General features: G+C 43.4%; 6 protein-coding genes across 9 annotated transcripts; 2 read left to right on the top strand and 4 right to left on the bottom strand.

The window, feature by feature from the left end:
• Window positions 1–46,327: 46,327 nt before the first annotated feature.
• Window positions 46,328–51,573, bottom strand: PSMB1 (proteasome 20S subunit beta 1). The gene is made up of 6 exons (XM_032185654.1): window positions 51,399–51,573; window positions 50,400–50,507; window positions 48,946–49,027; window positions 48,376–48,505; window positions 47,967–48,073; window positions 46,328–46,604 (listed from the first exon to the last, which is right to left on the bottom strand). Exons 1-6 carry the CDS (start codon window positions 51,497–51,499, stop codon window positions 46,419–46,421), a joined length of 714 nt encoding a protein of 237 aa, XP_032041545.1. The 5' UTR covers window positions 51,500–51,573; the 3' UTR covers window positions 46,328–46,418.
• A 97-nt stretch (window positions 51,574–51,670) lies between these two features.
• Window positions 51,671–60,442, top strand: TBP (TATA-box binding protein). The gene is made up of 8 exons (XM_032185527.1): window positions 51,671–51,732; window positions 52,762–53,003; window positions 53,661–53,992; window positions 55,120–55,207; window positions 57,233–57,324; window positions 58,474–58,641; window positions 58,940–59,034; window positions 59,966–60,442. Exons 2-8 carry the CDS (start codon window positions 52,950–52,952, stop codon window positions 60,043–60,045), a joined length of 909 nt encoding a protein of 302 aa, XP_032041418.1. The 5' UTR covers window positions 51,671–51,732; window positions 52,762–52,949; the 3' UTR covers window positions 60,046–60,442.
• Window positions 60,443–62,051: 1,609 nt separating this feature from the next.
• Window positions 62,052–66,714, bottom strand: PDCD2 (programmed cell death 2). Its single transcript, XM_032185788.1, has 6 exons — window positions 66,411–66,714; window positions 66,082–66,330; window positions 64,876–65,067; window positions 63,702–63,817; window positions 62,708–62,824; window positions 62,052–62,449 (listed from the first exon to the last, which is right to left on the bottom strand). Exons 1-6 carry the CDS (start codon window positions 66,706–66,708, stop codon window positions 62,270–62,272), a joined length of 1,152 nt encoding a protein of 383 aa, XP_032041679.1. The 5' UTR covers window positions 66,709–66,714; the 3' UTR covers window positions 62,052–62,269.
• Window positions 66,715–66,939: 225 nt separating this feature from the next.
• GNPAT (glyceronephosphate O-acyltransferase) lies at window positions 66,940–87,099 on the bottom strand. The gene is made up of 16 exons (XM_032185034.1): window positions 87,034–87,099; window positions 84,492–84,680; window positions 82,946–83,122; window positions 81,362–81,491; window positions 78,811–78,938; window positions 78,280–78,355; window positions 77,547–77,698; window positions 77,314–77,444; window positions 76,383–76,606; window positions 73,855–74,100; window positions 72,768–72,847; window positions 70,226–70,366; window positions 69,251–69,350; window positions 69,069–69,162; window positions 67,792–67,853; window positions 66,940–67,417 (listed from the first exon to the last, which is right to left on the bottom strand). Exons 1-16 carry the CDS (start codon window positions 87,085–87,087, stop codon window positions 67,374–67,376), a joined length of 2,028 nt encoding a protein of 675 aa, XP_032040925.1. The 5' UTR covers window positions 87,088–87,099; the 3' UTR covers window positions 66,940–67,373.
• Window positions 87,100–87,372: 273 nt separating this feature from the next.
• Window positions 87,373–92,883, top strand: C3H1orf131 (chromosome 3 C1orf131 homolog). Its single transcript, XM_032183858.1, has 8 exons — window positions 87,373–87,442; window positions 87,564–87,631; window positions 87,704–87,826; window positions 88,168–88,224; window positions 89,341–89,436; window positions 90,063–90,149; window positions 91,131–91,183; window positions 91,837–92,883. The coding sequence occupies exons 1-8, from the start codon at window positions 87,382–87,384 to the stop codon at window positions 91,964–91,966; spliced, it is 675 nt and encodes a 224-aa protein (XP_032039749.1). The 5' UTR covers window positions 87,373–87,381; the 3' UTR covers window positions 91,967–92,883.
• Window positions 92,884–94,871: 1,988 nt separating this feature from the next.
• Window positions 94,872–131,136, bottom strand: TRIM67 (tripartite motif containing 67). 4 transcript variants are annotated; one of them, XM_032184729.1, is made up of 10 exons: window positions 130,087–131,136; window positions 125,205–125,300; window positions 121,220–121,342; window positions 119,835–119,945; window positions 117,622–117,781; window positions 111,948–112,105; window positions 108,865–109,003; window positions 107,071–107,374; window positions 101,831–101,993; window positions 94,872–100,847 (listed from the first exon to the last, which is right to left on the bottom strand). In XM_032184729.1, the coding sequence occupies exons 1-10, from the start codon at window positions 131,008–131,010 to the stop codon at window positions 100,782–100,784; spliced, it is 2,244 nt and encodes a 747-aa protein (XP_032040620.1). In that variant the 5' UTR covers window positions 131,011–131,136; the 3' UTR covers window positions 94,872–100,781. The 4 variants fall into 4 exon arrangements, with proteins under 4 accessions (XP_032040620.1, XP_032040622.1, XP_032040621.1 ...); XM_032184731.1 differs by having other exon boundaries at window positions 111,948–112,093; XM_032184730.1 differs by having other exon boundaries at window positions 117,628–117,781.
• Window positions 131,137–135,606: the final 4,470 nt, after the last annotated feature.

Genomic DNA, 135,606 nt, shown 5'->3' with positions numbered 1-135,606 from the left:
ACCTCGCTGCTCTGCAGAAATCACTGTTTATATGTGATTTTCTATCCAGTCATTTGCATACATTGTTCATTAGGGAGTGCTCATTGAGCACGTGTTTTCAGACTTGATGAGTATCGAATTTGGCCTGCTCTAAGAGGATTCTGTCTAATCAGTGTGATATGGGGCAGAGTTAGGAAATCTCGTTAATTTCCCTGCACCTTCCATGTCATTTACTTACTCTGTCACCATGCTCAAGACATACCAACTCCTGTGCCACCTACTCTGCTGGAGTGCAACCTACCTGTATCTAGAAGTCTGTATGGATCTTGGATCCATTGGGCACTGCTGTTACTGTAGTGCATGGCCACTAAATAATGCCAAGGCCAAATACTGAGGTGCGCAAAATTAGAAGCCACTTGAAAGTATGGGCAATTGACTCCCTATGCTGTCCTTTGCCAAAACAGAGCTGACAGTATTCACCTCTCACAGCTATTACAGCTTGAAGAAGGGCAAGAGGTCCTTATGTGAATGGGCTGTAGGACTGCATAGTAGCTGGGTAAAGCTTCAGAGGAGAAAACGTAGGAATAAATAGGGGGGAGACAGGGGGCTATCCAGACTGCAAATCTCTGAGCAAATTCATGCACGCCAAAGAAAGGCTCAAGGAACAGAGGTGCAAGGGTTTGCCATCCCCAAAACAGCTTGGCAGTCCCCCCAGGACTGAAGACTGGTTTCACTGGAGGGCCTGTTCTGCTGCTGACACAAGAGAAGGATCTACATATACATCAAAGTCCCATTAGAGTTAAAGGGAAGCATCTGCCAAACTTTCCCACATGTTAGTGGACGAAAAGTTGTCTAAAGGTATCTCACAAAGTAACAAAAGGTTGTTGCTGCATGTCGCATTATTTTAATATTTGCCTGTGATACAAGCTGTATGCCTGTGTTATTTGGGTGTATGTGCTTGAAATCCTGCTATCTGTCAAAAAGGGGCATTTTGGGACCGTCCAGCATACTTTCCCATTCTCCTCAATGCAAGACTATAAACATACAACTTGTATGCAACCTGTTTGCATACTGATTCCTTCTCCCTGATCAATCTGTTGCTGATTTCCAAGGACTACAGCCCCCTTTGATTCCTGTTTTTTACTGCAAGCTCATCAGCAGGGATATATGCCTGAGGTTTTTCTTCTGTAGCTGTAAGTTTTTCTGTCTTTTGTAGCAATCATTAAAGTTTATTTGTGGGCTGAGGAAAGTTATACCCTTTCTGACAATGTGTTGTGGGGGTTTATTTAATCCTGTGGGGCATTTGAGTGCATTCTGTTGGGGGAGGGATGGAAGAAGTAAAAGAAAAAGCTGTAGAAATCAGTGGAACTGGAGATCTAGAGTCCTAGAAGGTGGCAATCTGTTAATTAGTGTTCTTGGGAAAACCTGCCTGTGATGAAAATAAAGCCCCGTCGTTAAAACCCACTGCATTTTCCTTTTCTGCCCCTGAATGTTGTTAACAATGTTGCACTCTGGTTAAGTAAAAATCTAAAACTGCACTGAAGTGTTAGTAATTGGTTCCTGAGCAGATTCCCTAATGCTATTCACTTTTCCCTGCTAATCTTCCTGTGTGAGTTATAACAATGCAGCACCAAATGAGAAGGAAATGTCAGGTTATGTTTCAGGGCCAGCCTCCTGCCCACCCTCCATCTGTGCTGATGTCAGTGCTTATTGGAACATATGCTGCCTGTTGCTCACTGACCATCTGTTAGCCGAGCTGATGAAGTGTTCCCGTTGCTGGGACAACCCGTCCCTTGATTGCCAGTGGCACCGCAAACATTTTCCGCTCAGGTTTCACTTTTATCTGTGCTCTGGAATGGCAGCCCCGGGTGGGCACGGGCTGCCCCATCCCTGCCTTTTCCTTCCACGTGCGGGCCGAGCCAGAACTCGGGCCCCAAGTTTTGGGGCAAGTGTGGAAGGCTGCAGCAAAACTCAGGTGCACGTGGGGCCTGCGATCAGCTGTGGGCTCGGCTCTAAGGGCAGGAACGTGTCTGGTGGTGGTTAGAAAGTGTGTTCGGTAAGAGCCCCTGGACTGTGACCAGCACAGCTCAGAAGTGCTTGTAGCCCAGGGCTACAGGGGTATTTTTGGGGCCAAGCAAAAGGCTAGAGACGGACAACTTTTCCCTTGCTTAAGAGCCACTTGTTCTGTAATTGCTGGGTTCTGTATTTGTGTCTGACAGCCGCAAGTCTCTTTACAGCTGTAGGCCTCGGTTCATAGAGTGAAAGTGATGATAAACCACAGCAGCAGTGATCAAACCGTTTGCCCACATGCAGCCTTTATGCAGCTCCATCGGGTGAGCTCCCCCCCTCCCTCTTAAAAATGTCTACAAGCGTTAATCAATCCTCATGACAAGCCTGTGGGGCTGGCAGGTGGTATTCCCATTTTGAAGAGAGAGAAGCGAAGTGTGAGAGCTGGCATGAGAACCAAGGCATGCCCACCTCCCAACCCTCGCCTGCTGAGATCACTAGACCATATTGCCCTTCACTGCACACCAAGAGCCCCAGCTCGGCCGTGGTGCCAACGGGAGCTGCATACCAGAAACGAGGGCCGGGTAGGCTGTGTCTTTTAGCTCTTCCCATGTTAAATATAAAGGGAAAAGAGCAGGGCCTGATAAATGAATTTTGTTGGTGAAGGCGGCTGTGGTGGTTAGGCTCAGTGCTGTGGTAACTGAGTAAGCAGTGACAGCCTTTAGGCTGCAGAAAGTCTGGCTGCTCGGTAGTGTTAAACATTGTCAGGTTGGGAAATGCCTTGATCTTTTGTCTGTTGTGTTGGTACTCCCTGGTGTTCCTCCCTGCTGAACCTGCCAGCAGTTTTAGTCCCTGGATAACATCAGTCACTTCCACGAGCTCTCTGCCACAGCGCTAAAAACTATCCAGTCCATCTTTCCATTCCTCTCCCTTCCATGCAGCCTTGCCACTTTCCTGTTTTACCAAAATCCTTTTCATACATGTTGCCCCTTTGCAATTCCTACAAAGCAAAAAGTGAAGTTTATAGCCTCTTCTACAGCCTGTCCGTTCTGCGTTCTCCCAGTTTTCCTGTACCTGTAGCCTTCACTCTGGATGGCCTTTTTTTTTTTTCTCCCTGACTTCTCATGTTTCTAAAATCCTCTTTTCTTCTGTACCTCACACAAAAATCCTCTTCCCATTTTTCTTTTTCAGTTCATCCTGTCAGATACCTGTACCATCTTTTCGTAGTAGAAGGTTGTAGGCTCCTGTAAGAGTTGCAAGAAAAAGGGCTATTTCTTTTTCACCCTGCACATCAATTATTGTTTTAATTAAATGACTGAATGCTACAATAATGCTGTGTGCTCAGAGACTACGTGACGTGTGGTAGAGCTGGACGAGATATGATACATACTGACATAATCCTAGGTGTTAATAACAATGTACTACTTCAGCATATGTTGCTATTTCAGGATGTTCTGGCACAATAGGCTGGTTTTATTCACCCTGGGGCCAAGCACATGAACAAATTACCGCAAGGCCAGTGAGGGTAGGGATTTGCATTGCCTCATCTGCTTTGTGGTAAGTGCCTGTGTTGGTTCCTATTCCATGGTGAGTGCGAGGTGCTGTGCTTTTGATGAGCAGCAAGCTGAGTCTCCTACCTTACATTTATCGTGGTTATGATAAAGGCATTTATCTGCAGTTTATCACAATTACCACGATGGAGCCTGAGCACTCTGAATTTATACCCTCTCTTGTGGTGACTCGTTTGGTGCCAGTCTGCTTTTAATCCACTTCAGTATCCCTTTGCATTGCCAGAATGGTACAAATGAGCCAGAAAACAGATTAAAATTGGGCCAACTTTTAATCCCTTCCAAGAATTTTGTAGGTTTTGTTGGTTTTACAGGCCTGGGCCTCTATGCATTTTGAATCAAAACAATGCGGAATTTAGCACTTTCTTTCCTTTAAGAATTGACAACCTAAATTTCCCTTGATCAAGAAACATGAAGGAAAACTGGTAATATAAGCCACCATCTACCCAGCCTCTAGCAGAGTTTGCAGTTCTGAACTGAAAACGCTATTCATACACAGGACAGGATTTCAATTTTTAGACTGAGGTTAAACCATCATACTGATTTCTGCATGTGGTTGAGTAGATAGATTGCAGTGTGGATTTAGTGATACTGGAAGAGCAAGAGTGTTAAACTGAATACTTTCAAAGTTTTGAGATGCTACAAAGCATGTTAAGATGAGGCAGATGCATATATTTTACCAGAAATTTGTAATGTCTGAGCATTTCTAGGGCAGTAAGTAAGGGTCATGTTGAACTTCCAGATGGTGATACTCCTGCTATCTTACATGGATAGCTTTGTGACAAGTACTGTCCTCATCTTAACTGGTGGTGGAGGTCTCTGGTCCAGCGGCCTGTCCACAACACTGGAAGGTAAACTAGGGGTTGTCTTGCAGTTGTACAGGCTTCTGAGATGGGTACGCATAGTATTGGCTGATGCTTCCAAAAAGCAGAGGGGTGGATATAAATCACCTGTTTGATGATGCTTTGATGTAGGTATCAGAAACAGTTACAAAAGCACTGGGGAAGATCCTCAGCTAACTGGTATCTAGCGACACCATTAGAGAAAAAAACAATTTTTACCAGCCAAGAACCAGATCTCTGTGGCTAGGGTGTTAGACACTGAGGGCTCTGCGTAATCACAGCTCTCACACATTTCCTCAGTCTGGATGGCTGGATCCTGTGAAGAACAACAAATACTTGATTGCACTGCTGCACTCTGAGGTTTGCGGAGCGGGGCTCTTGTGTGTGCTTTTGTGAAAAAATCCCACCCTCGCCGCAGTGGGGGGGAGCAGCCTGCCACTAACATCAGCTGCGTTAGGATTTGCTCTGCCTGAGTTCTGCACATCACTCTCTGCACAAATTAATTAAAAGATGCCTTAGGTAGGTGTCCAGCAGGCACAGAAGGAACCCAGCTCTGTTACTAGTCTGCAATCCCCAGTTTTCCAGCTGTCACTATGTAATACGGTCTCCCCCTCACGTAATTCCTTCCTGTAGTCCAATAGAAGTCCTTTAAAGATGGGGAAAAAAAAAAAAAAAAAAAAAGAAGAAAAAAAAAAAAAAAAGAAAGAAAGAGGAACAACAAGCAAGTAATCCTGTCATACGATCTGCCCCAGTAGTTTGGGGCCTGTTTCTCTTTCAGGGTCTGTGAGCATGCTTTGAGGTGCACAATAGAGATGCCTTCTCCATTGACTGAGGAGCTCAATGAGCCAAGCTCGGCAGCAGCCCCGGTAACAGCAGCAGCAGCAGCAGTGGTGCAGCACAGTAATGGGCCCAACTGTTAACTGATTTAACACTCTGCCAGCTGCAGTCCCTGAGCTCAGAGAGGAGCAGCGGGCCTTTGAATATTACCTTTCAGCCAATTAGACATATGTCACTTTCAGAAAATGTTGCGTGCCTGCTCCCGTTGAAGAGAGGCTCTGCTGGGGAGTGGAGGGGAATGGCATTACCTGCTTTTCTCCCGAATGTGAGGACCCTCCCTTGGGTAGGAATTTGTTGTTTCTGGTATTATCAGCACTGTGGATGCAAGTGCCTGAAGAGGAGTGTGAGGAAGAGTGATTATTGCAGCTCCAGGTTTTTTAGTATCTTATAGGCTGCCTGGGACAGAGCTTTTACAGAAGAGGTGGGTTTGAGTCACTGAATTAAAATGAGACCTCTCTCCTCACCTCAACACTGAGAAAGTTAAAATCAGCATCTGAATCAGCTCATGTTTGCTTCTTTTTTTTTTAAAAAAAAAAAAAAAAAACATAAAGAAACTAACTCTGAGCTCTGAGGTACTAGGCATGGCTGCTTCAAAGTTAGTGTCCTTAGGATTGAGAAGTAGGTATTCACAGAAAATGAATATTAGGGATATTTATTTTCAGAATCAATGGGAAAAGCAGAAGCATTTATATTTGTCATAGGGTAAATATGCCACGTTTTATTCCCAGATTGATTGGATATCTGTATTTCAAATTCTTACTTCAGTCAAGTTAGTTTCTTTATGTTTTTTATATTAAAATACACAAAAATGCATTTTTAACATGTGTATTGGGATGCAAATTATGGAAAAAAAATAAATACTTAATGTGTTCAAAATATTTTAATAGCAAAAGTCAAAACAAGTGAAATGAAGGTAAGAACTTGAGCCAAGTGAACTAAATGAAAAAGATAAGAGAAATGCTTAAAGGTTTTTTACAACATTGTAAAATTAAAGCATTCTGGGGATGGAGGCTAGTGGACAGAAAGACATTTGTTTTAAAACCTTGGCCTAATATTTTCTATCTGGCACTTGCTGTGACACTACTGGTGAGCAGAAATAAGGGGTCTAGAACTGTGTGAAGACTGCTGCTTTTCCTACTGGAGGTAGAGATTTGCATAAGTTTGGGACACAGTCAGACCTGGACAACAAAGTGTGTGTGGCATTCAAGAAAAGGGAATGGATGATGGCTCTTGCTTCTGTAACTTGTAAGAGGAGTGATGCAGCTAGGTTAATCACTCACCAAAAAGCCAAGAGAGTGAAATGTTCTCTGAATAAGTGTAATCATTTCATTTGGTTTGGGCTTTCCTGGGTTTATTCTGGGTTTTTCTTCTCAGTTTCATCAGTCATTCTGGTAGTAAGATGTTCTATGGTTTAGACTTTTGGTGCTTGGTAATTAGGAAATAGTGTTTCTCAGGGGCAATGAGGTGAAGCATATTTGGGGGGTGAGGGTTCACACTGAATCTAAATATGCAGAAAAAGTTTTGAGGTATTGAGGCCCTTTCACATCTAACAATACCTGAAGAAAGTCATGAATTTAGATTTTGAAAAAATAATCCTTTCCTTTCCAAAAAAAAACACCCTCTTCCCTTACACTGTTTTGACCAGCTTCAGGCAGTGATGACAGGATTATGGAATGGTAATATATACACTGAAATGAGATGCTATTTGGAAGATCCCAGGGTTGTAGTCAGACAAGTGCTTCAAGCCAGAATAAGTTGTCAGTGTTGATAAAAGTAGTAGTTCCACACTTCCTATGCTTCTGGCTGCTTGTTCGCACTCTTGTGATATTCTCTTCCCATCACCATACTCTCCTTTCTGCAACCTAACAGTGAACTGGAGCAGATTCAGCTGGAAATAACCTTTTCAGATTATTTCAGAGGCTGGGAAGGAGAGGGGCATGTGTGGCAGGACGTATTGGGACCTATTTTCTCCAGTCTGGTTCATTGCATGGCTACACAAACCCTTGTATCAGTAGATAGTCCATGGTACACAATGATGAAATTGAGCAATCAGAGCAGGAAGAAAGCAGGACCACTTTTTTTTTTTTTTTTTTTTTTTTTTTTTTTTCTGTGCTAGCACTAGCTTATTGTCTTCAACAGTGCCTGTCTTCCCATGTAGGGAAAAATTAGGAAAAAGGACAATTTACCCTTTTTTAACAACTGGATCACCTACCAACAGAAGCCACTTGAGGAGATCTTACAAAGTCCAAGTCAGCGTCTTGTCCAGCCAGCAGCTGGAGAGCCAAGATCAGATGTTCCTGTTGCTGGAGCTCCTTGCAGGTGTTGCTACCTCTAGACTTCATTTGGATGTGACAGATTTCTCAGTGGGGTATGTCAGTGCTGCTAAGCGTGTTTTTGATGGCAGTCTCCATTTTACCTGATAGTGTAGTTTGTAATTAAAAAAAAGAGATTCTGAACACAAGTGGGTTAAGTTTAAATACACCATCAATAAACAACACAGTACTTTCCCCCTGTGGAAGTGTGTTGGATGTTTACCTCACAGGTCTTGTATAACACTACACTGTTTGAACATGGTATTTCAGACAATGATTGTTCACTTTTTTCATCTTTCTCTGCCAAATCTTCACTGAAGTGATCTTGCAGACTCTGTTGCTTTCTACCATCAGTCACTTAGTTGGTATGGCTCGGAACTTGCATATCTTTGTGCATTTGAATTCATTACTAATGCATAAGCATTCATCAGTTTGGCAGGAATGGACATTGCACATCTGTAATTCATAAGCTTCAAGACAGTTTTGGGTGATGATGATTCAGGCATCCACTAAATGTCCAAATTCCCTTTGGCATCAGTTGTCCAGCCATAACTTGTTGGATCCAGCAGAGTGAGTTCACATTGCAGGAATCATCTCCAAATTCCCGCTTAATAGTTTGCATGCAGTTCATGCTGGAATAAGCAATCTTTGCATGGGGGAAGCTGGCTGGAGTCAATTTCATCCCTTTTGGCAGAGAAAAGTTGATAATGGCATCAGTTGTTGCACTTTTAGGGACAAACAGATGGCATGTGAATTCTTGTAATTTCTGAAAGAAGCCTGATGAAAGCTCCCAGGGTTGTCCAAACACTGAAAAGTTATATTGATAATGCCATTTTCTTTGCATGAGTTCTAGGGCTCCCAGTTTTCCTTTGTTTGAAAAAACACTAACAGCATCGCATCCCAAAAAGACATGCAGGCCAATCAGTACCCTGCATGCGTCAGTCCCAGGGGGGCACGCTATTATATTACTGTCAGGGAATGATGTTTGGTGTCTGCTTTCCAACTTTCTCATGCATTAGCCAAGATCTGTATTACTGCTGGATTTCACCCATCGTTTTAGCATGCAGTATAACACACATCTTCCCTTTTTTTATGGTACTTTGAGAAGTTCTGTTTTCTTGTGGTGGTCTGTGGTTAGCCAGAAAGAGAGGATCACAATTCAATATAGAAGTCTGTAATGTGCTTTACCTTTGTGATTTACTCACATGCACAACATCTTTTAATCAGGATTTTGATAAGGTTTAACTTCTTGAAGGGCCAAAAGAAAAAAAAAAATTGTTACTTGGACTTTGTGGCCTGCATTTGTGTTCTCAAAATGAATGTTGGTAGTGGATCGTCTTGTATTTCTCACTGTCTTTTGTTGCTTGTGTCTGGTAAATATTCTAACTTTCTGACTTTCTGCACCTTCCTATAGTTCAAAAGAGCAGAGATGCCTTGTTAACACCACTCAGCCCTGGGACGAGTCTTTGTTAATAACACAGACAGATGGGATAGTGATGGTTTCAGGGGGGCTTTGCTGGACTGTTTTTTCCCCCATCTGACTAAATAAACTAAGTCTTAGTCAAAGAGGTTTATCTGTTGCTCTGTTCTTGCTGATGGGCTTAAGTCTTCTTCTATCCTGTTAGCATTGTATGAAGAAGCCATGTGCATTTGACTTAATTCAGTTCTGAGGGCTGAAAAGGCCACAGCTCACTCTCACTGCATGCTTTGATGTCTGCTGTCCTCTGTAAAACTGCTCTACACAGCACTACTTGGATGCCTATTGATTTTTACTTCGTTGCTTTCAGCTCTGTGGTCAGCACTAAATTATCTTTGGCAAGCATATCCATCAACAAGTTGTCGGGATACATGAGCTCTGTCCCTTTGTCTCCCTGGCTGATACGTACCTAGTGTCTCCTTCAGACCTGCTCTTTCAGGTTCCAAAGGATTTTTTTTCTCAGTTGAAACGTTATTTATTGGATTTCATTTTTTTTTTCTTTTAGATAGAACTACTCTTACTTTAAGATAAAAGTTGCTGTCGTATCTGGATTAATGAAGACACTTTATGATAACTGCAAAGGTCACTTGGTATACAGAATGTTTTTTTTCTGTAGAATATTCAGAATTTGGATTATCCATCTGGTAGTATTCAGCGTTGTTATTTGGTCTGCCTTTGCTTTTGAAGTACAAATGATAACAAGACTGGGAATTAATGAACTTCTGAAACCATAGATTCGCTATTGAAAATGGCAAGGTTCCTGGTTCTTTGCAGTATTCCTTACACATCAGTACATAGTGTATTGCATTTTACAGGCAGTTACTAATCCTTTATCTTTTCAAGTATTTGGGGTGGGGATTTGAGATTTGGTTGTGTTTTTTTTTTATTCTGTTTTATTTTTGTTTGGTTGGTTTTTTGTTTCGTTTGTTTTGTTCATTGTTTGTTTTGTGTTTTTTTTTAGGTTTTAACTTGTTTTGTTTGTTTGTTTAATTTTTTTTTGTTGTTTGTTTGTTTGTCATTCTCCCCTCCCTCCCCCCAACAGAAGACACATTCCTATTCTTTGAATCTCATTTCTTTGTTTTCCTAGAAGTTTCGCCCTTCTTAGTCATTGTTGCCTTGTTTCTTTGACTGAGTGACATCCCTAAAGACATATTTTTGGCCATGGTTATTCATACTTCTCACAATACTGAATCTGTGATGTTTAATTTTTATTTGGCAACATCCTAAAACAGGATGAAACAGAGTCTGATTGCGGATCTAGGCAGCTTTCAGAAGAGTATTTGCAAATGCATGCTCAGTTGTAGCTTTAGGTTAGAGCTTGGTCTTCTGAAATTGTGTGAAGAGCGTATGTTTTCTGTGCTGTTTCAAAGCTGCTCACTAGTTCCTCTCTCTACTGCTTACTTCAATAGATGTGACACTAATATTTCAAATCTGCAATAAAAAACACATGTATTGGAAGCATCAGCAAAGTTTACCATCACGTAAACAGAAAGAGGACGTGTGAAGAAAACTGATATTGTGGCACTCAGTTTTCATTTGGTAACCATTCTGGAAAAGCTAATCTGTTTGACATTTGTATTTGTTTTCAAACTCTAACAATGGCCAACCATAGAGATAATGCAGACTATGCTGATTCACGTAGAAAAATCCACCTAACTCAAAATTTGCCCTCTCAAAGGCTATCACGTACCATCCTGAGACACTGATGAAGAGAAAAAGTGCTGTAGCTCCACTTCAGTGAGCCCTCAAATGGTAATAGCAGGAAGACAGATACACTACCTCTGCCTTTCCTTAACCGAGTAGAGGGTTTGAAATTTTAGTGAAAGGGATGAATTCAACAACTCTGAGATAAAAAAGCAAAATACTACAAAAATGGCTTCCTCTCAGAACAAATTGCTTTCATTCAATGCTTTGTGTTGTTTGACTCACAGAAATTCCTGATATTACTAATATTTTCTGTCTCCCCATCAGGACCAGATGAATAAATCCCTTGTTACTGGATTTTCATATGTATAGCCTTGAAAACTCGAAGCTTTCAGTTCATTCTCCAGTCTGTCTGTAATAAGAAGTGACTTGAGGGATCTGGACCAGAAAATTGTTGAAATGGATATGTAGCTGGGAAGTATTTCATCCTTAGCAAAACAACATATTTGGCTAAATTTCATGTAGTTGCAAATACCCCCATCAGCCCTGGCCAGCAGTGTTTGGTTGTGATATAAATTAAATAAACGCTATCTTCAGAAAGCAATTGCCCATGTAAGAACACTGTTAGCACAGTTCTCCCACTTATCTTTCTTTGATTACTTGCACTTAAACAATAAGTGGAAAGGAGCAGACAAACATACAAGTGGTAAAAGACACTTCATCTGATAAATAAGGTAGATGGACCACCTATATAATACTTTGTATTTCTGCTTTAGTTTAGATATTTTAAAATAGCCCATAAAATTCCATATGGGTAAACCTGAGAATCAGCCACATAAGACAATTTTTAAAAATTTAAGACATGTTCCTTGACAAAAGGAAAGGAACTGAAGGAGCATGATCTCTGCAAGACCTCTTGTTTTGCGCTTATATTCTCTGGTGTTTAATAAAATGTTGCCTCTAGTGTTCCCTCAGTGAGGCAGACATTATGTCTCCCATATAGATTCCTTGCATCTTGTAAGATTTAGCTTCTGCTAATGCCTTTTCTTCAATAAGGGCACAAACAGAAGCACCTTCCTCAACCCAGCTGCCCAATTTCATAAGACTTGTAGGAATTTAATCTTGGAGTGTAATTTCAACCTCCTAGTGACTTCACTGCTGTTCTGACTCCTTGATACTTTGGTCACATTAGCCAAGGTAACTTCTCAGTCTCTGCAAAGCAAAGCTGAAGAAAGTAGGAGGAATTTCCTCCTATGGAAGAGATACTTGAAGTTACCTCCAGATTCTTAGCTACTGCTGTCAACTTGAGAATTTAGCTGGCATGCAAATCAAAAGGGACAAAACCCGAGCAGGAGGAAAAGGGAAAACAAGACACTTAAGAATATCCCTGAGGAGATTAGATGAAGATCCCTCTACAGGAACTCTTGGCACAGCAGACACAAGCTTATGAGACTGTCCTGAATTAGACTTGTCAGAAAGCAGAGCTAACAATAGCTGCTGGGCCCAGCAGACTGAGCCGTGCACCCAAGAGGCTGCACTGTCCCTCAGAAATTAGTTATCAGGGACTGCAGAGGTGAACGAGAGGCACAGTCAGAAGCAGCCACCATCCTGGAAGCTGGATGAGTGATGTGAGTAGCTGGTATTGCTGGGGGACGGCTGTGATAGTTCCCCTTCAGAACAAAGCTGTAAGATATCTGTTACCCATAATGTGTGCAAAGACTTTAAGGTCATGTCTGCCACAGGAAAATACGGGTGTAACACCTGAAATAAATTGTCTGATGTGCTTACAAATGAGATGTCTAATTCACTTGACCATAAAGAAGCCCTATGGCAACAATAAAGGGTAACGCCCATAGCAATTTTGCACTTATCTTGTTTTTTTTTGGCTCTCCAGCTCCTCAGTACTTCCACTGTGGCGGCATGCAGAGCCATAGCAGGACACACTGATGCCACACATGCATCGCACTTTCATGGTAGCTGTATGCTGGTGATGAGGGGAGGTTTTTAGGGCCGTCTTGCCACACAGCTGCTGCAGCTCTGTCGACACATGGAGCAGGGTGTGCTCCGAGCACAGCTGTCATTGCTGTCATCGAGGAATGGTGGAGACTGTCTTATGCTAGAGTCCAGGTTCAGGGGATTCCTGGGGAGCTCCTTGAAGGCAGTGTATTATAAAAGTGCTTGTAAAAGAATTTTAACCTTAGCTTGTAAGAAGATATACAAGGAAGTCATTTGGAGCTACATTTTTAGGAAAAACTTCGTCTCTTAGCTTGTGAACCATGATCTGTGTCGATAGTTGAGCAGTGTCTTCCGCTGGGAGGATCTATACAGGGAGGCTAGGGCAGGAGATTAATGCCCTTATGTTCAACTTGATCTATTACATACAGTGCTCTGTGTCACTTCTCTTGGACACACCATGATTTAACATTCAGGAGCACACACATCTTGTCATGAACTCAATCAGCTACTGGTTTTCTAACCCATCCCTTCATCAGAGTGCGAGAATTTTCAGTTGCAAATATCTCCAGAGTAAGGCTTCTCATCCAGAGGAAGCAGAAGGAAATTGTCCTCTTTAATGAGCATGAATTAAAAAAGGAGGAAAATTTCCTGCCTTTCTGCCTTCCATGAACACAGTTGAGGTCCATTGTGGATGCTGTTTGATATGCCTGAACTTCTCCTTCAAATAAAAGCAAGTAAAGCCAGGGTCCTGGCTGTTTCTTATTGAACATCTCCCTGAACTTTTCACAGCTGTCAAGTGCTGACTTGTGCACAGCAGCTGAATTCGACCTTAGAGTAACTGGACATCACTTCTCTATCTTCCTCATCTGGTTGCGTTTCCTTCTTCCTTGGCACCCTAGCCAAGGGCAGCCTCATTTCAGTGGTGAGTTTGTTCTGCACGGTGTTACCTAGAGGCTGAATCCTTCGGTCCTTACTCCAGCTGGTGCTTCCCTTGACTGCAGTGCAAATGTTGTGTGGAGAAGTTTAAGTAAAGACTACCGAATGGCTCCAATCCTGTGTCTAAATTTAAGCATACCGTGCTGCCAGTGTAGAATTTCATTCCTTCTCCTCAGCTTTGTGAGACTGAAAAGGCTTCTCTGTAAGGAGCCAGGTGCAGCAGGGGGATCAGCATCTCTATGTCCCTCAGATAAAGTGCTGCTGTGGAATTCACAGAGTTAAAATAGCTGGTACATTGATACTGTCAGTGTAGTACAGTATTTTTAATAGACTAGAAATCTTGCTTATTTTTCATGACCAATAACTTTTATTAAAAAAAGTAAACTTTTAAAAGGTTTCATTAAGAGTGCAGAAAGATCCTAGAAACAGGGGCACTTCTGAGAATTCCAAGTGTCCACCTGTAAAGTCTTCATATACTAAAAAATAACTTTAATACTTGAGTATTTGTCCTTTATTCAGCTATCTTGTAAGTACTGCTGCAAATGCAACAAGAGCCGAAAACAGCAGCCTCTTAACAGTGGCCTTTTTTTGGCTGTTTAATAAACATACACTAGATACAAATTTAGGCAATAAAAGGTTCATGTAGTATGTATGTATGTATAATACATGCACAAAAGGACTATTCAAAATGCATAGCAACCACTCGGCAGGGTTTAATTTTCCTTAACAGTTTTCCATTTTCCTTTAAATTTGGGATGGGAGTGGGGGGTAGCAATCAGAATCCTTGGCATAAATGGGATAATAATAAGGAAGTTCCTGGTATTGTTGATGTTATAGTTCCTAACAAAGCATACAACTGAATTCAGATAAAAGAAAGTTTCTGATTAAAAGGGACCATATGAATGAAAAATTTTAGAAGTTATTGGAAATTTCTTTTAGCTGCTAATCGTTGTCATATGTTAATCATAAGAGAAGTGAAACACCAGCCAAGATTTTTGTAACATGCTTTATTAATTTGGTTAACAACTTTCTTAAAACGTATTTTAAAAACTATTAGCATTCTGTATGATAGCACACATAAATTATGTCAGCCAAACAGTACGGCAGGTTACATCATTGTGACATTTATGAAGCCAGCATCTGCTGTGCATGATGGGCTGGCTTTTTCAAAAGTCTATCTAAGGGTTTTACAGCTGGCTTTCCAAATATATGCCCTTCCGTCTTCTTAAAGCGACACACACACACACACAGATCGGTGCTGGGCTTGGATTTTCATCCAGATTTCTCACTTAGCATGGTCTGTTTGAGTGTCGGTTTTCATGTGTGCCGGCGGTGAAGTCCTGAGTGTTAAGCAGATGTGTCAGGACAACACCTAGATGTCCAGACTGAGGCTGTAATCCCCTTTTAGTCCAAGTGCAGAAGCAGATATTACTAACAGTTGGCTGAGAGTGCTGAGTGCTATAAAAACTAGTCACGCTTTACTGTCTTGAAAAATACAGAGGCAGTTAATTTTGGAGGGTGTTTTGTTGTGTTTTTTGTTGTTGTTGTTGTTGTTTGTTTTGTTTTTTAATATTTGACACTGATGGTACAGATAAGACTTTTTATTTGTTTCAGAAGAATCTACCTGTCTAACTCTCACCGAAATCTGGCAGTTCAGTGCCTTCATGTATTTAATGGGCCAGGGTCTGGCCCTCTCAGCCTTTTTAGGCACTTCAGTTATCTTTTGCACTGTGCTGGAGAAAAGGCTCAAGATGTGCCTGTAGGGTTCTGTGAATGCAAAGAAAACAGGGTTTTAAGGGACTTAGGATCTGGGCACAAGCAATAGCAGGACTGCTGGTAAAATAACACCGGTCTCACCAGACACAGTGCAGGACTGGGTAAGTTGGTCTGCCAGGTTTATCTTCACCTGTTTGTTTCATTTTGTTTTGCTCTCTGCACAGAGCAGCACAATCAGGCCGTGATGTGTGAGTGAAATAGGCAGAGGCTTTCTTCACGTTTTATCTTCCTCTGCTACAAAAAAAAACAGCAACCTCTTTCCTATAAAGACTGACAGAACAATCTTGTGATATATGGTGAAGGTGCATATAGATGTGTGCATGTTCGTACATGTATGCATACGAAGCATTCTGTCCCTAAGTCCTGAAGTCAAACAAAGCCCTAAACCCCTGCAGTGCACTAAATAGTCTTGCAGTTCTGATACGTGCATAAAGCTAGCCCCTAGTACTTCTCCCTGAAAAGGCTTTCTGTGCCTGAAGAAAGAAGCAAGCAGAGGTAAAATCAGGTTTACAAAGGGGTATCGCAGTGTCTCACCTGCCTGAAGGGATCGGGGATCAACTTCGGATTCCCCTGCAAAACCCACCAGCAAAACCCCAAGCTGTTACTGAGCCACTTTTTTTTTTTTTCCCCTAAATCCTTCAGTGGCCCGACATACCTTTCCATGGGGCCGCAGTTCTGCTTGCAAAAAGCCAGTCGTTTCATCAAAGCCCCAGACTCTGGAGAACATGGGCTGTGCCATCTCAGGGCTGCTTTTCAAGGAGGCATCTGTGCTTAGCATATGGCAACTATTTATTATAGCTGTTGCATTGAGAAACAACAATTCCCATGATAATTGTTTCTCGTATATCAAGATGCTTCAATCTCTGTTTCCCACAACATTCTGCTTGTCTGGTATGTGTGTGCCAATGTCACCACAGTCCTCGCAGACAGTTGTCTACGTTTTGTCATTACTGAGGGTAAACAGACATGACTTGAGTGGGAAGGAGAGCGGGGGAAGTGGACTGCTAATTTAGTCTGGCTTCAGTACTGTGCTGTGAAAGGAGTACTGAATGATTTGTGGGCAATATTTACAAACCTCCCCTCCCTCAATCCGTCCGTCCTTTTTCTCCGAGCACACATTGTTTAAGAGCATTAATGCTTAGGGGTTTTGCCAGAATGCAGTACAGACGAGGCTTGAATTTGCAAGGGAACGGGGGAACTTTTCAGCCTGTTCATTATTCCTAAAGAAACAATCACACAGAAAATATATTACATGTATTGTACATTTAATCACATGTGTGCGTACACTTTGAGCACCTATACTAGGAGCGTACCCTTTTACCCTCTGCATACAGTCTTCACATACATACCTTTTATTTGCCGGGTGTCAAAATCCCTAAACACATAGATTAATGGAATAGAATAAAACCACTGGTTCATCACCAGCAAGAGGGAAACTTTTGATGCCTGACCTGGCTGTGATTTCCCCTTTTGAGCTCTGAGTTTCAGAGCCTGTTACCGAGAACAGTTCTAGGCTACTTGTTTGCATGAATCAGCACAACTCCGTAGATTTTCAGCATCAGTGTCTTGGCCCATACAGGGTAGGATTTGTATCCATAGCATTTGATGACGTTTTCTTTTTTTTTTTTTTTTTTTTTTTTAGGGGAGATAGGGGATAGTATGCACCTTTCAGTAGTTAATGGAAGCAAATGTGACCCGGAAATGGCTGAGCAAAATAGCATCTGAGAGTTCTATGCATTGGGTAAACATTGCACTCACTTTCTCAGTTAGCCAGAGACACTCCTAAGAAGCCATAAGCATTAAAAATCAGCAGGATCTAAGCTTTATTGAGGAACTATGAGGGAGGTAAGGTGTTGACTCTTACCATATTTTAACTCAGGTCATGCTACTGCAGAGCTTGGGCATAACCAGGATTTGACCTCAGCTCATTCTGTGTTCAAAAACAGAGAGAAGGGTCTGTTACTTTCTGATAAATTAGGCTCTGTTCAAAATACAGCATTACTCCCTGACAATACAAACGAGCCAAGCTCTTAATGCGATGATGAGAGCTTTGATGATATTCAGCACTTGTGAAGCTGACTCTTGGTCTTTTGTGTGGCACTGATGTGTTTATACTAACCAGAAGATGTACACACATACCATATTATTCATAAGTTCATCTGATTTTAACCAGCTTGTCTGCTTTCATGTTAAAACCTGAGCTGAAACAATTTTGCTTGTGTGAGGAGGTGGTACGGCTCTTAGTGAAGTTTACATGACTCTGCTGCTTTATGCCATCGCTAACTGGATCCTGTATTTGCATGTAAAAGTCTGACTTCATAATGCTGCTTTATTTTTGGCTTTGTGCAAGCTGTTTCTAGTTGAATCAATAGTAAAACCGCTCCTTAAGGCAGATAAATATGTAATTAGTAGAAATAATGGAGCACTAGTCAGCTGCAAAACTGATGCTTCATCTAAATGTGTGTAAGGCACTTTATTTAGTTGGCATGTTGCTAACATCTATTAAGTTAAATTATGAGAAGTGTTTTGAGGCCTTTCACACAGAAAGTGAAGCTTTTCATTCCTTATTTACATGTGTGAATGTATATGCATGGAGACTTCAACCCATGAATTAACTCCAGAGGAAAACAAACCACCAGATAAACACAAAGCCTGGGTTTGTGTTTGGGTTTATTATTTTTTCCCTTCAGAAAGCAAAGAAGCATCCTTACAGAATTTTCTGATTAATTTATTCAAAGAACTTAATTGATGTATCACAACACAGCGGTATAATTTACATGGCATTAAAAAATGGAATTGCTTCGTTCTTCACGCTGACAGCAGCCAGCTGACTGAGTAACAAGAAGTCGATCTTTGATGGTCATTTCTGTGACTTTGAAACATGTGCTTTTATTTAATTCTCACCTCATGCTGTTTGCTTTTCTAAATAGAATTAAATGAGCATGGAGCTGCGCTTGAAACATTACACGGTGTTTTATTAACACCAGTTAACACTGGTAGCTCTGGGTAGATAGATAGCTCCAGGTCCTGTTGGAAGTCACCATACATCATGGGGTTTCATGCAAATGTAAAACCCTTGCTAAACAACTTCTGGATTGGACAATTACATGTTAGAAGTCAGAAACTTCTTTGGTTGGTTGTTTCTACAGTGCAGCTATCAGTGCCAAAGAAATCCAACACGACATATAAATGTATACATGAGCTGAGTGTCCCCAGTGGAAGAGGTGTTTTTAACTTAGTAGACCTGGTCCTTTGGGGTTTGGGTCTGGGGTGTTGTTTCTTTGCTCCTGGGGATGCTTGCAAGGTTGCCTTTACACAAAGAGCACAGTCACATTCAACCTGAGGTGACTTTTTCTTAAACTAAGGAAATCTGAGAAACAAAAATGGGATGAAATCATTGAAGCATTGAATAATTCACACTGGTAGGGACCTCTGGAGGTCATTTAGTCCCACTGTCTGCTCAAACCAGGTCTGAATAAAGCAGGTTTCTTGGGGTCTTTTCCATTCAAAAGATCATCAGCAGAAAAAGCAGTGTGAGAGTCCCTCTCACTTCATTGCAAGTCCTCTTGCCAAAGGCTACAGTGACACAAGCTCCTGAGGCTAGGGCTTCACCCTTGGTATAACCCTGTCCCAAACTCTGTAACACCTGCATGTTTGCTGCTAAAGAAGCCCATTGAAATGGAGAGTATTGCCAACAGGCAGGGGTTTACCAGGGAGTGAAGACAGAGATTTTTACCTATCCCCACCTGTGAGTTGGGTGGCATTGTGCATGCATGCCCCTGTATCCCTGCAGAGCTGCGCAGCTCCCTGGTAGAGTCAGGCTGCAGCCACCTCTGGTCCCATCTGCCCAAATCTTCCCCAAAGCAGTGGCTGTTTGGGCCACACAACTTGGCCACACTCTACAAGAAGGCTAAATGGTGTAGTGTAGTGTGGAGCACAGCTGAGAAGCCCAGGACCTGTGAGGTGTCATCTCTCAAGCCGTGGATGTCTCTGCTCTGCAGTCCAAGCTAGCTTTGTGCTGGGAACTAGGAGGGGGATGAAAGGAGAGAGAAAACTATCTCCATATACAAGGATGTTCTACTAGTAGCACAAGAAAAGATGGAAGAAATTATAAATCAGTTTTCCAACTCCTCGCAAGCACAGAGTACCTTGTCACACTGCCTCATAAGGATTTTATGTATGGTTTTAATACTTGAAACTTCCTCCATCTTCAAAGAACAACAAGACTTTGAGACAGATATGTGGGAAATCACTTAGCCAAGTCTTGTAATTTCAGTTCTTCTGCAGTGATCTGCAAACCACAGACTCTGAAATGAGCAAGGGGTTATGTGAATGTTCCGTATAAGTATTTATTTTTATTTTCTTTAGTAGAAACTGTCAAATAAAGCATCTCCTGCCCTTCAGAGTTTTTGCAGTCTGTGCAGAGCCTCTGCAAGCCAGAGCTTTGCTTAGTACACTTAATTAGAGTTTGCTTATTATAACACTGCAAAATACAAGCTGGTTTTAGTCAGGGAATTAAATTTTGCAGCATTTTATTCTTGGTTAGCATCAGTTGCTTCCTAGCATTGGCAGCAATGCTCATGAGATCTGTGCACGTCTGGTGCATAAGAGGTTAGTAGATTTAACAGGGAGACATTAAAAATGGATTTAATAGAGTAGTAGCCTGGACTTCAGCATGTACTGTAATTTTAGCATTGCCCCTGGGTAAGTATTCAATTTTGACTTTTTTTTTTTTTTTTTTCCTTCCAGACTAAATGAAACAGATGCCTCTCAGTACACTTCTTTGGTAAACACACTCTGAGAATCCTCCATCCAATTGTAAGTGATTATATGGCTAAAAATGCATTCTGTAATAGAGAAAACAGATGCAGTGATAATTATCCCAGTGCCCTGCATGTCAAATATTAACTATTGGTGGTGGAAATAAAGAGGCTGAAATCAAAACCAAGTGGGATTTGCTGTACCAGATCAGACTACCAGTTCAGGTTGTCTGACTATATCTTCAAATACAGGCTCAGCTTGATAATTTATGAAGAAATCAGGAATGCTACTTTATAATATTGGAAAGGAAGATGAACTTCTGACGTTAAGTTTTCCTATCAGTTGTTTGTACTGGATACTTACTAGTCAGGCATGGAACTCAAAGGGTCATTGGGACTTCCAGTAATAATTATTTGAGTACTTCAAATCTGTGATCTGATTTTTCATTGCAATTTCATTGCTACCAAAAGCAGTAGCCAACTGTGCTCTGTGCTCAGTAACATGAGAATTGCAATGCCTTCCTAGGCAGTTTGAGGTTGGATCAGTGAATTAAGTTTTTTGCCTGTGGCTGTTGCGGAAAATTCCATGTGGATGTGCAAGCTTATCATCTGATCTTCCAAGATGTTGGTGAGCATAGCACTAGCCAGAGTGACCAGCATGTATGCAGGATCTTAGCTCAGGCTGGAAGCTTCAGCCCTTTGACCAAAATCATTGCAGCTGCTTCTGATTGCTCTTGTTTTGCCCTCACACAGCTGAAGATGATTCAATTTAAAAATGTAAGTGCCCAAGTAAATAGCCCCTAATATGGTCTCATCTCCTCTGCTATTTTTCTCTGATTAGTTTTAGAAGGGTTGCAATATTGAAAAGGTGAAAATTCCTCCATGACAAAGGTATTTGTCACAAATTCCCTCAGCTAATTGGAGGTATCTAACCTATTGAGCATAAGGGTAGGTGCTTTCTCACCCAGCATTTGCTGCCTGAAGCTCACGCTGTTGAAGATCCAAGCTAATATTCCATTTTCCTTCTCTTGCCAGTAGAGATAAAACAAGCACTTTCAGATGGCAGTTCAGCCTATCCGAAGATTGGTGGGAAAACTGTCATCCACAGGTGCCTGTTTTGTCTGTAAAGGGAGCCTGCAGCGCTAAAATAAGCCAGAAGCCTAATTTTTTGGTAGTTTGTTTATCTGAGGTGAGTGTTATCCAAGTTAGCCTCATCGTTCCCTTCACTTCTTCTCAAGATGGAGGAAAGACAACCTCTTTCAGAGCTGGAGTGGAGAAGTGTGACCCTGTAACATGGGGTAGCCAGAGGCTGGTGGTTAAAACAGGAAACTAATGTAAACTGCTTATCATTGACAGGGAGGTAAACTTTAGAAACTGGGTGAATTCACCTGAAATGTATGAGAAATAGGTCAAGGCCATGCTGTCTGTTTACATGCTTTTAATCTCCACCAGGACATAGCAATTTATCATCTTTCCGAAGTGAAAGCCCTACTCAGTGCAGAGGAATGGGTTGAAATTCCATGGTCTAGGAGACACAGGTGTTCAGGTCAGAAATATCTGGTGGTCTTTCTGGGTGTCAATAAGCCTGTCTAGGTGTAGTTAGTTCCAATTTTATTTTGATGTGGTTTTACGAGAGTCAAACCTACTAATGGAGTGGCCTCCTAAGTAATGTTGTGGGGGCAGGAGAGGCTTGCGTTTTGCAACTCTGTTAAAGAAGGACAAATTATTTATACACATACATATAAAACCTATATGTGTACTTGTCCAGGAGAAAGGTGTGATATATTAATGTGAAAAGGCACCTGCTTGTGTTATGGGGGAAAACATGACGTATAGGAGGAGAGGAGCTATTGGAAGTTGAAGGTATCTCCCCAGGGTACAGTCGAGACCAGCTCAGGCTGGACCTGAGCACAAGAACCTTCTCTGCATTTTCCTGCACTGAGCAGCAGCAGGAGCAGCCACCAGTTTGGTTTAGCAGTAATCACTGGGCTAGCCTTTCATTAGTGTCTGACACTAATTAATATGCCATGTGCTCTTTCAAGAACACCAGATAAGTACTCACAGCTTTTCCTAGGCAGATGGTAACTTTCATTACTTGACCAGATTTGCTGATTGCTGCTAGATGTCTCACTCCTTGCACAGCTCCAGGGCCGTACCATGTCATGCCTCTGAGTGTTCTCAGCCACAGAAAAGAAGGAGCCTGTTTGATTTTGAAAGCCATGGGCTGGGTAAAATCCCATTGCTCTTTTCTGATATATCTTCTACTAACATCAACTTTTTGTCTGAATTTTGCCTGAAAACTGTCAGAAGAATAAGCTGCAGGTTTAAGCTCACTGTGAGCAACAAATTCCCACACTCATCTTGAAACCCTTTTGTTTTTCCACAACTTTGTAGCATCTTTTAGGTCTCAGGAGGGGGATTGCAAGTTGTAAATTTCTTTATGTGTCCTCCTTTCACACTCCTAGGCGTGAAAAATAAAATGCTCCCCAGCTAGGCCATCCCTCTGTCTCTGAATAAACATTTGTTCGAGGGCTCCCATTCTTGCCAAGGTGTTAGGATAACATTCTCATGCTGATTCCTCTGCCTTCCTTCAGCATCCTGGTGCTGGAGGTCCATTTCCGAGGCTTTGAAATGGCCTTGCTCTCACCTCACCTTATACACATGGAAATCAGATCACCAGAAGGAGAAGGAGCGAGCTTGTAAATCCCATGGAGAAGCCAACAGGGCAGGTTAGGGAATTATGACCTTCAGTGTATTAACATTTGTGGTAGGAGCTTTGTGCAGCCAAAGAGGCTGCAATAAAAATTGAGAAAGGGTGGGTAGGTGCGTGAGGGCACTGCTAAAGGGCTTGGGCTTGCTTCTTTCAAGCTCCACTGACTGCTTTGCCGTTGTGTTGGGGAAGGCCAAAGCTGACCATTTAAAGCTTTTAGCTGCTTGTTTTTATACACTGAGAACAAAGGTTCTCTTATCATTAGCAACTGTTTATGCAAGAGTTGAGAAACCACAGCTGATAGGGGAGCCATGCCTTGGTGGGCACCACACATGCCTAGAAAGTCCTTGCCACAAATCTACAGAGAGGCTACAAAGGCTACAGCATTTAAGTAGCATGGGTGTTGCAGCAACAAATTTCCAGCAAGACTGGCCCATCACCATCAACCACAAGGCCAACTTGTCTCCTTAGGAGTTGTGTAAGAAACAAAGGGGGCCAACTGGGTGTGCAAATGTCTCCTCTTTACACTGCTTTTAATTAATCAGGGGAACTTGCTGCCACATGGTGTCTGGGAGGCAGCTAGTTCCAGTGGCTGCACAGTGAGAAGAACAAGGCTTTGTCTGCCCTTCAAAGGGGATGTCGGCAGAGTTATTCCCCAAACCATGCCTTCCAACCATCAGCCTTCACGTCCTCTGTCCAGCATAGGTCCTGCTTGTTTTCTGAGCAGATGAATCCTTAGTGATGAATCCTTCTGCTGGTTTAGTTGTACCAAAGAAAAGGCTTTTCCTGGCAAAGCTACAGTGGTAAGGGGAGGAATATTTTCCAGCGCCTGGCTGCCGTAGCTGGTCTGAGAGGAGCCTCCAGTGCAGGCCTGGTGGGAGGCTGTCAAACAGGCGCTGCAGGCAGCAGGAGAGGGTTATGTCAGTCCTCAAAAGTCACAGATGGGATCCAGAAACAATTTTTTCTCCTCATTACCTAATTGCATAGGTACCTTAATTTGTGGAGCTGTTCTTTCATGTTTCTTTCTTTTGAATTTCCTTCACTTGCATATTGCAGTCATGTCCAAGGAGACTCCTAGCCTTTGGTTTGGTCGCACCATCAGTGCCTCTGTTTTGTTCTCCATAGATGTGGGGCACTTCAGAAGGAGTTTAAGTGTGAACAGATAAGTGTATCACTAAATCCACACCTCTGAAAGCTTCATTGAACAATTCTTCTCGCTCCTGACATGTGAGACAAGAGTGAGTAAGATGGGTTAGGTTTAAAGTGTCTCTCCAGTGACAGTAGATAAGGTCAATGTTGGTTGTTTAGGGTAAGGCAAATTAAGTACAGTGAAAAGCCTGAAGGGAAGGAGGGAAAAGTACTGTGAGAAAGACCACATTCAGTATTGTTCTGTCCCTGTAAAAGAGAAAGGGGCAGAGACCAAAGCTCTGGTCTAGATTAGATCTAGAAGTCTTGTTAGGTCTGCAATAAGATCATCTTCAAAGCATAAGAGCTGACTTAAATATTTGTTTTCTGATCTTAGTAGGAGCTGGTTTGAGGATATTGCTTCAGGCACATCTTGAATGCTAAATAACCTGAAATTCGTATTTATAGGTGATCAAAGAGAGATAGAAATAAGTTGTTTGGGAGATGAGAACTTTAACCAACACCAAATAAAATGATACAGAAATCCCAAGATTAGTCAGGTAGGGTATCTTAACATACTTTAACACATTAAAAAGTGTGGGCCTTTAGATCAAGTACCCTTTGATACATTAGAAAGAATCAGACAGGAAAAGAACAGTTCTCACGACTCTTAGAAACACTTCTGTTTTTTTAAAAAAAAACAAAGTAAGAGCTGGAATTCTGCCTGAAATCCTGTCTTACAAACTGTGTTTCCCAGGTGAAACCCCAAGTTTAAAGATAAACATGTGGACACTGTTGCTTTACCCAAGCCTTTCATTGTTATGGCTTATTTGGTTCAGAGGTCCCTGAGAACTTCCAAGTGATTTTCTTATAATGAGGGGGACACACTGAAGCATGTGCAATGGCACTTGAAATGGGAACGTTCCTCATTCTGTATTAGCTGGCACGCTGCTTGCCAGGGGCATATGGTTTGGGTTGTAGGGTTTTTCTAGTCCGTGTTTGCAGAGCTGTCTTACATCAAAAGAGAACCAAGAGAAAAGGGAACAAAATCTTAAAACCGTTCCCTTTCCTCTGCTACTACAGTGAAAAATGCTCCCTAGAATGAGAGCAGGTCAAATTATTCAGTGTTGGTGTATAAGTGCTTTGGGAAGGGTTACTAGGGCATTTCCATTATTTGCTGTGGTTGTTTGGTGGTTGTGACATTTAGAGGGTACTTTGAAGAAAACAGCCCGGCTGGTAAATGACAGCAGAGAAAGGGGAAGGAAAGCAAATGGAGAGGAGGGAAGTTCACAGAGATTTCCTGACAAGATGAAAGGGTGAAGAAAACCCAGCGAGTTCTTATTCAAAAACCATTTTGGTAGCCTCTATTTGAATGAGAGAACAGTTTCTTAGCATGCTTAACAACTATTTGGTCCTGTCCAGGAGTGCACTTCACCAAATGTCTGCTGAGTTTAACACCACAGCCAATTTTGTGAAGTGTGATGAGAATTATTTTTACAGCTGAGCTTCTTCAGAGGGGACCATGTGTGATGTGCAAATCCTGGTGGGTTTTAATGCACCTCAGTTGCACTAAAAAGCAAAATGCTGATCTTCACCAAGATTAATAAGGTACACAAAGATATTAGCATCCAATGTTTAAACCAAATGAAAATGAGTCTGGAAACCTGGTGTCCTCCACAGGGGACCCAATGTGCGCATGTGGTGGGATAAGGACAATGACTAGACTTTGCTGATTCTCAGCACAGTTTTAGTCATGTCAGCTTTCCAATATGTCCTACAATGTCCTTCAGTCCTACAGGGGAAACAAAGTAGTGACCACTGCTCCAGACTGACACTGTAAGAATTCAGTGCTTGTACACAGCTTTAACGAAAAGTTCAGTAAGTCTCAGTGCTCTGGTGTCAGGTGATAGCATAAATATTGCCACATGCTTAACTAGAAGTTATGGGTTTGGGGATAAAGCATTAATCTGGCATGAGAGAGAATCTTGTGGGTGAGCACAGTGATATTTTGAGTGTGACTTTGGGAAAATTGCTTAACCTGTCCTCTGTGTCTTTATTTCCTAACTCTAAACCCAACTGGGTATGTTACTGCCCTGTTTGCAGGATTGCATGAGCAAATTAATCAGGCTCTGAGTGGCACTCAGATACTACTGTGATATAAATAGAGCTGGGCAGGAAACTCTTCTCAGATCCTTCAACTTTATTGTACATCAAGGTAAAACAATCTTTCAAGGGTTGTTTGTTAGATTTGTGATTGAAACAAATACATACATACATAGAACAAACATCATTTTGTTGGTAAGTGTGCTCCTATGGGATGTGCATTCACGTTTTGAATGAGTTTGCCACTAACTCATTTCATAGAAGGACTTGAACCTAGGGTTTTTCTTTCCTGAAAAACTCTTCAAAATGTTGTTTGGTTATAAAAGCCTCTTGTGTTAATAATAATAACAACAACAACAACAACTAAAAAAATAAAGCTGACTGGCTATAAACAGAGATAGTAATAACAGAAAGATGTGATTCATGAAAGCAAAATTTAAATATGGACCAATATAGAGAAGGCAAGGCATGATGAGGAATAAAAGAAGAAAAAAAGAAAGAGAATATAGAAGGGCGTGCACTTCTGTCACCAAATGTGTCTTTTCCAAAGCATGTGGAAAAAATCATCATGAAGAGTGCAACACAGCAGGCTAGGTGTCAAGTGGGCATGTAAACCTTTCCCCGAAACACTGAATAGTGCAATGGTATGGAGCAGTGAAGTGTGAAACGGAGCAAATTTAGAGAAAGGAGAGCTATGTCAGCAGCAGCAGCAAAATGTAGAGACTAGCATAGTCTTGTTGAAGATAAATTAGAGGCTGGGAGAAAGGTGAGGGAGAAAGTGTTGATGCACTATAAGATTATCGCACATTTCTAAAGAGGTCTGAAAGAGCTGACTTCCTGCTGTGGGGTTCCTCTCACACTGGTGTGAACAAGCATCACACTATCACCTGCAAAGTCTTTAAGTGCAAGTGGTGACACTTTAATATGCACAGCCTGCCTTAGAAAATCCCGGAGGAGCAAAAGAAACATGAAAACCACGCAAGTCAAAAGGGTGCTGCTGCCATTGTCCTTTGTGCTGCATGGCTATCTGGGAATCCCAGAGAACAGAGAGGGCCCCACATCTCCCCACATGTGCTCTGCCCACATCCTAGGGCACTGCTGTGCTACCCAGATAGAAACAGCTCCCACAACCACCTTTCATGGCTTTCACAGCAGCAGTACAATGAAATCAACCTGCTAGGTGGGAAACAAGCTCTCACCAGAATACGTATAGTGGAATATATAAACCTGGTAGCAAAACCCCTTTACAGAATAGACAGGAGTGAAACCACTTGGGACTGTCTTGAACTGAAATAGGACTTTTGGGGCACTTGAGACCAGGTCTGAGTTACCAAAGACAAGAATGCATCTGGACCTTCTCCAGCTGGGACCTTGAAGGTAACCACTGCCTGCACCTGGCTATGAGCTCCTTCTGTTCCCAGCCCATGGGCTTGAGGGCCAAATACGCTGTCAAGTGCATGAAGGCCTGAAGCTGAAGGAAGCCAATATAGATGTGACAAGGAGAGGGAGCTCCACAGAGAAGTATAATAGCAATGAACAGGTCATATACGAAAAACTGCAGGAAAAATTAGTGAGGTAAAATAGTTGGTCAGCAGGGTGATGGTCACTGGGGGACCATGCTGAACTCAAGAAAGATGTTAGGCATGTCCATGTGCTTTGCTGATTGAGTTTTGTACTTTGTAGAAGGTGTCACACCACCAAGCTCTCCCAAGGAGAGGTTTGGACTTCCAAGGGGCACTCTGCTGTCTCCAACATGAAGCAGTGGAGTGCCAGTGCAGGCTTGTTATTGTACTGTGCTAGAAATGTATAATGAGAACCTGAAAAAAGCAGGGCTGAACAAGGTCCTCTATTTAGACAAAGAGTAGCCTGGCTTATTTTCCAGGATGAGGTATGTGGGAGGAGTATGAACATAGTTAAGACCATAGGGAATAACAAGGTCTTAGAAACATCTTTATAAAAAGAAACCCTGAGTGACTATATTTTTCAGGAGCTGATCACGATCTGAGTAGGCTTTTCTGGTTTTAATAGTTATTTGTGCTTTGGATAAGCTCATTCATTTGATGTCCAATCCTATAAAAAGGACCCAAATAAGATGAGAACTTTGTGACCTGCAGCTCAACAACATGCCACAGCCATTATCAGCAACAGAGAGACTGTTCATGTTCTTGATTCCTTGTGGAAGACAAGACTTTAGTGTTTCTTCTATAACCATCACCACCACCCCAAAAAAAAGCAAACTGCAAATACTTTATCTTTTACTTTTATTAACCCCTCCCCAACAAGTCAATTCATTTCTCTCTTGAAAGACAGAGATAGTGTGGCTAGCTGGCGCATACTAGAGAGCCCTTTGAGCTTGCCTTCCCCACATTTCAAGACAAAGTGAGAAAAAAATCTAAATTTTTGTCTTTTTAATGAAAATCCACTTTTTGTGCTCCTTTATTCATTTATTTTGAGGCCTTCTACCTCTGTTAACTGTGGGAAAAAGCTTCACTTTGCCAGGGTACAGCATGCATTGTAAAAGTAATTCAATTTTACACCATAGCAATGACATGATCAAGGGAACTTTGAGCAGGCTTTGTGACCAGGAGCATTTAACAAGTATGTGAAAAGCTCCCAAAGAGCCTTCATGAAAGAAAGAAAGATTATAACAATAGGAGAGGTAGTTCGATAGTGGTAAATTAAGAGTCATAGGAGTGACTCTAATCAGGTTAGACTTTAAAGAAAGAGAAGCACCTTTATATCTCTCGTGTACAGGCCTGACTGCGTTAAGAACTGTTTGGTGTGTGTTCTGAAGTGCAGAAACCCCTGTGATGCTCAGCACTTGTTGAGCTCCTTGGGTTCAAGAATTCAGCCCTGCAAGTGCAAAGGCTTCTAGGAGAAATAAGTCAAACTGCAGATTTGGACAGGGTGCCTTGAAAAAAGGATTTTGAATCTTCGTTCTCCCTGCAACAAAGTTTTAACCTATGTAGGGTTGGTAACCTTTCATTTTTGGTCCCTGTGGAAATCTGACAACTCCCATGCAAGCATGGAAACAATCTTGTGTATAAAAGTGATGACAAGTAATTCACGTCTGATGGTTTATCAGTACAGCACAGCCTGAGCCAGATTCTGTCCTCAGCTGTATCCCAGTGAGGTGCATGATGTACCAGAAGCAAAACAGGCCATGCAAATGAGAAATAACTGTGTATACCCTGTGTATTCATATGCACATTAAGGGAATTGGTTCTGGACATGTAATTAAAACTACAGTTAGTAAGTAACGTGTACAGAGATGTAGATTTTAAAGGAGAATCCAGCTGTCTAAAAAAATAATACATATACAAACAGCCTATCAAGCAGTGTTAGTTTTGTTTCTCACATGTGGCTGACTCACTACTTCTTAGATACGTGCTGGTGTGAAAAATAGTCGAGTTTATTTTGCACGGGAACAAGGTTGCAACTGGTCTTTTTCTTTGTTAGCAAAAAAAAAAAAAAAAAAAAAAAAAAAAAAAAAAAAAGAGGACTGAAAAAGTTGGGCTTGCCTCCTTTTTGCAACCGACAGGGACACCTACAGGAAGACAAAATTAACACATTGGCATATTGGGTGTTTTCTGCTTTATTTGTTCACAGCTTGAGCCTATTACCTAATAGAGACACAAGAAAATGGCCCATCTGTTTGCAGTGGGCAAATGTGTGAGTACTGCTCTCTGGGGCTGCATGGGAGAAGGGTTGCTTTTCAAGAATGTATTTACTTTACTCTCTGTTTTCTCAACGGTGTGTATAACTCAATACTAAAAGGCTAATTTGTTTAAGAAAACCAAACCTGACTTCTTCAGTTAATTGCTCCCAGAAAAGCTGTAGGTATTGCGCGAGTTGTGTGCGCTTTGCTGAGCGCTCTGGAGTGGCCTCGGCTCGGCTGCCGGCTGGGAGGCAGAACAGCCAGCTCCATCGCGGCAAAATCCCTGCTCCTGGCCTGCTCGCTCAGCTTGGGCTGCAGCTCCTGGAAATCAGGGCTGCGTAAGGAGGGGGAGAGAGATGAAAGTCTGCCTATCAAGGAATGGGGATGAGGCATCTGGGAGGGAAAGGCTGCTCAGGGGCACGCAAGATTTGAGATATGATTAATGCTCTGGCAGCACGTTAACGAGAACAGGGTTTGGCAACTCGGAGGAAATGCCTCTGTGTTTGCTTGCAGCCAGCCTCAAGCAGGAATATGAGCCTAGGCTCGCGTGAAAGTGAATCCAAGCTTTTGCATGGACACGAATGGCAACAGGATGGCACAAATCCTGCGGGGCCCTTTCCATGGAGCTGGGTCTGCTTCGTAGCTCCTTTTATCGACAGAGGGACAGGGGACGTTTTGGTAAACAGCAGCACCGTGAAAAACCTTCAGCGATTGTTTCTGCTTCTCCCCAGCTCCTTGGCCTCTCAGGCTTTTTAAACAATTTTTACAAACTCCCAGGGTCAAAGCCAGTGACAACAGAGGTAGCCTTTACTTCTCTGCAGTCTGCAGGGACAGAACTGCTTGAAGGTATTAGCTATGCTAAGCCTCTTAAATAACTATTAAACACATAAAACTCTTAAATGCACGCAAATCCTGTGTAACAAATGGCAAACAATAAGGAAAAGCTGATCAACCATTACACAGCAATTTAATCTACGCAATTTGCATAATTTTGTCTAACAGAAGGAGGCTATAGTAGAACTGCTTTCTGAAGAAAGGCAGAAATGCTGTACAAAACAGGTAAACAATCGGGGATGAGGATTTTGCAAGTTCTCGACAAATTCTTGGCTCCCGGACAAAGGGAGTGTGATGTAATTGCAAGGGATGTGATGTAGATGGGCTGAAAGAGATAAAAGAAGAGTTGCGGGCATGAAAAAAAAAAAAAAAAAAAAAAAAAAAAAAAAAAAAAAGTTTTGCAATCAAATTGGGGAATGGGGAATTTAGGACGAAGGTTGAATGTGTACCTTTAACTCTGTCCCCCTGTATCATTTCAGTAGCCTCCCGTGTCTGCATCCTGCGCCAGGGATGCAGTGCTGTGCTGTGACAGGCACACCGTGGCTACCTTCACCATTTGTGCATGTGTTGCACCTTTGGGATTGGGGAGATCAAAGAGCAGCCACTTCTGAGCAGCCTCACGTACAGATGGCCACACGGCAAACGAGCCACGGGCACCGGGACTCGGGGCCAGCTCCCCAGAATAGCCTGCACCTTCACAGTCTGTAAGGTGGGCTCACACTGGTAGAAATATGCCTAGCATGTTGTGGAATCCGTAACGCTAATCTTAAGTCTAAGCATGCAGAGATCTCAGGGACAGGAGCTGTGCAGCTTACTCCAAAGTAGGTAACCGGGGGCCTGCTTGTCACTACAGAGCCACCTGCTTAGGTACAGCCCCTGCACCCTGTGAATTTACACCGGGAGCTCATTAACAACTTAGTGCTGGGCTGCAAAGCAGCTTTTTTTTTTTTTTTCTTTTTTTTCGGGATTGTCCTCTATTATGTTCCCAGCAATCTGGTGGCCATCAACACCTTGCTGATAAACTGGAAATTTTCACCTTCTTCCATCCTCACCTCTCAAACGACCCATGAAAGAGCCTTAGAGATCAAAGAAATCCTCTTCCAGCCTCATCCTTCTGACAGAGGGACTGATGGGATTTAGCACCCATGTGGGAATGGCATTGGCAACTGGGCAGTGGTAGGGGTGGAAAATGAGGCAGGGGGTGTGGGGGTGGAAGAGCCCAGAAGATGAATTACCTGGGGAGGAGGTGCATAGTGAATTGTGGTCACCATGGCAAGTGTGAGAAGACAGAAGAGAAATGACTTCCTCTGCCCCAAATAAAGATCAAGGCACATTTGCATTCAAAGGGGTTGGGTTTTGCACGTATCCCATCTCTTCAGTCACTTTCTTTTAACTGGAAATCCTCACTAATTAATTGTCCTGCAAATTCTGCTCCTGCACATCATATATCTGAAGGGCTCGCTTCTTTCTCCAGTGCTGACTGTGCTCTTTCACCTTGCATTTTTGCTGAAAAAGACAAATAAAAACCAAAAGGACTTAGCCTAGGGGATCCTATGAGATTTTTAAAAGATCCTGCAGTTTTTAAGTATAGACCTACTTGTAGAGATAACCCAACAAACTGTCAAATAAGAGCTATCCATTATTTATGCTATTGTTGCAGCAGTTTTAGGCTTTATATTGAAATCACGTTCACAGACACAGCAACCTGGGGAGTTTTCACAGCACCTTAGGCAGACTGAAGTGGAGCTGACGAATAATCAGTGATGGAACAGCTGTTATCCAGAGATAACAGAGGACTTCAGGCTGCAGATGTGCATGGGGTCAAGGGAGACAATGTTGTGCATGGAAAAGTCATACAATGGAGTCCTGTGTATTTTCTTCAGATGTGAAGAACAAAGAAGCAATGACCTTTTGTCTGTTGCTGTCACTCCCCGCTTCACCATTAAGGTAGTTTTCTCTTTTTTTTTTTTTAAGGGGAGGTTTCTTGAAATAGACCCCTGTCAGTCATGCCCTGAAAACGATGAGCCCATCCGTGAGCAGAATCCTTTTTAGAAGTTTACATACTCTGAATATCAAAATACACTTAGTTTAACACGGAGCTTGGGATACCTGTGATTTTAATGCATCTGTTTCAAAACAGTGGTAAATAGCGGTGTGCAAGAATAAGGCTAGCAAAGAGCAACAGATCTTTTTGTGCATCCTCCTGGTATCGGGTAGTCTGGGATTTAAGGATTTCCAAGTTGAGGCTGTGGCCATGTGTTGGTGTTGAACTGCATTTACGGGATCTAGATTTGCCCACGCCAGTACATAAACCATGCCTGGCTCCTGAGCAGGGTTTGAAAGCTGCTGCCATACAACCAGTGGTGAGAGAAATATCTTCACTGGGGGACCAAAAGCAGCAGTGCAGGAGCTCCTGCTCTGCCCTGGCACACAGGCTTTCACCTGATCTCCCATGTGGTGGATCAGTAATCGCGGATCTGTGCCTCATCCTCCGGCACGCGCCGCGCTCGCCCCAGCCGTGGGCAGGTCCGGGGTGAACTCTTCCCATGCCAGAGTAAGGCAGGGCAAAGTCAGCATGCCTCGCCCGAGGCTGAGGATAAGCCTCTCTCTTCCTGCTGGCAGAAGCACAGCTTTGGGAAAACTCAAGCCCCCGGCGCAGAGCCCGGTGCCAGCCGTGTGCCTGGGCACAGGGCGCTGCCGCCCGCAGCTCTCCCTGCCCAAACATCTCCGCTGGAGCTGGCCACGTGGCAGGCTTGGCTGTGGGTCCTTCTCCCACACCCTGCTACGGGGCCGTCACTTATTCCTCACCTAAGAGCCATAATGAGCTGATTACGGGATTTTGTTTTACCACTGGGATTATTTTTAAGGAAGGTGAGTGCTCACGGGTCATTTCCCCCACTAGACAGGAGGGGTACACATACTCTTTCTGGAGCATCCCCTGCATTCAGTAGAGAGTTGTGTTGGTTTGGGTTGAGAAATGTGAGTGAGAGCACACAGCAGTTACGTTCCCAGCCCAGCTTGTTGTTTTTTATGGTTCCCATCCCCAACAGAGGACAATGGCTTCTGTAGCTCAGGATCCATGGGAAGCTGGTGTTTGACAATACACTCCCAACACGTCTGGTTTGTTTTTCTGTTTGGGTTTTTATTTTACTGTTGAAATTAGGAGTTTCCATTTTAGCTTTTTTTTTTTTTTTTTTTTTTTTTTTTTTTTTTTTAATTGCTTTCCCCCCTCCTCCACACTTTATTCTTTTGGCACAGAGCTGCCACTTACCAGCTGTTCACAATTCCTTCACCCCGTCTGCTTTTCAGTACAAGATTACCACGACATACACTCAAAGGACATTTTCTTCCTTGCAGGAGGTCCCTGCTTCCCATGCCCACTGAATACATTTAACAAAAATACTTTTCTCTCTCCTTCATACCTTGGAGGAAAGTTTTTATATCCGTACTCCTCACATGATTCAGATTGGCCAATCTGTCACCCTCTAATTGCCTGAGTTTGATTTCTTGACTGCTTTTAGATCCCAGGACTACTGATTTCCCCCTCTCCTTGGTAGAGCGAGTTCACCCACAAAGTGAGTACTCAATAATTATTTTTCAACAAAAAGTTCATTCATCAACTCATAAATCTGGTCTCCTCTCCCCTGCCTTTTCCATTTTGTTGTGTGTAATTGGATTATTTTTCTAGGCTGAAATTTGACCAGAAAAATAAGTGCGTTGCCACATACCAACAAATGGTAGCCGAAAGAAGCAAACTGGCATGTCACTGTGTCACTGTGAAGCAATCGGTTGCACTCCCTGGTAGATGTCATCTGCTAAAGGGAGAGCGAGGAGCCATGATTTGGGATCGAGGGCTGCAAGGTGCAAAGCCTGGGAACTTACACTGTTGCTAATGGGAGAAAGAGGCTGCTGAGCTCCTCTCAGGAATGTACTGCTTTCATTTCTAATTGAGTTATTTGTTCACTTGTTGAAGAACTCATCTCTTAGGGCAGTGACTCCCACAGACAATAACAGTGGCCTCACGCAGCCACCAGGGAATTCATTGCAGCCACAAGACAAAAACTTGCTCTGATTGTTCAGTTCTGTTTTGACTTAGTCTGTCAAAACTGCGGCCACCATGAATTTACTGTGATGGCACGTGTCACAGCTGCTTGTCTGGGAGACACTGGTTAGTCCTGTCTCTTTTTTGGGCCCTTGGAGCAGGAGTTCTCAAGCTGCAGCCTGAGAGACCACATTGAGTAGTCTGCAGAGCCGTACTAACATTGCACATTGATGTTGTCTTTCTACCTTGTTAGTTAAAAGCCATTTGAAGAAGGGGTGTCATAGACTGCAGGAAAGATCTGGGTGCTCTGTGGCTCCAGAGAAAATGGGGACCATCAAACCCACAGGTCAGCTCTGCTCTCAGCACGTCTCTGCCAGTCTTGATTCCCAGATCACCCAGAGCCTTCTGCTGAACATGTCCCTGGCCCTGGCCTCTGTCTTCCAGGGCCATCTTTGTCCGTGGAGCAACCTCATGGCCATCAAACAAACCCCCAAAACCATGGATACTGCTGACTCAGGTACATTCGCTCTAGCCCTCTGCACATGTCCTGCACAGATCATGCACACACCCCTGAACTGTCTCTCTGGATACTGAAAGGGCTCACAAGAAGCCAGAAAGATCAAACTCTCCTTCTAAAACAAAGTAATTCATAAGCTAGCCTTGGACATCTCCTTATCCAAGCTTCACCAGTCCTGCATTTTTTCTGGTCTAGGGAGTTATCATCTTCTGCAAAGCTACAGGCAGTCTCATACAGCTTCCCACTGGGGAAGAGACCCAAGCCCTGGAGCCGTCTGCTTCCCACCCATGCTCTTGACCTACTGAGGTTGCTTCTGGCCATTCTTGGTCAGCAGTTCCTCGCCTGCAGCCTCCCCTGGATGCTGCTGCTCTGCCAAGACTGCAGTCTTTCGTAAGAGGCATTTCTGACTGACTGCTTGGTCATGTCTCAGGAATTTCAGGAGTCCCTTATTTACCTTTTGCAAGCAGTTCTCATCAACAGCAAATCAATACCTTCTTATCTTGTGGTTAGGATATTACTAATATTTGTCCATAGTCAATATTTTTCCTTAAAGCTAAAACATTCAAGTTTTTTTTTCTCTCTTTTTGGTTATTCTTTGCAAGCTTTGAACTATGTGCAAGTAGTATCCGAAGCCATAAAACTAATACTATAAAGCTGGGCTTTCGGGGGGAGGGTGCAGAAACAAGTCGTTTAGATGATACGTTGATAAATAATAATAATAATAAAAGTTGATCATTTACAGGAGAAAAAAGTGTTTCATACAAGAAACAGCATCCTCATAAAAAGTTTTATGGTAAGGGACCAGTATAGTACGTTGTGCAGTGAAACAGGGCAGGTTGTGTCCCTTCCTTCCTACCAGAGCAATCTGCTCCTGGTTGTCCCTGCACAATGACTCCTTCAGAAGCTGGGTAAGGACCAAAGGGGCAGAAAAGAAAGGCAGTACAAGTAATGGATATGTGCTTGTCTGTTGTGTGACGTTTTGCAACTTTGTCTTTGGAAATCAGAAGCGTTTGAGAAGTTCAATTTTCTCCTTGTCTAGCAGCAGTGAAAGAGGTCAGCTCAGCATGCCCCTCTCCCAGTTTATATCCCTACCCCCCAACAAATAGATTTTAGTAAAATGAAGCTGGTTTGAAGCACCTGTGTGATATTCCCTAAAATGCCATCAAGACCCTGTGTCTTCCATGGCCAGTCACTCCTGAGACAGCTACGTGGACCTTTTTTGTGGGATGCTGCAGGCTGGCATTTGACAGGTGAGCGCACCTAGTGCCAAGCACAAGGGAGAGGCACGGGCACTGCTCCCGAGCTGATCCCATGTCCTTCGCCCCTCTGGGTGAGTTCAGAGTGGAGCAGCAGTGTTTGGTGCTTCAGCAGCACAGCAGATGTGCTCGGCAGTGTTTCCAAGGACTGTCACCATCTTCTTGAGCGTGTCGCCGCCCTGTCCTTCTCCCCTCCCTCTCCTCGACCCCTCAGTGGTGCCCCCTCTGCCGCCCCCCTGCTCAATCCAATCCAACAGCACAGTCTGCATTTTCCATATCTACTTTTTTTTTTTTTTTTTTTCTTCTTCTTCTTCTTCTTCTCCCCCCTCTTTTGTCTTCTGGTAACAGCGTTTGGCATTTCCCGGACAGCCCGTACCCCATAAGGCCTTAGTGTCTGAATGCGAGAACGGCTTGAGCGTTGCCTGCTGCGACTGAAGAAGAACTTGAGTGAAAATAATCCTCTCTTTTGTTCCGCTTGGGTTGCTTTTTGTTTGCCTGACAGATGTTCGGCCCCTGTGCGTGCGCACGGAGCGGCTCCTGCTCCGCGCGGCCGGGCCCTCTGATCCGCCAGCCCATTGATTTCTGCACCTCGGCCCGCTGCTCCCCGGCCCTTACAGATGCGCTCTTCCACACACAGGCCGGGCGACCCTCTGTGTGAGGGGGGACGGGGAGGGACGGCCTCTCCCTTTCTACCACCATGGTGACAAATCCAGGCTAGTTTGGGGCAAACTCTGTCAAGCATCACACCGCAGTGCTGTGTTCCGAGGTGCCGTGACATGGCGTCGTGCAGGGGTGTGAGGGAAAAGCTGCAGGGGCACTGCACTGTGCCCATATTATTTCAAGTTCATAATTAAGTAACTCAAATGATGAGTGTGAGGAGCGAAGCCTTGAGACATGTGGCACTCGTTATGCCCAGATCAGCCCCGTGCAGCCTGCCATCAGGAGGGTGCTGGGTGTGCGCACTGCAGGCAGGCCCCTGCAGTGTGCGGCTCGGGGCTCATGTCGTGCCCACAGAGTGCTCTCGAGCGCTTTGGCCTCCCCCCCACAGCCTGACATATGCCTGCACAGGTCTGAGCTGCCTCCAGATCTAGAGCTGTGGGTGGGTTGTTGAAGGCAAGGTGTTTGTTTTGCCATACTCAGCTGTTTACCTCGGGTAAACCTGTGCTACACAGAAAATGGTGGATGCGCACGCTGCCCACCCAGCTCTGGGTAGCAGCGCCTCTTTGCCTGTGTCTGTAATGCAGTTTCAGAGCGGACACACTCCTGAGCACAGAGCTGCATCCCCTTTCTTTGGGACCAGAATCATGTCCACGCTGTGCATGACCCACCTCACCTCCCTTCACCATCCCGCAGAGCTGAGGTGTGCATTTGTGGGCAGCCCCAGGTGCCTGTCTCCCCCTGCCAGCCCCTACATGTCCGCACCTACAGCAAGCTCCAGCTGCTGTGCTTCTGGTCTGTACCGTGCTGCCCAGCCTTATTGCCTGTCCCTGAAGTGTATCCCATAACGCAGCACATGTCAGAGCTTCCAGAACGATGACTGTGCTGTGGCATGGAGAGGGACGGCCTTTGATTTCCCTGACACTACGAGGCACTGAGCTGTCATCTAACACTGCGGTAGCTGTGCATGGGTTTATTGAAAACTTAGCTAGCTACGTGTTAATGACCTGTTGCTTGACAGGATATTTTCCCCTGCAGAAACAAATACAGACACGTTCCTGGTGCTACAGAGTTCATCCGTGCTCTTCCTGAAGGCTCTGTGCCTGCAATAGCAGGGGCAGCTTGGTCTGGGCTTGTTACGGCAGCACTCCCACTGACGTGCAGCCGTCTGCTGTATCCCCCCAAGAGGCTGGCAGCAAAGCTTCGCCTGGCACAAAGGGATTTATCCTGACACGGAAAGCAGGCAGGGAGGGAAACCAGCCTGCAGGCTGTGGTGGCCTGTGTCACAGCTCCAGCTGCAGTATGGCTGCTGGTGCTGGGAGCGAAGCTGCAGTGCGGTGTCTCCAGCCCTCAGCGAAGGCATCGCACCCACAGCTCACCGCGACGGGGCTCAGGTAGAGCTGGTGGCAGGGGGGTGTCTGTGAACGGCTTCTTGGAACAACCCCTAGCAGTAGGGTGGGCAGAGAGACCTGGACAGCATCTGCAGCAGCAGAGCAGATGTTCTACAGAGCCACCTTGAGCGGCTTCTGCCTGTCAGCAGCATTGGAAAGGTCTCCTACCTCTTAGCCTCAGCTCTTAGCTTCAGCTCAGGCCTTGAGATTTCCTTCTCTGATGTGCACATCATGCAGTTCAAGTGGGATGCGTGTGTGGGTCTTTAAGCCAGGGAAAACAACATTGAAAAGCCGCTGTGGTACCAGTGGCCAGCAACTTACATTCCCCTCTTTGTTAGTTTTGGAGCCTCCTTGACACGTATGTAAAAATGAGCAAAAGGGGCTCATCTGGAAAGAAGAGTTTTGTAAAATGCCCTCTGGCTTGACAAGCAAGCTTTGCTGAGCCTGCTGGACCTTGTGCTTAGCCTCTCTTTTGGTCACCAGCTGAGGACTGTAACTGCTGTGAATTCCTCAATGCATGTTCCGAAAAGTGAGTTTTGTCCTGGGAGTGTCACCCAAACACTGTTAGTTGCCTTGTGGCTCAGAGAAGTTTAAGATGTTGGGTTCACCTTGCTAACAAGCGATTTTTTTGCTAAGCATTCAGAGATTACCCAAAGGCTATGGGGATGGTCAGCCTCAGTGCAAGCCAGGAAGGGCAGGAGGTGCTTTATGAACAATTCCCAGTTCAGGGATGAAGAGAAGGAATTCCAAAATCTAGGTTTATCGATCCTCTGAAGTCGGTAGTGATAAAAGCCTTTCTTTGGTTGTTGTGTACGAAATGCCTTAAGGGTGTGGATCAGTGAATGCAGCCCTGTGCATCCATGAGTATCTGTAGGACAATATATCATACATCCTGCCATAACCAGTTTTGTACATGCATATTTTTGCAAAGGCTATGCTATAACTCTCTGTAGGCAGCATTAGATGAATACCATGGGATTTATCTAAGCAGTTATATCCCGTAGATGGTACCTGAAATCCAGGCTGTGTCCATGCTGAGCGGTAGCGAGGGACATCAGCATCAGAACTAATTCCCTTTGACTCGTCTTGTTTCTGTCATGAGGCTCACGGCCCTTCTCCTTGCTCTGCACAGCCTCTGGGTGATGTTGTTGTTTGCAGAGCTGTGTGCGAGCTATTCTGTGACTTTTCTTTTAAAGTACTTCTTTGAAATTCTCCTGCTTCTGTAATGGGGTTTGAGCTCAGTTGCGTCACTGTTGTGATGGTCTGTCAAGCCATCTAATTGGGTTGTCTCATTAAACCACACAATCAGTGCTTACAAGGCAGCGATCCTGTAGCCCAACACTGTAGCTAGAGCCACGCTGGCTCCCGTTGCCTGCATGTGGGTCGGGACGTGATGCAGAGGCTGAGGGGAGCGTGCTTCTCTGTGGACTCACCCAGCAGCTTCTGAGGTGACACTTGCATCAATCAGGCCATTTCCAAACTGACATGCTCTGCAGTGAGACCAGCTGGAGCAGTTCAGTTAAAATCAGCAAACAGGTGGCTTTGGGACTGCAGTTCGGAGTGAATGCTGCTACTGGGATCTCAGACGGGGCGATGGCTTCCAGCACCGTAGCTAAATTTAACTGGGAGCATGAACGGGAGCGCAGAGCTCCTGGTCTGTGCACAGAGCGAAAATGAGGGTAGCTTTCCTGCCAACACCAATCGTAAGCCAAACAGAGGGTTTAAACTGCCCGAAGCCTCTATGAAATGCTTGTGCAGGAGCTTGGTGGGTTAAATTAGGCATGTGAATGCCTGTGTGTAGGTGCTGTTTTGGTCACTGTGACTTCCCAGCTACTCAAGGAAGAGCATCTTGGCTTTGCGGTGCTTCGCTAAGTCTGAAGTGCCCCTGTGACAGAGTCATGTCCTAGCAGAGGTGAAGGTTACCACAGCCCCTGACTTTAAAGGCTGCATAGCCAAATAGCATACATTTGATTGTTTAGGTGGAACAGCCTGTGCTGAACCAACAGCCTGTCTACCTGAGGCTGTAAGCTCACTAGCTCCGTGCTAAGGGCCTGGAGAAATGGGGGTAGAAATGGGCCATCGCCTTCCTGTGGAAATGCTTCAGCTGTGACCAAGCGAGTGCTGAAACAGGCTGGGGCCAGGAGACACCGGCTGCCCAGGTGGTGTCTTTGGGGATTTGAGGAACATAAGATGAACAGTGTTATGCACCAGTCTAACAAATTGTGTAGTCCAGGCTGAGCCACACATCAGACCAGTCTTTACATGAGCTGAACTCTGTTCAGCATCACCGAGCTTGCAGCAGTTAACAGGCTGTAGACAGCAAGGCTCTCCTTTCCCCCGCCTCACACAGCGCCTCCCGATGCTGTATGAGAAAAATCTAAGTGTCACCATTGAAATCTTCTCATTTGGTTGCACTGTTAAAGAGCAGTTTGATGTAAAAGCCTCACTAGGTACCAGCTGAAAACGCTTTGCATCACCCTTTACAATGCTTTTACTTCGGATTTTGTGGGTTAGCTCAGGGTGAGCCCTTCCCTTGGCTTTCGCAAAAGGACATAAAACCCCAGACTTTGTGGCTTATTTCAAATCAGAGAACGAAAACACACTGCATAGCTCTTCCAAAGACAAATTATCTTTCATTTTTTAAAAATCCCATCTAATTGTCATTAATCAAGCCATCCCCTGCGCTAATAAGATGGAGGCGGGGAATGGAATGCCGCCCCGGCTCAGGCAGCTGTTGAGCATGTCAACCAGTTTCAAAACGCTTGGCAGAAGTTGTAAATGCAGTTCTAATGAGATCGACTTGTCTGCAACTAGCAAACAAATACCAGCCGCACCAAACTGTTTGTTTGCCGTGGGACTTAATGGAGATTGTGTTAACCATTCCGCAGTCAAGGGGAGATGTCAAGAAAAGTTCAGATCAAGCGCAAGGCAGTGACACTGGAATGCAGCTTTCTCCAAAATGGTTGCTCGTACAAAACCTAAGAAAAAGCTCCCCGCTCTTCTTTTATTTTTCTAACCCTCCCCACAGCCACCAGGCCTCTGAACTTTCTGCAGGCTCGGTGCATGACACTCTCCGCAGAGGCTGTGGAAGCAAGCTGCAAACAGAAACAGGCGGCGTGAGGATGGGCTCCTGGCAGGGGACACGCTCCTGAGGCACCCTGCAGCATCCCCACCTCCCAGGAACGGCTCCATCAGTGGTCCAGGTGGTCGTGGAGAAGAGAGGTGGCGTTTGGCTGATCCACCCTGGGTCTCACACAGAAGAGCACAGCAATGAGAGCTCTGTAAGCAGCTCGGGGAGCCGCCAGACCTGACTGGTGAGCTGGTTACAGCCCTTTTGCACAAGGCCTGGTTAAACGTGGCTTCGGTCCAGAGGAGCTGTGACCCCGCTGGGCTAAGCCACCTCATTTGGTGCGCCCTGGGTAAATCAGCACAGCAGTGAGTGCTTGGACTAGAACCGAGGAGGTCACCAAACCCCTGTGGCTGGAGAAAGCTAAGCAGGAATACCTACATTTCAGAGGTGTAAGCCAAATAAACACACCAAGAGTGAAGCATCTATATTGCTGCAGTACAATTCCCAGTCTTCTACACCTTGTTTCTCTTCTTCAGCAAGAATGAGAATCCTGCTTCGCCCCTCTCTTAGGGTTCTTTGGTGAAAGAGCAAAGCACCAGTTGCATTTTGGATGCCATCCTTATCCCCTTGCTAATATCCCTTTAATTAGTCTTGTGCCAGAAAAATTAATTATTGCAGGCTAGAGCAAAGTTGAGCAGCTTGACAGAGTCCATCCCTACCCTCACTTGAGCCTCCGAAACGAACAGCGAAGTTGAACTCTGCCAGCAACTGTTCGGAACAGGGCCAAGAACAATCTAACAGGAAAGATACTGAGGATTTTTTTGTTTGTTTTTCTGTTAAACCATGTTTTTGTAATTACGAAGACTTTGTTGAGATTGCTTAGAAAAGGAAGTGCACATAAAATGGTCCATACAATTAAACTAACTACATATTAGAATTGAAAGAATATAAGGCTGGTCTCACTGTGTTACACCCACACAGACAAAACCCCTCCTCAAAAGGAATTTGTCCTGAGAAGGCAGTTCTGGAGACAAATCTTGGTTAACTTCAGGCCTATGTGCCACATTGTCTGTTTTACAACTGCCCCAGTTGGCCTAAAAGCAAAGGACATTCATATTAAACAAAAGCCGACTGAAAGAAAGAATTTGAAAGCTGTCACTCCCAAATCCTTTTCAGTCAAAAGTTGGTTCCTGACTCCAGATAAGGAGCCCCAAACAGGGCAGCAGCTACTGTATGCTCTTAAAACTATCTTCCACTAGCCTCGGGAAAAACAGGACCGCTTTATTTTGCTCAGATTCACATGAATGCTTTTTTTTAATCGTTCCCTACTTGCTCCTGCCACTTCTCCCCAAGCTTAGGTTTGTAAAATCCAGAGTCACTCAGCAGAGCACTTGGAAAGCCTACTTCTTCTTGGTTTCCAGTTTGGATAATTCTGCGGTATCAAAAAAAAAAAAAAGTTTTTCCAAGTGTGGGAAATTACAGCGTTGCCCCATAAGCATATAAATAGTGGAAAGGAGCGAGTTGCAGTAGGATCACTTCAGATTGCTATACTTCAAATCGTGTTTTATAATTCCCATATCCCTGTTTTTCCCCATGAAACAGCAATAACATAGAAGCAGCCCGCTCCTGCCTCCCCCCTCACAGAGGCATCTCTCTGTAAAAAGGAGAAATGTCTTCATGGAGTTAGAGAACCCAGTGCTTGTTCTGTAAAACAACATTTTATGATTCAATCTTGAGATCACCTTAATAAAGGGAAATTCAACTTATCCTCCACGCAGCAGTGACACAGTGAACTAGCTCTAGAAGCACGGATGCGGTATATATGCCCTGTCAAGCACTTTCACTTTCCATAATAACAAGCCCCCTCCCCTGTACACAAAATGGATTTGACACATAAACAATCCTGCTGAAAACATGTGTCTAAAATAAAGCAGGGTCTACTTCCTTACAAACCTAGTCGTCAGGGCTGATTCTGACCTTGCGCCGTCCCTTATATAAGCAACAGTGTGCTGCCATTTGGCTGGGATCAAAATAAAGCCTCCCATCCCCTCAATAAACACTACTGCGAAGCACGTTACAGTGGGAAACGGGTGAAGTCTGCATGACTATTTTTACCCACCCCGTGTGTAACGGTGGTGAGGCCAGCTGGAGCAGCTAACTATTGCCATCTGAAGGACTGGGTTAGTACTGCTCCAGACGAAGAGGAGCTCGCTGTCGCGGCTTTGTGCACTTGCTCTTTTGCCATGTCACTTGCAAGCACTTGATCAGGGTGGTTAAAAGCGCTTGTGCCAAGATTAACCAAATTCTGCAGCACAGCTGGCTTTTGAAACACATGTGTAACTTAATACTAAAGGGTATTGCAAGACAAACGTTTTTCTTCTCCCTTCTCTTCCATCAAAGTCTAAGAGAGACATCTCATCCCTAGCCAAGTAGAACTGCCAATGCCAGACCTCTGCTTCTAGGAACTGTGAGTGGTATTATTCTATTTATTCTTCTTATTCTTATTATTTTATTCTTCTATTTGTTTTGCCTTGCTGTACCTCCACAGTGTACCACCCTGGGCAGCTGTGTAACTAGATAGTGCTCACAGTACTTCATAAAGCATTAATTGACATGGTAGACAGTGCAACACGGCTACAGACCTGATTTATATACACAAAGTACCAGCACAAAACTAAGGAGGGTTGTGAAAAGTCAGGGAATTCCTGAAAAAATGACATTGGTATTTCATGTCCAACAAGCCTGTGTAAAAGCTCTCATCCCCTGCTGGTTCTTCAGCCAGACGTACTCCACAGGAGAACTGAGAAGGACACAAAATGGCCATCTCGTCTGCACCAGTGCTCCAACCGGACAGCACTGGTGCCCAGTAGCAAGAAAACATATATCCTCAGTACCTGCTGTATCTCCCCTCTGACCTGAACACTCAAATCACCTGGCATTCCTCCTGAAACAACTTACCGAGACAAGCCTAGACACCTCAAACTAGAACACGTAATTCTTTACGTCTGTTGGACGTGCATTTAGTTTTCATATAAACTTCACCTTTGAATTACGAGCATCCAAATTCGAAATCAGTCTTTTAAATTGAATCAGTGCAACTCTCCTACACATTTGGCATCTATCAAGAACATTAAATTCATTCAGGTACAAATTAGATCCTTGTTTGTTGCCTTTCCTTAGTAACTGTTTTGCATATTGGAAACAGAGCTGTCCAAAAGGCAGGCATGCCAACATGTTAGCGTGAGCTGCTTACCACTGCAACTTTAGTACTATCCAGTCTCACTGGAGTCCAGCAATTGTGCAAAACTAACATTTTTCATGAGACACTTTAGCAAATCAGCATGGAATTGGTATCAAAGATAGCTGAGCTGAAGGTGCTTTAATTTAATTTATTGAAGTAACAGTGTGTACTTAGTTTAGCATTTCAGGTTTGCGTTTCAAGTAGATGCAAGGTTTTAGTTCTTGGAATTACTGCACAGTGTTTGATTTGCTCAGTAAGGCACAGCCTGTAGCTACAAAATCAGTTCTACAACTAACTGTGCCCGTTTAAGATGGCTTTTGCAAATAATCTCAAGCATCCCTGTAAGTTACTGGAATGTGCCTGGAAGTTCTGACTTGTGGGATCAAGTGACTTCAGCCCGGGATGCTGTGTCCCTTTACTGCTGCTGATCCCTCTGGGATGAGCTGTTCCCTCAGTGGGAATAGCGGCCCAATAGTGGCACCCAGTGGTCAAAGGGTTTCATGAGCAGTAGCAGCTTCCCAAAGTGCTCAAGTTGTCACTCACTGGATTTCCTAAACACATCCAGAGTCCTTTGAAACACACCACGTGTTTCACTGTTGGTGTCAGAGTTACCTGCTGTTTGAACTGTCCAGAAAGCCGGAAACGACCATCATTGATGAAGACTAGCCAAAGCTAAAAAAAATTGCACGACACCCACAATGCTGCACCCAAGGCAGTCAGCCACCTTCAAACAAGCCACAAGCTTATTGCAGGCTCAAACAGAATTGTTTTTATAAAGATCAAGCATGGCACCTCAAGCAAAGAGATATTTTTTTTATATGTCCTTTTCTGAATGGGTAGAGACTGAATAAATTCCTGTACAAGAGATGATTCTGCCCTTGATTACTCATCTCTGCTTTTTTGAAAGTCCTAGTACCCAAGCCAGATTCACATGGATCTGACTGTCTATGCTTGCTGCAGTTTCCCAAGAATCAAAAGCTAGTAGGACTGACAGCTTCACCCTCAATGTTAACAGGCTTCCAGGAATCTCCGCACTAAGCTATTATCCATCAGAAGCCAGAAAAGGACGCTGCTTCCGTTTTGGACACCAACCAAATACAAATGTGGAGGTGAGTCAAGATGCTGAGTTCAGGGCTAAACTTTGAAAAGTTCCATGTATCATCCTTCCCTCTTATGCAGATAAATTTGTTTCAGGCAACTCAGATTTATCATCTGTAAATAAATACAGAGAGGTCAGATGCCAGAACAGCACGTCAGAAAGATAAACAAGAAGATGGGAAAAGTAAGCTATGAAGTACGGAGAAGACAGCAGGAACAAACACAACAAATGCTTTTCTCACTAAACCAAGGCTGAACAGAAAGCATCATCAGAAAAGCTGTCAATCTAATTTTAGCAAGTTCACAATCCTCCATGTTGTAGCATATAGGACGGCAAGAAGAGGATTAAATTGACAATGTAATTAGATCGATTAATAGATGAGGATGAGATGAACCAAATTGACCTAGACAAACACTTAATATCATCCTCGCCACAAATTGTTTGGGTTTCTAAAAAATCAACAAAAAACCCCCACACCAAAAACACCACTATCACTTCTACCAGACAGAAAATACTCGGCATTACAGTAGTCAAACTTCTTGAAAAAATTTAATAAGACAAACATCTTCACGATACAGTTAAATTGTATTCCATAGATTACATGTTTGTATGTGAACTGAATTAGTCTTTCCGTAATTGGATGGTTTCCTCTTTAATTCCATCTTTTGTGACCACACAAATCTTAAGTGCATCACCAGTGTATACATCTCTCTCAGCAGCAGAAATAAAGACATCTTTAACCAGCTGCAAAGCCTTTTCCAGGGTCAGAGGTACATGCTCCACATTTTGCATGTTCTTGAAGCCAATCTAAGAAGAGATGAAAATGCTTTTTAAATGAAGTACATTCCATCTAGCACGAAAACTGTTTCAATCTCTGCACTAGAACGAGCAGATTTAGACAACTTAAAAAGAAATGATTAGTCTGTTTTAAAAACAGAGTTGGCAAAAGCAGTACTCCATACAGTTTATAGCTGCGTGATCAGAACTTTACCTATGCTGATATTCATACATAAGTAAACGGAAGCAGATCTAGTATAAAGCATAGCCTCTCCTACCACTATTCAGCATATGCAAGATACTGATCTGTTTGTTCAGAAACTTCTCGCTGGGTTAGCAGCATCAGAACTGCACACAAGCCCTTTCTCCAGTCATTTCAGAGTTACAGCATTTCTTAGAAGCAAGTTTTCCTAAATGCACCTAGAATTTAAAATAATAGCCCATAGTAGAGCATGATCTGCCCCATTAAATATATTTTAGCCATTAAGTAAATGTTAGAATTGGAAGAGTCATTTACTCTTCCTCAAATTCAGAAATTATAAAAAAATAACACAACTTATGGCAGAAAATGTTTTATTCTCTCCAGTTAATGATGCTTAAAAACTGAAACAAATCTGAGAAACTGGATTTTTAAGGAAACTGGAAAAATGCTACTCCTTTCTTAGCTGGCAAAAAGCGAGAGCGCTTACTGCTTTTTTGAAGCACTTAAGTTGTGTTGGCATCAGGCTCGACTGACTAGCAATACCAGCACCAATATCTAAGAACTAGATGAGTAAAATGTGCTTTAGTGTTTCTCTAATTCAACAGTTAACAGCTTCAACTAAATATGAAGATATTCAACTATTTGACAGATGTAATTAAATAAATTTCCAGCAGTTTTATGCAAGAACATTTTTAGAAAGTAGTGAATGACTTGTACACAACTTGAAAATCTCAGAGTTAAGGTGTTAAAATGCATTAAATACCCCAATTAATTCTATTATCTTAATTTAGAATTATTTCATGGTAAGTAATAGGCATATTTACATTATCAGACGATGGAAAAAACAAAAAAACAAACAAACAAAACAAAACAAAACAAAAAAAAAAAAAAAAAAAAACAAGCTTCTGTGGGAAGCAATTTCTCAATTAAAACATTTAACTATATTTTAAACAGAGAGCCCCCTGTAGCTTATTAAAAACCTTAAGAGAATCCAAAAGCAGCACTTTTGGACTTCTCCTGAGAGGGTGGAAGCACACAATTTGTGAATTTATTTTGGTAGGATTAATAATACCTGTAGTACATTTAAACCTTCTTTCAAAAGTATTCTTCCTCAAAAGTAAAACTACATTAATTTGAATGTCACAAATCTTCACTGAGATCATAAAACCCAAACACTAAAATTATTTTACCTGGTTATCAAGCAAGGGCTGCAGCATGGCACTTGCTGATCCACCTGCTTTGAAAGAATCTCTCTGGTACGAGCCTACTGGATCGAAGCTATAGACTGCTCCCTTCCCTTAAAGAAAAAAAAATACATAATCACAATCCAAAAAGATTCTCTGAAGCATCAGTTTCATGAGGACATTCTGGTGAAAACACAGCACCTGGCCAGCCTCAAGGAAGTCCTTTACATTGCACTGTAGCTTCCACACAGAAGTCATTATTTTCATTAGGGATTAGTTAACATTTAAAAGTCTCTTTAGAGGAACCTCTCTGGAGTAGGTCTTCATATTTAAGAATCTCTACCACAATGAAAGGCATGAATAAAAATAAGTGCAGTTGTACTAGTAACATTTCCTTAGTCTCTTCCAGTCTTACCTTCCTCATCAAGTCCACCAATGATGTTGTAAACGTAGTAAGGGAAGAAACGTCGGGAGTACAGGATCGTGGACAGCATTGCTGCAATAGCCCCAGTAGTCATGGTCTTGTTATTGGAATGCTTGTACATCTGCAAACGGCACACCACATCCAAGGCAAAAGTCACACACTAAATTTTATACTCAGTCAGGATTACACTTTTGAAACCTTGTTACAGAAGAGATTGAGGCTTAGCAAGATGATCAACTAGCAAGATGAGCAAAAACACACTGGTCTAACAGTAAAGTCTTATTACAGGCCAAAATTAATATTTCTGTGAGATTTTGCACAGAATAGATGTTGCCTCACGAACATTACCCTCTTCAGTGCTTCCATCCTTTAAATTTGTGATGTTACACTTGTAAGAACACAGCATCAATTTCACCAGCCTGATCTTTCACTAGCAATGCAGCTACAGCTGTGATACACACAGTTGAGGACAAACAGCAAAAGCCATATTTAAACACATCATGGGTCTCAAATGCAACACTAAGAACAGAAGTTTCTAAATACATTGAGATAGCTAGCTACCTTTAATCTTGCTTCAATGATTTTAGTAAGCGTCAGGCAGTCCCCATGGAAACCACTGCATCCAATGACCGTTCGTTCTGTTCTGTAAAACAAAGTTTTGTCAGGACTTTAATTCCCTGTGAACTATATACACCACTTTCTTACACAGTAGATTATGAAAACATGAAATGTATTTCCAGTTTCTCCAACAAGATCAGAAACTGTTGTCTAAAATGTAGTAACAGGTATTTCCTGCACCTAAAGGGAAACTGCAGCCTACATCTTGGGAAGGACTCATTCAGTACAGGACTACACAGGTGTCATTCTTCAGTCTACTGACTACTACAGCAAGACTGACCAAAAAAAACACTTCACTCCTTCACGCACCCCTAACCCTAGCTATTACCAAGCTCCATCATATCAGTCAACCCGGTTTTACTCCATCTGGCCAGGGGACTGCTTTAAGATTTTAAGATGGTTACATAACATTTACAGTGTAGGTGGTTTTCTGTGTCAGCACAACAGAAGTTGTTAGCTACAGAGGTACTGTAGGTTAGCTCTTCGTTCAGTCCCAAAGCATTTTGTAAATGCTAACTATGGGAACACACATTTGAATTTTAAACTCTAATAGATCAGTGACAACCTACAAACACTGACATGTATTTTATAGGATTGACACTCAGCAATCACTTTCAAAATAAGTTCAAAATCGTCTCTCACTGCCACTACAACCACCCAAATTCACCATGTGCTGCACACAGATTGTGCCAAAGCAATTTCCATTTAGGCAGTAACAGAATCAAAGACACAGTACAAAGTTAGCCAGGAAAAACATCAGCTCATATGATTTTGTGTCATCGACAAAAAAATTGTTTATACAGCTGATGGCAGCCTACCAGGTAAACACCTCCTACATTTAAAATACGTATTGTTTATCTTCTTTTGAAACCAAGAGGATGCTATCTAGGTGAGTCAAGATAACCATACAACAAACATGAAAAGTTGAAAAATGAATTACGGACACAACAATTATGGTTTACCTCTCTGAAAATAAACACCCTGTGAAGTGACAGATGGCTGACTAGAGGGACACAGGACAACAGACAGTGGTGGGCACACTCATGTCCCGGCAAAGCAGAACTAGTTACTACAGAACTGTGTTTTGCTACAGTTAAGACAAAAGTTCTTCTGATTATCGGGTCAGAAAAGGCCCTAGCTTATATTACAAAATCTGGTACCATGCTAAAAATACTGTTATCAGCAAAATTCAACAACACACAACAAGAAATCCAGCTGCATCTGGAGCAGCACATCGCAGTAAGAGTCACCATGACTCAGAAAATCAATTCTGTTACTATCCTTTTTTCTTGAGAATTTGGCATAAAGAAAGTAGCAGATCACTTCACGCAGGTGACATGCTCATCAATACGCATTGATCTTTCCTCCATTTCAGTTCTTACAAGGTATGGACTTACAGTTTGTAGCATTTGGGACTGTCCCGGCTGTGAATTGCATAACCTTCACTCAGTCGTGTGTCAGAGGCAACGATGCAAAAGTCTTCTCCAGCAATTGCCAACACCGTCCTTAAAAAAGAATGTTCATATCATCATGACTTCTGTGACACAGCTTTTATTTATATATTGAGGTCTCTTCCAACCTAGACAATTCTATGATTATATATATATATGTATACATCCATGTATATATATATATATATAGCTGGCAAATAAACAGACGAGAGCTCTCTAACCAGACTCACGTTGTGTCAAACATCTTATCAGATTCCTTAGTATGCTTCCCATTAGGCATTTCCCTGCACATTACTCAGGATTGTAGGGAAGAAGACACTACGTACCGAAGAGAACATACGTGATTCTCTGTGTTGACTGTAAATCATAGGAAAATTTGGTAATATATAAAACAAAAACTAGACAGAGTGAACTACAAAATACAGATGTGTGGTAAGGAAAGACCCAATCTCCTGTAAGTGCTTGGATTTCCAAGCAAGAACATTCCAGCCACGTATCAAACACCAGTACTGCTTTAAATTACCTCTTGAATTAGTATTGCTCTTTCAGTTTGACATTATTTTATATTACTCATTTCCAAATAATAACTTTGCGCTTGTTAATACACATGCTACCATTAAGTAATAATCAAATACCCTTTAAAAAGTGGTTAGATATGACGAAGAATACATCTAAAGAACAGCACGCTGGCTCGGCCCTGCCACGCCAAGGCAAGAATCACCTGCCCGCAGCAGTTATGACCAAGCAGTTTCCAAACCCGTCACGGACCCAGAAGCAAACAACGCGGCCGTTAACGGCTGCACCGAGCGCTGTAAAACCCGGCCCCGCGGGCAGGGCCCCGCCCGCACCGACCCGTGAGGGCTGCGGGACCCCGGGCGCGGCCGGGCCCCCTCAGACACACAGCGGCCAGCCCGGCCCGGGCCCGGTGCCGGTGCGAGGACTCACCCTCCGTTGAAGGTGTAGGGCGAGAAGCGGTACTGCAGGGCAGCCCCCTGCGGGCCGAGCCCCGGCAGCATCCCGGCGGTGGCGGTGGCGGCGGCCAGCATCCTCCCGGCACCCGGTACCGGCACCGGCACCACAGCGCTGCCGCCTCACGGCAAAATGGCGGCCGCAGCCCCCGGAAGCCCGGCCCCGCGGCCTCACCGCTGCCCTCACCCAAGATGGCGGCGGCGGAGGCGGCGCGGAGGAAGTGTCGCGGTCGGGGCGCGCCGGGCGCGGGGCGCAGCTGGGGCCCGCCGGGGCTGGGCGGCGGCGGCGGCGGCGGCGGCGGGCGCGGCAGGTACCGGGCGGCCCCCCCCGAGCCCCTCAATCCCTCCTCTGAACCGCCCCGGGACGCGGTGCTTGGGGCCGGGAGGGGAAACCCGGCCGGGAGGGACGAGGCCGTGATGGCGGCGGGGCCGGGGGGCTGAGGGGGAATGGGGGTGGGGGGAGGAGCGGCCGTTAACGGGCGGGGGGCGGCCGTTAACGGTCAGGGAGCGGGGCCCGGGCTGCTCGGGGCCGGTGTGGGGCTTCCCGGCGGGGGGCCCTCGGAGCCGAGAAGCGGCCGGTAACGGCCCGGGGAGGCCGGCCCGGGTGTGCCGGTGGCGCGGGGCCGGCCCAGCAGCGACCTTGGGGCTCTCCGGCGGCGGGGGCCCCGCTGAGGGAGCCGTGAGGTACCGGGGAGGCGCCGGGTGCCGCATCGCAGCCTGCAGGCTCGCCACGTGCCTCGGTTGGTGCCGTAGCACGGGGATGTAGCGAGTAACAGGCACGATTTGGAGAAAAAGCACCACACAAATCGTGCGTGCGCTTTGTGTGCGCACCTGAAATTGGCGCTCACTTGGTTTTTCCCCTATAAAGCACGCCACAGAGGTTTATTTCCTAAAACTGGACAAAAGAGGGCTTCGTAGCTCCGGTTTGAACAGGGATGCTACTCCCCCTATAAACGAAAATATTTTTGGAAGCCCGAGCTGTAAAATTGCCCAGGAAAAGATGAACAAGCAGCGTGGGGCTGTAAGCTTGCCAGTCTGTTGCTGGTGGAGTTCAATTCTAAAAAAAAAAAATCAACGTTTTTCAAAGCAAAGCTTGCAGAACGAACGTGGATGCCTCATGCTGTTTGAAAAGGGGGCTCCAGGGACTTGCAGGGGTTCCCAAGGCCCTGCAGAGTGTGCCCGAAAGAGGTTGTTGTGTACATGGTGCGTATGTGCACGCGTGCGTGGGTGAGGGCTCTTATATATATTTGTACGTGGGCGTCTCTTATCTAACTTACCAGCTGATGGTTTTGTTTTTTGTTTAGCCAATGTTCTCAAGATACTATTTCTTTTCTTTGCAGGTTCTGTTTAGTATTTCAGGCTCGCCACACGCGTTTCTCTGGAGCTGATGTTTTTGTAACATTTTCAGCTTGGCTAAAAGGCTGCTCTGCTGGAATGCTTTAAAGGGTTAGAAACCCCTTCGGTTTGAATTTAATTTCAGTCAATTGAGGGAAATATTTCTGATCATACCAAAGAAACAACTGGAAACATGGATCAGAACAACAGCTTGCCGCCCTACGCTCAAGGCTTAGCCTCCCCTCAGGTAAAAAGAAATGATTTAATACGCAACTGTGATCTGAATTGCTTCGTGAAAGTGTCTGTTGTTTCTTGCATGTCATCTCTAGGTTTTTGTTTGCAGATCCGAACAATTGTGCTACACATAGCATGATATTAGTTACAAGCAGAATTGTAAAACCTTCGATTTATGTATCCAGAGATTTAAGAAACATACAGATATATTGGTTTCCCTTGAGTTGAAGCATGGCTGACAGATTGTAAATGTTAATTTAGTTTTGGTCATTGCTGTTGGAACCCTTTAAATTACCTTACATGTAATGGACCACAGCTGTGCCATGAGTGCATTTGGTTCGATGAGTGCAGTTTTCATTCAAGTGATTTTAAGTAAAAAGTGTGGTTCAAATTTGTGACATGCTTGCAAGGTACTGTGAGAAACATATTGGCATGGCTGGCTGGTGACAAACAGCGCTAGAAATGACAAAGCGGTGGTGGTCGTGTTTCATTTTCTGGAAGAAGGGCGTCTTCCAAGGGTTTTCTGTTTTTAGCAAGTTACTAATATGCCTCAGGTTTGATATGATCAACTAAGATGATTTATTTTTAGACTACCCCTTCACGCTTTTTTTCCTTAAAAGCAAAATGGATCACCGCAGGATTCATGTTTTTTTTGTGCTTTTTTCCACAGGGTGCAATGACTCCCGGAATTCCGATTTTTAGCCCGATGATGCCGTATGGCACAGGACTGACACCGCAGCCTGTCCAGAGCACCAACAGCCTGTCCATCCTTGAGGAACAGCAGCGGCAGCAGCAGCAGCAGCAAGCAGCACAGCAATCTACATCACAGCAAGCGACGCAGGGAACATCTGGTCAGACCCCCCAGCTCTTCCACTCACAGACTCTTACCACAGCCCCCCTGCCGGGAACCACGCCTCTCTACCCCTCTCCAATGACTCCGATGACTCCCATAACTCCTGCGACACCGGCATCTGAGAGCTCTGGGATAGTGCCGCAGCTACAGTGAGTGTGTCGTGTCCTTTCACAGGACGTGCTTTTCGTGCTTAATTTATCAGCGTTGTAACTTTTAACTGCATGCACTCTAGGAGTCCAGCATGCTTTACTTATAAAATAGTCTGAGTTGATAATCTGGTGTTTCAAAATATGTGTACGTTGAAATATATTCTCATTTGTAACTTGCAGGTTCACAGAAAAGTAAATAGCCCCAACTTCACTGTGCACAGAAGTTTGTTAGTGGGATATTAAAGCAGACTGCAGGAACTTTCACAGATGAAAAGGAGTTAGATGGGTAGAGGGAAGAAACCAGCTGTTAGTCTAGGAGCTAGTGTTGAATAGTTTTTAATATTACACGTTCCATTTTCTATTTCATTACTACAGTTGAGTTTGTGATTAGGAGGAAATAACAACCTAGAACTAGCTGAGGTTCAGGTATGAAAGTGTTTTCACTGAATCTTAGCTTTAAAGAGATTTCCACAGCAACTTATGGAAGCCCCAAAGAGAGATGGGTGGTAACCAAAGGAATTTTGCACTGAAAGAGTAGTTCCTACTGCTTTCCCCCACAAACACCTCCACCCTGTTGAAGACCTTTAGATTTCAGAGTTTTACTGGCAAACAAACGTCAAAAGAAATTTTACATCTAGTATTTGCTCTTAAACTTTTTGGAGACATTCTTTCCTATCACCTGGCAAGGGGTTTATCTGTGAGTGCGTTCTCACTTAGTCCTGTACATCTTCTTCCTCCTTGAAGGGCATACAAGGGAAAATTGTTGGTACTATTCCTCTTTTCCTACTGCACTTCTCCTGTTCCCAGCAGCTTCACAGATTGGGCCAGGGGGAGCTCTCAAGCTCAAAAATTTTTCCTGCCAAACTGAAATAGAGATTTTTCTCAGGAGACACTTTTCATAGTAGCTGGCAGAAAAGGAGGAATCTTCAATCATGCTTTAGGAGATAATGCCCTAAAAAAGAGGTTCCAGAGCCAAAACACTGTTCAGTGTGTCTGTCAGTAGGAAAGATCTCATTCAAACTCTCTTAATTAAATAAAAAATGAAATCTGTCAAGCATGCTAAAATGTGTAAGATGCATGCATTCTTTAATTTACTTTTTAATTGTATTTCTGTGAACTATCTTCAGGAATATTGTGTCCACGGTGAATCTTGGCTGCAAGCTTGACCTAAAAACCATTGCGCTTCGTGCCCGAAATGCTGAGTATAATCCCAAGGTAAGAGCAGTGGGTTAGAACTTACCCAGTAACAGGTATGTCAGAAGCACAGGTTTGGGGCATACTTTGTTGTAATAGCTCAAACGAAAAAAAAAATTCTTCATATATATGCAGATTTATTCAAGAGTTAACAGAATCGTCTAGGTTTCTTGAAGATTTCTGTTTTAAATCAGTAAGAAATGTTGTTATGCTGATGTAGCTATGTTTTACATGAGGTTGTAATTTAGTAGATGTGGAAAGATCAGCGTGTTTAGGAAGAAACTAACTAACAGTGTAATACACTGGCAAAGTTTTTTGTTGTGGAGCTGTCCTGAGCTCCTGTTCGTGTGGGCATGTTTGTTGCTTGTGCTCAGAAAGTTCCTTTTTTCTGTTGCCACAAAATGTCTGATGCTGAAGTTTGTTCCCTGTCTCCCAATAAGGAGAACGGAAGGAAGAATTCAATTTCTGGGCTCCTGCCAGAGCCACGGTGGTTCTGTGTGCGCCGTGGCTTCCTCCATCCAGCTGCTCCCCTGGAAATTGCTGTGGCAGCAGTGCAGTTACTGGTTATTTTATCATCTCACTCCCCCCACCAGCTCTCTTTTCTTTCATGTTGTCCCCCAGTACTGCTACCATCTCCTTGCTCCTGATGGCTAGGTTTGGTGGAATGGCAATTTTTTATTTTTTCATGTCTACTTCCAAGCTGACCACTGCTTCTGACTAGCAGGTTGGAACAGCAGTGACTTAAGCCATGGGACTTTGTAAATTTGGGGAGCTTTGAGCAACAGCAGAGGCCCTGGAGCAGCAAATCAAGAAAATGAAGTTGTTTCATTTTTCTTCTGGGTGTCTCCACTTGGAAATGTTATCTTTGCAACCACGGTAGTTGGACGCTATGTCTAATAGAGGTGTGGATGTTGTGTAATTGAATTGGCTCGCCTTGGGAAGAGTTCGGTTTTCTCGGGATGTGTTAGTTTATTTTGGTTTAGGAGGTGGGATTTTGCTATGGTTTGCCTGAACTCTGCTCAGTTGAAGCGTGCATGCAGGCCAATATAATAAATAATTGTTACCATAAGTTTGTACCAGTGATGCTGTTACACGATTGCATGCGAGTAAGATGCTAGCGAGGCAAAAATTTGAGCATACTCTGAAGGTAGGGTAGGTGTCTGTGTAAGCTCGTGGGCTAGAGTGATCAATATGGAAACGCTGTTTACCACAGCAGAGAGAAAGGAGGGTTATGTAATACACTCCTGACTTTTAGTCAGTGCGTTCATCTACAACAAAAAGATGTTGCTTGGCTGTGTTATCTAAGCCACGGTTTGTCAAACGTGTTGTTAGGTAACCCACGCTTCTGCCTTGGCTATGTCAGCAGAGCATTTATGGGACTGCAGGGCGAATTGGTCCAGGTTACGTGTGCCAAACAAACAGCAGGGCTTGTGCCTGATGCCCGGATCAGTTTAACACTATCTTTTGCTTCAGAGTTTAAGAATATTTGTAAATGCAGGTGGAGATGTTACAGTACGTAAAATACAAAGCTAGAGCTGAGCGTGCTGGTGTGTTGCACTGTGGTTGGTGGTCGAGGTGACTTCTTACACAGACCATGGCTTCTGACTTTTCGGCCGTTGTTTGACAGTAATACAACGGTGTCCAACTTTTTAAGGTAAAGAAACAAAATGGATCATAAAATATTTGCTTAGTCTTCCATCCTGCTTATAACAGATCAAGTTTCAAGACATGGAGGAAGACTTGGTGTTAAGATTGTCTCTTTCAATCTGTCGCAAATGCTAGTGGTATTTTTCTGTCACATGCTTAGTAATGAAAGATGATCTTAATAAAACAGGATTGCAACAGAAAAAAAATCCTTCCTCTTTGACTCCACCTCTGCATGTGTGGGAAGCTACTTAAAATTTACTCAAAATGCTTGAATCATGAGTGATCTGCAAGTATATTTGAATTTAGTATTTCTTTGCAATGGCTTATGTTATGCAAACCTGGGCTTGGTGTGATGATCACAGTGGTGCGTCACTGACAGTCTCAACACTCACATTTCAGCGTTTTGCTGCTGTGATCATGAGAATAAGAGAACCACGTACTACTGCACTTATATTCAGCTCTGGAAAAATGGTGTGCACAGGAGCAAAAAGGTATGTTTAGCTGTTACAAGCAAACTAATTAAAGCTGTCTTTTCCTTTGAAACCACGATGCTTTAAGAATACCGATGTTTGAATACAGTATTTATATAAAGTCAGACAGATCCAGTTAAGCTTGCTTCCCAAATAATTTCAAATAGACAAACGTTTATGTTCTTTGCAAAATGTCTTTTTGTAACTGAAAGGACTTCCTTGCTAAAGAGGAAATGAGAGTTGTGTTTCTGAAGCTCTTTCATACAGTCCGATAAACTGGCTGAGGAGATCATTATTCACTTTTTTTTGGCTTTGCAGTCATCTATTTTTTTCCCTGATAATTTAAGAATTTCAAAGACTGCACTAAAACCATTTAAACTGTAGGGGCAGTGGCAGGGTAAGAGTGATGGGGTATTTGAATAGTTTCATTCATCACAGGCCAAGAGCTCGAAGTCTCCAGTCCCTGTAGTCTGATCTGTTCTTAATGTGATCATTGAAGCATGAGAATTGGAAACTAAACATAAGCTTAACTCCAGTGGGCAGAAGAGAAATTCTGCTCTGAAGAAGTCCTTTAGGAATCCAGAAGGAATAAGCTAATGGGCAGAGATGAGTGAATAGAGCCCCACAGGAAACACTTTCTCTGCCTGGGGATGCTTGAAATTCCAGGTTTCTTACTCTGCATTAGGAGCAACTGAAAACTTCACAAAAGTGAAGCAAACTGAGTCTGCAATAGCAAGTAAGGCCATGCAGTTGTGTTAAACCCAGGTCTGGGTGCCTGGGCTGAATCAAGCAGGTAATTTGGGCAGTTTACAGATTTTTATAGGAATAGCATTTTGTAGCAGTAGTAATTCCAAGTTTTCACATCTTACTGGAGGGACTCATGTACATATATATGAAGTCTGTGAAATACGTGGCTTTTCAGCTTTGTGTTTGCTGCTTTATAAACAGTGAATACAGTGCCAGTCGTGTTCAGGACTATAGTACCAAAACTAAGCGTAAAAACTAGAGTTAGTTGTTAATTTTAGATGCAAAAATTTTGCATGTGACTCCCCTTCCCATCCCAACGCACACCACATTTTTTTCTCCAGATAAATATTTGTGGTCTAACGCTATTTGATTCAAGTAATACTTGACTGAGGAAATAAAACAGCTATGTTTTTCTCCCTTCAGTGAAGAACAATCCAGACTGGCAGCAAGGAAGTACGCAAGAGTTGTTCAGAAACTGGGTTTTCCTGCAAAATTTTTGGATTTTAAAATTCAGAACATGGTGGGCAGCTGTGATGTGAAATTTCCTATCAGATTAGAAGGACTGGTACTCACACACCAGCAGTTCAGCAGGTAAATAAAAGCTTGCCTATGTTTCATTCTTGCTGCATACCAGCTAGCTTAATTTGGCATGTGTTTAGATCGTTTCCTCACACCAGAGAGGAACCTAGACCTCTGTTCCTGTCACTGCTCTGCCTCCGGTGTAGCTGATGTAGCCCAGCATCAGCCCATCAAAATGATAGCCTTTGCTGCTCTCTCCCAGTTTCAGTGCAGTCTGCCCCTGCTCTGTCCACTTCTAACAGTCCTGCAGATGAAAGGCTGGGACATGTCCACAAGCACGTTGAAACCCTGTGACTCTCTTCTCTTCCAGCTACGAGCCAGAATTGTTTCCAGGCTTAATCTACAGAATGATCAAGCCAAGAATTGTTCTGCTTATTTTTGTTTCTGGAAAAGTGGTTTTAACTGGTAAGTCAAGGCAGTATTTTATTCCAGTAGGTTGGATTTAGACTGTATTACAAACAATGATATCAGAAGTCTGCAACTTGCTAGGTGCTTTCCTTTAAAGCTGACAGTACTGGGAAAGAACAGCTAGTACAGCACTCTGCGGAGGAGATCCCACAAAGCAAGCCACGTGTACTTGGCTAAAGCCATATAAGCAGTGATCATGAATCCTTATTGGGACTGCACGTGCCCCAAAAAAGCCGTTGAGAGCATAGGTAATGTGCCTAGGAAAATCTGAAAGCCTGCTTTTGTGCGCTAGGTGCGTGACTGAGCTGACTGCTTTATAGCAGCTTGGCTGGGGGCTGCTGCCATCTTCCTTTGGCACAGCAGCCCGGGAAGGGGAGGTGGCCCAGCTCGAGGACCTCCTTCACCTCAGGCACTCCACCTGCACCCTGCCTTTTCCTGTTGTGCTGAGCCTTACTGTGTAGGGAAAAATGCAGCTCGCCAATGAAAGGAAGAGAGTGCCCCTTCACCATAGCAGGTGGTAGGCTTCTGCAACACCCTCCATTTCCAGACCTTGCTTCCTCATGGGTTTGCGCCCTCTTGAAGAAAACACTGCTGGTTAGGCCTTTTTGCGGAAACACCCCGTTGGCTGTGCTTTGTAGTTGGGTCTCCTCAGAAATTGCCTAGGAGAATCTCATTTGTGAGTATAGCATTAAGTGCAAAGAGGCTAATAAAGTCCAGAAAGTTTTTTGTTTTTTTTTTTTTTCATTTATCAGCTTTTTCACTGTTTATTCTAAAGTATGCTTTATATGAAATGTGTTTTTAAAAAATAGATGTAAAAATAGGGATCACATACATAAAGCTGCATTCAGATAAACATTCTAAAAGCTAAAATGAAGTATTTAATGCTGGAGAAAGGCACAAACTGACTTAGTTCCCTCTCTTTTTCTAGGCGCTAAAGTTCGAGCAGAAATCTATGAAGCATTTGAAAACATCTATCCTATTTTAAAGGGTTTCAGAAAGACAACGTAACAGTTTCTACAAGTTTCAGAGAAATTGGGGGTACATTTTAAAAGGCATTGCATATGGCACAGCAGTAACAAGATGGACTTCAGTGAAACTGCAACACCAGGACTTGGACTATTTCCCAGTTAGTGCCTACTTCCCCGATGCTCAAGGGGAATTATATTGATTACGTCTACTGAGTTACTGTGAGTTGCTTTACTGGGCTGTTCCTGGAGCAGTCTCTTCAAGTTTTATTTATATTCTAGCTTTTAAATAGTTTTAATGCCAGTTCTATTAATAGAAAATCCATAAATTGGTTTAAGAGACAACTGCAACTGTGTCACTCAGTGTATAAACCACTTAAGTTGCCATGTATATATGTTTTAATTTTCTTCCATAAGACCATGGTTTTTATAATTTTAAGAACTTAAGCTTTTAAATTTTTTCAATTTTAATTTTTTTTGTGCCAGACACATTCCCTCTTTCCAGTATTAAGCAAGACAGAATAAATTTATTAATGAAAATGGCTCACTGTACATATATATATAATATATATATATTCCTCCTCTTTCCTCCTTCAGCTCCACATGTACAATAAACCCTGTTTATACAATTACGGGAACTGTCTTACTGAATTTTAAAATTATGCAGCTGGTAGAGTGAAATGTATTAAACTTTTTTTTTAATCTGGATTTATAAAAAGCACATACACTACTGTAACTGACTTGTCAGTTTGAGGAGAATCTTAACAGTACTCTGGCTTGCTTACCGGTAGCCATGTCCTTGGCACCATTTAGCTTGAATATTTCTAGTATGTTAAAACGGGGTGATTGGTTAAAGAAGTTTGTGTTCAAGTATGTGTTGCTTCACATTCAACAGATGGGATTTATGCAAGTCTTAAATAACTACACTTGAGTGAATTGGAACAAAAGATTCTTGCTTAGCTTCTAGGCTTTCTTTAAATTACTTTTGTATTTTACCAACTACGCCAGTCTCACTATATTAGTGTTCCTGTAAAATGTCAAAGCCCTTCCGACTAGAGTCAGCATGTACATAATCTTCCCTTTGAACTGTGCTTGAAGCTTAATGGGCTGAGAACTAAAAATAAACTTTTTTTCTCCAGTACATTTCCAGTAATAACCTTTCTATGACTTGCACATTCTTTCAAACAGCTTTTACCTAAAACTAACCCCAATGTAACCACAGTCTCTTTACTTAACGAAACTGATGTTTCGTTTCATAGAAGATGAAATGATGGCTGGTTTTGCTGCCATACTGTTTGCAAGTCTGAAGTGGACTTACTTTATCCCTAGTCTTCTTGATACTATCAGGAAGCCAGTGTTAAGCAACGTAGCTTTGCCAAGGTAAGTGCAAGCCACCCAAGAACTGCATCACCGTCAGTGCTGCACCGTAAGCTGGCCAATGTTCCTGATTGATTGCTCTTGAGCAAACTCTGTCACCATCCATGCTTTTTCCTGATCTTTCCTGGAAGTGTAGCTCTTAGCCACAGGGGTAGTTAAGCAACCACTATGGTAACTTAAACATTACCATTTTGTTCTTCTCTTGCCTCAGCTATACAGCAGTCACATACCCGAATAATTCCCACAGGAGGCACTTGTTTTAAGCCTCAACCAAGGCAGCAGTGCTAAGGTACGGTTCAGAGTGAGAATCAGCCACCACAAACAGTAGGTAGCAGACAGGCAAAGCCAGCCATCCCAGAATACATCTAAGCTGCTTCTGCATCAGACAGAGTTGAACTATTTCTGCATTCTGCTAATGTTTTTAAGTCAAACTGAATTACCAAGAATTACGATGTGTAGCAACTGTTGCTTTAGGCTGCACGTTGAGTGGTTGAGCAGTTTCACCTTCGCTATGACTGCTGTATGCCTGCGGAGCATCTTACTGCAGTCTGCTTTTCTCTGTGAATTCATTTTTGAGAAGCCCAAAGAAAACCCTGGCAGACAATCATCTTAAGTTCTTAAAGTTCAGCCACCAACAAAAGACGCTTACCAGTCCAAAAACATCTCAGCTTTATTTAAACATTCAGAACTGAGATTTGAACCAAAATTCAATTAATAATTGCATCTGGCTTGTTGAAGTTGCTCCTCTGGAGCACCATAAAGAGGCTGTCACAGTCTCCTAGTAGTTGTATTGTTACAGGATAGACAGGTGTCACTGATGTTAGTTCAGTTACCTACTTGCAAAATGCACAGATGCACTAAACAAGGAAAACATAACATTTAGATGCAACTTAGGAACTTGATGGAAATTTAATAGAGGATGTGGAGAAGTCTTGTTTCCATATGAACTCCTCAACGTACTCGTTTTCATCCCCGCAGTTCTCAGCACACGTGTACACCACCAGCGTTCCCCAGTCAATGCTCTCTCCAAGGCTGTCAACCTGGAGGTGGTTCAGGATCTGTGGCATAATCTTCAGGGGAAAAAAAGGGGTTAGAGGTAGCCCACAACCGCTCTTTACTCTCTCTCTCTATGGAAACACACTTTTTAAATTGGAAAATCCTATATGGAAAAGTAATTGCAATAGTAAATACGGGCTCTGTACAAATTGGCATCATTATTTAGTACCAACTTCAACTCCTTTGCTCTAAGCATAAGTCAATGCCTACACAATTAGACCCGTTAAGCCTGAACTATATTACCTGCATTACCTTTAAATGAATTTACATACCTGGAATTCAAATACTCTTTTGGCACCACATGCACAATTTGGGATATCTTGTTCTTTGGGGATATTTTCCCTTGATACCCAGATTGGGCCTTCTCCTCCTCTGCAGTATCTAATGATCTAGAATTAAGCAGAAGGTTAAGTGATCAAGACTGCCTTCTCAGCTGGTTATAAAATGAGTGGTTACTGACATAGACAAAGGTGTAAGATGGGTGTAGAAACAAGTCAATCAGCAGCAAATGCAGAATTCTAAACAAAACTGTTCTTTGCATGGACTCAGCTGGTTAAGAAAACTTGTGTAAGTATTCACGTAGCCTTCTTTGCAATTTATCCCTAGATCACTGTAGTGTGTATTTCTCAAATTAAGGGACCCATAAATGTTAGACAGGTATTTTAGCTTTGAGATGGAGGCAGAGAGGACTGATAGATGAGTACACAGAAGCGTACAGAGACATCAGGGATGCAGCACAGCTCTTTCTGTTTGCAGTTTTGAGTCTAAACACAAGGGGATAGTCCTACTGTCCAAGATTTAAGTATTTTCAGACATTTGTATTCTTTTTTATTCTATTACTATCTAAATACTTACATAGCTAATCAGGCCTTATCAGCAAGAGGGCACTTATGCATGGAGATGATGCACCTACCCCAAGCAAGGAGAAAACAGACTCAAGGTCTCCTACTTCTTAGACGCTCACCCTAATGCCTGAGCTACAAGCTGAAAAACAGAGAGACTTGCTGCTTTCTCCTCTGCTTTCATGGATTTCCTTTCATGTGTTTCCTTTGCATGGAACCAGGAACCGTGTTTTTGTTTTAAATAGTTGCATGTTTTATATGATCTGGCCCCTACAGAAGATTAGCCTATGTTAAAGTGTTTAGAGAATGAGGAGGCATTTCCATCACCATTTATAATCACAGACATGGAAGTGAAACAGGTGGAGAACAATGCTGTGCCAGAATCTGCAAGTTCTATGTATGCCCCATATACCTATATTCTGACCTGCTCTGGTTCAGCAGCTATTCGCTCTTTAAACATGCGGAAAATCTTGTCGTCTTCAGTCTCATGTTTTGCCATTGCTTCCAGTGTTTCTTCATCTAAGGACTGACTCCCTTCACCTAAGCAAGAAAAAAAAAAAAAAAAAAAAAAAAAAAAAAAAAAAAAAAAAGCAAACAAACAAACAAACACAACCCACAAACATTACAGGTTAATGCAAGACAGCCAAAAATTTAAAACAATGTTGCATCTGTAAGTGTATTTTGTTCGCAGCCATTCCCAGTGTACATCACTCTAAGACACGTTTTTTAATTTGTGACACCTAAGATCCTGGCACATATCCGTTTATTAGTTTTAGTAGCATTTTAACCATAGACATGAGTAATTGCACATTAGAAAGAGAAGGAGGTCATCTACCAACGTTTATGGCTTCCAGCAGGGATCGCTAAGCGCTAAGCCTTCAGCATGTGACATCTGGAAAAGGCCGCCCATGCTGCACACAGGACACACTTCCAGTTTCTATCACTGAGGCGGGCGTCTGCTGCACTCCTGCCACAGCCCTCCCACCTTCACATCAATGCGGAGCATCGAGCAGCCTCCAGCCAGCTTTAGGGCCAGCTGGGAACCCAGCAGCTTTCCCCTGTAACCGCAAACCTTGGCTGTGTGCAAAGCCTGTGCGGTGACTGCAAACACATTAATTTTGTGGAGAAAGGGCCTGCACTTCAAGTTCTGAATTCAAGGACAACGAAAATAACCTCAGGACAGTTTCCTTCTGGTAAAGACAACGAGGTTCAGCATGCATTTTCCATGTATTAAAACAAGCTAAACCGAGAGCCTCTAACCCAGTCTCCTGCTTCCCGCAGTGTCCAGAAAGAAGCAGATGCTCAGGACCCTGCTCATCTCACTCGAGTTTTAACGTACTTGAGCAAAGCACACAAGGGCACAGTATGCTCCTAGCTATCTGCAGCAGCTGCTCTAACAACTCCCAGGGCTGGGGCCCAGTGAGTCTCTCCCATAAACACACTTAATTAATATAGGATGTATACAAAAAGCCTGCACCGCTACTGACTACAGCTTTTTGTCACCAGTAGCTTAGATGGAACACTTAAAAATAACAGCATGTGGTATTTTAAAGAGGTAATACAGGCTTCGTTAAGAATTGCAGTGTCATGTTTCTTACCTGTGCTGCTACTAACTCTGTGTTCCTCCTGTTCTTCTGCTTCCTTTGATGTACCTGCAGCTCCTTTGTCATCATCAGGATCGGCACTGCTGTCAGCAGGAAATTCTGGTTCCTCGGGTTCTATCAAAATCTCATATTCTGGGAACAGGAATTTGTCCTCGCCTGGAGCTGTCGTCGCATTCTCCGAGTTATCTGCAAAGCAGAAAACATCACTTCACAACGCCAATTCATATTTCACGCTCTTCTCACCAAAAGTATCCACAGCAAGCTGCGTAGCAAAAATACAGCCCAAACATGGCAACGGTGAAAAAAATACAAACCTACATCATTGTTAAATCTGATACAAAAATAAGAAAAATTCTAACAAGAGTAGAAAACCTACAGTAAATGATGCATTGCTCTGAGCCTTTGTAACTCCACATGACACGGAAGACAGACAGTCTTAGCAGCTGCATTTAAAAAAATCCCAAAGAACTGCAGTTTGACACCTCTGTGCATATCCCATTCTAAGCAGCATATGCACACAAGTCAAGTCTGTACTGGGTACCCTGAGGCCACACCATTCCTCATATTTGCCCACTGCATATTTTGAGGAGCCAAAGTTTCCACAGATGCATCGACGATGCCTTCTGTAACGATGGTACTAGTTGTGTTCTGTTATGTTTCATATTCTCACTGTTCCTGTTCCAGTTACATGACTCAAAAGCCTGACCCATAACTTGATTTGCATGAATCACTTTCTTTTACTTACTGCTTGCTTCCACTTCCTGCAGCCCCGGTTGGAGGGACTAGCTCAATGCCTGAACAGAGACACAGCACACGCTCACCAAGTTACATCGCACTACCAAATACTTTAAACACTCTGTACTTCTCCTTGGAACATCCCAGAAGTGTGAATGAGACGTCAGGGTGAGAGGGAAGGGCTGGCATAAGAAAAGGCTGTCTTCTAAAACAAATCTGAAGTACTTTTTTTCTACTGACCTGCACAGTGTCGTTTTAGTCATCACCTCGTGTGCTCCTTTACGAAGGCATTTTAAAGGCAACCCGCAGAGGGCACAAGCAGCGTGTCAGGAACAACAGCGTTGTTCCCCACACTCCTCCATCCTGCAGCCAGCCCCTACCAGCACAGCCATTCGCAGCCCTCCACCAGCGCTACCCCAGCGGCCTCTCACAGCCAGCCCGGCTGGGGGCCCGCTGGGGACCCACCTGCATCCCCGGCCTGCCCGCAGGTGCGGCGGTGCCCGCGGCGCCAGTCCAGCGCCTGGTGCTCGGTCCCGCAGTAGGCGGCGCGGTGGCAGCGGCCGCAGGCGCGGGGCCCGAGGCAGCCGCAGACGCGGCACAGGCGGGCGCCGCTGCGGAGCCGCCCGGGAGGAGCCACGGGGCCCGGCGGGGGATCCTCGGGGGGCGGCTCCTCGGGGTAGAAGCGGTTCCGCCGCGGCAGCTGGCTCCGGAACACTGCGGGGAGAGGCGGCGCTCAGCGGGGCCGGGCCGGGCAGCGGGGCGCCCCCCGCGCCGCCACCACCCCCCGTGCTCACCGCAGAGCGGCCCGCCGGGGCCGGGCAGGCGGTAGCAGGCGGCGCCGCGGCAGGCGAAGACGAAGAGGCTGCGGTGGAAGGCGTCGCGGCGGCCGGGCAGCGGCGCGTAGAGCTGCAGCAGGAAGGCGCGGGGCTGCTGGCAGCGGGCGCAGCGCAGGGCGCCGAGGCCCGGCAGCCCGTCCTCGCCCAGCCAGGCCGGCCGCCCGCCCAGCTTGCTGGGGAAGTAGGCGCTGCGCAGCCGCCACGCGTCCTCCGGGCCGGCCGCCGCCGCGAAGCCCAGCTCCACGCCGCCCGCCATCGCCGCGGCCAGGCGGAGCGCCCCTCAGCGCCGCCCAACGGCCGCCCGCCAACGGCTCCGCCCCGCCGCCTCAGCGCAGCGAGCCCCCAGCGGCCCCGCTCGGCAACGCAACGCAACGCAACGGCCGTGAGGCGGCCCAGCCGTGGTTGAAACCCGCAGCTCCCCCCCCGCAAGGGTTTCGCCCCCCGGGCCTCGTCCCGCACACAGGCAGCCGGCAAGGCGTTTGTCTGGACGCTCGTTTTAATGCGCAGCCGTCGGTGCCCCCCGTTACAGCTTCGCCAGGGAAATCTTTGAGACCGACCAGGTGGCTCGTTACCAGTCTAAAAAATGTATTTTAAGTAGGCGTTACTGTGCGCTTCTCTTTAAATAGGTATCCAAAAAAAAAAAAAAAAAAAAAGTTTAATCCATTTTACAAAGCAAACCACAGGTGAGTATACAAATACAACTCTAGCCAGCGGCGGCAGCAGTCTCTAAGTGGTTAGGGGAAGTACCCCAGGTGAAGACCACCCTTCCACAGCCTCGGTGCCTGCTTCTGCCTCGCACGCTGACAACGTCCAGACAGACGGACAAGGCGTGAGCTTGGTCTGCTGCCGTCCCCGCTCCGCTCCGGCAGTGGTCTGTGCCCCCAGCAGGTACTCACGTCCAGTCACAGCATCAAAAACCACTTAAAGTCTTGCAGCCACAGGCTTCTGTACAGGTATCCTGGCATCTGACAAAAAGAAGAAGAAAAAAAAAAATCACTTACTTGCAAGTGCTCTATTAAATTACCTTTTGGTTTATATGAGGAACTATTAGGAAAAAACACTAGGTCTAACATATCTTCGTTGTCCAAACTCACACAATCACAGAATCACCTAGGTTGGAAGAGACCTCCGAGGTCACCGAGTCCAACCTCTGACCTAACACTAACAGTCCCCACTAAACCATATCCCTAAGCTCTACATCTAAACGTCTTTTAAAGACACCCAGGGATGGTGACTCCACCACTTCCCTGGGCAGCCCCTTCCAATGCCTCACAACCAAACTCCTTTGTAACTTCAGAAGTTCTCTTCAAATGAACTAGAGACCGCTCAAGACACTCACCAAACACATCCAGGATTTTATTAACAGCCTCTTGATTTACATTGTAAGTGAATCCATTGGACCTACAGTTAAAACAAAACAAAACAAACAAACAAACACAAAATTGTTACTTCAATGGATATCTCTTATTTCAGTTATTTCTACACAAATAATCTGAATGAAACATTTTCATAATGTCATCACATTCTTCATCCTACCAGCGTACTTACCAATTTTTAGGTCACAGCAGACTTTTAAACACAAGTGTATTCAAGGATTGTTAGGGTTTATCTTTCCTCTCATTTACACCCCCTGTGTCTGTATTCCCTCGTTTTTTTATTGGGGATAACCACAAGAAGAGAACATTTGTTTGTTTGTTTTCAGTGGTACAATTTTCAAGACTGTGTCACTGAAACTGAATCAAACCTTCTGCTGATCTCAAAATCTGTTGCACTTGATTTATTCCATTTACTTGAAAGGGGAATTCAGCTACAGACATTTAGTTAGCATAATGACATAGCAGGGGGACATACAACAACAGCACTTTGTGCGCTTTCCAAGAGCAATACAAACCTTAACCAATTCATTTCCTCGACAGACAAATAAGAAAAAAAAAATTAGGTCATCAGCTGCCAACACTGTTCTATAAAACAGTCAAGACAATGTGGGGACTTGTAGCAGGGTCTTCTATGGTTATAATTTTAAATATAAGAAGTACCACCTCAACACAAATTAATCTGATAACATGAAGTATACGTAACCATGTTTCTGTATAAGCATAGATGTAGCTGTTGTTTAATATTAGTCTGGGGAACAGTGTTAAGTAACTTTAATGTCTAAGCTTTCATTGGAGTTGATTTGAGACTTCAGTGCCAAAACACAAAAAAGTATTAGTATTCCTGATTATTGCTTACATTGCCTGATGAGGCTTACTGTAACACACAGAATAAGCAGGGCTGTTCTATTTGCTTATCAAAGCCCTGGTAAAGATTTTGAAAACCAAAAGGTTTAGAAAAGGGAGTCAGAAGAAGCCCAGTAGTGAGTTATTGAATTCTGTTGCTGGGTCCCGCGGGACTGTTTTCACTCTGAGGGGTTCCACTCTGCTTCCACAATGCGAACAGAAAGCAACTACCTGGGTCTTCACCACAACTCAGGTAAATCCAAATTAACCTTCAGTTGACTGATGCTCAGGTGATCAGGTGTGTGCTGTACTGCTTAATGCTAATAGATCAGTCATTAAGAATTTCCAGTAAAACCCCACATTGTCTTTTATACACCAAAAAGCCAATGTTACTTACATTTTCTTCTTCTTCACTGCACCCATTTGCACAAGAGCTGCTAAGGCGTTTTTCTGCATGTCAGAAGACAGCGCTTCATAACACTGTGTATTCCCTACAGAAAGCAGAAAAAACAAAAGTTTTACCACTGTTCATTAACAGATTAAGCTCGTAAAATCATGTTGCATGACAGCTGTACGCACCCTTTTCAAGAAGCTGAAAAACAAAGTTGCGGACTCCAGGTACAAATTGCTTCTCCGTAAAGGCTTCTCTTGTTTCCTTTGATAGGTATCTGAAAATTAACTAACATTACAAGAAAATAAACATCAGCACTTCTTTCCTTGTGATTATCAATTTGTTATTAGTTACAAAGATGTCCCCAAAAGGAAGTAACGTTATTACACTTTGAAAAGATAGGGGAGGAAATCAAAAGGTATCATTAAATAGCACACCTGAAAAATTTATTACTGTTTAGCGTGCATCAGAATCTTAATATTAAAAGACTCAGCATACATTACTGGAATGGTTACCTTAGACATCAATTTAACATTTCTGTTCTTGCAATCAAACCCAGTATAATTCTATTAAAGCACTATCTGTTTTTACAGATCGGAATAAAATCAGGCAAATCAGTACAGACCAGCCTAAGTCACACACCAGATCATTAACGGTTCCCTCATCTACTAGGTTCAAACATCTACATTCCCACCAATGTTATGCGGACATAGAGATTTTAGCCTCCTATTTTTGTGCAGGTTATATATTACAGGATTGTAAGTGTTTAGCCGTATTAAAACCTTTGGGGGAAAAAAAAAACAACAAACACACACACAATCCTACCAGATATGGGACACAAAATGAATTAAGCAAGATTTCCTCTATGAAAGAGCAAGGGAGCCTGCCAGCAGCATACTCCCTGTGCAGCTTGTATACCCACAATAGCTCGTCAGGTTACAAAGCAGCTTACTACTTTAGTCATTCTGAGAAATCCGAGCCAAAAGTTGAAATCAGGTTCCTGGAGGGAAGGTGATGTTAAGATACCTGCTACTGCTATTTCTCAACTCTTCCATTCTCCAGCCATGGAAACAGTCGCTCCTTGTACTGCAGAACTATCACTGCTCTACTACTTTTCGTATAAAACACAGGATAAAAAAGATAATTTTTGGAAAACAGCCTACCTGATAACCTTCCACGAAAGGTCTGAACATAGCTGACAAGAAAGATACTATAACACTTCCTTTGTCAGTAAGGTAGATTTCCTGTTGAGTTGTTTGAATCGCGTCACATTTTGTGAGTAGAAAACATCCTTCCTCAAAATCCTGGGAGAGAGAACCGCAACTGAAATGTTAACATCTACAGCAAGTGCAGAGACTTTTTCCCACAAAATCAACGAACCAAACACAAAAAATAAATCAAAACAAAACCACAACAAAAAACACACAACATGACACTTCTTCCATTTCTCACTTTGGTTCTCTGGAAGCACGAACCAAAATTTTCCTATATACCAGAAACACCCTTCTAAAAAGGCAGTGGGAACACAATCTTAGAGCAAATCTGGAAGTACAACAAGCCTAGGACCTTAGAAAGAGGCTGTGGTTGCTATTGTAACAGCCAGCTTGTATTCCCTTGGATTCTGTCGGAATACAGACAAGTTGTCTATTTTAAGGATTTTTTGTTTGTTTGTTTTGTTTGTTTGGTGATGGTGGTGGATTTTTTTAATTTTTAATTTAATTTTATTTATTATTTTTTTTTAAGTCAGGGCTTTCTTTTATCTCATGCATGCTGTTAGCAATAAACGATAACACAGTTCACTGACCTGCTGTCTACAAAAAAAGGGCAACACAATGGCCAAAAGATACAGACTGTGGAAATGTCAGTGACAAAATTATTTTCCTTCCGTTACCAGAGGACAAGAAGGCGGAGGGAGTGGACATGATAGACACATGGATGACCAGAGGGGTGTCTTGCTGAGATTTTAATATAGTCATGCATCCTGAATATTCTTACGTAAATTACCTTCTTTTTTTTTTTTTTTTAAATGCAGGAAAGATCACAATTAAATATCGCTATTAGATATTTGGCCTTAACATTTAACAAAAATCACATTTAAGCTGTTTTAAACCCAAATAAAAACTGCACCTGGACTTACAGTTTGTATTGGGTATGACGTCAAACCAGTTTTCACTAATAAATTTGTGCTCACCTGCTTTTCAAGCTGGCTGGACCAGAGCCAGGTCCAACCCTGCAGGACGTGTACAAACTGACACAGCGTGTCCTGCAGGGATCAAAGTACTGCCTGCAGTTTTCACATCTTTTCTGTGTCCAGCTGTTTTCGGAGAGCGTGCAGACACACTGAGTGCTGTAACAAGGCAGCACGCACGAACAATACCGGCTTTGTCTCAGTAATGCTGATATGGGAAGGCGGGTGGAATGAGGGGAAGCTGCTTTCAGGCAAATACAATGCAACTCAAGCTTCCCTAAGACTCTGCTAGGGACACCGTTGTGCAATTAGTAAGGCTTTCACTTCAAAAACCTTCACAGGCTGTACCTTCCTAGCTCTGTAAGATTTCATCTGCAGAGGTTTAAACCAGGCTTTACTCTAAGTACTTCCTTCTTAGTGCTCATAGTGTAATATCGGAATCTACACGAGACACTGCCAGTAATAAAAATCTAAAAGGGCTCAAAGCCATTAACACTATATACTAGAAAAAAGTGTACATATGCACCGTAATATTCAGATTTCAAGGTGTAAGAGGAACACCAGCTGCTGTATAAATGCTGCAGAGGTAGATACAGCACTGGAGGAGAGGCGGTAGGGAGATGTGCTCTAACACACACAGCGCTGGGTGTTGGCACAGTGCTGCAGCAGCCCCAGCAGCACAGACCACACGTATCGCGCTACACAAAGCAGCCGATCACAGCTGCACTAGAAGGACTATAATCAAGCAGAAGACAATAAGGACTTAAATTTAGAACTGCATACTCTATTTGTCAAGGATAACAAGGACATACAATGGTTGATCAGTAATTAGTATAGGACCCATAGCTTAACTTTCTGAAAGAGCAGCAGTGCCCCCTCTGCTACACAGCCTGCAAGAGCTTTAAGGAAAAATGACCCTGCTATAACCTCAATGAAAACTCCTCTTTTGCTTCTGTGCTGACAGAACATACCCACTCTGTGAAAGAGTCCAATTAGACAATTAGACCTACATTAACACTTTCTTCATAGCCTAAAGTCTCTTTCATAACCGCAAAGGAACAGGACAGTATTTACACTTCATTATAAAGAAAAAAAAAAGACTGCTCTACTAATTTTTATATCCATTCTAGAAGATTGGTAGTTTTTTATAAAAAAGCCAAACTTCTGCTACAGCTCACTTCAATAGTTCAGGAAGTTTCAGTTTTTTGGTTTTTGTTTTTTTTTTTTTGTTTGTTTGTTTGTTTTTGTTTTTTGTTTTTTTTAAAAAAACACAGTGGAGGAATTAAAAAAAAGACTGCATATGCAACCTTGTGGATTCACACAATGTTTTGCAACTAACCTAATGACTACCTCCACTCTGACCCTCTTTTAAGTTCTCCCTCCCACTTACCGATTAAGCTGATATCTCTGTAGGTATTTATCACAAGGCATGTGTTAAGCAGAGCCCCAAAATCAGATGCTATTTTAACTGGCTGTGCTATGGACAATCAGTATTTTTGTATAAAGGATGTTTTTACCTTCAATGAAATACCAGGAAAGAAGATGAACTCATCAGAGAACACATCTCTCAAGATGCTGAAGCAGCTGTAGACTTCCTCTGAAAAAAATATTGTACAGTGTTGTTTTAAAAAACATAATTTAAAAGGATGCCATTGAAAAGCCATTAACTCCTTATTTCAGAGAAAATATTTACTCTCTATTATTATTCCTGAGAGAGAATATCTACCTCAAATAAAATTTGAACTTGACATTAAAACCATGAGTACATATACAACAGAAATCACCACATTAAAACAGGAAGTAGTCGAAGTACTTGGTTCAGATTTTACCAAAGGCAAAAACAGGGGACTGTAGCTTCTAAGAACATACATTAAATACCATACTGTCAGATGCTGCACAAAACCAAGGTATATATTTTGAAGTTTTACTTAACGATCCAAGTATTGGAAAGCACTGAAACACTTCAGGATCAGCACTGGGAAGAGAACAAAGGCTGAGAACTGGCTGCACTGTGTGTGAATGTGAACTGAGTGTAGTATGTAACCTAAAAAGCAGGTCTGCTAAATGCCAACAAAACAATAAACTTAACAGTTGTAGTTTATTTTACACTGCCATGAAAGAAAGCTGCACTATAGAGACAGGAGACACTTCCTAGCATGCTTTTATTTAACAGCTGAAATACAATAAGTGATTTTTGCCACTTTCAGGGCCATTTCACCCTCTGGCAGTTTCATAATGTATACCACAAGGGAAGCAACCTAAGCACTCCCAAATATGTTCTTCTACACTCAACTACTTCTGGACTGTAGAACAGTGTAAATAAGAACTGGAATCACCTCGTGCCTGCTGTCTCACCAGAATATGCCTTGATACTTTGAAAGTATCAAGGGGTAAACAAAAATGGCAAAAAAAAAAAAAAAAAAAAAAAAAAGTCCCCTCCCAACACACCCGATTTATGCCACAGGACCTTATTTAGAGTCCTGGCACAAAGCTGTTAAGTAGTTCCCACTATCAATCACAGGAATCTCCTGCTCCTCTCACTGAGGACATGACAGGGAGCAAAGCTTGACATGACAGTGGGCTCCCCGAGCTACCCAAACGTACCTTTCCTGAAGCTGCGTGTCATTTGCAAGGCGAGTGCCACCAGAGAGGGACGCACAAAAACATTCAGCAACTGGTTTCTGTAGTTACCACACATGAGGATGGCCAGAGCTCGCTTGAAGACAATTTCCCCTACAGCTCCATCTTCCTCTCCTTTGTCATTAAGGACCACATGGCCGTTGACGAGGCAAGCAATGTTGGAATGCAGGGCGAGGGCAGACGTAACTGCTTTTTTGGCACAAAGATTATCTAGCAAGAAAACACAAGACTCAGGAAGATGCAAAAGAGAATATGTCTCTGTTGACACTGTCTGAAGTATGCTAGTATTTCATCCAGATTTATTTTTAGGACCAATAATTGCATCGAACATTCAGTTAGAAAAATGTTCTCAGCCCAGGCATTGTATACAACAGAGAGAACAAATTTCAGACATTTCTGTCAAATTCTTCCACTTGCTAACAGCAACAAGTAATTTCTTTGTCTCTGGAACAAAGATTCTGTGCCTCCAAATAAAAGAGGCTAGAACTATTTGATGGAAACAGTCATCGTTAAGGAAACACTTTGGCTTAGGAATTCCTGACACTGTAATCTTCGAATCAGATGCACAAGTCTTTAAAATGTTTTTCTTCAACTCTCAGAAACAAGGAATCCCTCATCATAATTAAGTTTAAAAAAATCCTAACTGAGGGGTCATTGCATAATGTACCTGCTCAAAAAGAAAACAGCTTGCACTTAAACCCAAGTATACTTTTGTTACATTAAAATCCTTTTAAAAACTCTAAAGCAAGGAACTGGGTGGGTTTAGGGTTTGTTATTTTTTATATTTTTTTATATTAGTCCTTCAAAGAACTTTAAGCAGATAAAGAACAGCACCTCAAGTCTTAAAATACAGTCATCTTTTTAGAATATCTTAGGCTTTAAACCCTACCAAAATTCCCTACATTGTGAACCACTAAGCAAGCAAGGAAAGAAGCAACAAAAACTTAACTGAACATGAAAATACCATTTACATGACCAGAGCAACACAAGCATATCAAATCAATCCAGACTTTGACTGGAAAACAAAAACATATTTTCCCTTTACACTAGCTTTCACATAGAACCTCCTTGCATCTTATTTGCTCCTTCAGCCTACTGTATTCCAGCTTTGGCAATGTTTTCACAAGTTTCTCAGTGTAATAATAACTGAGAGAGGGCCATTTTTCAGTTCCTGTTTTTAACATAAAATTTCTATAACCTAAGCCAATGTTCTGCCTATAACCACCAACCAGCACGGTAGCAGGAGAAACAGCACAGACAGGATGCACGTAGCTGCTGACATGGTGACGTCTCCAAACTAACCTTTAAAATTATTTATTCTTTCAAATTATTGATAACTCAAACCAAACGAACAAACAACTCTGTTTCTATGCAAATGACACCTAGTGCAAGGCCAACACACTCAAACAAAATCTTTTCCTCCACCTCAATACCTTGCCTATTTTCCATTCTCTGCAACTAAAGCAAAAGTTTATTCATTTTTACTAAGAAAACAAAATTACTAAGAAAGCAAACCCAAATGCAGTATATTCTTCAGTTTACTAAGCAGTAAGATTCTAAATGATGTTAAACACCACAACATTTTTCCTTTCACAGTCTGGCAGGAGCAGACTGCGTCCATATTTACTACAGTGAAGATACCTGAAAGGAGAAATGATATTTTTCCAGAAATGAGAGCTCTGTTCTAACTGTGGCCTGCTCATATTTCTCTTTTGCAATACTGAGAGTGATCCTTGATTACACACAAGTACAAAAGCGAAGATCCGTAGTTTAAATATACCTACAGTGAAAAGGTATTTGCACCACACACTATTTTTCTTTGCCAGCTTATCCACTTATGTCGTGAGGCTCCAAAACAAATTACCTGTGTCAGCTTGGCTCAAAGAGAGATGCTTAAAACAAGTGTTCAGAAGAGGAAGAAGAATCAACCTTTCCACAAATATATATATATATATATTTATGTATGTGTGCGTATAATGTAAAAACACAGAAGCCACTACCTCAAAAGTCATCACTGCATCCCCAAAAGGGTGAAGTCAAATTTAAAAATAAATAGTCAGATTATAGCTTTGGTTTTATTTATTTCACACATTTGTTTAGGCTAGTTCTTTACCACAGTACCAACTCATAGCCAATATCAAGCAATAAATGTAGCATTTTACTGAGGTACTGTTGCAGACTTGGTAATTAATTGCCTAGGACTTAAGACCACCTTCAGAAAGACGTTATAAAACAGTCTATAATTTCTCGCTCATTACACGCTTCAGGAAATAACTGTTTTTCAGAGTAGCATCTTCTATAGCCCTAGGGCAAAACCCTTTCTATTTTAGCATCATTTTTGGCATATCCTGAAATCCATTTATGACTCAGCACCCATGAAAACAAATCTGTAACATTGTCACTATACACTGCTTCCACATAAAAATAATGTATCCTTCATAAACAAACAAACAAACAAAAAAAGAAATAGAAATAACACATTCTGTGCATACCAGGCCATTCAACGAAACCTCCAAAAGTCTGCGTTAAGCCTTTCAGCCACAGCGTCTTTTCTATTAGAAGTTCAAAATCCATAGCTGGCAAATTCTGGAGCAGGACGGCAGCAACTAGCACCCACGGGCTCAAAACCATGTTTTCGATTTGCAGGAGCTCCATTTTATACGCCACATCACTGACAAATTCTTGGATATCCTCAGAAGGCTTCTGTGGAAGATGTCTGAAAAGAACCATGCAGTTCAAGGTTAAAAAGCTCCAAAACAGGGAAGAGTATGATTTATATTACAGATTTCTTCTGTATTGCTCCAAGATCCATAACTACTTTCCAGCACCTAACATCTGGAGGGTAATTCTACCTATGCACTATGTAGTACAGAGAAAAACATCAGTAGATTCACAAAAATATTTGAAACAGAACTCTGTATTGATGCTATACACTTGCTATCCTGAAAAACATTCAAAAGCATTATAATTTTATATAACAAATTGCAAATCCACCCAATTCTATCCATAGCTGAAGCTTCTTGGTACACAATCACAAAACTGTTTGTAGTAATAAAACAAGAAGGGAAAGAAAGTAGATTTTTAAAGTAACAAAACCACTGCATTCTCAGAAAATAAAGTTTTGCCAGACTCATACACCATCATGAACTTTTAAAATGGCACCTTCTCAACCGAGAACAGAGCAATGGAAGTAACAACCTATTTCAGAAACAGCCAGTCACAAACATGATAGCTATGAGTGCAGACAAAACATCTTCAGTAGTCAAATGGAGGGCAGAGGAGAGAAATTGAAACCAAAGTTAAAAAAAAAAAAAAAAAAAAAAAAAAAAAAAAAAAAAAAACTTCTTAATTATTTTTACATTGGTGAGGACTACATGTAAACAAATGTTTTTCCTGTGCATAAGTCATGGAAAGATCTGGTACCTGGGAACCAAGTTATACGGGCAGAGATTGATTCTCCCAGAAGCCAACGTTCTAAGTGACACCGGCTGGCCAACGTAGATGTGTATGGTACCAAAATTGTCGCTGAGGATCCTTCTGGCCTTTAACAACCCCTAAAAAAATGGGAAGAGCAGAAATAAAATTTTAGTGCTGCAGGGTGTGTATGCTGCAGGGTGTGTATGCACCTATATTCTGTTCTTAAGGAATTTACACACAGATGTAGATTCTTTGGGCTTTGGGACTCCTAGGAGTTCATATGCATAGAGAGATTCTTCTAATATCCTCTCGTAGCTGATGCTGATGGGAACAAGGTATGTGTCAAAGACTTCACGTTTAAAAAATGGTTCCATCACAATACTGAGAAGACCTGCAAAGTGGATTAAAAAAAAAAAAAAGTGAAACACTTGTCTTCAAGTGAAAAGCAGCTGCAAGATATCTTTTTCAAAGTTAAGTAAGTTTTAGAAACTGTAAATAGGTGAATGTTATGTTTGTTCTCTCTTCACTAAGCAAAAGCAGAAGACATTGTCCAAGCTTTAGAACAGAAGGTAAATTTAAGCAATGCATTTGGACAGCTGTTTGTGCTCTTTTCAATAGCACTTCTTTGCACTCGCTCATCATCATCTTTCTAAAGATTCCCCTTGTCTTTTACAAACAGCTCAAAATACTTCTGTGCAGGTACGGGGTAGCCTATTTTCCAGAAAGAAAATAGGGAAGAGTTATGCAATTAGTTACACAATGGGAGAGAAAGAAACAGAGTGCAAGAGGCATGTATTGCTGCCCTTCTTTATTTGGCCTTGGAAATCAAACTATAGTGTTTTTTTCCACTATGACAGACTTTGCCAATTTCCTACCACTTCAACATCCCTTCCTAGCTGAGCAACTTTAGAATAACATAACCACTACGGAAAACATTAATCATAAAAAGTTCCAAGTGTCCGACAAACCCACCAAACTTTGGAGTCAGAGTCTTGGCAGTGCGGCTTCTTGTCCCTTCAAGAAAAAACTCAATTGGGGCATAACCATTCTACAAAAGTAAAACAAACAAAAAAGCCTGTCAGAAACATAAAAACATTTCATCTTTACCGCTCACAAATAATTTTAAGTACTTAAAAAGTAAGCAGTTTTTTTTTTTTTTAATGGAAGCCTTGCATCTCTAACTTCAGTCATTTTGAAGCTTATATTCATCTATTGTATTTGCCACAACATACAGTTAAATTAATAAAAATATTTTGTCTGTTATGAGATATGGACGCATGAGCCAAGGAAACTGAAGCTCAGCAATTTGTTTATCACCCACTGATGAACTGCAGGAAGAGACTGCAAACTTGCTCTTCACACATGAATTCTGAGGTAAAATCCATTTCCTCAGACCACGATGAAGACTTTCAATATCCTGCTCACATCATGCACGTTTAACATGAATCACTGCAATACAGTATTTCTTAAGCATACACTTTGAGAGTTCAGTAATTTACTTACCCTTAACATAGTTTTTACGTATTCAGCAAAAACTGCCCAATAGAGCCTGTTCCCACCGAAGGAACGCCGCATAAAAAAGGCACCTGCCCTTCGCAGCAGCTCACCAACTATTTTCATTCCTAGGAAATCTGAAAAACAATCCAACAAAAAACAAAACCACAAACACAAAACTTATTGATTAATATCTTTCAGCAGAAACAAACAATTTATGTAATAAAGTGATTCAATTACCAGGATAAAGGAGATCTCTTTCAAGGATTCTGTTGCAAGTACTCGGAAGACGTGATTGTCATGTTATAAGATGCTTTCAATGTTTTATATTTTATTTTTGGAAAGAGCATTCACTTAGAGCAATTTGTTTCAATAATTTAGATGCCCAGATTTCAGTCATAATGAAGACTATGTATTTTTTTTTTTTTTCAAGTACATTGTCTCACTCATCTTCAGTTACCATTGAACATATCCCGGAAGACACAGAAATTAACCCTGGAAATTAACTGACCAATTATGTTACATTATACCATTTGAGAGCCTGACTCATCAATTTAGGAATGGTAGACTAAATCAGCTAAATTTTTTGGTAATTTCCTAGTTTCAAGCAATCATAACCAGTGTTTAACTTGCCAAAACTCGGAAACATTTACATTTATTCATGAAACATTTAAAATGAGCCTACACAGCAGCCAGCTATTTGCTGCTTCAGCCTTCTTGCTACCTCAATCAATGAAAGATTTGAGGATGGAGATTCACTCACTGTATAAAATAGATAAAAGGAAACTGGCTGCAGGACCCTGGGTGGCAATAGCAGCAAATCCCCACAGATCTAGGTGTATGCTACCTGAAACCAAATGACAACTAACAAAGCAGAGGCACTTATTCCTCAATCAGGAGACCCACAACTAGTAGCACCTTGAGTTAGTTCTTGTATCACATCTTGTTAACCTCTAACAACACATTGTAGTTATGTGTACAATCAGACAACTGTATTTTCACTTACAGAACTTAAAATAACGCACACATGCAACATCTTTTTTGTACTAGTACCTGTAGATACTGCTCTGAGGCTTAAAGTGGGTCTAATCCAAAAGTTAACAAAGCACCACACCAATATCTGTGTTGGCATGTGAGCAGCTTCAGAATAATATGTGACAGGTAAGTAGCTGTAGCACCTTGATAAAGGCAGCTATGAGACATCAAATTCTTAATTCACCAGAAGCTAACCTGCATCACACAGAAGGCAGGATACCCGTACTTCACATATCAGCAGCATCTTGTCTTCCCTATTCTCCCAGTTTCCCCTGATTTTTTACTGGTATTCTCAATCTCCCAACTGGAAAAAACAGTAAAGATCTAGCCTGCACCCTTGGAAGATTCCCATCTGATCCAATCTGTATTACAGCATCAGATGAAGATTAGGTGAAATTGTTCCAAAAATGGCATAAATCACCCCTGCCCCCATTCTTTTTAATGGGAGGAAAGGTAAGCATAATACAGACCTGAAAAAAATACAGACAACTTCTCACCATTACAGGTGCTTACTTAAAACAGTTCTAAAAAATCTGTGACACCTTTTGTGTGAGAGGCTCCTCAAAGCTCCTGATATCAAACATCATCTACTGAAAATGGAAAGCAGTTTAGGCTGATGGCAGCATCTTCACATACTTTTCCATCGAAAGCACTGCAACATTTTTTCATCTGACAAAAGTGACATGGGGGGGAGCACCTTATCTGTTTATTCCAAGCTCATTCATTCCCCAGTCTTTAAGAGAGAGAATCTAGCAAACTAGAGGAGAATACTAGGTTCCCAGATCTTTGCTAGCTTGCCTGTGCATGCACAGCACTGCACCAGATCCCAGAATGCCTGCTTAGAAGACTTGGTTGACACTCCAGACTTCCAAGATCAGGCTTCTTGGTTAAATGCTGCCATAGAAACAGGAGTTTCAAAAAGCACATTGACTGAGAAGATACTGTTAGTTTTCAATAACTGCTTCCCACAAATAAAACCAGCTTAATCTGCTTTAGACCTACGTTCAAAATCTTGCCAGTTTGCCCTCTGACAAAGTTCTGTTTCTCAGCCAGCTCTGCTCTCAGCACTTGGCATAATGAAGCTCTGCCAATGCTTTCAAGGGAGTCGGTCACACCACCAACCAGCACAAGGCGATTGGCACTTCGTATCTGGCTACTGTGACTGTGCTTAGAACCGTATCAGGTATTGCAAAACCTTCTGTGTACACAGGAGCTCATGGCCAAGTTTTTGCTTGTTTCTGGGCGAGGACAGTAATACAGAAGAGTCTGCTTCAAACACCTCTCTTTGCCCAGCTTTGGGTCTGCAGGTGAGGTGCTTCTGGCTGAACTTGATATGAAAAAATTCACTTTTGATGGCACTCAGCACAGAGGAGAGGCACGTACACTGCAAACATCTAACTCAAGGGGTTTTTAACAAAATGTATTTGAAACAGAAATTAAACACAAGTATTTATAGCAGCAAATACCAGACCAGTTGCTATCAGTACTCTGAATCCTGAAAACACCGTTCAAACAACATACTTGCCTATTCCTGCAGCAATGACAGGCAAAGCCAAGTCGTACGTGTACAGCAAGTAAGACAGCATCAAAAAGTCTACGTAGCTTCGGTGACTGGGCAGCAGTACAACTGGGTACTCCTGAATGGCATGCTGCAGCTGAAAAAGAAAACCAGAACAAACAATATTGCTCCAATATTTGCGGAACAACTGTTGAAATTTGCAAATACAGATCTTCACGTGGCTTCAGACAAACAAAAGCTGATTTGTTGATGAGGGTGGTTTCTCTATCCACATACTTTATATCTTTTTCAGCATGGAGTCAAAGGAAATTTGGAGCAGTAGCTACCAGAATAGCAACCTGTGATTTGGAGGCACCACAAGACTCAAAGGGCAGGGCCACGGCCACCTCATTACATGATAGCACAATCCAAATCCCTTTTGATGGGAACGGGAAACCCAGTAGGGCTTGTAAGGGTTGACATTGTTAAGTCTTGCAGGGCACGGACTGTACCCTCCTCCAGAGGGGTGACAACCTGCAATGAGACAGGGCACAACAAATCCCCACCGGACTGGGGCAAACTTCAGGCATCTCCTGCCTCAGAGGTACACAGTGTTTCGTGGATCTTAGCTGTATGAAGGTTTGGCAGAACAGCCAACCCACTCAGCCACATAGAATTAAGCAATAAAAAACTTTAACCTTTTCTTTTTACATTCTTGGCCACATACCATTCTTTCCCTCCAGAAACAGTTCCAGCATTTCTATTTATCTACTGCCCAGGTAGCTATTGTCATGTCCCAACCCACATGGAAATTGCTTCAAGAAAGTACTATATTAATTGCCATTTTAAATGGCAAATCAAACTAAAAGAAAAGAGGTCAAAGTATTCTCGAAACAAAACTGTTGAATAAAGGTTTCTCATCTTACATCTCATAAATCACTTGACCAAAATTAGTCATACAGAGAACTTTTTTTTAAAAAAATTAGGAATTCAAATCCCTGAAAAGCTGGCAAAACAATTACAGAAGTGAAAAAAAAGCAACAAGAGAGATAGGATGACAGTCACCTGTGTCTTCTTTTTGACAACTATTTACCTTTAATGACAACCCTCTGGAAAAAAATGCAAACATAAATAATGTGAACAGTTCACTTCTGCAAGATCACAATTACTCTTATCCTACTAAAAAGTTTTAAACAAATTCCTTCTAAGCATCAAAATACATGGCACAAGCAATATATATATACATATATTTATATTTAAATCTTACAGATCATATATTCCTCATTGCCAAATGTATCCCAAATGAAGGCCTGTATAATCTCTGCAAAAGCTGAAAGATGTTTTATGCAAAACATCTTACCACAGGAAACATTTGGAAAAGTGTACAAAAAACGATGCTGACTGTTTGCCTCAAAAACTTACATATCATCTGTCCTTCCCTTCCTTTATTTAGAAAAGCTGCAATAAACGCAAGTGAAGTCTTTTTTGTTGGTGGTGGTGTTTGTTGTTTTTTTTTTTTGTATTTTTTAGTGGAAGTGAAGATGGGAGTCTTTGCCTAAGCAACCAGCATGAAAATATTACAGCTTTTTATTTTTCCTCAGCAGTACTCACTCTCTGCATTCCTTCTTCATTCACACAAACTCTCTGGAAAAGCTGTTTAAATATTTTGCTCAGAGTAAAGGCAAAAAATCTGACAGCTCCTAATTGCATACTGTGACCCATCTCATCCAGGATTTCTGTGGCTTCTTCTTGAATAATATCAGGTGATTCTCCCATCTCTTTTGCTAACTGAAGAGAAAACAAACAAAAGAGCAGTCAGATGTGGTTTCTTTCTCCTTGCCCATGCACACTGTTCAATGTGCCACAACAATTATGGCAACACTAATGCACTAGCCAGCAAGATTTTATTTTATGGGACAGGACATTCATATGGACATTCTAATCTCACAGCATCTGTTCTTTGTCAACCAGCAAGTGAAAGCCAAGTTAAAGCTGTTCAAAATCCATGGTGAGCTTAGCTGTCAATGGGGGGTGGGTAGTTACATTTCCTCCCCCCTCCGCCCCCAAACACGCCATCTGAATATTTTAGCCTGTAGCATCTTTGGAGCAGGCTCAGTTCTAAGAATATTTCACAGACTATTGGTCTAAAGAAGGCTGTGTGCAATTTTCTTTATCCAGGAAAAAGAAACTTATGTTTGCAGAGATATTCAAGTAAATCTCTGAAGTGCATTTGGATTGGATTTTCAGACTTGGCTGAATAACATCGGCCCTATCAAGCTTGATTTTCTTTGTAGAGTATTACTGTTGCAATTGCTAGCTGAAATGCATACAAAGCGCTGTCTCTACCAGCTTTGCATATCAATGTTCTTTTTTCTGTTCTTACACACATTCCCTTTTGAAGTTTCTTAAAACGGACTTACATAATGGTCGTCTCTTCTATTTACACAGGAGGAGAGATTTACATTCTCTCCTAAATATATAAATATTTAGTTGAACAGTTTGGTTTTTTGCTGTTATAGAATGAGGAACGTGCCTTTTACAGCACATGAAGTAGGAAGAAAGAGGAAGAGTGACAAAAGAAAATGCCTCCCAAACAGCACAGCTCAGTTTAGAGACCAGAAATACTTTCAGTAATTTCTAGTCCAAAGCTGAGAACTAGATTGCAATGGCAGAACTAACCTCCTTTAACCACGTGACACTTGTCTGAAAAATTTCTGTCAAAATATAACTCTCATTTTAGAGAATGTATCAATGACTAATTCATAAATACATCACTAGCCCATAAAATTGCTACAACATGTCCTCAAAATACAAAAACTACTAAGTAAAATCTTTTTCAATGCTGCTCTGTATCAACGACAGGAGAGGAGAAAAAAAAAAGAAGTTAAGCACATTGGTTAAGTTGGATGTAAAATATCATATACAGAAAATAAAAACACTACGACACAACAACTTTAGTGGCAACTCTTTGGTAAACCAGTATTTGTTCTTCCTGCCAGAAGAGCGTGCCTCCCTAGTTACTGATTTATCAGAGTGCCTTTCAAACTACAGCTCTGGTGTTTGACGAGAGCAGCAATAACTTTTTTTTCCCCCATTGCCACACAAAATTTGGCTCTGTTCAATCTACTTCATCTTACAGCTCAGTGTTCAGACTCACCTGCTTGATAACATACTGAACTTGCTCTGACTGCAGAACAGCAGTTTTAATAGCATTTGGCTTGCAAGGTGAAAGTCCTTTGTAGATCACAGGAGTGTAACATTTCATTGCATATCTCAAGTCACTGGACAATCGCCTTTCCTCCAAGATATCTTCAAACTCATCCCTTTTCTTTGATGTGAGCTCTTTCTGCTGGGAACATACAAATAAAGAATGAGACACTGTCTCGAGAGATTCAGTGATCTGCTTGCCTACAGCAGTAAAATAATAGTGTGCACAATTTTTGTAATGTGTTTGGTTTTTTTTTGTTAACCTTTCTATAACATCTCCTTTCCATGCTCTGAGTGCATGAACAAATATTGCCTGCTTGGAACAATGCTGCAATTAGAAACTAAAACCAAAAGAAACCAAAGACAAAAGAAACTACCGTTTCCCTCCGCAAAGGTCCCCAAATCACCATATGCGACATTACTTAATTCTGTCCAACAGGAAGAGGCTGAGGAAACACCTAAGCTTTAAAACTAAAATGCCTTCCCTCCAGCGTCCTCGTGATTAAGAGGTATTAACTGAAACAGCTTTGATCCCTACTCTTGCAGCTGCATGAATGCAATAACATGCATGACATTATAAAAACACAATCATCAACACCAGAAATAATCCTGCTTTAAGTTGGATGTGGGATCTCGGTGATCGCTGCCAGCTTTCACCAGGCTTGGACATAAGGTACAGAACGCATAGCCAGGTAGGAACAGAACCAAAAAAAAAATTACCAGCCACGTGAAGACCAAAAAGTGATATGGTATAAAGAGAGCACAGTCCCTGAGTGACCAGCATCACCAGTAAGCAGAAAAGCTAGCAGTACATGCACAGCTAGCTGAGAAATCTCAGTGACAAAACTCTTCTCCTTGAGTCAGTGGGCATCCCCTGTGCTGGAGCGAGATGTCTCCTATTATCTCCTCTCACAGCACAGATCACGTGAATGACCCCTTAGTCTTTAAATCGTATTCCTCCACACTTCAGAACAGCAGCAACAGTCATCAGGCAAGCAAGGCTCAGCACAACACAAAGGAAACGGTTATGATTAAGCACATTTATTAGTAGAAGATGCTAAGATAAAAATGCTTGCGTCTTCCTCTTCAGCACAACTTGAAGGGCAGCACAGGCACCCCTTCCACTCATTTTGCCTTCTCTCCCCCTATACAACCTGTGCAGAACCAGCCTTAAAGCGAAGGAGAGAACACATTGCTTCACGGGCTGTCAGAGTGACCTTCACTGGCCTCAAGATGAAAGCCTGGCCAGCAAACGCACAGGAGAAATCCAGGAACAGATAAGCAAAATGCCCAGCAGCAGCAGCAGCCAGGTTTTCAGCCTCAGGAGAGGGAGTCAGCTTTCACTGCTGGTTGACCGCAGCCACATCAGCAACATTATCGAGAGCAGCTGACATTTAAAGTGAGGACAGAGCAAACATCTCGTTCCTGTCCATTCATCAGCATGAGATACCGTGGAAGTTTAGTATTACAGCTTTCAATCTGTCTTCTCCCATGGTTTTCACCTGGCTGATATTTTGCAAGAGCCGTGCAAGCCACAAAGTGACAAGGAGGCTGGAAATAGTTTGTATTAGTCATCAGTTGCCTTGATACCTTATATCAACCCTCCTGATTAAAAATAAAACAGGAGAAAAAAAAAAAAAAAAAAACACTTATGCCTTATAATAGTGAAAAAGATAGCTCAAAATAGCCTCAGCAAATAGTGGTCGGCTCTAAGCACACACCTGCTTAGGTCAGTACGAGACAAGACATTACCCAGAAAATTTAAGCAACATTTCTTGGGATCACCAAAGTTTAAATCCTACAGCGTGCAACCCCATGATAAAAACACAAGAAACAACAAAAAAGCAAGAAACCCAGCACTCAGCCCCGGTATCGTCAGCCTCATCAGGAGCCGCTGCGCTGCCACAGCCGTTGCACGACGCGTCCCCGCTGAGCAGGGCTTCACCAAGGCCACGGCCAAAGGCCAAGTCACCTCCCTGCCACTCGTCTCCATTTCACATTTCTGGATTTGACCTGCCACGGGTTTCTTCCCGCAGCAGTAGTTATTTTCGTGTCCCGGCCTGAGGTAGCACTGAGCTAATGACGGGAGAAGCGCCTCGCTCCTCTGGTGCCCCACAGCCGAGGCGCTCCCCCGCGTGGGCTCCCCCCCGGCAGCCTCCAGGCGAAGAAGCCAGAGGGGCAGGCGGCTATGGGGGCACCGGCAGTGACAGAAACAAAGCGGTGGGAGCCAGGAACACCCCTGCCTTCCCTATATTTTCCAAAACACTAAAATGGGAGCACTCACGACGCACCCGTGTGGCACCAGGGGACACGGAGATCGGGGATCCCCGCAGACACCAGGACTCCCCCCCTGCCCTCCATCCCCCTCACCCAGAAGGGACGGGAACGCGAAGGAGGCACCCTGCCCCCGCAGCCATCCCCAAATCCCCCCGAGGGGCCGCCACAGCGTTTGGGGAGGGGGCGAGGCGGGCAGCCCCCCGCGGGCAGCCTACCGAGTACATGGGCGTCCCTCGCCGCGCCCGCCCAGGCACCGCCGCCGCCGCCATGGTGCCAGCAGCAGCAGCAGCAGCAGCAGCAGCACCGCGCCTCGCCGCACCCCGCTCGCCCGCCCTACCCCGCCGCTGCGGCTGCGGCCCCCATGGCCCCGCGGAGCCCCGGTCCCGGTCCCTGCCCCGGTCCCGGCCCCGCTCCCGGCCCGGCTGCCCGCAGCGCTGGGGCTGGGGCTGGGGCTGGGGCGGGCGCGGGGGAGGGCGGAGGAGCCGCGCCATGGGCGGCGCCATCTTAGGGCTGACGGCAGCCGCCCGCGACCGCGCGGCGCCTCCGCCCGCCCCGCCGCGGCCATGGGGGCGAGGGAGCCCTGCCGGCGGCTGGAGGCGGTGCTCGGGGCTCTCTACGACCTGGGTGGGTGAGCGGGGGCCGGCGGGGCGCTCCCCAAAATTAAGGGGGTGTGTGGGTGTGTGTGTGTGTGGGGGGGTGTTCACTCTGGAGCGGAATGATGGCTGACTGGGGGCTCTCCGCGCAGGTGAGGAGCCCGGCGATGGGGGCGAGGAGGTGGAGGAGGAGAGCAAGGAGCCGGCAGCAGCAGCAGGAGGAGGAGATGGAGGAGGAGGAGGAGGAGGAAGAGCGGCGGGGGGGCAGCGGGGTGCCCGTGGCTTCTTCGAGGGGCTGCGGGAGGAGCTCCGCAACGCCGCCCCCCCGCCCGCCGCCCCGCAGCCCGTGGAGGTGGAGGTGGTGCTGTTCCGAGGGGGCAAGCGGCGGCCGCCGCCACCCCACGACGGCCCACAGGTAGGCATGGGGCTCGAAGCGTGGATTTCTTCATTTATTTCTTGTTTTTATGTTTGTTTTTTTTGTGCCTGGGCTCTCGGGAGGTGCCCCAGCATAAGCTCAGGGAGGAGGCTGTGATGGTACCCCGCTAACTGTGCGAGGGTGCTCCAGAAAGACCCCACAATATCTACATATTAAAATACCCGAGACTTTTCCTTTAATAAATCAGGGTAGTAAAGGCAGAAAAAGATACCGCTACCACCCATTTTAGCATTTCCCTGCTTTCTAAACAACTGTCAGAATCGGCTTTTAAATTGATTTTACTTCTCATACTCAGTGGAAATGTTTTATTTTGCTTATAGGCCAAAGCAGTGGCTGAGAAGAAAACCGTGAACGAGCAGGAATTTAACTTCGAAAAAGTAAGTCACCGGGATCTATCAAATCTCAGCACTTTATTGTGCGTGTCTGTGTATCTATATGCTTGGGAATGCTACGGTGGGACCGAGGAGAAACACTGCCAGAAAAAGTTAGCTTTTCATGTTACTTTAGCCGTGTGCTGTGCTGGAGGAGGACTGTGTGGACAGCTCTGTATGGAGAGAGGCACGTTACAACTCAGTGTCCTTTGTTTCTGATCCTTCACTGATAATTTGCGGAGCTGCACTGTATGTCAGCAGTGTGAAGCTCTGTGAGGACCCATGATGTGTAGCATATGCTGTTTTCGGCACGTGGTGTTAAATTTGCATTTCTGGTCCCATATGGAAATGGAGGTAAAAAAAGAAAATAAAAGCAGCTTGGCTTCCATTTTTGAAATAACATATGACTTCTTTACTTTTTTTTTTTTTTTTTTTTTTGTGCTAACCTGTTCTATAAGTGTAACTAGCACTGGCCTTCTTAGCTACAGATTTGTTTGCAGATTTGTGAAAGTTGTTTTGCGTGCCCAATCTCTGCCCAGGGTCGTGCTGTGATCCAGCAAGACCTTCCAGTGGAGATTCTGTGTGGAGGGCGGTACTGCTGGAAACTCTGGGGCTTCAACTACTACCTCTATAAAGGTTATGATTTCCCTGCTGGTTTTGCCAGGGAGTTCTGTTGCAGTGTCAACTGTGTATGTATGTTTACATAGTTGAACCACTGCACCAGATGCCCATCTGTGTTTCTCAGTGGTCAAAAACTCTGCAGCCAAGGAATGGGAGCGCTGTGCAGTTGCTGGGTGCTGCGGGTAGCACGTTTTATTGTTCAGGTTCATACAGCACAACATCGTTCACTTTTATACAAAGCAGGTCCTTCCCATGTGTCCAGTTCTGTGTGAAATGAGAATCAAATACTGACCCTCTGGTAGTCCTCATTGTCCAGAGATTAGATGGACAGCAGTTAAGCGTTCTGCAGTATAATTCAAAACTCAGTATTATTTTATAGCATGCCAAATTCAGGTTTTAGCTAAGGTTTCTCTGGGAGTGTGACTTTGTTGTGGTCTGCCAAGTATTTTACAATGGGTCAGACGATTACAAAATGCTTGCAATTTTTTTATGATGTTTTAGGCTCGCTTGGAAGTGCACAAGTTTGGGATCACTGGCTATCAGAAGCAAGAGCAGCGTTTATGGGAACGGGAACGGGCCATCATGCTGGGAGCCAAGGTAATTCTTGCTTGTTTTGTGCTCAGAGGTAACCCAGCTCTTACAGTGCAGGAAGGTGATAAACACTGTGGGGTTTTGACACTACTTTAAAACACTAGATTCCATCCCATGCCCTTTCTCCCACCTCATGCTGACTTTACATTTTTTATTCAGTCTTGCCTATTTTCTATAGACGTTTGGAAAATTAGTATGCTTGTCGTATCAGAGGTGTTTAGGTGAAATAAGACTGATTGGGATGGAAAACAGCATTTACCGATTTTTAATCAGGCCATTCAAAACCAAATGGCTGGAGGGGGATCTTGTTCTTAAGCTTTTTAAAGCCTCTTTCTCCCAGTGAGTTAACAGTTTCCCTAGGTCTTTGGGAGTGGGGAAGGGACTGTTTTTTTCAGGCTCAGTGTTATTGTGGAAACTCTGTAGGTCTGCTACATAACATAAACATCCCTCTCTGCCAAGAAACGTATGTTCCTATGTATCTACCCTAAGTCATTTCCTCTTATCCAAAATGAAATAAACCACGTCTTCTGTCCTCCCCACCACCTGAAAAATTATTTCCATGCAAATGTGAATATATTTTTGAACCTATTTGAAAATTTCATTGCTGTTATCATTCCCGATCTTTTCTGCAGCCCCCCAAAAAGCAACACATCAACTACAAGGCATATCAAGAGAAAATGAAAGAGAAAAAAGCGGCGAAGGAGGACGATAAGGGAAAGGTTTGTGTGAAATTTTGTCTTTAACAATTCAGTGTGTAAGAGCTAGCCCAAGAGCCTGACAGATAATGCCTCAGGCACAGGAGGAGTGCCTGGGCTTGACGTCTGCTGCTCCCTATGGAGAGGGTTCCTGACTCCAGCAGGACTCACCTCGTCAGTCCAAGCTGGTTGTGGGCAGTGTGAAAGGTGCAGAATTTTTGCCTGCACTACAGTGCCCCATCTTTGGAGGCTGGTAGACTGATGACATGAAGTCAGCAGCTGTTTATTTTTTCATGCCTCTCAAGGGCATATTGCCTCCAGTTAGTGCTTGTTGCATGCTGAATAACCACAGAAGGCCAGATCTTCAGCTGGTTTTCTATCAGCACAGTTCCATCTAGGATCTTGCTCACTATTTAAAGCAAGGGTGAGGTTTCTGTTGCGTGCATCCCCTAGCATGGCCTCTCTGGCCCCAAGCCTGTTCCCTGCCTCTGCCGTAGATGGGATCAGGCTGCAGGGCAGGTTTCTGCTCCACCAGCCTGTCTCCTGCCACCCTCTTTTCCAGGGGACCTACTTCTCCTCCTCTGTCACGTGGCTCAAAGCACAACCCAGTGCATGGCCAAATGCAGGCGAGCCCTGTGGTGTGACAGGCTCACTCAGGCAGGCAGCTAGGTATCTTTGCCTGCTAGCAAGTGGCTCTTCTGACCCAAAGATCTATCACATACCCAAAAGGCAGGTCTCTCCCCTTGTGTAGCTGGATCTGCACCTCCTCAATGTGGCAGGGGCAGCGTTTTGGCCATGAGAGGGCTGTGCCTTCCACAAGGTGATGGGAAGGGCTGTGGGCATGGTGTGGTGCCTCCGGACGCATTGCATCACTTATCCTGTCAGGAGGTCTCCCAGCCTGTTTTAATGCATTGCGCTCTGTGAAGTGAAGAGAACTGTGTGCTGTTTGTGCAGAGGGTTGATGCTCTGTTCCTTCGCCATTAAAATATGTATCTTTAAACACAGGAACACAAAGGAGATTCTCTGAAGAAGAAGAAGAAGAAAGACCTGAAGGAAAGGTGAGACATTTTTAAGGCTGGTAAATTTATTTCGTATAGCCTTCCCAGTGTATTGCCTCGGTGTAACTATGCACGGTCTTACACCACAAGTCACACACGTGCATTTCTCAAACTGCAGAACTCTTTGTTGCAAAATGATGACCTTGTTCCGTGTCTAGCAGCTCCAGAGGCTTTAGGTATGCAGCTTAACTGAAAATGTGTCAGTTCTGCCCTGGCATGTTTAAGACTGCCGTTGGAGGTGGGATGGATGGGAATACCTGTGTGGGGACCTACAATATGCCACTGAGAGCATTTGCCCTGAGAAATAAGTTTTGCAAAACACAAGCTGCAACGTAGAGAGGTTTGGAAGGTAAAGTGACATCCTTAATTATAGTGCAGCAGGCTCACTGACATGTGAAACTCTTTATCTCCTTTGTCTATCTGAAAGTCTTTGTGGTTTTAAACTCACTTTAATGTAGTTCATTTTGTAATGTGCTACGAGTTTGGATGGTGAAGGGTAGTATAAATGTTTTGGGGTTGTTACCTGCTCTGGTTTGGTATTCCATAATATCAACACTGACTGCATAAATAAGTGATGTTTTTCACCAAATTGAGTATTTTCACGAGTTTCTGCTGTTTCTCTTGATTCACTTCTTCCCCCCCTCATATTTCAGGAAGGCCAAAAGGAAGAAATCAGTGCCTAGCATTTGGGCTGCAGGACAAGTCGGAAAATTCAGAGATGGAACCTTGATTCTACAAAGTGGTGACATAAAGAAAATTAAATCATCTAAAGTTGTCAAATGAGCTTACGATACAAAAGGAAATGGACAAAAGCCATAAGACAGAATTCACACTGCCACCAAAACATAGCCCCTTGCCCTGGCACCGTGTTGTAATTCTTGTACCTTATTTTTTTGTTGCAGGTTTTTCTATCCTCCATTTGTTCTTCAGGGGAATATGAGAATTTACCATTTTGTAAATAAAAATAAGACTTTAATAATTAAGAAGGTTGTACAGGCTATTTTTATTAGTCAGTATGTGCTAAAGAAAGCATGTCACTTCATTTCACTTTCTAGAATTAGCTTACTGGCTCTAAGCAAAATATTAATTTAATCCATTAGTTAATGAATTCAAATATGTAGCTATTTGCTTTTATCTGAAGGAACGTGGCAAAAGCAATAACTTATTTGCTCTGAACCTGAAGTAGGTGTTACTATGTGTTTACTTACCAGGCATCTGTTTCTGCTTACCTGAATTGTTAGCAGATAGAGGAGCTGCACAACAGACAGTTCTCCTGCCCAGCAAAGCCTTCTAAGGCTTCAAAATTACCTGGTTGAGAATGAAAATGAGCTTTTCCTGAAGTTTTGTCCCAGGTAAGGGTTAGAAATTCAACTTCTACATCTCCAGAGTACTCTAAATAGTCACTGTTTCAGGTGGTGGTTTTGGGGGTGGTAGTGATGTAAGACAGGGTAAAAAACAGACAAGATTCAGGACCTGAGCTAAATACCAGATGAGGCACGGACACTTAGTAGCTCCTGATTGTTCACGGTTATCTCACATTTGTTTTGATCAGTGTTCCCGTGCCTCATAAGCTTTTTCCGTGAAATCTTTGTCAAAACCGAAGTTTCTGCGCTATTTGGATTTCAGCAATTTGGTCTGTCTGAAAGAATTTTGTCCTCTATAGCTTTGTTTGTTTTGTTGTTGTGGGTTTTTTGCTTGTTTCTGAGGGTTGTGTTTCCATTGGAAATGGAATTTATTGTTATTCACTGAGTTTCAGCTTATCCAGTAGGGTTTGGGAAGCATGCTTCCTAGCTGCCTCCCAGGAGCCTGAATAAGGTGAGCTCTGACTTCACCAAGTGATGATGTCTGAGCCAGCTTACAGCTAGCATGAGAACAGCAGCACCAGAGGCTGCTCCCTTCCCAAGATAAGAAATTATCCTGAGGTAGGGAGAACTACGGCACAGAAAGGGATGCTTTCTCACACTCTTCTTCCCCCATACCTTCCACCTTACTTTCAAGTCCTGGAGATAATGCTGTGCCAACACAGAGAGGACTAAAAAGAGGGAAGGAGCAAGCCCAGAGGGAAAATAGAGCAAGATAAAAAGAGGAAGGGAGTGTTTCTGCACACCCTTCCCCTTCCCACACAGCTCCAGAGCTGGATTGCTAAACACTGTTATCACGTTTCATAATTGCTTAATTGGATTTCTTCCTGTTCGGTATTGGTTGCAAATTCAAACCGGAATTAATATCCCATCTGCTTACTGAATATGAGGACTGGAGAAATATCAAATCACAACTTCATGTGAAGGTGTAATTACCAAGCAGGATTGAACAGAGAGCATCAGGACTTGCTGAGGCAGCAGATGGGCTTTGGATGTTACAGAATAGCCTCTATCTTTTTAATTTCTGGTTGATCCTTGAGCTTGGTTTTACAGTGCCCACTTCTAGATAAAGTGCTGTTTATCTTGCTTTGGGTCTAATACATCTTGGGAGCTTGTGTACTGACTCAGCCTAGATAATTTAAAGGGTTCAGTTTCCACCTCCACAGCTCCCGAAAGGTTTTTAGGAGTGAACTGTGGTCAGAATGGAATGTCTAATTATTGCAGTCCTGGTCTCGGGTTTTGTAAGTGCTGTTAAAGAAGAGGTGAAGGAAATTCAGTTCTTTAAAAATAAACAGTTGAAAATTGAAACGCAAAGCTGACAGCAGAACATCAAACCTTAGAAAAAAGAAGAAGCTTATTCAGAATGTTGTGTTTTCTCACCCTTTAAGCATGTAAACACACAGTGTTGTGGATGCATTACAAAAAGTTGCTGTTAAATGGTGCTACGTTGCTTTTTAATATCACCTTATCAAAGTGACTTAAGTTGGCCATGCTACCTACTTTCAGGATCATGTTCTCAGTAAAATATGATAGCTTTAGTCCAATTTTGTTACGGGACACGTTAACAAAAATGATATTGACTGACATTTGGATAACTAAACTGCTGAGAACCTTTTATGCACTTAATGTTTCGCTGGACTAGAATGTACTACACTTACATGCTCTGTTATTTAGGATGTTCAAGCAGCAAACAGTTGTTTTGGGGGCATGTACTGATGCATGAAAGTCAGTATTGACTGAATAACAGATTTGTTACAGGCAAGGAAGAACAAGGACCATCTGATTTTGCCTGTTATCTGCGGTCAGACAGCAAAACGAGGGAGAAAAGGAGAAATCTTTTGCATTCTTCCTATCTGCTATTTCTTATGCCTTTTACTGTGACAGTCAGCGTTATTCCTGTTTGCACAGGAATAACTGTTTCCTTCATGCTGAAGCCAGTCAGATCCTTCTGGTGCTGTCATTGTTTTCAAGATGTGCTTCCTCCAGCATCAGGGATTTCTGGAGACTGGGAAACTGTCTCTGGGAAAGTGTCTAAATGGGTGAGAGCTACATAAATGGGTCTAAATGGGTGAGAGCTACATAACCTCCCCATGCACCCTAGAGAGTACGTGAGCCAGAGGTAATGGGGTGATGCTGAGACAGAGATGTGTCACGTGTGTTAAGTTCAGACATAGATGGTTTCTCTGAAGAAGAGATCTTGACTGTCTCTCCGGGTTATGGACTGGTAACAAAGCAGGCATCAACAGCCAGGTGTGCATCCTGCAGGAGTGCCTCATCCGCACTGTGACAGTCTTCTTAATAACAGTAAGAAGGCCACTGATGCTGAATTTGTTGGCAATGTTTTAAGAATTTATTTAGAAACTGTAAAACGGCATAAACTCATATGTCAGGTTTTTCCAAAAGAGTAATAATAATACACAAAGTTTTAGACCAAAAGACAAAAAGCAGTTTGTTTCCGATTCAAAAAATACAAACTTTTTCTACAGATACAAAATTATAAAAGTTTCTATTTTCCTCTTGATCTGGTGACAGACACATACAGAAGAGATGTATATTTCACCAGGTCCAAATTCATATAAGGTATGGGAAATGATGCTAAAGAAAAAAAATGTTGTCGTTAAGAAGAAAACAGAAAAAAACTTCTCGTCCTTCACTTAACCAGAAGTGAACACCATTATCTTATTCCTTTGCACTTTTTTTGGTTGCCAACATTTAAATTAGTGTTACTCATGCTTCATATAACAATCAGAAATAACAGCAGTTTTACCTCATGCATTTACTTCAATATTCATCACATAATGTCTTCTCACCATGCTACCTACAAAGGTTAGTTTTTATTGACAACATTAAAGGAAGGTGGTAGCAGCCATCAGGATGAACGAATGGGATCTGGATCCATAAATACTTAGATCTACTGACTTACAATAACATACTAAAAATCCTCCAATTAGCAGAAAAAAATAATACTGTTCTGCTTGGATTTGCTTCCAATTACAAACACAACAGAAAGTCACTTAACAGAAGGGGAGAATGCTGCTGAGTATCTAGCTCAGCCAACACACATCTGTCTCCTGTATTGTGCGAAGATGCAGAAACCCCACACGTAGTTTTTGTGGCTTGCATATGGGCTTCTACACGTAGAAAGACTGAGTGTATCTTATTTGTGATGGATTTGTGCTTCGAGCTGCCACTCCAGCCATTTGTATGCGATCATTTAGTAGTACTGGACAGAGGAATCACCAGAAATGTTGTCAATAAAAACTAGAAGCAGCTCACTTAAAAAAAAAAAAAAAAGTTAATAAAAATTAATAACAGTAAGATGACTCTCCATCTTTGATAATTATCAGTGACAAGTGCCCTTTATGTTTGCAATGTGTTTGATTTGTTACCATAACCTGTTGATGGACTTGTGATCTCCCTTCCAAAGTTGAGCTAGCCAAGATGTTTGGGTTTTTCATAGTATTTTACCTGGTTCAAAGGTTAATTTTTTCCTCTGCTATTTAAGCATATTGCTGCAAAGCTGATAAAGCCTGAGATTAGGTCTAACAACTCTATTTTCTCATCTTCCTTTTTGTGAACAGAGGATGTACTAGATGGTACCAGAAAGCTGCTGTTAACAGGTTGTCGTACTTCACATCCCTTCTCACAGGAACAGGTCATCTTAATTGTGGTCCAAAATGCACCACCTCGTTGGCAATCACAAAGTATTTTTCACGTGGTGGTAGTGGCAGCTTAACCTTGACTCTCTTTCTCTTTCCTCTTTTAATGTTAATATGTAAGAAAAAAATAATCTGCATATCACGTTTCTTCTTGCTCTAGAACAACTAGGAAACAATGGGTATTGGTGCTCTGTGCCATCTTTACTAATTATACTTCAAAAGGAGAAGTTAAAAACAGAATTCATACAGCACTACAACAGAACTCTGATCACCAGCCAAGAACAAACTACAGCAATACACTGTAATGGTTTTATTTACAACATGATGGAACACTATGCACATAATAAATTACATTTGATAATTTTTCTCTTAAATTCTGATATATGTAAGCTTTTTTTTTTTTTTTTTTAATCTAGTCCAATGTATTTTTCTTTATGTCTTTAAAGTATGGCAAATACGGGGGGTGACAGTGCTGTGTGCCTGTCTTCTGTGTTTTAGAAGCCAAATTGCTTTCCAAATTCAAGATGCATCACAGTATCCTACTGTCCTTGCTGACATATTAGTGTGCATCTTTCAACCTCAGAAGTAGTAAGAGATTGTCAGCTAGGCCTGTGCTCTCTTAGTAAGAGATCTTCACAAGAACTCTTTCTGGGCTGATGAGGGAAATACAGGTTCAGGAAATCGTGTAGCATTGCACGCAGTGGGAGATCTGACAATGCCCCTGATGGCACAATTCTTTTGTTTGGTCCCACTAAACGTAATAGGGAAATTTGCAGAGGAAAGAGCCAGGATGATGGTTCACAAAAGATAACGTTTGGGTTTGTGTGGGTAGGTGAAAGCTAAGAGCCCCTTGTTGCTCTGCAGGACAGAAAGTTTGCCTGCTGTATTCATTTAGCAGCTGTGCAGATGTTCCAGATTGACGTTTTCAGAAATCAAGTTTCATTGTGCTTATTAGAGGAGGACTTGCTTCTTTTGTAAACGTTTAGTCAATTTACAACTGCCTTATGTGGACTCTGCATCACAGGGGATGAACATAGGATGAAACTCATCCCAGTGCAAAAGGCTCTGCTCTCCTATTGATAGGGAAGAGCCTGTGCTCCAGGAACAGATGCATCCCACAAAAAGCAGCTCGGTGCTTGTCCACGTGCCTGGGATACAGGAGGATCATGATTTTGGAGCCCCAGAGAGCTGCACAAATATCCCAAGGAATCAAAAGGAAGCAAGAGACATCCAAAGCCCTTCGGTATCTGTGCCACATTTTGGTTCCCCGGGTTCCTCCTGGATAGTCAGCAAGGCAATTTCTGCAAGGACTGCACTACTAAAGGCTGGCTCCCTCCCAGAGAAGGGATTTGGAGGAAATAGAAGCTGGCAAAAGAGATGCTGTAGATGAAGAACATGCAGGCTGCTGGGTTTATAACCAGATGGGAGAGTTACCTGCAGAGAAACAAGCTACCTCCCTCCTGAGCAGAGAGGTGAAAGTGCCCTGCTTCTCCCCACCCAATGCTGTTCTGCAAAAGGCAATTTCTGCTCTGCTGTAAGTTCAGATGGCTCCCGCTGCCATCTGGATGCTCTGTGTAAATATATGTGTGGAGTAATTCATTTCCTAGCATAATTCTATCTACTTAAGCATTATTTCTGTTAAACTACCAAAATGCATCCAGCTAAGTCATGAGACTACGCTCTGTTGGGGTAACTTGGCTTATTGCTATGGACCACGCCAAGTCCAAATCGCTGAATTTGTACACAACCAACACATACACCCACTTTGTTTAGGTTTAGACCTAGGCTAAATTAGTCCTATTAATGCAGGATACCTACTTCTAACTGTATTCCTTTTATTTTATTTGCATCTCCACTAGGTTAAAAAGAGGCTGTAATGGCAGCTAGTCTGTACCCTACTAGTATGAGTGTTAGAACAACAATGAGCTTCTCTACAGAGCTGATGTGGGTCCCTACCGTCCATATTTCCATTAAAACGTAGTGCCCTGTACCACTCACTGTATTCTCCCCAAGGTACAACACTAGGAACCTATACCAAAGCAACTATGCAAACCAAAACCAAGTACTGCAACGCTTCTAAAACCCATTCAGAATTAATTTTAAACATCTGGCAATGGTTGAAGAGTGAAACGATCTAAATTCATTTGAATTTCCTTCACAGAAGCTGGGAGCAAAGACAAAGGTTCAGTCCCAAAACAAACATCTGGTTGTTTTTAATAAGAAAAGTGAAAGTGGAGTGCCTTCTGTATTAAAGTCATCATGGGATGTTCCTCAATATAAAAAACTATGTGCAACTTATGTACAGTATTCCCACACACTGCTCTGACTGGCAATACTCAGCTTTTAGGTTCACTGAAGACAATTTTATGATGAGCATGCTCGGGAGGAAATTCAGGGTCCAATAGCACTCTAGCTGAGGTAGGTTAAAGCAGACCCACTGAATTAGAAAATCCTGCACGAGTCCATATGGCATTAAACACAACCAAAAATTAAAACACAGCTGGTCTCTGCTATTCCTTAACAAATCAAGGTGAGCATAGCACAGTTATTCCAATGTTTAAAAGGTTTCTCCATTTCAGACTTTAAGAAAGTACAGTTGCTTTCCTGCTTAACAGCTTAAGTTATTTTTTCCTGTTGTTGGTTTTGTTTCCTATTTCAGTCTTGACATCCCTGAAGGTGCATTGCTGTCGTGCAGGAGAGGTGGGCTACGAGATGCTTAGCTGGTTACAGGCACTGTGGTGGCAGGCTGCATTTCACCTGTCAAATAGCCCGTGACTATTTCATGCCGGGTTGCCTTCTGCTCCCCACAGTGGCTGCAGGACAGGATGCCACCAGTGAGGACGCTGGCTGCTCTGTCACAGCGCAGCCTTGCCAGCACTCAGCACTACCTGAGCGATGTGCTCAGGGCAGGGACTGAAAGTGCAGCTGCACCAGGCTGCCCAAAGGGAAGCTTGGGCTGTTGGTCCTGTGGCTATGCAAGGCAGTTAGCTGGATTTGGGCTTCAGGCTTCGTAATTACTTGGCTGACAACAATACACATGTGCTTGGACATATGCTTAAAGGGGAAAATCTGTATAAGCAGCAGAATTTAAGAAAAGGACATAGTACATCAATAGGATGTAAGAGCTGATGCTTGTGGCATCTTGTTTGATCCCACAGCACTTACGTAGGATTGGACAAAATGACAAATGACAAAGTCTGAGATGTCGTGGGCTCACACAGTCTGCTGCATCTTGTTCTTACGCGTTACCACTATGCACACACAGAGCTTATGTTAACTTGTTTTAGAGGAAAAGGAACACTCACACAAACCAATATGTTTTCTGACAACAGCATGCAGGTGGGAGTGCTGTGGTTAGGGGAAGTTCCACGTTGGTCAGACTCACGTTGTCACAGACAGCATCTGAAATGGCTTCTTGCTTTCAAGGGAGATTCAAGAGACAGTCACATCTCACAAAGTATTTATGTCCCAATCCAGAAAAAAATCTTCAGAACAGGTTTAGCATTAATCCTATGAATCCCTCTTGCTCAAATGTTTCATGGAAGTCAAGACGTTAGATACATCACCCTAATCTAATAGAAAATTAAGGCTTTTGATCTCAAAGCTACATTGGAACTACAGCTGCCCAGGACTTACAGGCTGAAAAGCAGCATTTCTCTGTGTGGAATACTTTGCATATACCATATCTAAATAAACCTCTCATCAGTTAAATTCAAAAGGATCTACCCTGCATCATTTTTCAAGAGTTGTGCTGATAACCACAATCAGATCTTCTCTGTGTGATAGTCCCCACAATCACACTTAAATAAGGAATATGAAAATGTATCAAGAATATTTTTCTCTCTACCTTTCATATCTGAATTGTGCAGGTATCATGCTGCAAGCTCAAAGGAGCACAACTATTATGTGGCAGCATTTGGGAAACGATCTTATTCTTGTTGAAGTGCAAGTTCTGCCACTGAATTCTAGGGGAACACGAGTCACAACTTACTGTACTCTAGAGCCAGAAGGAATAGTTAAGGTCATTTGAGCCCCTGGAAGTAACAGACAAAAGAATCTTGCAGGTGAATTCTTTAACTGAGCACTCAGCTTCCACTTCAGCTGCCAAAACACACACTGTCTTGAATTAAGGATTTCAGGAGGCAAAAGGAATCCACCAAATTCACCAGCTGGTGAATTGTTCCCGCAGCCAATGTTCTCCAGTCCTAGTCTTGCCCATTTTTTCAAGCATCCTTAATATCTTTTGAGTACAAATCCAGCCATGGGAGAGAAAATACACTCATTTACCTTTTCACCTTATAAATATGTGTATGCATGTGTGTGCACATGTATGCAATGCAGTATAGATATGTGCAGGTACCCAGTTGTAATCACGTGCCAGTTCTGTGGGTATGCTTGCTATGGCTTGTTAAATCAAAGATGGAGTGGGCGAGCTGTAACCAGTGGAGTACTCAGTGAGCAACACGGTGTACAACATTTTACGTAGGGAAGAGAATGCTTTTTTTCTGACTTACTAAAAGGTGCCAAATCACACTGAGAAAGCTTGCAGATCCAGCAGGGGCGCAGGCAGGAGCTTCATTAGTTGCTGGGCAACTTTGGCTGCTTTACACATTGTGGCACCTCCAGTCCTGTCTGCAGTGTCACCTGTGCAAAGAAGAAGTAACACTGGCCATGAGCTTCCCCCTCACACCTTCTTGGCCATGCTCTGCCTTAACTTGGTCATGGTAAACATAAGCAAGGTACTTAAAGGATGTTGGAAAGCTGCAATTGAAAATGTGTGTTGAAAATAGCAGTCAGGTGCCCAGGCAGGTGCAATTCTGCATTTTGCATCAAATACAATAAAGCTACAAAACCTTAGAAGATTCGGATGTCATCAGTAACTAATGCTGATGTTCGTGTAAGGCCACGTGAGGTTTCTTGCTTCAGTCTGAGTATTGTAAATGATGGATATTCCACCCCTGACTGCATTGGTCCTGTCTGACTAAAACCAGCTTCCATCAGTCCTCAGGCTTCTGGTGTTTCCACAGGCAGAGCTGCTGGTTCTCCCTTATGTTACCTCCTGTTTCTAGCCATATGCAGTGGTTTTGAAGTAAAAAACACGTTATATTAAAAGAGGGTTCCTCCAAGAGGAGATCTCTTGAGAACAGAGAGAAATCTCTGAACTTCAGAGTCTTCTCTGTTGAACCAATTCTCTGACCTGTGTTGTCTTTGCTCTACTTACTGCTTTGCTGTTGGCATTTCTGTCTCTTGACAATGTTAACTATCTCTAAACACAAGATCTATGTGGAATTCGGATACTCATGCTTTTTAGTCAAACTGGCAGAAGAAGCCTTAACCCTGCTGCTTTCTAAGGGGTTGGGTTGCAGCAGAACAATGTAGGCATTAGGATGCGCAGGCACTTTTGCTTGCTTTTACAGGGTTACCCCTCACACCTTTGAGGCAAGACAGAAGGTCAAATCCAGTTTTCAAGAAAGTGTTAGCCTTCTCAGTGAAAGCCAAGAAGGAAAGAGCCAATATCCATAGTGACTACCCACAAATGACATTACCTGTCACAGCAGAAAGGGCCGGTAGCATATGCCCTCCTTTAGCTGAGCAGGGCAAGTTGTCTTGAACTACAGAAGACTTACCTGGACGTTTCGATTGAGGCTCAGTGCAGGCATGAAGACACCCTCAATGTTTTCAAAAGCTGGAGGTCCTTGCTGCTGCCCATTTATATAGAAGGTCAGGTTGTGCTTGTTCAGATCCAGGAGAACACCAACGGTGGCACCTTTAGAGACTCCTCCTTCAGTCCTAAGGCACAAAGGGACCGCACGGTTGGTTTAGGGAAGGCAGAATGCTACACCACTGCTGCTCTCTCCAGGACAAGCAGTCTTACTAAGGAAGGGGAGAGTGGAGCAGCACAGAGAAAAGATTAGCCCCACAGCACTTTGGCAATGACCAAACCGCACCTGTACCCAAAACATATGTACCATGTTCATCAGATCTTAAAGGGGATATCTGAAAGAGAAATTGGGTCCATTTCTCTTCCAGTTGTAAACTCAGCGCTAAAAATTGTATCCAAAGCTAACAGAGGCCCTGAGCTGACAAGAGCTGGGCAGGTAAGCAGATCAGTTCAGTGCCGAAGGTGCAGGACAGGAGTCCTGGAGACAGCTCCTGAGAGTGCCCCTACTGTGGTGGAGTGATGCGCACAGAAAATGAACAAGCAGAAAAGCTTGTGTGCTAGGCACTCGTTTTTAATTGCTCTGCCTGCTAACAGCTCGAGACTCACCTCTGCCATGCCTAACGGGACCCAATTTCCCAGAGGCCAGGGAGCCAGCACAGGTCCAACAGATTCTGGCTTCGGGGAGGAAGGGAAGGTGGGGCTGGTTAAGGATACACGTAGATCCGCGGCTGGCGAGGTGTTCAGCTATAGGGCTGGGAGCTGCTCTAGGCTTTGGGGCACAGCTATTAGTATCGGGGATAATTGGTTGTGTCAGGAGCAGCTGCTGAGAGCTACCATGGTATCAGAGTGTGCCAGGACAGATCCAGCCATTACATGCATGAACGATTTGACGTTAATGCACTTTGATTTGGGGGTTAGTCAAACCCAGTATTACTTTAAAGAGCACTGAGCAAGAAATCTGCTACATATGCAGATTGGCCACAGGCACTGCTACTTCGCTAATGTCATGGGGTGGGGGCTCTGCAATGGATTTACAACCTGACACAATTTGTTCAGGCTAAATCAGATTTCAAGTCATTTGCATCAGGAAAGGAAGCAACTGTCCTTTGTCCCACGAGCTTCCCTCAGGCAAACAAAATTCACAGGATAAATGCAATTTTAACATAAAATTTATCCCATAGATAAAACAAATACACTAGGAATATGGTGCAGGGTAAGAAATTTTCATCGTGTCCACTAGGTGTCATAAACTGCTTTTCCTTTAGACTAAATGTGGCACACACAATTTCCTCTTAAGGTGTAAGTAGTTTTATCTGTGATAGTAATGGCAACAATATTTTGACTTCTCTATTTATAGCTCTTCAAACAACAATGGTACAGCTGAGAATCAGGAGTTGGGCTCTCAGATGTGTTAGATTTAAAACTGTGCAGTTCTGAGCTCCCTTTAATTTATTTCTGGTATTGTAAGCATTAACAAGTTTGTGTTTGAGCTCTTCTCCAAAACCATAAAGCATATTATTTTCCAACAAAAGTTAAAATGCTTACCTAGCCTCAGTGTCTTAAGATCTAGGTTGTTGTTTTTTAAAAGCACTCAATCATAAAACTCATAGTGAGACTGTGGGAAGTGTCACTACCACGATCTAGAGCTATTTACAAATGGATAATGGTTTTTTTTGTTTTGCTTTTTTTTCCTCTGATGGAGAACAGCTTTGATTGCAGTGCACCAAGTTTTATATCCTGCAGTGTTTCAAAATAGATTTTATGACATCCTTTTAAATGACATTGATTCTCTCGGGGAAACAGAAACGGCAACTTTGCCTATTTCAGATTATTATGCTCTTTCTTATATAATAAACTAATTTGCTTCTTGTGGGCTAATTAGCCACGTGCTACATGGTGACATTGAGTGACTTCTCTGCAGCCCAAGGGGAAAGCCCTGCTGAAGAGAAGCTGCTGCCTGCAGCACATGACCCAGCTGAGGGCCGCCCGGGACAAGGGGAGCAAGACATGGGGCTCTCCCTGGCTTTCTTGCCCCAAATTTTGCAGCACTTCAGCAGGCCAGCTGCCTCGTTACTGAGCATCCACCTCCCCACAGGGAGCAGCAGGCTCTGGCAGGATGAAGCCATGGCTTCTGAGGCTGAACAGCTCCTCCTGGGCATCCCAGGATGTCTTTGGGAACTTATTTTGAGAGACCCAGTGCTTTTGGGAGTACTGTCACGGTCACCTCCTTTAGGAGGAAAGATGGGACAGCTAAAGTTTCATGAGCAAACTTGTGCAGAACACAGTCACTCTTCCACACATCATCAAGACTGGATATTTTACTGGATATTTATTCTAATAAATGTCTTAGTTGTAATACAAAAGCCTGCTAGCTCAAGCAACTTAAACTGATGATCCTTCCTGGTACACTTCTGTGCCAGCACGTCCAAGAGCTGACACTTTAATGTCTTTTTAAACTACTTAATGGTAGTTATCCTACAGCCTCCTGATAGTCTGCAGGCCAAGTGAAAGGAAAAGGCAGCTACCTGGTACAGTAGTACTTCTGCAATGATGATCCATTTTTGAAAACATGCACCACTTTCATTATTCCCAGTAAATCCCAACTCACACACCTTTTCCCCACAGTCCTGCAAATATTTATCTCTGTGCACAGCGCTAAATACTGACTGCCAGTCTTGTGTGTAGGGCTGGAAGGTCTGAGTGCAGACACGGGAACTGGGCTACCCTGAAAAATGCCACTGTCTGCTGCAGTGGGATCTGACGTTCTCAGAATGCTTTCAGCAGCAGTGTGGACAATTTGCAAAACAGGACTGAATGAATTGGCTTGAGGAATTAAGAATAGCAGTAAGTTTCGTTGTTATTGAAAAATAAATCTTAACTTATGAACACTGTTTAATACACTGAAGAATTAACTCCACATTAACAGTGTTTTTTCATTAACTTTAGAGTAACTTCACAACTTTGCCATGTCCATTGCCAAGGCCAGTATTTTTCAATCAATTGTAACATTTTGTGTGATGAGAACCTGTTCTTGAGACCTCTGAAGTTAGTGCGGAGACTCTCCTTAAGCAGGGGGCTTAAAGATTAACTGTCCAGATTTTGACGTCCCCCAGTCTTTCAGCATAAAATATTTCAGTGTGATTTCCATCTCTTTCTTCCTGTACCAATGCAGCAGCTAGCATACCGCCTGTAGCACAAGGTGCTCCTGCCTTTGGGAACTTTGCCGAGGCACAGATCTCCTGCAATGAGTGGCGATGCCTCTAAGCAATGGGCACACACAACACCTCTGCTGTGAACTGATTATTTCCAGGAACAACAAGGTTGAAAGGTACCTGTCAGAGGTATATCCCTGCCCTGAAGTATCAGACTGGTGTCTGCATAACATGTTCGCAAAGGTCTCTATTTCTTATAGCATTAGGTTCATCTGTTCGTGCCCTTTCCTCTAGCATGACAGAGGTTGAGCCCAGCCTGGCTGTTTTTAAGGATGCAGACAGATCCTGGTGTGCTTGATGTGAGCAAAAAGAACAGAAAAGTGCTCTAAATTGTCAGGTCCCATGCCTCGGTCTTTCAAGCTCCACCCCAGCTTATCCTTGAAGCTAGTCATTTATTTATAGTCCTAATTTAGTCTCATGAAGATTTGGATGGATGAAATGATTACTAGGATATCTCCTCCAACATAATAACATCTGAGAGGCTAAAAGCTGGCAATAAATTTTCTTTGGACTGACATTGTGCTATCATGCACTTGTCTCCAGTGGGGAAAAATGACAAGGCAGCAACAATTGTTTCCACAAGACTACCACAGCTAATGAGTTAAAAACCTGACCTACTTGACTGTCACGGTTAAAAATATAATGCCTAGACCTAATTTCATTGAAGCGCATGTGATTTCGTGAGACTACATGCCCTTCGTCAGTGTATTTCACTCGAAAGAATATCCTACTGGACTGCCCATTCCTTGGATGTGCCTGCCAAACCTCTGTGTTTTACCTAGTAAAAAGAGGGAAGCTCTCATCAACACAAAGTACTTTGTTCTCCTGTTTAAGCAGGATGATTGGAAATCCAAAGTGTTTCCATTGCTTTTGCTTCCCAGAAGGAAAGCTTTTGCTTTGCTCTTGTGTTGCTTGCGGGAAGAAGCATGCCTAGGACCAAATCCATAAAATAGGTTTCTGGGACAGCAGCACACAGAACGTTTGCCAGTTTTTTCCAGAAAACATAAGCTGTTTCACAGAGCATTAAAATTTACCCAGCTTAACATTACTTCCAGCCTAAATCAAATCAAGATATTAAAGGGACAGAGAACCTTTTGATATATTTATTATTCTGATGTTATTTTATGCTGCATTTACTTATGACATGACCTAAGTCATGTCCTAAAAAGACCTTTCATTGGCCTTTGGAGCCGATGAAAATATTCATATTTACTTTAGATAGCTTTGGGTCCAGCTACAAGGTTCTTCCCCCTGTATATAATGAACTCAAAAATCAAACTGCTTCAAACAAAAATTACCATCAATTGCAGTATATGTACTCAAAATACAAGTATGTTTTAGAGTTTGAATGACTACTCAACAGGAGACATTATTATCAGCTTAGGATGCCATGAAAGTTGGCAGAAACTTCCCTCTAAGGAGATAATACAAGCATTTTTAGTGTTTTAAAAATGACTGCAAACCTTTCTTTTAATCATTTGATATAACTGAAACAACATCTGACCTAGGAAGTATGGAAAACCTGCTGAGACAGGCAGTAGGAAACTAAATCAAAATTGATTCCCACTCTGACACACACCTGCTGTATATCCTCAGCCAGACTTTGTACATCAGTCTCCCATCATGGTAGAGTAGGTATACAAATACGCTATTTTCCAAATATACAAGGCATTTAGAGTGTGTGGCACTCCTATCTACTGACATTGTGGGTAGGACATGAAATCATGGGTTTAATCGCAGCAGGGGAGATTTAGGCTAGATCTCAGGAAAAAGCTGCTAATGGAAAGGATAACATACACCAACAGATTGCCTGGGCATGAGATGCCATCTCTGTCACCGGTGACTTTTAAGAACAGGTGAGGCAGACTTCTGTCAGGAATAAAATAACTATTTGGCAGGGAGGTGGCCTGCAGCTTGTTGAGATCTCATCCTCTGATGACAAGGAGAAAAAAAAAACAACCGATAAGGAGAAAATTGTGCAGATGGTGCTTACCGGTTCGTGTGGGAGTTGCAGTGCATGAACCAGCTGCGGTTGTTGTCAACGTACATGGCCCAAGCCTTGTCGTCCTTGCCCAGCATCATGTCCTTGACCACGTTAATCCTGGCGATGCCAAAGGCTGGATCGGGATGGTTGTCATAGCGGTCCACGTGCAGTTCCCAGTAATGCACACCCTTGGAGAAGGCGGCTGTGCCCAGAACAACCCGGTCATCGTAGCTGCTGCAGGTGGCGGTCTGGTTGTCATTTGACAGCACGATGTCCCTGTGAGCTGAGGAGGGGTCGAAGGTGAACCACGCCACTGTGCAGGGGAAAAGGAGATGCAGGTTTGTGACAGAATTGGCTGTACACACCGATCGGATGCTCTACTTCCACTAGGAGAACGAGGATCGGCCTTCCTAAAGACCCTGCCGCACTCTCAAGTAACAAGGACGATCTTTCCTCATTATCCTAGAGGTTACACAGGACTGCTTTGCACTGAGACCCAGCTCAGGGTGACTGCTGGTGACTGAGTGAGAAAGAAAAGAGTGCTTCATGCAATCTGCATAACCCAGGAAGACCTGAAAGGCATTTTTCAGTTCAGGCAGCTGAAAGGTGCTATGGAAGTGTAAATTACTCGTGTGCCTTATATCATCTGCGTCTCTGAATGGAGGCTTCTAAGGGCAGTGATCTGCTGTTCTCATACAGTAACTAGAAAATCATAGAGGAAACGAAGTCTTCTTCGTAATGCAGAAAATGCTCACAAGTGTGAATTGGTTCAGGATTGTCTCTAATAAAAACAGAGTTCCTCTGTGTCCATGCTGGTAAGGGCTGATTTCACCAGTTTATCAAAGAAGGGAAGAAAAAAATAGAGAAAAAGCTCTTAAAGTATTAATAATTTACACTGGCCTATTTTGGCAACACAGCATAAAAGTTGAAGTGAGGACAGCACATACTTCTCAATTCATTACAATATCATTACTGAAGATGAACTTCTTGTAATGCCTCTGTGGATGTCAAGTGTAATTACAGAAGAACAAGCACAAATTCCCATCTCTGTCTTATCAAACGTTGCTCTGAAATTGAAGCAGTAGTGAGAAAAAACACAGATTCCAAAGATAAATGTAAAAGTGGAGACAGCATGGCATACAAAATATCCAGTGTGTTGCATAACTGCCTCTGTATGCTACAACAAATAAAGACCCTAATTGGACATCCAACTTCCATAACCAAACAAAACCGCAGATTTGAAACCTGAAGTGTTACTGACAATGGAAAATCCCCCAAAAGCATAAAGAAATGGCCTACTTGAATTTTATCATTAGTGAAGTTAGGACTGGGTTGTTCCCCCCCCCGAGATAGCAGGCTGTTTTCCACCCAAGTGCACTGCAGCAGCCATCAGAATACACCGACAGCTGCGTGTGGTTTTTGGCACTGTCTTCTGCACGTACACTCAGCAGCATCGGTCACCTGCATGTGGGTTATGTGGGTTAGCTTCAAACAGCACTGGAAAAGCATGCACACAGAAAGGTGCATGCAGCTTGTTGGAAACGCTGTGCATGTTTAGTTCACATGCAGAGGGGACGGCAGGGACAGCAGTGGCACAGCCCTGCATTACTGATTTGCTTTCTTCAGCCCTGACCTGGAGGTGCACGTCTGGAGGGCAGCTCAGTCCCTGGCCTCCCCACTGAGATGATCCAAAATCTCCGTGCCAGCAAGTGCCACATGTATCAGTGGATATAATGGGATGCAAGTGTCCTAACACTGAGGGCTGCAGCTTTTACTCTAGAAACTGGCGAAAAACAAACTCACCATCAGACGTCTGTAAGATAACTGTCTTGCTGTAAGGACCAACACCTGATGAATTAAAAGCTTTGACTCTTGCATTATAGGTGCTGTTGAAATGAAGGCCATCAATAGTGCAGAGAGTCTCCTTGCCAACATATACTTCCTAAACACACCAAAAACAAACAAAAAAAAAGAGAAAGAGGGACACAGTTTAACTGTTTCAGTGTCTCATGATCACGTTAAGACTTCTAAACAGAAATCACAAGTAAACAAATTCTTGTGGCTTTAGTGAATGCAGAGGTTAGGCTGTTACAACATGGATAGCTACAGAAGTGGAGACACCAAGTAAGGTCAGCACTGGAGACACTAAGGTGAAGGTAAAAAGGGAACACAGATTTTACTTTTTATCCTCTTTTCCTAAACACCTATTCAAAAACACTATTTTGGGCAGTAGTCCTAGAATATCAACCACCATGGCCATTATCTTTATATAGGACCATAAAAAGGGGGAAAGGAGGAATAAAAAACAAGTAAGCACAGTTTAATTCTGTTGGAAAGGTTGTCTCATGCCTGCATTAATACATAATTTTGAAACCCGCTAAGACAGAGACAGAAGAATCCAGTCTCCTGAAGATTAGGATCACATGCATCACCTGATGAAACAGCAACTAGACAGCAGAGACATAATAAAAGTCTGCAAAGATTTATTAAAGAGCAAGCACTTGCATAAGGCAAAATATTTCAGGAGGAGGAAAAGCTAGGCAAAATAACAGGATCAGTCAGATGATAGTTTGTGATGAACTGAAAGAAGCCTAGAAACCTCATGTTTATTGGCAAACTGAATACAGCAATAGGAAATGATAGAAAAGGAAATAATCCTGTTCGGCAGCAGGCTGAAAGCCACAGTTCCCAAGCTTTCTCTCCTCTGATTTCTCTTATTTTGTGAAATCCACAGATCTGTGGTAGCAAAGGCTGTAAACAGCTTAAGGCTGTGAGTAAGCAGAGCATTCAGCCCCCAGACACATACTTAAGACACTTAAGTATACACCTAGAAGCAGTCCTGATGATTAAAGCTCTTTGATAGGAACCTGAAGTGAATGGAGTATGTGATGAATAAGAAAGGGATTACTTAAGTACACGGCAGGGTTTGTGTTTGTCCACCTTGCTTACCGTGGTGGCTGCCACAATAACAAAATCTCTTGAGTCCTGAGCTAGCCTCTGAACTTTCATGGAGAGAAAGAGTTTCAACAGAACTGTTTTTCATCTCTGTATTATAAAATATGCTGCCTGTGCAAAACATTGTATTTGTAGGACAACTCTCACATTTTCCAATCCATCTATTTTTACAGTTGTTTCACCATAACCACTGCTTGTGTTTATTCAGACTGATGCTCTCCACTACAAAGGAAAAAAAGAAACATTCTTAAAAATCTACTCATCAAGAACTGATGAAGCGCAGTCAGTATCACTGCTCTCAGATATGTAATCCTTCAGGAAAATGGTCAGCAAACTCTTATTGAAATGGGATTTCTGAGAAGCCTGCATTTTATCTTTCCGTGGGTAAAACAGGATGTTCCTACCCCAGCAAACAAAGTGTTTCACTTAAAAACCGTGACCTTTGAGCTTTAGGGATTGAGATTGTATTGTATCCTTTCAATCCAAAATCCTGACATGGCAGCACTGGCAGTCCTAAAGCCTTTGCCAGTTATAAAACGCCACACGCAAATGGACCAAGGCTCATTCACACCTTGGATATGCACACCCTGAAATCTTGTCTATTCACAACTATTTCTTTAGTTGTAAATAACACTTGAAATGGTTTATCCAAGACACTGGAACGTGTCGCACCTCATCCACTGCACACAGATAGATACCGCTCTCACCTACTAACATTAACTCTGTCAGCAGCTTCTGGCCGGTCATTCTCAAAGGTACCTTTTCACAAATGATACTTGGACCAAGGAATTGAGGAGAAGTTCTAGAAACACAGTGCCCTCTCCAAAACACCCTGCCAACATTGCTGTTTTTTCTAATGAGGGGCATCCAAACCAGGTGCCTTTGCTGGCTGTGGTGTAGTGGTTTGGTACAGGGAGGCAGTTCCTTAGGTGTGCCAGCTCCAGGCTATTTAACTAGCTTTACTAACCTTCAGGTTTCTGGTGGGAAGCCAGTTTACAGCTCCCAGATAAATCTCATTGTATGTTTTAGGCACAATTTCCCACTTGTGAAGACAGCAGATGTGCTCTGTAGTAATGATTTCAAGGCACTACGCCCTGGGGAACGCATCAGCCTAGCCTGGTCCTGAAGTCACAGAAGTACGAACAGTAGCAGCAATCCTGTCCGTGGTAGGCAGACCACTGCTTCCAGCATGACATGGCTGGCAGAAAGATGGTTGAATTACTTCTGCGGTTCATTTATTCAGATGTGGAGGGAGGGGACAAGAGTATCCTGCATCTACAGGCATGAGTGAGCAGTTGTGGAATCACCCTGGAGGTCTGGGAGGATGGCACTCAGGATGTCCTCCCGTACTTACTGAGGCCACTGCAGCGTGACTGAGGAACACTTCCCCTAGCCTCATATCATCCACTCTCAGAGAAAAATATTAGAAATCCTGTATTTTCATGCAGGATCCTATTTTAAATCTGAACACTAGGGGGAAAAAAATGCATTTCTGGACCAAGAATTTCATCTATTGGAAGGGGAAACAATATGGACAGACGAGAGTAGGAGCTTCAAAGAAATCCTTGCTCCGTGGCATGAAGCACTTCCAGCACCTGTAGGCTGGTGTGGGATTTTCTGTGGGGGTGTTCTCCAGGGAGGACACACAGTAGATACACTAGTGACTTGAAATTCCACCTTTCACCTCAGCAAGGCCTCTTTGACAGCTGCCCAGGAAGAGCTTCAATCAAATTCCTACCCAAGCTGGGGCTCCTTCTAAGGAGTAGAAACCACATCCAGAGCTTTCTACATCCATGCAATGAAAGCCAGGGATGCTTTGACAAACCAAACCTTCCCTACTCCCTCTCCCCACCCTCAGACAGACACAAATTCATATCCTGAGGAAACTTATATACAAAGAAACACAAATAAATGCTGAATGAAATTCTCACTCGGAATTGGCCACCATCTCCATCATCAAGTTCCAAGATATAACCCTCCACCGGGTTGTGGCTCAAAGGTGGCATCCTCCAGGCCAATGTCACACTGTTGTTTCTGGTGCAACACTTCTCCAGCTGCAGTAATGGGACGGGTGGCACTGTAACAGGAACTGAGTACAGATTAGTGCAGCTCTGCCCTACCCCCTCAGTCTGTGTTGGGAGCAGGACCACGACCACTTGCTTCCCTCCCCTCCTGGGGAGTGAATGGTAGGGGGGGATCAGAAGGGTGTGGGTTGGAAGGGACCTTTAAAGATCATCCAGTCCAACCCCCGAAGATGGCCCTCAAAACAAAATGATATAATGAAATGTTTTTACTTGGCTAGGCAAACCATTTGGCAGAAATATGTAAATTAAAACGTATTTGGAAACTGTTCCAATTGCAACGTTTATCTAAATCCCTCAGCTCAGGTAGCCAAAGGAGCTTCTGCGTCACAGGAGACTGCTTGTGGCTCTGTCCTTTTGGAAATTAGAGCTGTGAAGTTATCTCCAGACATGCTTTTTTACTGACTTGCCCAGGAAAAAAACACACCAAGACGCTGTTGACCAGAGCAGCATCTTAAAAATAAAAGTAAACAGAGTACAACATTCAGCCCTGTCTCTGGGAAGAGGCCTCCACCACACCTTCTGGAAGAGGCCTCCACCACACCTTCTCTACCATGCACACCTGAACTCTCACTGTTCGCCCTTTGCTGGAAATTATTAAGTGAAATTTCAGTCTCCTGGAGAGATCTGGCATGTGTCTTGTGCACGACTGAAATTACACAGGATAAGTGGGATATACGTGACGCACAGGCCCTGCCTCGTCTTCTGCCCAAGGCTTAATTTCAGCGTTAGGATCATTTCTGCAGAGCTCCACGGCGTCTTGCAGGGAGCTGAGTGCTCTGAGCATTCATTGACTGAGCTCTTAACAATGTCAATTTGCTTTTCTTTTATGTACTCCACTTTGAGCCTCTAGTTTATTTTCCTCCTCCTGCCTGTGAGAGAGCTAAGCCCTTGAGCTGTTCCTTTCGTCCTATTTAACCTCTCAGCATAAAAAGGACTGCTCATGTTTCGTGCAGCAAACTGTCTGTGGGAAAACAGGGGGAAAATGCTCCCTACTGTGTCAGGAGGCAAAGGCTTCACCCCCACGTTGGAAGGGACAAAAGTCAACACCCTACCCCAGCAGAATGAGTGTGGCCTGTAACAAAGGAGCTCAATAAACTAGCTCTTGAAGGATTTTCTGAAAACAAAACACAATAGAAACCTCTGCTGCTTTTCCTTGATATTTAAGGATGATTCAGAGGGTATCATATATAAAGACCTACTTGTTTTTTTCCACACAAAAAATTCAGACTTTTCTCTAGAAGGCACCGTGTCTGGAAAAGTAACAGAAATATGGCATTACAGGAGCCAAAAAACTGACAGCAAGGAATTCAGAGGTAAAGCGAATTTTAAACAAACCAGTTTTAGTTTAGGGTTTTGTTTGTGTTTGTTAGCATGTGTATTTTCAGTGATTGATGAACCTGGGAGAAGACAGGGCTGCATCAGCCACCACTCCCACTCCTGCCACTCTGGCTACCCTGCTAACTCTCTCAGGAAGCGTTTGCTGGGTCCCCCCTACCTCTGAGACTCCCTCTGGCAAAACTACATGAAAACCTCATTCAGAAAGCTTACTAAGTGCAAACTAGGCAGCACTCCCACACTCCTCAACAAACTGCCCAAATCCCTGTGCTGCACAGTGGCCCAGGACAGGATAAGAAGCTCCCCCCAGGCAGGTGTCCAGCTTTGCTGGATTACGCCTGCTGCACTCGCCCTCCTGGAGCAGCTGGACACAGATGGTCGGAGATTTATCTTGACCTCGGACTCCCTTTGGGAGGAAAGAGGGTGAACTCTTGCTGTAAAAGTCATAGGGAAGTACAGAGGGAGTTGAATAAGTGGGACACGGGGATGCACTTCATAGTGAAGAGCCATGGGACAGCGCTAGGAAAAGACAAATATAGGCTGTCAGGAAAAAAAAAGTTTCAGATGTTAAATAACAGTGCTGTCCCACTTCTGGTTCAACTTAAAAGTCCTCTAGAGAGTTTTTGAAGGAAAGGAATGAAAATATAAAGGGAGAAGTGATACTGCATTGGCACAGCAAGACCTATTAATGAGCTTGAATAATGTCCTGCTATTGTAGAAGTGCTACACACAGGTCATGCTTAGCTAAGAAATGTGATACTGATGCCTAACGTCAACTCAGCAGTTTCAGAAACACATTAGTCAATGCATCTCACAGCTGATCTTCTCTTAGGGTAGAGTAAGGCTGTTCTAAGATTTTGCTGGTTATTTGTCATCATGTGGATATAAATGACTGTTCAGAGGTGGTACAGAAAATTGGCAGGTAGCTACATTCTTTCCTGTTTTGAACCTGGTCTACATTTTACAACAAACCAAGACTGCATGGCAATTCCAGCTGTTTGCACTAAGCAAACCTCAAACACATTATTTGCCTGTGTCCATAGCTTGAACTGAGAAAATGCATTGTACACAATGAGCTAGTCATTGAAGAAGACAGGAATTTCATGCCAAGGCACTCAGAAAAAGCAATAAAAAGAAGAAAACACAGACAGAGGAAGGAGATTTAGGAAACCCCAGCACACCAGCAAATACTAGAGCTGTGCATGTATCTCAGCAGGTCAGCTAGACAGGGGACTGCAGGACCCTTACCAAAGAACAATCAGTGAGACACTTCAGTCAATACGACTGCTTAAGCATCGCTTCTGCTTCTATCACATTTCTGCTCCCTGCACATTTAATTTGGTACTGAATTGCTTTTTTCTTTCCGTAAAAAGAAAAGAAAACAACACTCCCTGATCTTTATTCACTGAGATTGGCCTTAGATATAGGCTTACACAGAATCCACCAGTAAGGTACATGAACAAGTCATCAGAGCAAATCTAATGTGATTTGTTCTCATTTTCATTCTTCTTTGTCTAACACAGTGAATCAATGTTTACTTACAAGCAAGCTTTCACTCTAAATGACCCATGCAAGCTCACTGAGGTTGAATGAGGCCAGAGTTTGAAAAAAAAATTAGAAATTCAGTCATGCATTAAGCATCGATAACAATATTACAGACCTTACATCGCAATGCATTTGCAAAGAAACAGCACGCAGCTGGAAAAGCTACATTGGCCCTGTTCTCGGAGGCTCCCCCCAAAATCCCTTTACAGACAGTCTCTGATGTCTTTAGTGTATCTACTCTTGTCAGATTGATCCATACGGTGAGTCAGTAACACTCCCCTCAACACCAAACATTTGGCAAAGATCGATGATTCGGTGTGCTGGGGCAGGTGAGATTCAAGAAAGAAGAGCAGATGTGAAGAGACACAGATTTTTTTGTGTGTGGAATTGGCGACTCAGAAGTATACAAGTCCTGAGGGTAATTTTGCTACAAATAGCGAAACAGAACCAACAACAGCTCCCTCTCAGTCTGCAAAGTGATAATCCTCGTGGGTCTGGGTGTTCACCACTGAAAGGCTGGGTTGTTTACTCTGTAGTATCTGTATCTTGAGATGCAAGACCACTACGCATGAGAAGATGATGCAAAGCTGGCTGATGTCCATAGAGGTAACTATGTCCACAATGACGCCCATAGAGGCAAATTTCAGAAACAAAAATGTCAATGTGTCAGATAGAGAGCAGCTCAAATACAAACAGATTTGTAGTCAGTCATAAACTGAAAAATATACTGCATATACTTAACTATGCTCAGTACCTACAAATGTTGGCTCAGGACCAGTTGGTGGCACACGTTGCTTGGGCATACATCAGTGCCAGGGGGAATAACGCAGTCCCTTATGCATCTGCAGTAACGGGGACCAGGATAAATGGCATTTCCACCCCTGTTTGCACCATTTCTACAGCCAGGCCAGGTCTCAACATGCACCAGCCATCTGTACTGACCAACCCAACGAGATTTGCAGCTTGGTCAAAGCCAAGACAGCCCAAGGAAAAGTTCTTCCCAAGGACTAACTATCACAGTGCTGCTGGGGAGCAGTGCCCAAGCTGGTCTTTAAGCTCTCCACAGGCTTAAGCAGAAGCAGTCCTGCCCTGTCCCCTGCATCTCAGGCTACGTCTAGCTCAGTGCCAGAGCTTAACAGTGATAGTACTTTAAATGGGTTTGTCAACTGACAGTACTATCTCTCATAAAGCTCCAGTGAATCTGGCTCAATTAGTCTCTAAGTCCTCACACTTAAAGCCAGATGAACATCCACAAGCCAAATACCTAAGCTGCTCTCACCTCAAGTGACCTGTGGCTAATGAGCAATCTAAGTGGATAGTTTAGCTAAATTCTTTAAATGTTAGGGATGGAGACTGGTGGAAGATTAGTACTAAATATATTTAATAATAAATATGGCCAGCATTAAATATAAACTGATTTAAACAGATAAATGCGAGAATATTTGGAGAAGCTTTATCAGCAATACTCTTTCTCTCTTGACTGCTTTACAGCTCTAAGCATTTCAGGAGCAGTTTGCAGATGTTTTTTCAGTAACTTCTTTAACACAGCCTGTTCCTGTCAAGATGTAAGCCATTCCTGGTGAGCAGACTTTGGCCTTTAACCGTTTACCCATTCTTTCTCCACAGATTTATCTGCCAAATGATCCACTCCATCTTGGGTCTCTTAGGTTCAGAATCAGGTTCAGGGAGAACAGATAAACTGAACTGAAATCTTTATGCTTATTTGGAATTAAAAAAAATAATCACATCCAACATCACTACATGATTATTCTTAACTTATTCATGAACTTCTGCCAGCCTCTACCCCGTTGGCCACTTGTTTAACTAAGGCTTGATTCACCACTGAGTGGAGAAAGTGACCTGATTCCCAGAGACCACCATGGGTTTAACATCTAGTCAGCCTATGTATCTCTCTACTTAATCCTGATGCAGTTGTGTGCTCTGCGTACACCACGTGCATTACAAGCACATGTTTGTTAGTATATTTTTGCCAATGGCATCTACTGTTCATCAGCTTCTGCTTTTAAATAATTTCCTTAACCTCCTCTTCCATTTATTTGTGCCCCTCAGGATCGTTCTGACAACTGGAATCAAGGAACAGTACAGGCACTGAACTACTTTCTGCCTGTAATTCTCCACCTCCCAGTTTTATTTTATTTTAAAACCTGAGCACTGTTAGCAGCACATTCCGGATATAAGCCAAAGGGGTTCTCTCCCAATGAAGCATATGTGTGTGGGGGGGAGTATTTATTTACTACTTCAGCTGTTCCCGACAAGATAGAGGTAACTGGTATTTTGATTAACTCTGTTAAATCTATGAGTGCTATAAAATGGCATGAAGTTTCATGCAGCTGATGTCTTTTGAATCACCAAAGCTAACAGACAGTCCTACTTTGAAGAATTCATCTTTTCAAATATGCAACGGCACATGGTATCACTGTCTGAGCCTGTCCGGGTCACTGCATGTAAGGTGAGCACACCCTTCTCGGAAACACCCAGCGATCTTAATTTGTTTGAAAGGTTTTTAAAAATATCCAGCAATTTCAAGTCATTTCTCTTTCCTCCCTCTGCGTCCCCCCGCTTCCCAGTGCAATTTCAACACGTGCATGAAAAACAGAAAAACAAAATCACAAAAGCTCACCCCTACATTTCATCTGAATAAAATCCAAATGGTGAATCGCCTCCAGTAAAGGTTCACTATCCAATGTCAGGTCAAACTCAGCAGACACTTTTGGCTCCAAGGCTCCTTTGACCCATTGTTCCTGGGATACCTGAACACGTTTGATTAAAGCATCTGAAATCTGAAAGACAGCATCAAGCTTATGATGAAACTGCAGATGAAGCAGCACATTGGAAGACATTAGAAGTGACAGTATGGCTGAGAAATACAGCACAAGGAAACCAGGAATATGACAGCATGAGAGTTGAGATGGGATCCAGTAATTCTGGGGTGAGTTCCATTTATGTGGTATCCTTTGGTCTCCTCCTTTCAAAAACAATCTTAGAATAGGGAAGTAAAAACTGCATTCGTAAAGACCATTAAGATTGTTATGTATCATGTCTCTGAATGCCTCATGCACTTGTGAGCTCTGTTCTCTGCTGTGTACAGTATCGTTTTGCTCTCCTGTTTAAACAGCAGTTGCACAAACAGAGGCTTACATGTAAGAGAGTCTATCCATTTAGCACAAATAATTCAGCTGAAAGGAATAAAAAATCAAAAGGAAAAGAAGGTGTGTATTTCTCAGTGAGGGAAGTAAGTTGTCAGCCAGATTTCCTTAGAATATGATGGACTTGCTATCAATACATCAAAACAATTTTGTTTTTAAATCTTTGCTCTAGCTCAGCCCACAGACAATTAGGCCAGAAGTCACACTAAGATGATCCCAATGGCCTCCTCTGTAAGTGAAATCTTGGCTCTGAGGAAATCAATGAACTCAACTGTCCTTGAGTTCAGCAACACCAGTTGGATACCTGGAATCCTTCCCAGTGACATTCCTGCAAATCACAGAGAGCAGAATTTTCTTCTGTCTAGGTCAGAGATATTTTTCCTGTACTGCAGGAGTTCAGATATTCTTCCTCACTACTGTCACTGTAAGACACTTCTGTCTGGACTCCTGCACCAACAGCTCCTAACCAGTCTGTGCCTTAAGTGGAGAAGCATCTTACAGCCTTCCTACAACCTTGGAGTCACTTACAGGGGTGCTGGATCCCTTGGCTGCGTTTCAATATCCTGGCTGCAGGAGTAGTTGGCTCTAAGTAATGCAGTGCTTCAGTGTTTGCTGGTAACCTGGAAATCATTGTTAAATAAACCAGGAAAATGTAAAAACAAAAATACTTTTTTTACGTAAAAGGCGAGCGCAAAGAACGAAGTCACAAAGGTTATAGGAAAAATAAGCTGAAGCAAAAAGAAAGCATATATCTAAGCATGTGTGTAAGACCTAAAGGTTGCATTCGTTCTGTAGTATCCAACTGACAGCTTGCTAAAATGCTGTGTAGTCTTTGAGATTAACATACACCACACATTCTTAACTCTTGTTTGAGACCAGACGTGACAGTAACAATCAATCTGGAGTGCTAATAGGTTTATGTTGGCTAATTTTCATCCCGTTCTTAGGGATACTGTGACAGCCCTCTGACATTCATGCATTCATGTGTGCAGCATGCCCTGTTCAGCTGACAGCCACATACAAATCATTCTGTCTGATGTGCCTTTCTTCTTAGGCAATTTATAAGGCAATAAAGCTAATACGTTAAAATAAGAATTAAGGAAAATAGTTAATGTGATTAATTAGGCCAAGTAATTAATTGGATAGAAAAATTATGTTTTTTCTCATCAATTGACCCTTTCATGATTTGTCGAATCTCCTCCCTCGTCTTGGCAATGGTAACCATGAAAGACTCCTGCTTCCTCCCTGGGACCTAGGCTGCACAGCTCCTGGAACTGAGCCAGAGGAAGTCAAATGTTAAAGAAGAGACACCTGCCAATCAATCCTTCATGTTGTAGGCTTACATGAGATCTAGCCATAAAATCTCACTCAACAGTTACTGAGGCAGATTCTAAGGGGCCTTCTATACATTTAAAAACTCTTCAAACCTTAGCACACACCTCTAATGAGTTGTCTGATGTAGAGAAGATGGAATAAAACCATCAGATTTAGTGATATTAAAATTGTATAGAAAAATAAAAGATTGCACCTAAGAAACAATATTTGCAACTGGCCTTTTAGACATTACCAACAGGAGTTAAAATGAACCTGCCTTGGAGGTGAAAGGTGCTAATTAGCAAAGCAGTCCATTTTTAGATTACATATCAATTTTTTATTTTTTTCCTCAGAACACTGGAAAGAAAAATACCTGTAAAAACCCAGAGGGATCATTTTCTTTGATAACTTCTAGGCAGTACTCCATAAGCCCTGTTGACTGACGTAGCTTCAGCGTACAGTGATTTATCTGGTCCCAAACAACCTGGAAAACAATCAGTACAGTCCTGATAATTGCCTCAGCTCGCAGTGAAATGTATAAAATTATTTCAGAAGAGGCAACAAACGGATGAGTGTGTTAAAGCTATGCTTAATTTAGCTGCCATATGGCCATTGCCACATCTCCATCAGCTACACTCACTTGCTCTGTATTGTAAATACCGATAATTAGTTTGGCAAAATGTTGTGCACAGGGAATCTCAATTTTCAGAGCAGATTAATTGCTCAAACCTCAGGTTTGCTTGGGGCAGAGAGAGCACAGAACATGTTTTTGCATTTGCAGTATTCACATTTACAATCGTGCTTTCACTAAAAATTGAGCTTTCAAAAAACCTTTGACTTAAAAAGCAAATATTACAGAGGATAACTGCAGGGATAGCTTCTTGCAGATTATACTCTGCCATTATCTTCACAATTCCCCATTGATCCTGTTCTGCTTGAAGATGCATTGCTAGGATTAAGAATGCCTCTCATTTCTTCCAGATTTTGTACTAGGTTCTGCTGTAAATTAGGCCTAATAGCACTGTGTTCAGTCACAGAACTCCACAGTTACCTCAGGCTAAGGGGAATGAAAAGCAGGATCAACTATGCTGTTAAAAGCACGTCCTAGATGTTGGTTGTTGTTAAGCACGGGAATTTTGGAATGCTTACTTCAGGTAGATTTTATTAATTGTTTTCCACTTTATATTTTTCACTTTGATTTTTCCTTCTGTCTTAGATGCCATTAATGTTACCAGCACTGTAATATCTCAAAATCATTTATGTAGTTCCCTTTTCCAAGAAATTTGCCTATTTTCTGACTGCTGCTTTGTTTAACCACCCATAGCTTTCTTTTCTTCCCTTTACAGCATCTCTTTAATATCTTTTGAGTAGCGCATGAATATCTGGTGGTGGCCTGTCTGAATTTCAGAGACTTCAAGAGAAACCAAAATCCTCAAAGATTTACTTGGGCAGAAGGGGTTTCTTGCATTTGGAAGGACCTACAATCGAAATCACACAGAGGTTACACTAACAAGCAGCTGTATAAGTGAGCCCCAAAATATCAGATACATAGAATGATGGCCTCACTCAAGAAATTGCTGAAGTACAGGCCTAATTTTAAGTGTATAAGCACATTTCCATTAAACTGCTAAGATGGAACCTGCTGAAGGACTTCAGGATTGGGCTGTTCAGCATTAAAGGGCTCAGAACTTGACAAAACGCTCACTAACACAAGGTATCACCAGCTGAATATTCACAGCTAATGAGAGTTACACTCACTTTTAGCTTGTGCTCACGTTCCTTGGTAACTTTTGTGAGCAGTTTGGCCTTTTGTCGTGTTAACGCATCGACCAAGGCATCGCACTGAGCAACGAGACAGGCTTCGTAATCCAACCCGTTCTCCTAGAAGAAGTTGAGAAACATATTAATCAAAGAACACATTTTATAGCTTACACAATTGTTCATTCTTACCATTTTCCATTCAGAGAAGATTTCTTTTCAAGGTTTTAGCATGCCTATTGCCTTTCTGATTTCATTATTGCTGTACCATTAATATCCACATGCTATAAAACAAAACAGTGAGATGCTATGCCACAGAGTAAGTTTATATGAAAACCTTGATTTACTGGCACTTTTCCAGACAGCAGATGTAGTATAACATAATGTAAAATCTAAACCTGCCATGCACAATGCATATATATATGTAAGAGGGTTCTGTCCCACTGTATAATTATTGCAGTGTAGCTCCCTTGAAATCACTAGCTCTACACTATGACAACTAGAAGAGAATTATGGACCAGGATGCAGTCCATAGGCTGATTACCAAGAAATGAATCAAGTACGAATATTATTCCTGAGATTTTGTGTATTGCCTCTAGTACTTTTTCATAAATAGCAAGCGCTTGGCAGTCTTTTATTGATGCTGTGGTAAAACTCTCTGCTGGGCAGGGGCCAGCACGTGAGCTGCACAATGTCTACCCCTGCTGAGCCTTGAACAATGCCTGGGTATCGCTCAGCCTTGCATAAACTCCTATACAAAAAACAGGGCACAAACCCCATTTCCACAGACTCCCACTGCAGCTGTAGAAATCTGTGTGAATGTCCTGAAGTGTCTTGTGCTGACCCTCCTCCAGGGGATGGCTCCCTCTGGTTGTGGAGTTGGTGCTGTAACATTCATTGAAGGGAGGCTCTCCCTTGCTTCATCTGCTGGTGTGGCTAGAAGGAGAAAGCTTTCAAGCTCCTCTTTCCATCTTTCCAGGAGATGCTTAGCTGTCCTGTCAGCTTTTTAACCAGTTCCCCAAATCAACAAAAAGAAAAAAAGTGAGATGATTTTAAACATGTGCTTAAGGAGAAGCATCTCCATGGAAAGCCATCACACATCACACACCCCTAACTCCTTATTTTCTCTCAGCTCTTTTGTTTATGCTATTCTCTTCTTTTCTGTTCATTTCTTTTGTCTTCATTCTTTTGAGACCAAATCTTTCAGCACTGCATTCCTTTCCCTGCAGTACAACACCTTCATCCCTTCCTCTGTCCAAGGGAAGCGGGCTCACTCTTCATTGTCCTAGCCACTGGCAGTGAGAGGGGAGCAGGGAGACACCACACAGCTCAGTTACTGTTCACAGGTTTGTTCTAGATTCCTCCTGTTTGTATCTCTCCCTCCTCAGCTTTTATCACACCTGACTCATTCTTAAGCTTCTTTCTGTCAAGCTTCTCTTGACACACTGTTATGTGTACAGAGCCTGACTCTGTAAATGGCTGTGGTGCATCGTTTTTTCTCTTCATTTTCTGTTCACACATCAAACAGGGTGTTTGGCGACATGCCTCTTCCGAGTGAGAAAGGAGGAAATTGTTACAGCAGATGGGAAAATGTGAAAATCGGATAATGACCACAACAAGGAGGAGCAAGGAAGCAACAGGGGCAATAAGGAAGGAACAGGCAGTTTCTAAAGAGAAAAGACTACAAGATTTAAAAGTGACCTCAGAAAGGGGAAGGGAATGAAGACGAGGAGAAACCAACAGATCTGCAAAACGGGAGAAAGAATAGATTATGAATTTGCAAACTGCCCCAGGCAAGACAAAAGCACTACTCCTGGTAGCTCTGACACGCTCAGAGAAGAGATGAAGAGTGGATGGCTAACTGGTCCAGTATGCATTGAAAGAGGATAATAAAATGAACATATGGCTCATTCCTTTGTGTAAAAATACATTTTAGCCGAGTAGTGTCTGTATGCATGTGTGGTAACCACAAGACAGCCATTAGAAATACCCTGCACTGAGATACATGGTTCTGGGTACCTACATGCAAATTACATCTATCTACCTCCTCAAAAATCAGTCCAAGAACTGTTCTTCGGTCCAAAGGCCAAAAGGCACAGATCAGCTCATGACACATTTAAATCCCTTCCCCTAAAACAGCATGGCTGCACCAAACCTGCCTACTGGGAGCAATCCCCAGCATGTGCCATCGGTCAGTGCTGCTCAGGCTCCACCTGGGAAGAGTGCAATTTGTCATGGGACAAACCGTGCCGTGTCAGATGGTGTGAGTGATCATCATCTAGCACTCAGTTATACCCTAGCCTTGTTTCACTTACTAATATATATGCAGCTGATTAGTCCTTATGTTCTGGTTTGCTAAAATTCGATGTCCTCATTCAGACTCATGCTGGAGACTGGCTCAACATGTGAGGTTCACATCCAGCTTTGTGTCCAGACACACCTGAATTTTAGAGGGTGGTTGGTAGATACTATTTCCTTTTTCAAGCCCTCCTCTAGCATTTAAGCAATGAGCAGCATCAAAGAAATTACTTGGTCTTTTGATCTAATTCTAGCAGCTCCCTTAAGCAGAGCAATTTGCCAGTGATTTTATTGAAACACATTAAAGGATTTTACAGCGTAGTCATAAATAGTCGTAATAGGCCACCTTTGGGTTTCAAGGGGGAAAAAATACATTTTTAATGGAGGTAGATGACTCAAGAAAAGACTGGTGACAGAATATTGTTTTGGATGAGTTATCCCAGCCTAAAATAGCTGCTAGTACATATAGGAAGAACGGCTCTCTACCTCTCCTTTTCCTTGGAAAATGTCAGAAGCCCAAGTGACTAGGCTGGATGAGCTATTTACCTTTTAAATAGCTAAGGTCAGCTGAGAAAAACCTCACACTGCATCCAAAACATGACACGTGACAGGTACCAGTCAGTGGCTGCATGCTGGTTTCTTTCAGCTAGATGTTCTTTCCTTTAACCAATTTCCTAGTCTTCGCTTGTTCTCCTTCCCACCCTGTCACAGAAGGCTGTGAGGGTGGGTAATTATGCTGCTCTGTGGCAATCCACGAGCTCTGGCAGCATTTGTGGTACGAATCCATAATTTGCAGCATAAAGTGTCATTTTTTTAATGATTACGTTCTAAACCGAATACAGATTTTTGAACTTGGGCTTTGGCTTTCTGTTAGTAACAGAAACAGGACTTGCTTGTTGATGAAAGATGAGCAGGCATATCGTGGAGCAGATGATGCGTATCGCACAGAAAACACATGGCAGCAGAGTGCTGCTGCTGCAGATAGCAAGTGTCCCCTCCTGGAATCAGTGAAGCTCAAAGCACAGCAGCACATCCCCAGCCCCACTCTGCAGGGTGAGAAGGAAGTTAAGGATCACCTAACCTCCAACACTGATCAGAGTTTAAATCTGGTGGAAAATAGAACTTGTTTCATTTGGGGTTTGTGCTCTCAATTATTGCACTCACCATGAGCCCTATTCTCACTGTTGAAGCTCGGCAATTATGTGCATGGAAATATCTTCTCCTTCAATAGACAACCAAATTGATTTAGTTTCTTTTTCCTTATTTTTGACTTCCTAAAAATTCTCCAATAAGCAGGTTGGCTGGATTTTATCCAGAAATTAGTACATTTTTAGAAATTGCTAGATGAAAAACAAGTAGTAAATTGTAAGTGGGTAAAAATGAGAACTTATCCTAAATTCAAAGAATTATCATCAGGCAGGAGGCTGGATTCAATCAAATACAAATCAACACAGCTCCAGCGTCCAGTATTGAATATCAGCTTCGTGCAATAAGCAGCAAACAATCCGGAAGCTAAAAGAGGCTTACAGGCATTATTTGATGAGTAATTTTGCCTAGCAAATACATTCAAGAAAGGTTAGACGATTCCAGGAAATATGAGAACAGCAAAGGAGACAAAGTCATCAGATAAATTATTCACTCAGTTCTATTGATTATGTATTATCACAACAGCTAATATTCTACATACCTGTATCTGCTGCAATAAATTTTTCAGCTGAACCAAAAACTCTTTAGCTTCTTTTGCTTTATCTGAAACACCATTTAAAGCCTGAGAGAGCTGTGCCTGCAAGAAAAAAAAAATAGAAGGAAAAATTAGAGATAAAATGCAAAATCTCTTACTAATCCTTGCTTTTAACAATTAACAATGAGCTAAAAGGTTTACTTGCTGTCACATGTATTCTTACACACAGACTGTTTGTGCTTGAAGAGAACAGTTAAGATTTTAATTGTAGTAAGTTTTAATAAAGGAGAAATATGCATGTGGGGGCAGTCAAGTATTGTGTCTGCACATTACACTTTATTACAGTGACTCTGTAACTCAAAATACTTTTTACAAGACAACTACCCACATATATAACGAAATAATAGTCTTACACAGCAGCATCTGTCATGCCAAAAAAATCCCCAAGTGCTTTCAAAAACAGTTTTTTTTTTCCAAAGCCTGAAATCTTTTTAAATGTAGTAGATTCTACCAAACCTACGACTTCAAAGACAAATCTGTGTTTTCAGACTTCATAGTGATGTCTTTTGGGGGCTTCAGTTTTCCATGCTCCAATCCAAGAAACGGGTGAACATTTCTGGAGAAGCTGAAAAAACCTCTTCTGATAGCTTTTGACAGGTGAGATATGAGGACCTGATCACTGCGTAAGTACAAACCAGAGACCCAACTTTTCCTTTGCTCAGCTGGCACCTGATCTCTCTAAACTGAACAAGACATTTCTTGATGGACTTTCTGGGTTGGAAGGAAACTCTGTCTGGAGGAACCCATGGTCTGAGCGCACAGTCCTTGAGCAGCTTCCTTAGAGCCTGGCTGGGACTACAGAAACCACACTCTTCCATCTAGCAGCCCAAATCCAGCATTAGGTCTCTGCCAGTATAGCATGGAGAGATGGGATGGGTCCCCTTGTGGGTGTCACTGAAGACATTTTCTTCTTGCTGTCATACTCGGCCTTCTTCACAAGGGCATACACCGAGCATGGGGCTCTGGGCTCCTGTGCCAAGTCCTACCAGTTGGGCCTTCTCCTCTGGGTTTGCTTCTTAGTCGCACTTGGCCACCATCAGGTTGCCAATGCCCAAGTAATATCCTCAGCAAACAGATATAATAATTGATGAAGAAATGGAAAATTAAGTATTCTTGATAATGTCAGACCCCCAAAAGTTTACAGTCTCTTTGGCGCTAGGACTAGAGGGTGTCTTGATACAGCACCTTCTATGAAGGAAGGCACAAAAGCTATGAGCCCCTAACAGGAGTCCTAGTTGCAGTCCTGGAAGTCCCCTGTTTTCTGCAAGGGTCCCTGTTTTCTGCTAGACCTGCCGATCAGGACTGCAGATCAGCCCTCTGTGTGCTGGTTGTGGCTGCCATGACTTAAAGCCCACCCTTTTTGATGGCACTTTCTACCCAACCCACAAGGTGTTTGGGCCTTTGGTTTGTCCAGCTGACACATGACAAGGTGGAACTGGGGTATGACAAAGCAGTGGGGAGGAAGCAAGAAAGAAACAGGGGGCACAAGCATCAGAAGTCCTGCCAAGGACCGGCCCAGCACAACTGCCCCAGTGTTTCTGTCATAGCAAAACCAAGGACTGGTCCTGACAAAAGTAAAACTTTTCCAACATCAACCCTCACTTACAAATCAAAGTGTATTTTGCCAGATAAGATGAGCCAAAAATTATTTGTGGCCATCAGGTAGAAACCCAAGCCAACGCAGACGAACTGTGGCCACCGCAGGCGCTGCCGGCAATTCGCACAGTCATGCCCGGCTCCAGTCACGCTACCACTGCGAGGGACTGGAGCAGACACTTGACAAAGTCATTGATCAGATGGCTCTTAAGGGAATTTTCGTGCTCACTAAAAACAGCAGTTGCATTAATGCGGCTGCAGCACGGAACCACGGAGAAGACCAGACCTCCATTTATGAAACCCACTTAGAGATAATAGCCTTGTTTTTCAAAGCGATTGCAAAGGATACCTTACAAAGCAGTGGCATCTGGTCCTGCACTTCCCATTAAAATCAAACCAAGCTACATGACTAAGCCCTCAGTAAACCAACCAAACCATAAAATGCCCTGTACGCTCCGAGCAGTCTTGCGTGCTGCAGAATATTTACTTGAAGCCAAGATGAAACGTTACAAGCTCCATTGGCTATGATAATTAATAACTCCTGACAAATGGTACTCTGCTGATGGTTGTCTTTACTATCATACCTGCTCTGGCAACACAAAAGTGAGGATGCTGGATGCCAAGTTTCTGCTTCTATCAAACACAGGAACAGGGAGATAATGAGGGTGAGTAATTAAATCCAGATAGGCATGGAAGACTGATGCTTCCTTTGATTGTAGAAAATGAACCAGATAATGCCAATGTCCTTTTTCGAGCGCACAGCTCGTGTTCGTTTAGCTTGTTTTCCCTCTTTCTCTCTTTAGCAGCAGATTGGCTATTGATTAGATAAGCTTACCCTGGCGCTGAATGCTGAAAGAGCCCTTGTGTTTTGGGGAGCACAAGTCTTCACACCAGCAAATAAAAGCAGGCGTGCAGACTCCAATTCTATGTGTCCACAATCATTTAGGAAGTGCAGAGCTGAAACATGCCCACCACCATTCCTCATATTCGTAGGTCCTCTGTTCTTGTTTTGAATGCCTCAACCAACTTCTCTGGCTGTACTTTTACTTCATCACCTCAAGCTGTTGGTCCAGATGCACAAGTCATGTGAGTGAACATAACACAGCCCACCTAACTCAGTGGATTTACTTACCCTGCTCCATGCCATCAGGGCCCTCTTTTTGTTTTCCACCCTTTTTCATCCCTCTAAAGGAGAGGTTACGTGCAGCAGGGTAATGGGGAAACCTGCACCATTAACAGGGGCCAACCAGTCTTGAACAGCCATAAGGGCAGTAGCACGGCTGAGGGGAGATGCCATTCGCACCGTGTAGTCTGAAACACTGCGTGGATGAGTTCACACGCTCTGTAATTTCCCACCAAATCACTACGTAAGGCTCAGACAACGGAGAAGTTGAAGAGCCTGAGCAGAAGGCTAAAGCAGAAGTGGGTGGAAACGGTCCTGAAGGTGAAGACAGGCAGGGGCTCTGGACAAACAGTTCTAGGGTCGGTAGAGAAATTGCTCATCTGAAGTTTGCTGTTGTGGGATGAAACCACGCCCTGTAAGAGGAGGGGGACATGGCACTACCATGTGTATCTAAGTATCTAACTCCAGAGCAATTTTTCAAGAGAATGTGAGCTGCTGATTTAGGCTGTCTGACTGCATGGCTCCACTGTATTTACTTTCAGCCAAGCACATTGTTCTGGGGAAAGTAATATTCACATGAGACCAACTTCAGAGTCCCCAAATTAGTTAATTTTGAGTCTTTTTTTTTTTTTTTTTGGCTTTCACCAGCCTTTTCACACTGAGATTGAATCTATAAATCAAGAGAAATCACATTCAGAGATACCATACTCCCAGAAAAAAAATGCAGTAAAAATAGAAACCAACTTGCTCTTGTTCATTCTGGTGACATCAGAAAATGACCAACGGTGCACTCTGATCACAGCAGAGTTTATCACACTGTTCAAAAAGGCACCAAGCAGTTTTAACTCAAAGTAAATTGTAACACAACACAAGCCGGTCCCTCACAACACAAAAAACGTTAACCACATGTGAACAGTGAGCTCGGTCACTGCTCTGCCATTAGCAGCTTAGTGATGGCTGCAGATCTGTGATCTGCTACTTCTGAGTTGAGAGAACTTCTCCCCTGCACACGCAACAGTCACATTAGTGAGGAGGAGGCTGAGCCCTTGGCCAAGAGTATGCATTGGACACGCATTTGGAAGGAGCTTGTCTTTCTCAGATGGACAAGCTATGGATTTCAACACCAAGTGGCGTCTTTTGGAGGTCTTAAAACCAAAAGCCAGTGTTTTTCATTATGCTAGCTCATGCTCAGCCACTCCATGGCTGGAGGATGAGGAGACCTGACTTGATTCTGTCCTTTCCGGCAGTGTCTGAAAGGATCTCTCTGGGCTCCTTTCAGTGCTATCTGCAGCAGAGAAGGAGATCCTGAGGCCATCAGAGCTAGCCAAGTACCCTTTGCGTGGCCTGTAGGACTGCTTTGCCCCCAACATAGCTGGACACTCCAAAGGACAGCTCTCAGCTCAGATGTTTTAATACAAATGAACATACAGAGGGGAATTTAACTAACTTTCCCAGGGTCCATCATTTTTAATAAGAACGAGCTAACTTCGTGCACTTTATAAACTTTTATGGTCATGTCTTGCTCTTTATTCAAATGGTTGCAGAGACTTATCTTGCACCACCTGTGCTGCAAAGCACTGACTCTGAGATCTCCGGGGTCTCCAGGACGGGCTAAGGGAAGGGAAGGCTGCAGGGAAGGATCAGACACAATATCATGGGAATCACAGGAGGTTGTACTTGTCCCCTGAGCCCACCCTACATTTCCTCACTCACTTTTGTGCCATGAAGGCCCCCCAGCCATTCCTTCTGCCCTCTGGGTATTGAGGGGAGGAGAAGACCTCCTTGAGGACAGGGAGACAACACGGTGTCCTGCGAGCCTCCCTGCCACACCTTCACATTTAAAAACTTTGTGTGGCTGCGGGCCATTTGACCAATTTGTGGCATTGACAGGAAGGAAGAGGTGGTGGGAAGAGGCTGAGCCCCAGGAGGTGAAATGGAAGAGCAGACAGGACGATGGCATGGACAAGCAAGCTGGCGGGGCTGGCAACCCCAGGTGCCTGCTGGGGATCAGCCTGAGGGCTGGTACTGGGATCAGGCATGGGGGCAGTGGGAGGGAGCCTGCTGGTGCCGGTACAACTCGAGTGAAGGCTGCGGGGCGTCGGGGCTTACCTTGTGCTGCTTCCACATGGCTCCCAGGGCCTTGACGTCGTGCTTGCCGTGCCGGCCGTCCTCCAGGCACTGGTAGCAGACGGGGCTGCGGCAGCTCAGGCAGTACATGCTGTACTGCTCCAGCTCATGCTCGCCGCACGTCGCCGGCTTGCGCCCGCCGCCCGCCCCTTTCCCTTCGCCGCCGGGGGGTCCGGGCTGGCCGGGCGGCGGCGCCAGGCGGTGCTTGGCGAAGGGCCCGCGGGCCGGGTGGCAGCGGAGCTGGCAGGCGGCGCAGTACAGCACCTCGCACTGCTCGCACAGCACGGCCGCCGGCTCGGCCGGGCTGCGGTCGCACAGCTGGCACTTGGCGGTGCGGCCCTGGCGGTAGCGCTGCACGATGGCCTCCAGCAGCCGGTTGCGCTGGAAGCCGCGGAGGCCGCGCTGCTCCAGCGAGGCGCTCCGGTGGCACTGCGGGCAGGTGAGGGACGAGCCCACGGGGCCGGGGCCGGGGCTGGGGCTGGGGACGGCGCCCCGCGGAGCTGCTGCTGCTGCTGCTGCTGCTGCTCCCCCCGGGGGTGCGGGCACCAGCGGCAGCACCCGCACGCCGTTGGGGGACTTGAGGCTGGGCGTGTAGGAGCCGTAGCCGCTGTCGGTCTCGCTGTGCAGGCTCAGCTTGTCCGCGTGGTCCCCGCCGCCGCCCGCCGAGCACTCCGGGTCCAAGGGGGCGGCGGAGCCCCCGGGCGGCCCCGGGGTTGCTGGGGCTGGGGTTGGCGCCGGAGCGGCGGTGCCCCGCGGGTGGAGCAGGGCCGGCAGGTGCTGCTCGCTCTCCGGGGTCTGCACGGCGATGGTGCGGGCGCAGGGCAGGCAGACATTGTGCGAGCAGGGCAGGATGATGGGCTCCCTGAAGAGCGAGCCGCACACCGGGCACTTCAGCTCCTCTTCCATGGCCGCCGCCGTGTGCACGGGGATGGATCGGGGGGCTCCCCCCCAAAACTCCTCCCGCTGCACTCCTCCTTCAGCACCCGGCGGGCGCGGACAGCTCGGCGGGGCCGGGCCGAGGGGCCGGCAGCCCGGGGACGCCGCCCGGCCTGGCCCGGTGGCGCTCTATGGGGGCGGCTTTATGGGGGCGGCTTTATGGAGGCGGGAGGAGCCCCTCGCAGCGAATGAGGGGCCGCGCTCCTCGCGGCTGGGGAGGGCGAAAACAGCCTGGAAAGGGGCTCTCAGGGCGGAGGGGGCTTCCCTCGGTGCCTGTGGAGGTGCTGTGGGGGTCGGGGCTGCCTGTCCTCAGCGCCGCGGGGGCTTTCTGAGCACCCGGCCGGGCGCTGCCCCCGGGGGTGGGTGGCAAACGGGAGCTCAGGGGCTGAAGGCAGCCCCCTCGGAAGGAGAAACAGCGCTGGGAGCCCCCCCTCTCCCGTCTGGTTTACTCGGTTTGTTTTCATAGTGGAGAGGGAGGTTATTTTACGCGCTGCTGTTATTTTTTTTGCTCGTGTGCCTTGTCCGAAAGCCACGTCTCCATGGACTTCAGCTCCCCAAGCAGGTGCCTTTTTATTAAAATGCAAGCTGGTTGGGTCAGAGCAGCTTTTAAAAATTGCACTGCTAACTCGTATCTAATAATAATAATAAAAAAAAAGTCCATATTAAACACATCGCCTCTCTCATAATGTTTCTTAATACACGATGATCATTTTGTGGCACTGGGTAGGAAAGGATTTTCCAGATTCGCGTTTTCTTTTTGCCAGGTTATTAAAACTGTTGATGCGTAGAAAAGGAGGGAAGGGGACAGAGAGCACGAATATATTAAAGGCTCCCGGTTTTGCCTTCCTTCCTCTCTGCAGCTCTCCTTCTTGCCTAGATGTTCTCATGACAAGCTGAGGGGAAAGAAAGTCCCGGGTGGCTTCAAGCTTTGTAGCTGCTCGGTTCAAGGTTGAAAGGGGCACGTTTGTCCTCTGGCACACAAAAGAAGAAAGCCCTGACACACATAAACCCGCCTGTCTTCTGTCTAGGTATCTTTTTCTTTCATGTGACCTCTGTGCCAAGACTTGGAGTTGATAGAAGGGCTGTGTTTGGGCTGCCTCCACCCAGAAACCTCAGCCGTGCAAGAAATGTTCTCAAATACCATTGATTTCACAGCTGCCTTATGCTACTGCACTGCAAGAAAAAGCTGGGGGTGAAATGCTGTCACCTCCAGAGCCTCCATTCTCTGCTTTACCATCTGTCAGCAGTGGGAAGGGATGTATAATAAAGACTTCCTGCATCTGTACAGGTGAATCCAAATCACAATTTTCACATATATGTTGGAAGCCACAGTCCTAACATAATTAGGAAGGCACCATAGCTTTTTTTATTTTTTATTATTTTCTCCCCAGGACTTTTGCTTTCTTTCTTTACCTGTCTTGTGTGTTAGATGAGAGCAATCATAAAGTGTACATGTATATTGGTAATAGCAGCTCTGAGACATATAAAAAAAACCTGGGCTTATCAGACTGGAACGGGTGAAAATGACTGGGTACAAACACCAAACCCTACCAGCACACCTTTACAGGAGCTTTTTAGCCATGGCTGACAAGTTCCAGACTTCTAATACAGTGAATTTCAAATTTCCATTTTGACCATTACTCTACAGTTTACATAAAAGTGTAATATTTTTTGCCCTTGGCTACTGAGGGAAGAAAGCATCTCTGAAGTGCCACTGTGATCAGTCAAACCGAACTCCTCCACAAGCCCGATGTGGCCTCAGAGTGTATATCCGTAAGAGATGACATTTGGAATACAAGCCAAAAAATTGAGTGGGTCTTCTCTGCCCTGTGATGTGACCTTTATCTTTTTCCACCTGCTTCATAAGCTTGCCTCAAACGTCTCTGTCCAGGAGAGCTCTGGCTCTGAAAGAAGGGAGAGCCACGTGGGCTGGTGTCCCAGCTCATCTGTCAAGGCAGTGCTGGCTTCCAGGCGATTGCAGAGGGAGAGCACAGAAACATGCAGCCATGTGGCACCATCGGCTGCTGACCAAATTAGCGCCTACGATTGCTCTACTAACTGCTCTGAGGGGTTTAGGTTGCAGAGCACAGGTTTTCCTCCTCATGACAAGCGTTCATCTATCCAAAGGCAAGTGACGATGGGGATGAGCAATCAAGACACCGCTATCATCTCTGCTGCCTCAGAGGCCAGAACAGAAACTGATCTAAGCACTGAAAACTGGCACCAAGCATGAGTGATCCCTGCAAACCCCACCAACTAACTTTGGGCACCCTTAGTTTTGCCAAGAAACAGAACTTACTGGTGTTAACTGATGTTAACTGATGTTAATGGAGTTATTCCTAAAGCTCTGCGCAGCCCGATCAGCCTGATAGAATCGGGCCTTTACTATGTTTTGTAATCAAGCCATTCTTATAACAGAGATGATCCCAATGATTTTTCCTCTTTTCATGTTCAAATGAGTCTTTAATCTGTTAGAACTGTAACTGCATAGAATAACCTAGAAACCCTATTCTGGCAGTCACGGCTTTGATCTTTATTTTAATACTTCAGTATCACTAATATCATCCCCTTAAACTATTTACCCTTTGTAAGAACTCATTAGCATCTTTTATAGCCTCCCGGCAGGAAAAAAAAAAAAGCTAATGAAGTTTATTTATAAATGTATTAAAAAGACGATGAGGCAGGTTGAAGTACAAGCCCTCAGTAAAGAGATTTGATTCATCTTTTTGCCTCTCTTGTTTCATTGCTTACATCTTTTTTTTTTTTTCTGTTTCCCCATTTCTTTTCTTGTACTTCTTTATATTTTAGAATGCCCTCACACATTAACCCCTTTCCAATTAGTGTTCCTTTTTTTATTATTATTATTTTTCTCAGCTTTTTTTCTTCTAAAGCTGTCCATAAAGGTCACTTCACTTTCTTCAGTTTTCTTCTTTTACCACGGCTGTTTCCCCACCCATGGGGAACTTTTTGATCCCAGTATTCCAGCATCGCTCCCACTAAGGGGCATCACTCAAAGCACACGTCCTGCAGTTTGAAGGGTAACAGAGAAAAAAAAATCTTTTCTCCACAGGCACTTATTCCATTGCAAAAAGAACTACAGAGAGAGAGAGTTCACAAAACCAGAAGATGACAAAACACATCTGGGCTAATGCCAGCGTGTGTCTGGCAGTGTAAGGTGAAGAGTCTCGCTGCACCGTTATAAATGCATGTTGCTCAATTAGCAGGGGAGGATGCCCTCAGCAAGCACCGAGGACAATGCAGTTGCAGCTGCTGCTATCTCTGAATTTTAGGCTAGAGTACTAACCAGTGGATGTGTGTTTTTGGTACACACACACATCACACCTTGCCATTGCTCATAAACAAACACGCCACGCTGTAACCTCTCCTCTTTCCAGCGTTACTAGCCGCAGCTGAGGCTGGTGTATGTTCTGTGTGAGGGGTGATGTGGCAGAGGCATGGGAGATTGCTTCCGCTGGGGATTAGAGGAAAAGCTGATGCATGCAGTCTCTGGGGCAGGGCAGCTTTGGAAAAGGTAGCTATGTGCTACCACTCTTCCTTATTTACCTGTTTTTGTAGATTTGCATTAGCTACAATATGTAGGTGCAACAGTTTTGATTTTTTTTTTCAGCTTGCATTCAAGTATCTATTATGCTATTTAGGGTTTTTAAATGTTTGCACATTGATCTGTTCATGAAAGGAAAGAAGGCAGAGCTTGGCAGCAGCCCAGAAGAGTGCCACAGAAGCATGGCTGCTGATAAAAAGCTTATCTGTTGGCTAGCAGAAGACTGTATCTGTAATATAAATGCAGCTACGTATTGAATTTTCTCTGTCAGAGGATTAAATCTGCCATAAAAAATATAATTCAAAACAGAGAACAATTCTATACAATGCAATTTTATTCAGACTGTCTACTGAGTGTATGTTTGTTATGATGGTTAAATAGCAAAAAATAACGCTTGATCCTAAATATTTATTGACAAATACACTCCTAAGTGTACCCTGGCAATCTATGAATTAAATTTGATATAGAGGAAATGCTGCTTTAAACACATGCCAACAACAACAACAAAAAAAGGTAAATTGGCACAAATTACAGTAAGAGGTCCATTTCAACACTTCTTAACACATTTCTGTTGAAAAGAAATCATGAGGAAAAACAAAAGGCACTAATCTATAATCAGGACTCTTGAAAAGTAAGATCTCATGTTTCAGTGATGCTGTAAAAATCTTTCAGACTAAAAGCCTCTGGAATCACTCCAGGGACATTCTGGCTTTTCTGCTATGTGAGGAGCCCTCTCTTTGTTGCTGTTTCTGGAGTGAGGTCCTTTCCTTCTCTGCTAGAATTCAAACAGCGGGCAGCGACCTCAGAACGATGCTCTTGAGAGGTGAGAGAAGGGAGCGCTGGACCCTGCACCTCCACGTTTAATGGAAATCATGATTGACATTGGGAGCATCATCAGTGCCTTCACAACATGAGTATTATAGAGAGCTTTTGTAGCATTTTCTTCCTTTTTTTTTTTTTTTTTTTTTTTAAGGTACTGTGCGAATTTCTTAAAAAGACATCTG

The sequence above is a fragment of the Aythya fuligula genome, chromosome 3 (genome assembly GCF_009819795.1).
Source record: "Aythya fuligula isolate bAytFul2 chromosome 3, bAytFul2.pri, whole genome shotgun sequence".
Taxonomy (NCBI): Eukaryota; Metazoa; Chordata; class Aves; order Anseriformes; family Anatidae; genus Aythya; species Aythya fuligula.
Note: the sequence above shows the minus strand (reverse complement) of the source record. Positions and strands in the feature narration are given on the sequence as shown.

Bases quoted from the DNA above. Each gene is read 5' to 3' on its own strand.
- C3H1orf131 (XM_032183858.1), top strand. From the start codon at position 87,382: ATGGGGGCGAGGGAGCCCTGCCGGCGGCTGGAGGCGGTGCTCGGGGCT. The intron at 87,632-87,703 runs GGAGGAGATGGA...GGCTTCTTCGAG, and splicing joins AGCCGGCAGCAGCAGCAGGA to GGGCTGCGGGAGGAGCTCCG. The intron at 88,225-89,340 runs GTAAGTCACCGG...ATGATGTTTTAG, and splicing joins AGGAATTTAACTTCGAAAAA to GCTCGCTTGGAAGTGCACAA.
- PSMB1 (XM_032185654.1), bottom strand. From the start codon at position 51,499: ATGCTGGCCGCCGCCACCGCCACCGCCGGGATGCTGCCGGGGCTCGGC. The intron at 50,508-51,398 runs GTGAGTCCTCGC...TTCTTTTTTAAG, and splicing joins CCCTACACCTTCAACGGAGG to GACGGTGTTGGCAATTGCTG. The intron at 49,028-50,399 runs GTAAGTCCATAC...TTTGTTTTACAG, and splicing joins AGTCCCAAATGCTACAAACT to AACAGAACGAACGGTCATTG.
- TRIM67 (XM_032184729.1), bottom strand. From the start codon at position 131,010: ATGGAAGAGGAGCTGAAGTGCCCGGTGTGCGGCTCGCTCTTCAGGGAG. The intron at 125,301-130,086 runs GTAAGCCCCGAC...TTTTTCTTGCAG, and splicing joins CCATGTGGAAGCAGCACAAG to GCACAGCTCTCTCAGGCTTT. The intron at 101,994-107,070 runs GTAAGCACCATC...TTTGTGCCTTAG, and splicing joins TGCAACTCCCACACGAACCG to GACTGAAGGAGGAGTCTCTA.
- GNPAT (XM_032185034.1), bottom strand. From the start codon at position 87,087: ATGGCGGCGGCGGCGGTGCCTGGGCGGGCGCGGCGAGGGACGCCCATG. The intron at 78,356-78,810 runs GTAAGTAAATTA...TTACTTTTGTAG, and splicing joins ACGTAAAAACTATGTTAAGG to AATGGTTATGCCCCAATTGA. The intron at 74,101-76,382 runs GTATGCACAGAA...TTTTCTTGCTAG, and splicing joins AGGTTTCGTTGAATGGCCTG to ATAATCTTTGTGCCAAAAAA.
- TBP (XM_032185527.1), top strand. From the start codon at position 52,950: ATGGATCAGAACAACAGCTTGCCGCCCTACGCTCAAGGCTTAGCCTCC. The intron at 57,325-58,473 runs GTATGTTTAGCT...TTCTCCCTTCAG, and splicing joins GTGTGCACAGGAGCAAAAAG to TGAAGAACAATCCAGACTGG. The intron at 58,642-58,939 runs GTAAATAAAAGC...CTTCTCTTCCAG, and splicing joins ACACACCAGCAGTTCAGCAG to CTACGAGCCAGAATTGTTTC.
- PDCD2 (XM_032185788.1), bottom strand. From the start codon at position 66,708: ATGGCGGGCGGCGTGGAGCTGGGCTTCGCGGCGGCGGCCGGCCCGGAG. The intron at 63,818-64,875 runs GTAAGAAACATG...TTTCTTGCTTAG, and splicing joins CAGAGTTAGTAGCAGCACAG to GTGAAGGGAGTCAGTCCTTA. The intron at 62,450-62,707 runs GTATGTAAATTC...TTTCCCCTGAAG, and splicing joins AAAGAGTATTTGAATTCCAG to ATTATGCCACAGATCCTGAA.